Source organism: Genypterus blacodes, unplaced genomic scaffold (assembly GCF_046128005.1).
Source record: "Genypterus blacodes isolate CSIRO-AG114 ecotype Tasmania unplaced genomic scaffold, CSIRO-AGI_Gbla_v1 ptg000156l_1, whole genome shotgun sequence".
NCBI lineage: Eukaryota > Metazoa > Chordata > Actinopteri > Ophidiiformes > Ophidiidae > Genypterus > Genypterus blacodes.
Window position 1 is genome coordinate 8,069,928 of NW_027466957.1, and position 112,183 is coordinate 8,182,110.

Sequence of the window (112,183 nt, forward strand, 5' to 3'; positions counted from 1 at the left end):
AAATCTATCTAGCTATCTATCTATCTATCTATCTATCCATCCATTATGGATTTTGATCATGCAAAGTTACCTTGCATGTGGTCTTGTATTCAGATTAAGAAGTACTTTTTTTTTTCTAACCGCTCTTGCTATAATATATCATTTTTCCACTGCATTTATTTGAACACTGAATGGGCAAATGATCTATGTAATATGACAGGCCAGACACATTGCCAGTAAGAATTATTTGAACAGTCTACAGTCTTATATTTTGTGTTGAATATAAATAATTAAAAATAAGTCTGAAGGCAGTAATCAATTGTCCACGTTCGCCATTGAATTGCTCTTTGTTTATTTATGATGCCATTCGTGCTGTCATCCTGTTTTGGCAGATACATGGTGACATCCGGCATGGACAAGAAAATGAAAGTATTTGAGCCCTCAAACCCCTCAAGTCTTACTTTCTTCCTGCTGGAGCCTCCTCTTTGTCGCTGAGCCACAGAGGACTACTGTCTGCAGCTACGGGGGATATAGTCCAGGTCATCATCTTCTCCATACTGATTTGTTTTTGCAATTTGTTTTTATTGAAGCAAACATTGTACATGACATTGTGCATACAGTTGTAGGATATTTGGAAGATCATCACAGTCACACAACCCCGTCCTGGCCTGTCTGAAATGTAAAATAAAATGAAAAAATTAAATAAAACGAACCCATATCCAATAAACCTTTGATAAATTGCTTTTCATCCGACATTCACTCTCTACAATGACCACAACCAAGGCTGAACAATGAAGGGAAAGCGGGACTTATATAATAGAGAAAAAATATTTGTCACATGTGGAGTGGGTTGGGAGAGAAGAAACAAACATTACCACTAGTTACCAGCAGGTGTCAGTAAGTACCACTAGCTTCGTTGGGCAGGAAGATCACAGAAATACAGGAGAGCACAGCAGGGCTTCCTTTAATATCTCCTGGTTATCAATAAAATGGGACTAAGTCAAGTTGCAGAATAAGATTGGTTATTTATAATTATTATTACATTACACTTTGCCCATAAACATCAGGAGTCAATTTCTCTAATGTTATTATGGGTTAATATAGGTCCACTGTGATAGCGAGCGATTGATATTAAATGTGCTGTATTGTATATGTATCATTGATTTGTTCATAAATAAATCACATTGGTAAAATATTATTAACCTTTATCTCTCTAAAAGACGACGCCTGCAGCAAATGCGTTCCTCTCCTATTTCACAGATTTACAGGCTATGCCAGACTAGTGACTGAACACAGATCAGTTCCTTTTTATTTTATTTTCATAACATCTCGGGATGTTTTTTTTTTACCAAAACGTGACGACGAGATAACTAACCAATCCGTGCACAGTATCCGCAAGCGTAGAGTCAGGAAACAAACCCAACAGAACACACGCACACACACGAATCATCCCTCATCGGAGCGCGTTTTTTCACGTACAGAGACGCGGGAGTGAATCTGGGACAGCTGACATATTTCGACTCGACATTGCAGTGGACGATGAGGACACAAACAGCTGCGGGCTTTTGCCGGATCGACCGCTTCATTTGCGCAGCTGCATACCCCACTTCTTGTTAAAGTGATGCGGATGCAGCTCCGAGGCTTCTAGCTGCTTCACCGCACCCGAGCCGACCGACGCTCTGCTGCGGATCTATCCTGAACCTCACCGAGCACCGAGCACATATACATCGATCACCCGAAAGGAGACGAGATAAAAGACATTTTCATCCGGAGATTAGTTGAAGGAGGCCGGGGGAGAACTGGACGAGTGTGGTTATCTGCGCAGTGTTTGTGGAGGTTGGTCATGCTGGGACGGGGACTCTGGCTGTGTAAGCCCCGGCTTGCAAAGCGAGGGAGCAAATTTGGGGTTTTGCCATATATATGTGCTGCGGTGGTGTGTGTAGTAGTTTTGATTGTGCTCTTTCTGGACTTCATTGAATTGTGGGTCACCTCCTTCCGCATGAACGCAGTGGTGGAGCCGCACACTGGCATCGCCCCCCCGCAGAATGTCCCCCCGCCCCGACCAGATGAGTTCCTAATCATGCCCAGCCCGCTGGTTTGCCAACGTGCCAAGCCTTATCTCATCACTATGGTTACCTCTGCCCCTGCCAACCAGAGGGCCCGTCAAGCCATCAGGGATACATGGGGTGGTGAAATTGAGTTTAGGGGTCTTCGGGTCATGACCCTATTCATGGTGGGCGTGACGTCTGACCCCGGACTTGCCAAGCTGCTTGTCGTGGAGGCCAGAGAACGGGGAGATCTGATTCAGGGCCGCTTTGTGGACACATACTCCAATCTCACACTGAAGACTCTGTCCATGCTAGGCTGGACACGCAGGTTCTGTCCCCAAGCCCAGTTCATGGCCAAAGTTGATGATGATGTCCTATTCAATCCGAGTGTCCTCCTTCATTTCCTGAACAGGAGCCGTAACCCCTACGAACAAGGGGACTTGTACCTTGGCAGGGTGCATCTCCACGTGGCTCCAAACCGTGACCCTGACAGCAAGCAGTACCTCCCTGCTGAGGCCTACCCTCCCTCTGTTTTCCCAGATTATTGCAGTGGTACAGCCTATGTCCTGTCTCGCTCTGCATTGCTCAAAATCTCCCTGGCAGCAGCTGCAACCCCTTTATCCACACATTTACCCCCTGAAGATGTGTTCGTCGGCCTGTGTGCCTATGCTGCCGGGGTGCTGCCCACATACTGCCCTCTCTTCTCTGGTGGGCCGAGTGTTCCTTACGGGCGTTGCTGTTATCAGGCCATGGTGTCTGTTCACCACACCTCTCCCAGGGAGATGCTGCGCTACTGGGCCGAGGTCCATTCGTCACCCCAATGTTCCTGGCTGAGTGTGCGCGCGTCTTTGGGGATGTGCAAAGCTCTGGCAATGCTCTGGACAGCTCTAGACTTGGAATAGGGCCTGTGAGGGTTCATTGTCGGATGAAAAGTTGGACTGTTGGACTGTAGGGCTGGTGTTTCAACGCAATACCTTAAACAAGTGCTCTTGTGGCTGTGCAGCAACGCTGTGTGCGCTGAGAAAATGACATTATTTTTATACCTTTCCTTTTTAAACACTTCAATGTATTTATTTTAATTTCTGCAGGCTTTTTGATAAATGCAGAAAGATGGATGACAAATTGGTGAATTGGCTTGCATGGAGATAAAGTGACAGTACTGTTTATTCTGTTCTTAAGACTGTTATAGCAGCGTGCATCATTCCACTGACACACACTTTTAGATAGAATTGACATGCAAACACATAATCGTCCCTGTTTCTATTAACACACAAAGCCCGGTATCTGTTGGCTGCTACTTTCATATATTGTAACATCTGTGTACTCTCACACAAGCTACTGTACTTACACTGTAGATGCTAGTCTAATAAGGAAATACAGTTAATGCATGATTTACTGCAGTAGCTGTCAAAACCACAGGCACCATTTACCAACTAGTAGAGAAACTATACAGAAATGTAATACAAAAATCCTAAATATAGTTGTGAAAACAATTATGGTTATATGTACACAACATGTCTTACTCAGTAATGACATAGACATAATGTTGTCTGCAGGCTGCTTTTTAGTTTACAGTTGAAGTTGTAGGAAGTGATTCATTTGGCTTGTGTTGTGGGTGGATATGAGGCACTGGATCCTCGTCACTCCTAGAGGCTCGCCACTGAAAATTGGCACTACTGAATTGAATGTGAAGGACAAGTACAGGCACACAGAGCAGCAGAAGTGAAACGCATTTTCCCATTAAGTTATGTACCAATGAGTTTGAAGAAAAAGGAGTCTAATGAAGGTTTGCATGGACTAACTTCTGCCTAGTAGTGGATAATGAAATTGACCAACAGGATTGTGCAACAGGATGAGGCCTCAGGCTTATTTGCTCCTGCCTCACCCAAACCAGCGAAGCTTAATGTGACACTCAGGAAATGTACGACTTGAATATTGTCAACAATAAAATACTTTGTCTAATTTGAGGTTTTCCTGATGTCCAATTTCATTCAAAGTAAAGCACACCTTTTATCTTAGGTTGGCACAAACCCTTCGGCGTTTTTTCCATCAATCATTTACTCCTCAAACATACAGATAGAGAGTATTTCATATGGACTTTGTCAGTTCGGCTTGCAAAAGTATAAAGGATCACAATGAAAATGTTTTATTAGTTGAGAACAATCATACAATCTGTTTCTTGCTTGTAGGGGCACATGACATGGCATTCACTGGCTCATCAGAAATATAAGTCGGAAGGTGCAATAAACAAGTACAGGTACTATTGTGCGCTGTATTCCTTACACAGCTGATTTGTGTGAATGCTTGCAAGACACCCCGCATGCCCACAGGTCAATCCCACAGTATGTCTACACAGCTTTTCTATTTTTTGAATCTGTCCAGAGCAGACGTCTGGTCAGACATTGCCCGCTCCTTCCTCTCCCTGGCAATTCTTTCTTTTTCCATCTTCATTTTGTCCTCCACAGTTTTCTTGATTAAATCCTGTAAGACAAACAATCGAGTCAAAATGCAAATCAGCCTCCAGAGAGATCACAACATACTCAAAAGTAACTACATCAATCTTTATCTGGGTCACTTACTCTCTGGTCCTCGTGAGCCACTTGCTTTTTGCGTCTTTCAACGTTTCCAGTCGAACTCCGGCCTTTTTTCTTATACTTGGGAACAAATTTGTCTTGGGCAAGTGGATCAAAACCCTGTGAAGACAAAGAAATACTTTCAAAGGACTGCAAACAAAAGATATTCCTTATGCAATCACTCGTCAGAAGTCCATGTTTAACATATTTATATCTGAAACAAACAAAGACAATGCCACACACTGACCAGAGCTTGGACCCGGTCCTGATGCCTTTGTTCATAGGTGGTGTGATCAACCTGGGCCACTTGGGAGGGGTTTAGGCAAATAAGCTCAGGTTGAACCTTCTCCAGCAAAGCCTTAACCTCCCATTCCTGCCTCTGCTTTGCACTGCGATAAGGATTTGCATCTAAGCCGTCAAAGTTAGGCTCACCCGCACCTGTCAAAAAGTAGAGGGTGGGGTCAGAGGCACAGAGGGAAAGAGAACAGCTTATGTGAACAAAATAGCTTTGGATGACCATCAACGAGGAGACATCAAAATCAAAACATAGTTCAGTAATGCATGCTTTCTTTTTCATCCATCTAAATCACTTTGTAATGTAGAATACAGACCTGGCACCAACATGCTGGTGAAACCTGCTCCATGTCCCACCCCGAGGACATCCTCAAAGGGACAGAAATCCAGCCCCCACACTGTCCTGTGCACTCTGTGGGCCATGTAAGGTTTGGTCACTGGGGTGCTCCACACATCCCTGTACACCTGCAGTGAGACAGTTTGCACAGATGGAATTTCCACCATGTGAAGGGTTTGCTTCCAAAGATGTTTGTTCCATATCGGTCATATGAAAATGTTGAAATATGTTGCATAATCGCAGTCAAACAACTTTGTAATTAAAGCAATAATTTAAACATTTTTATACAGATATGCTTGTGATATTTGCCGTAAGAGAAAATATTGCGGTTATTACATAATCACGCGTGCTTGATCCTGTTTGCTTACTACCTCCTAATCATATAACCATGTCAGCTAAAGACTAGCCATGCTTAAAGTGGAAGTGGAAGCACATGTTTACCACTTAGACCCTTTTAGTAGGTGCCTCTTGGTCTCAGTATGTGTCATGAGGCATGTTTGAACAAATATTTGTGTGGAGGTCAAGATGACTTCAGTGAAATGATCAGATAGAGAAAGAGCAGACGTGTGAGTCAGCAGGACGTCAAAGTAACCAAGCGATACAGTCAAGGACAGATGATGTGTGGAGAACCAGGAATATAAAGGAATCATCCTTTCACTTATTTGGGGCGTGTATGACCTGTGATGTGTCTTCATGTGTGCCACGCTCAAGCATTGACAAAGGGCACAGTAGGACATATTTGTCCAATTCCTCATTTTGTGTTTATGAAGTTTCACTACCTATAGCTGTGACAGTTTTAATGCAATAGTCGTCCTAACTCCACACAAACCGCAGCATTGAAACATGAACTTCATGAGGATATTGGCACATCATTATTAAATCAGTATGCGATTTGTACTAGCCTACATTGCTGTTTGACATCATCCTGTAAGTTCTGGATGTACCCTATGACATCATTGCAACTCCAATCTACTTGTACTCTACCTCAGGGTCTATGTATAAAGTTCAACAACAATAGTAGGGATAACACAACCTTCTTCTCTTCTCTCTATCTTTCTCTCTCCTCTTTCTATATAAAAAAAATTATCTCCAAAATATCCTACACCTGTATGCACAATGTCATGTACAATGTCTGCTTCAATAAAAAACAAATTGCAAAAAAAAATCAGTATGGAGAAGATGATGACCTGGACTATATCCCCCGTAGCTGCAGACAGTAGTCCTCTGTGGCTCAGCGACAAAGAGGAGGCTCCAGCAGGAAGAAAGTAAGACTTGAGGGGTTTGAGGGCTCTGATGTCAAATACTTTCATTTTCTTGTCCATGCCGGATGTCACCATGTATCTGCCAAAACAGGATGACAGCACGAATGGCATCAGACTGCTCTCTAGTGGACAACGAGTATATTGCAGCCGAATGCTCGACAGAAAAGTCAACATTGCAACATGCTTATTCAGATTTCTACTACGAGAACAACATTTCCAATGAGTTTTCACACAACGCTTTCTAAAACAAAAAAGAAAAAAATGCTGTTTTTCACGAACAGCGCAGACGTTTCAAAGTGACTCACGTGCCAGTCTTGTCCACAGCGACAGAACGCACACCGCCCTGGTGACACAGCATCTTAACCAGGGCCTCCTTCTGGTTGGGGGACCAGAGGGTGATCGTGCCGTTAGCGTGGCCGAGGTGGATGATGGCATTGTGAGGGTTCTGACACATTACATCCAGCCGGCCGGTCTTGGTGCAAATGGCTGCTACCTCTTTTCCCACAGAAACGTCCAGGTACTGTAGGAAACTGGTGGCACTCTGAGCAGGAGAGCAAGAACAGGCGAGTTTCACCAATAGTAGCCACTCGTCCACATAAGAGCGGGGATCAGGGCCAATCGGGCTTTGACGTATACATCAACAAAAACGGCAGGAAGAGACCTCCAACATGCAAAAAGGCCTGCATACAACATAGAAGAGAGGTTTGTAGAATCCTACCGCAGTGGCCAGCAGAAAATGGTAAGGGAGGAACTGCATGCGGAGGACATCGTTGAATTTGCGGATGCAGTGAAGCTCTATGCCTTTGGAGTCATAGATATACAGCCACTTCTTCTGAGCCACTGCATACATGTTCTCAGTATGGAGCCACCTAAATGAGACCGAGGTACATGAAGGGGGCGTTGATAAAGCTCTTGGTGGGTGAGGCACAGCTGTATCACATGATGGTGTGTATTTCATTTGGGTGTTTCGACTTACTTGACGTCATTGATAGTCTCCATCACGTTAATCTCACACATCAGCTGTTTGGACTGCCAGTCTACACACGCTACGTGACCTCTCCTCCCACCAAGCAGCAGGTGGCTGAAGGAAAGTGAACACATCATTGACAACACACCCGCAAACATATTGAAATGAAAGCCATCTTCACTTTCATTCCAAGGTTTTGCCACAGTCTCACAATCCATTGGAAATGCATTTCCAAGTAATTATACACAGTGACAGAAATACCATTGACAGAAATACAGTCCAATGATTAAATATATTTGATGCATGCGTGTATGAGAACGGGGAGCGACTGACCGTCCAGTCTTGCTGTAATCCAGTCGATATGGCCCAAACTGTGTCAGATTAAGATTAAAATACTGTGGAAGAGTGGAGCAAGGAAAGAAGTGAACAAAGGGTCAAACCTGGTGCTTCTTAGTGTTCTTGGATTTCTACTTAAAGATCATTTAAACCATTCTATAAATGTCACTGGCACATATACTGTCCACAAAGCAAGTGAAATCTTTAAATGCTACAGCGGTGTCCAGTCAGCGTCTCACCTTTGTCCCAGATGTTATATCCACAGCATCTGCAATATCCTCCTGAGAGATCGTACATGTATCCTCATCTTCATCTCCCTCTAGAAACCTGAGCGAAGAGGTGTGAAGTGTTTCTTAGAAGCAATTACAATTTCTGAAAGTGACATTTGATTTCTGCCTCTTGCGTCAGACAGCATTACAGACAGGAGCTTTGAACTTACCCTGCATCCTCTGGGAGCAGAAGGTCAAACCGGGCAGCTTGATTCTGGGCCATTTCGGAGACATTTTCTGAATGACGCATTAGATCCCGCAACTTGCGCTGCTTGCCTGAAGGCTAAACATAGAAAAAGACAAGATTGAGCCAACAACATCCAGCAACTGTGTACAACTCCAAATAAGAGAAGGAGAACCACTTGCCATTTTACTTTTCTCTTTTCTCTTGAACTTTTGCACTCTGTCCTCGGGAAGAGGAGCAGGTCCCGGGAAAGGGTCCGATTTCTACAGAGGTATAAATGAGAAAAACAAGAACTCATCAACATCAGCATGAGACACAACTGATCAGAGATTAGGAGTACTGTAACATTGTGAAATGGATCTTAAATGTTGTCTCGTCATGCTTTTAAAGTCTGTATTAGAGGAACACATGCGAGTTCCAATGATGAAAAGCCATCAGATATGTCATTAGTATCAAAATTAAGAAAACATGTTGACCTATTGACAGTGACTGCAGGTGCTAAGCTCATCAACAACGAAACATATGTTAGTTCAAAGTTCAGAACTTAGGGTTTATCCTCATACCCCTGAAATGACTTTCTTTCCATCGCTTTGATCTCCTTCTTGTTTTCTTTTCTGTGCCCGCTGTACATTCAGCTGCCGACCTTCTTTACTCTCTCCATCCGTTTTTCCGTCCTTCTCCTCATTTTGTGACTCCTCCTGCCAGTAGCGGGAAGGATTCTGTTCAAAAGGGGAGAAACGGTGACAAGTTAGGGGTAAACGGGGAGTTCATGATCCCCGACTCTGATACTAACTTTACCTTGTGCTTATGAGTTTCTAAAGCACACTGCTAGCATCTATCTTATCGGACAATAACAAACACGGCACACAGTAACACCGGCGGAAGAATGACTTCGTCGAACTACCCTTTCGTTACCTTTTTCTTTTTCCCCACGTGAGGAACATTCAACGTTGCCTCGCTGACCGACGCCATCTTTGTTGTGTACATTTTTTTTTCAATCCATCTTCCTCCTTTCGATTTTTGGCGGTTGGCAGGCCAGTAACATGGTGCATTACCGCCACCAACTGGACTGGAGTGGGCATGTGTGGACTGAGATAGAAATAAATAAATAAAACAACGAAAACCTAAACTTTGTTTTGCTGATATACTTTCTGCTACACAGGGTTTCTGCTCCCACTCAAACATTTAATCATAATTCTGATCAACACACAGACTAAGATGATGATATATAGATAAATGTTTTATTAGTTGTGATTATTTTTTTGATGAAAATATGTATTAATTAATATTTTACGTTTTTTTCAAACTCAATTACAAAATTAAAATGTATACATATAAATATATATTAATTTAATTACCTCTCGCGGTCCAACCGCAGTACCTCCACGGCCCACCAGGGGACCCAGGCTGTGGGAAATCCTCTAGTTCAGGGGTGGGGAACCTTTTTCCTATCGCGGGCCATTTTGATGCCCCCTGAATATACATGGTTTGTATTGCCCAAGGGTCTAGCAGTGAGTTTACTGAAAGAATGGAATTGTTGGTGCTTTTGTGGATGTGTGACTTATATGGAGAGAATTCAGCATTAACGCTGTGTCTGTATTTTCATAAATACGTTGCATAGTGTGTATTTATACAGCTGCTCTCAGCTAAATGTTCATAGAAAGAATCCACCCATGGGATCACAGCTGTGTCTAATCTGTGTGTGTGCTAGTTTCCTGTCATGCACATTCCTCATTCCATTTCAGCTTCACTTTTAAAACACAGAACAACAAGTCATACTGTATATTTCTCATTATGTAAAGGCTGTATGAATGCCAAAGAAAACGAGGGAAGTGTTTTTGTTAAGTTTGTTTTCTAAAGCTTTATCTGTGTTTCTGCACTATGAACTCTGCTTGAGTCAGTTACGTAATCAAGCTGGTTCACATTTACTGTACTATAAATGTTATGCAATGAAAGGACTTGGCAGCAAAAGGAAGAACGGAAGGGAAAAACACTGCCAGAGAACAAGAGGACTTGTTGTAAGCTGGACAAAGATCAGGATATTTTAACTATATTTTATAGTTTATCAGCATGGCAGTTGATCCAGAAAAGGTAATGTTTGCTTGCTGATTCTTAACACAAATCTGTACATCTAATCTCTGCATGTTCCCCCTCCCTTTATTGCAAAGAGGGAATGCTTCTCTTTCTAGTAGGGATCATTACATGTTATATAAAGATCATGGAGCTAATTCTGTTTGGTATACCAAGACTGTGATCATTTGTTTATCTTTTATAGACCAGTCCATGCTCCCGCCCAGAGCTGTTTGATTTCCATGGCGTCCATATGACGCACATTTTCACAGACAACTGGGAGAAAGTTCAGAATTTCCAGGCCAGGCCAGATGATGTACTGATCACAACATACCCTAAAGCAGGTCAGCCCACAAAGGTGTAAAGAATATGCTTTGATTTAAATCATTTGAATGAACAATATTTATGGTGTACATCTCTTTTTCTCAGGAACCACTTGGGTCTCTAACATTCTTGACCTGCTTTATTTCGGTCAGACGGAGAGACAGACATCCATCCCGATCTACACCAGAGTGCCTTTCTTGGAGTTGATATCGCCTCCTCTCATGATAGGTTGATCATATAAACAAAGTTTTGCGATCACAAACACATTAACACTTGGTTTTCTTCTTTGGTAAATCTCAACTATGTCTGTTATGTAGTATGCCTTTTATGATGACTGTGATTGACACCAGGTGCTGTTTTTCAGAGTCCCTCTCTTCATTATTATCTTCCCCCTCCATGTAGGAACAGAAGACATAGAACAGCTCCCCACCTCACCTCGTCTCATCAAAACTCATCTTCCTGTCCAGTTTCTGCCAAAGTCCTTTTGGGAGCAAAACAGCAGGGTAAACTATTCCCATTTACTCAAAGTGGAACTGCAGCAATCAGAGTAAATGATTACCACATTCACTTTCAAATGTGTAAAAATTCTTAAATCAGAATCAGAATCAGAAGAGCTTTATTGCCAAGCAGGTTTTCAACTACAAGGAATTTGATTTGGTAGTTGGTGCAATCAACATGATAAGAGCAAGAAACAAAAAAGAGTAAATCTAAAATTAAAAACACAGTGTTATTTACAGAAAATGTAACAACAATTAATAATTGTACAGAGGAATGGGTCAGAGAGCAAAGATAAGTACAAACCAAAATGTGCTAGATGCAAACTGCAAGATATTAAGTATGCAAGTTAGTACAAAATGTGGAAGATACAAATTGTTCTGATTGTTCGGTCAGTGGAAGACCCGGGCCTTGTTGATGAGGCCCACTGCGGAGTGAAGATGCTGTTTTTGTGGCCTCCCGCAGAAGGGAGGTTTTCAATCAGATTGTGTCCAGGGTGGGAGGGGTCAGCCGCAATCTTGCTCTCCTGTTTTAGGGTCCTGGAGGCCTACAGGTCCTGGAGGGACTGCAGGTTGCAGCCGATCACCTTCTCTTTATGACGGATGATAAGCTGCAGCCTGCCCTTGTCCTTGGCAGTGGCTGCAGTGGCAGATGGAGGAAGTGAGGATGGACTCAATGATGGCAGTTAGAAGTGCACCATGATTGTCTTTGGCAGGTTGAACTTCTTCAGCTGCCACAGGAAAAACATCCTCTGCTGAGCTTAGAACATGTATCAATGTATCAATGATAACTATTACTATTCAATGATGGTATTACGTCAGAGGTAACACAGTCAGCTAGTGCCTTGTCAATAACAGTTTAGTATATCTTTTATGATAATGTTGCTTTTGCCATAATTCCTGTTTCATGTGTTATGAATCTAATTTTAGTGTTTCCACCTTTGTAGATTGTCTACATAGCCCGCAACGCCAAAGACAATGTAGTGTCCTATTTCCACTTTGATCGCATGAACAAATTTGAGCCAGAGGCAGGAGACTGGAGCAGCTTTCTACAGAGATTCATGGAGGGGAAGAGTATGTATGGGTTGTTGTATTGGAACACAGATCTGCAGATAACATCCATACTCCTACAATGCTTTCATGTACTGTTCTGTGGTTTCAGTGGTGTTTGGATCCTGGTATGACCATGTGACTGGCTGGTGGGAGAAGAGACAGACATATTCAAACCTGCATTACATGTTCTATGAAGATCTGATTACGGTGATGTCTTTGTTTGTGTGTGTAATGAACGTCATTCGGAGGTTTCAAACCTATGGCTTTTAATTTAATATTTGATTGTTGTGTTTTCAGGATACTGGGCGGGAAATAGACCAGCTGTGCAGTTTTCTTGGTATGTCCTGTTCCACTGAGGAGAAGGAAAGAGTCAGGGCACTAACACAGTTTGATCAAATGAAAAATGACAAAATGGCCAACTATTCCACAATCCCTGATATGGATTTCACAATTTCTCCCTTCATGAGAAAAGGTAAAGGAAATGATAACAAGTGACAAAGGAAATCACCAACTTTGGAGGAAATAACAGATTGTTCTTGCTTCTCCAGGGAAAGTTGGAGACTGGAAGAACCATTTCACCGTGGCCCAGAATGAACAATTTGATGAAGACTACAAGAAGAAGATGAAGAACCCCAAGCTACAGTTTCCTTACTGAAGTTTGAACAAGACTGAGATGACAAAGATGCTGTACATTATTATGTCAAATGGAAGAGCAGTGTCTTTATTCCTGGAAGGTTTATTTTATTCTAAATTAAACTATTTTTTTCCTGAGCTGATATTTTATGGCATTTATGTCTTAATGAATAAGTAACACATTTCCACAAATCATTTTAATGTTGAATGTGATTGTTCATAAGGATGACATAACCCAGAATGAACTGATGCAGAACACAGGAAAGACACTCCAGGAAGTTTGAAAAGGTTTAGACAAATTTGGGCATGGATGCAGAAAGGAAAAGAAAACATCATTACGTTATGTTGGGTTGAAGAGTAAGATAAGATTAAAGTTTATTATTCCGAGGGAAATTACTGTGCAGTTACAGTACAGTGCAGAATGAATGAAAAGTCACCTAGTGCAAAAATAAAACTTGCAAGAATGGATGCAGATAATAAAGTACACACAATAGGGGAACAACGTACATAACAAGTACAAAGTACATAAAGAGGACAAAGGGTACAAAGTGCAGAATGTTCATCTGGCTGGGAATTAAGACTATTTACAATTGACAACTTGTACAGCATACACGTTTGGTATATATGATATACAGCAACGTGCTGTGCGATATGCTATGAAGTGATAGTGAAAGTGTTTGAGGGGGGGTCATAGATGGGGCAAGACCTCAGATCCCTATATCCCACTGTCCATCCCCCGACCGGAGGTAGATCTATAATAAAGATAATAAAGTCTGATGGCCACGGGAAGGAAGGGTTTCCTGTAGCGTTCAGTTGTGCACCTGGGAGGAATGAGTCTGTTACTGAAGGTGCTTTTGTATAAGGCCAGCACCTGGTGGAGAGGGTGGGAGTCATTGTTCATGATGCTCTGTAGCTTGCCCAGCATCCTCCTCTCTGACACTAGCGCCAATTAATCCAGTTCAACCCCCAGGACGGAACCAGCCTTCCTGACGATCTTATTGATCCTGTTGGTGTCTGCTGACCTCACCCTGCTGCCCCAGCACACCACAGCAAAGAAGATGGCACTAGCTACCACAGACTGGTAAAACATCCTCAGCATGGTGTTGCATACATTGAAGGGCCGGAGCCTCCTCAGGAAGTAGAGTCGGCTCTGTGTCTTCTTGTGCACTGCCTCAGCGTTCATAGTCCAGTCCAGTTTGTTGTCCAATTGGACTCCCAGGTATTTGTATACCTGCACTGAATCCACAGTGACCCCATTGATGGACACAGGTGTGGAGGGTGACTTCTTCCTGCGGAGGTCCACCACCAGCTCCTTTGTTTTGTCAGTGTTGAGCTGCAGGTGATTCAGCTCACACCACTCGACGAAGGAGTCCACGACGCCCCTGTACTCCTCATCTCTCCCCCCGGCGATGCAGCGTACTATTGCAGAGTGATCTAAGAACTTCTGCAGGTGGCAGGACTATGAGCAGGATTGAAAGTAGGAGGTGTACAGGGTGAACAGGAATGGTGAAAGGACAGTGCCAGACACACATCCCTGCAGTCTGACAAACTGTGGCCGACCAGTCAGAAAGTCCACTATCCAGGAAACCAGGGGAGAGTCTACCTGCATCGCCAACAGATCACTCCCGAGGAGGGCAGGCTGGACGGTGTTGAATGCACTGGAGAAGTCAAAGAACATGACTCTCACAGTACTGCCGGGTCTGTCCAAATGGGTATAAGCACGGTGAAGCAGGAAGATGATGGCGTCCTCTACTCCCATTTTTGGCTGATAGGCAAACTGGAGAGGATCCAGTTGCAGTTTGACCAGGGGCCGAAGGGGTGACAGTACCAGTCTCTCCAGGGACTTCATCAGGTGGTTAGTCAGCACCACCGCTCTGTAGTCATTGAGGGTGCTGGGACGTGACTTCTTCGGGACTGGAACCAGGCAGGATGTCTTCCACAGCACCAGGACCTTCTCCAGACTGAGGCTCAGGTTGAAGATGTACTACAGGACTCCACACAGCTGGGCAGGGCACGCTTTCAGGACCCTTCGGCTGATGCATCGGGATCTTACCTGGGCGGAGTCTGCCAGCTCTTTCCTGACCTGCTCTGCTGTGAAGATAGGTGTGCAGTGTGTGGTGGTGGAGGCAGAGGTGTTGTGGGGCATTGGGGTGGGAGTGGAGAGAGGCTGTATGGTGCTGACACCGATGGGGGGAGATGGTGGCTGTGTAGTTCTGGTATTGGTGATGGCGGGGGGAGGATAGCAGGTATGGTGTTGTTGTGGAGGAATGGTGGGGGAGGGGAGTCAGTGTGGGGTGTTCATTTGTAAGCGCAGCGATACGCCTACACCCTTGTGGAGACCGTGTACTCACACTGTCAAAGTCACAGGTTCAGTCTTTGTGAGTAGACTGGACGGCCTGTCGAGTTTCCTGGCGTCAGGCACTGTCCTTGCGCTAGTGTGCTTGGCGTGGGAGGAGGGTGCACCCAATCTGGATCGCCCTCATTCCTGTGCATTTACGCCCCTGATGGTTTCCCTGCCAAAGGTAGCAGTGGAATCTCTGACAGGTGAAGACTATGCTCATCAAGCATTCTTTCTCTATTTACCTTTGTTGAACACACTTATTGTAAGTCGCTTTGGATAAATGCGTCTGCTAAATGACCGTAATGTAATGTAATGTAATGTATTTTGTTTGATCTTTGTCAGCACTCTCGAGGTGAAGGCCTCAGGCTACCCCCCTTGCCCACAAAGTCATGTTAGTGCCATGCTAGAGATGTCTCTGTGTTTCACCCTTGCCATGTTTTCATTAAATATATTCAGGCTTATTCAGAAGCTTTCCCTGAGTTTCAGGTGCTCCACCCCAACCCCAAGTGAAGCGCAAAGTGAATGAAGGTGTGCTGTGCCAGCTTGCTGTAGGCTATTAGGAGGAGCACCTTGACAGACCGGTAAACTGGTAGGCAGGCCTCCAGTGTTATTATGAGCAGTCATCATTCTGCTATCTTCAGGCTGAGCGGTGGGTGCAGAGGATAAGCGGACTGGGTCGTCTCATTGAGTGACAGAGAGCTGGAGTTACGGGTATTTGAGATTAAGATGATGAGTTACTGAAGGTTACATTGACACTGTGTCTGTATTTTCACATTCATGTTGAATAGTGCATTTATACAGCTGCTTTCTAGCTTAACTTGTATGTTAAAGACACACTCTTAGATCACTGCTGTGTCTTATCTGTGTCTATTATTCCTTATGTGCTAGTTTCTTGTCATCCTGTCCTCATTCCATATCAGCTTAACTTTGTCTGCATACAACAAAATGGACTTGTGGGTAGTGTTTTTGTTTATCTCCTAGAACAGTAGTCAGCAACCTGCAGCTCTTTTGTCCATCTCCTGTGGCTCCCTGTGGCAAATGTACTGTTAACTCCTCGGATCAAATCTCACAACTCCACTACTGCTGCTTTATTTGTGGCGGCTCAGGAGATAGTATGGCGCATGAATACATGAAAGAGTCGTTCATTAAAATATCAGAGCATCCCAATTCTCTGAAAAGAGACAGGATATTGCCTCTCCCTGCAAATACCGTCAGAGACAATGACATGAAACTGGCAGCAAACATCACCAGTCTGCAGATGGAGGACATCAGCTCAGTTCCAGTAGACTCAGTTACCTGTGATGAGGATGTGAATGATACTGAGCAGACAGAGCAGCTGTGTAGGTACAGTATATGGGCTCTAATGGGCCAACCAGAACAGAACTTCTCTACTTCACAGTTGTTCAGTTTGGTTGGTAATAGCATCCCCCTGACAAAAATAACAAATAGTTGACTTTATTGTAGTTCTATAATTTCACAAATGCAATGTATTATTGTAATTGAAATGCAAAGTTACCAAGTCTTCATGTACACTACACACACACTGCTGCCTCGTCACATGTGGTTAGACATTTACAATGATTAATCAACTAATGTTGATAGGCTAATTTAGACTTAATAGGCTGTGTTACCTTATTATAAGGCTCAAATATGTTTTGCAGCTCCCGACAGAGTTCTTTTGGCCACAAAGACAGAACAGCTGTGTAGGTACAGTATATGGGCTCTAATGGGCCAACCAGAACGGAACTTCTCTATTTCACAGTTAACAATAGCATCCCAGCGAAAAAAACAAATAGTTGACTTTATTGTAGTTCTATAATTTCATAAATGCAAAAATCAAAATCAAAACACAAGAGATTGATAGAAGTGGGATTTTTACTTCACATGTCTACAATTACTGCTGTATCAATGTTATGCAGTGAAAGGAGAGAAAGGAAGCAGCAAAAGGAAGTAAGGAAGGGAGAAATACTCTGCCACAGAACAAGAGAACGTATCATATACTGGACAGATCAGGATATACAGTCTATCAGCATGGCAGTTGATCCAGAAAAGGTAATGTTTGTTTGCTGGTACTTAACCAAATCTGTAAATGTAATCTCTGCATGTCCCCCGTCCCTTGTTTGGCAAAGAGGGAATGCTTATCTTTCTAGCAGGGATCATTACATGTACAATAAACATCATGGAGCTAATACTGTATGTACCTAGACTGTGATCATATGTTTATCTTTTATAGACCAGTCCACGCTCCCGCCCAGAGCTGTTTGCTTTCCATGGTGTCCATATGACGCACTTTTTCACAGACAACTGGGAGAAAGTTCAGAACTTCCAGGCCAGGCCAGATGATGTACTGATCGCAACATACCCTAAATCAGGTGAGTCCACAAAGGTGTAAAGGATATGTGTCAGGGATGCCACGGGGCACAAAAGGCGTAGGATCCAAATGCACGACTCATGAAGGGGTTCAAATAACGAAATCCTTTACTCTTGACAGACAAGGCTTTACAAAAATATGCATGAGGCCAAGAACTAGATACTTGGACTTGACACTCAACTTAACATGAGTTTACAAGGCGTTGCCAGACAAACTGGCACAGGACAAGGAGAGCCGTAGACTACTTATAGATGAGGTAATGAGACACAGGTGACAACAATCAAGGGTGGGGCAGACGATCACAAGACATGAGTGACGGTACTTAACATAAGGTGAGACAAGGACGAGACTGAACATGAACTAAACTATGACATGGCGTGACTGATTTAAGGACATGACAAACACTGAACATGGACTAAAGTTAAACTATAACATAGCGTGACTATAATTTAAGGACATGACATTAAACACTGAACATGAACTAAACTAACATGGCGTGACAATGATTTAAAAGGACATAACATTAAACACAGAACTAAACTATAACATGGCGAGACATCACAATATGCTTCATTTATATCATTTGAATGAACAATATTTATGGTGTACATCTCTTTTTCTCAGGAACCACTTGGGTCTCGAACATTCTTGACCTGCTTTATTTCGGTCAGTCGGAGCGACAGACATCCATCCCGCTCTACACCAGAGTGCCTTTCTTGGAAGTTATATGGCCTCCTATGATAGGTTGATCATATAAACACATTTTCATGATCACAAACGTAGTAACACTTGGTTTTCTTCTTTGGTAAATCTCAACTATGTCAGCTATGTAGTATGCCTTTTATGATGACTGTGATTGTAGCCAGGTGCTGTTTCTACCGCACTGTAGTATACACAACTCAGATAACATACAGACACCCTTGCTTATTATCTCCCCGCTCCATATAGGAACAGAAGACATAGAACAGCTCCCCACCTCTCCTCGTCTCATTAAAACTCATCTTCCTATCCAGTTTGTGCCAAAGTCCTTTTGGGAGCAGAACAGCAGGGTAAACTTTTCCCATTTTCTCAATATGGAACTGCAGTAAATCAGAGTAAATGTTTACCACAATCACATGAATAACAGTTTAGTGTATCTTTTATGATAATGTTGCTTGTTGCCGTAATTCGTGTTTCATGTGTTATGAATCTAATTCTAGTCTTTCCCCCTTTGTAGATTGTCTACATAGCCCGCAACGCCAAAGACAATGTAGTGTCCTATTTCCACTTTTGTCGCTTGGCCAAATCTCATCCAGAGGCAGGAGACTGGAGCAGCTTTCTACAGAGATTCATGGAGGGGAAGAGTATGTATGGGTTGTTGTATTGGAACAGAGATCTGCAGATAACATCCATACTCCTACAATGCTTTAATGTACTGTTCTGTGGTTTCAGTGGTGTTTGGATCCTGGTATGACCATGTGACTGGCTGGTGGGAGAAGAGACAGACATATTCAAACCTGCATTACATGTTCTATGAAGATCTGATTACGGTGATGTCTTTGTGTGTGTAATGAACGTCATTCAGAGGTTTCAAACCTATAGCTTTTAATTTAATATTTGATTGTTGTGTTTTCAGGATACTGGGCGGGAAATAGACCAGCTGTGCAGTTTTCTTGGTATGTCCTGTTCCGCTGAGGAGAAGGAAAGAGTCAGGGCACTAACACAGTTTGATCAAATGAAAAATGACAAAATGGCCAACTTTTCCACAATCCATACCATGGATTTCACAATTTCTCCCTTTATGAGAAAAGGTAAAGGAAATAATAGTGAAAAATGTGACAAATGAAATCAACACCTTTGGATGAAATAACAGATTGTTCTTGCTTCTCCAGGGAAAGTTGGTGACTGGAAGAACCATTTCACCGTGGCCCAGAATGAACAATTTGATGAAGACTACAGGAAGAAGATGAAGAACCCCAAGCTACAGTTCTGGACTGAAGTTTGAACAAGACTGCTCTACAATATTATGTCAAATGGAAGAGCAGTGTCTTTATTCCTAGAAGGTTTATTTTATCCCAAATTAAACTATTTTTACCTGAGCTGATATTTTATGGCATTTAACACATTTCCACCAAATCATTTAAAATGTTGAATGTTTTTTAAAAAATGTATTTATTGGAATAAATATTATATTATAGATATTGATTGTTTGATTTTGCAGTCCGCTGCAGCCGATTATTATGCACGTTTTTTATGAGTGCCAGGAGGGTTACAGCAAGGGAGAAGTGGGTCAGAGGGGAGTGTGGTGGTGCTGGGAAAATGCATTTGTTTTTGTTATAGGTATTTATTGGTATATATTATATTTGGGTGTGTAAAAGTTTTTAGATTTTTATGTTAATATTCAATATTTATAATATTTATGGTTTTATGTCCATGTTTATTGTATATTTATGTGGGGAGATATGTTTTGGTTCACCTCATAATGTGGTATTAAGGCTGTCACTTTGTGTGTGCAGCATCGTAGTAAAGAAAGTAATATTGATTACAGAAGGATAACTCTGGACTATTGGTTCTTCTTATGTGTACCTTTGCAAGTATATTTATTTGATAAAGTAACAAAAAGTGAGTTTTGTTGTCACTCATCAAATGTTTCAGCGCAGATTTTGGTTGGTAATTTGATGGGACCCATTTTCCAGATTGTGCTGAGGGCCCCACAGAGCCACATGTCAGCACTGTAAGTCAAAATAACTGATGTTCATTCATTCATATGTTGAACTATTTATCTGCTTGTTTTCAACATATTTATTCACACTTCAGAAGAAAGAAGAAATAAAAATCTTTGACAGAGTTTTTTATGTAACACTGATCCTTCTTATTAGAGGTCATCAGAGTACTTCATTTATAACAAAAAAAAACTTTTTTGATATTGCAGAGTTCACCTCTCTTTCTGCACAAACGATTTTGTAATTACTACATAATGAATAGCAGCTCAGATTAGTCCTGTTCAAACCGTTTGTCTATAGACAACAGGTGCAGCCAATTGAATGGCCAGGGGTCTCTATATTTCGGTGCGGAACTGCAGTGAGGAATTCTTCATCTTCTTCTTGTAGTCTTCATCAAACTGTTCGTTCTGGGCCACAGTGAAATGGTTCTTCCAGTCACCAACTTTCCCTGAAGAAACAAAAGAATCTGTGAGCTGTTTTATCTGCAGCTGGTGATTTAATGTTTTACCAGGTGAAAATTATTACCTTTTCTCATGAAGGCAGAAACTTTGAAATCCATGGCTATGTGTGTGGAATAGTTTGCCATTTTATTGTTTTTCATTTGGTCAAACTGCACCTTCGCCCTGATTTGTTCCTTCTCCTCGGCTGAATGAGACAAACCAAGAAAACTGCAGAGTTCGTCTATTTCCCTCCCAGTATACTGAAAACAAAATTGCCAAAATCACAAAGCTGTAGCGGTGAAACCACAAACATAGACAGTCACCTAAAACCATTAAATTACCTCAATCAGATCTTCATAGAACATGTAATGGATTTTGGAATGAGTCTGTTTCTTCTCCCACCAGTCACTCACATGGTCATACCACGGTCCATACACCACTGAAGATGAATATGTTTTAGGAGTTTAATTGAGATCTGAGCATTTCTCTGCCAAAAATATATTTTTTTATGTCAAAAATAGAACAATTTCATGCCACACATACTCTTTCCATCCATGAAGTTCTGTACATAGCTGATCCAGTCTCCAGTTTCTGGTTGGATGTAGGTCATGTGGTTGAAATGGAAAAGTGACACTGCACTATCCTTGGCATTACGGCCCACGTAGATGATCTACAGAGACCGAAAACACTTTGCTCCAATAGGTTCTATCATTTTACCTCTTTTCAGGTTAATTATTCACAACAGTTTTATTCGAAAATTTGATAACCATGGTTAGTCTCCAATGTGTTACATTAAGTGTGGCTTTCCTGTTCCAAAATGATGAGGTCATCATAACTATATGGACATACATGGTTTTGGCAGGTACTGCAGCTATATATTACATTACATTACATTTATCCAAAGCAACTTCCAATTATTGCAGGGCAGGCATTACTTGGCGCCCTGGAGCAGTTGAGGGTTTGGTGCCTTGCTCAGGGGCACCTCGGCAGTGCCCTGGAGGCAAACTGGCAACTCACCAGCCACCAGTCCACTTACTTGGTCCATACGGGACTCAAACCTGTGACCTTCTGGTTCCCAAGCGGAATCCCTACCGACTGAGCTACTGCCGCCCTACATTCTACATCATAATTGCCTGTAATACCCGTGGAACATGTAAATTATAATCCCTGAGCCAACACGAATGCACTTAGTAAGTCACTGCTGTAGTGACACTGCATATTTCTGTGTCCATATGGATCAACTTCAGACTCATACTCCATATAAACTTAGTGCTGTTATGCAGACAATGGAAATTGTTTACCCTGCTGTTTTGCTCCCAGAAGGACTTTGGCATTAGCTGGACTGGAAGATGAGTTTTAATGAGGCGAGGAGAGGTGGACATCTTGTCTGCCTGTTCTGTTCCTACATGGAGGATGAAGTTGCCGACAACAAGTGAGTCTGTGCATACAGTTGTTTATATACTGATGAATACTTATACTTTATTACCTTTTTATACTACATACCTTTCAAATAAGATGGAAAAGGTAAATGCACTATAAGTATATATACTATATTGCACACAAAAACTAGTATATGAATTACTTATTGCGCAATGAATGTGATGTGATTGTGATAAATGTAATGAGTGTGTTTTAATTTTGTTTGCACCTGTTTCAAAGGACGCTACTGCAAACTCCAAGAAAGGCACTCGTTCGTAGATTGGTATGGATGTCTGGCGCTCGGGAGACGTCTTTCCAAAATACAGCAGGTCAAGGAGGTAGGAGACCCACGTGGTTCCTTGGAAAAGGAGGGGTGTGGGTCAAAATTATCTTGATGGTCTCAACCCACCTTATTCTAAGCAGAACACATGGTTGTCTTTATAGACTGACCTGCTTTAGGATACGTTGCAATAACGACATCATCTGGTCTGGCCTGGAAGTTTTCTACTTTTTCCCAGTTGTTTGTAAAATTGTGCGTCATCAAGACCCCATGGAAATCAAACAATTCTGGTCGGGTTAGTGACTTTGCCTTTGATTTTAAAAAGAAAGTAAAGACAGAAAACATCATTGTCATCATCATGGCCTTGGATTATTAAATTAGTTTGGTATTGAACAAGCAATGAACCAAACTAGAAAGAAAAGCATTCCCTCTGTGAAAGAAAGAGCACCAGAGTGCAGATATAAACATACCTTTTCTGGAACAACTGACATGTTGATTCAGTGTATATTCTTATTTATATCACATATACAATATGTCTTCCTTGCTGGTTTCTGTGCCCTTGCTGCGACGCTTTCCCTCTCTCTACTTTTCAGGATTTTTTTTGGTCATAGTCCAGATCTGCTTGAACTCCACCCTCAACATGTCCGTCCCTGATTATTTTTAACCCTGCGTTAACCTCTTTGTCTAACAAACAAATTCAGAATATAGATGATTACCTTGTGCCATAATCATCAGTGTGTATCAATGTAGTCACTCAATGATCTTAGCCACGGTATTCAAAGACCTGAGGAATACATGATGATGATGATGTAAAACAAAGTCAGATCTCACAGGCCTGCTTTCATCTTATCAGTACTTGATTGAAAAACAGCAAGTTTATTCGTCCGTCCCTTGAGCTGATTTCTCTTTTGCAGAGTACGTGTTTTCGTGTTGTTTGCCAAGCATTATTTATTTTCGCACTCACTGTTTTGGATTATTATGTTTTTGGGTCTTGGGTTCTTGAGTTTTGCACTATTTATGCCCTGCAGCCTGGATCAGATTATTTTTATTTTGTGTTACTTACTTGGACAATTGAATTAATTCACAGTTACAGCTTTTCTTGTGTTTTTCTTATGTTTGGTGCCCGGAGATTGAGTCCTCATCCTTGCTCTATCGTTGTGGTCTAATCTGTGACAGGCACTCCTGTAGTCTTTAGAATAAAGGCTATAAACCTTCACCCAGTTTTGTTAGCAAAGATTCAGTTGGGCCGTTTATGCCATTGGCAATCCTATTAAGAGATCCAAGGTTTTTTGTCATCTGAAACGGCTAAACTCAGACATAACATTCTTGCAAGGAACTCTAAACTCAAAGAGCATCATGGGCTGTGGCCTTCCTGGATCGGCATGGTCTACCACTGCAACTTCAATTCCAAATCTAAAGGGCCAGCCATTTTAATCAATTAAATAGCTACATTTTTACAGATTGATGTTGCTGATAAAAGGCAGGGGGGTCCTCCTTTTTCCCTATTTTCTTCCCTTTTCCCCTCTCTTCTCATCTGTACCTGACGTAATACTCATATGCGCACTGTGAAAAAGATTTTATTTACAGGTGTATTTGATATATCAAAAAGCATTAAGCCAGCTAAATTAATTATTCTGAATAATCTTGCCATTTTGGAAATGACCAGTCTATGTCTCTAAAACCAAGTATTTGCCTTACCAATTTGCTTCACAGTGACAAAATGCAACAAAGGATTCTTCTGTTCTGTACGACAGGCCCCATGGCAACATGCCTGAGCCTGAGGCATGTTTACCTTCAGATATAAATACGGTATATACATGAACACACAGGTTATGCAAAGCAGCTTTGTAGTGCGTTTCAAACGCAAGGCAACTGAAAGTGCCTTACATAGGCAGAGCAAACCATTAAAATACATACAATGAAAATAAAACATAGTGACAGTGCAGTTGTAAGTTGAAAAACAAGATAAAAAATATAATAATAATGATTAATAATTAATAATAATAATTATAAATAATTAAAAATACAAGAATAATTGTTTTTATTTGAATTGCAGTGCAGTTCAAAAAAGCATTTGAAGAGCTGAGAGTTGCAGCAGTCCTGTAGTTTGCTCTACATGCATGGTACATCGAAACTATTTGGCCTCTGGGGACAGCAAACAAGCCTAAATACCCAACGGAAAAAGTAAGCACACACACAGAACTTCAGGACACCGTTGACATATGTCAATAATAATTATTTTGCTATGTCAACAGAACATCAAAGTTTCTACCTAGTGGCATTTATCACCAAAAATGTGGACAGCAAGGCAGAAGATCAGAAATGTATTTTGACCCGAAACCATTCAGTGGTTTGTAAATCCACAGTAATTTTAAATCTTTGACAGTCCTGGGAAGTGTCTTAGAAGTGAAGTAATATGATCTCAATGATGATATACTGTATATGAACACACTTCAAAATATGTTTTTTGCCAAAATGGTATTGAAGAATCGATCTAATGTTCTTATGCGCGTTCTTTGAGTTGGTGGTGAATCAGGAGGAAAAGATGAACTGAAGTCTTCAGATGAGTTAATTGCAGTAACGATGGACAGCTGCTGGGAACCTTCTCCTGCATGCGATGGAGGAAGAGAACCCCAAATTCTCTGGACATTTTGCCTATATCGTGATTAGTGGGGCGTTCCCATAGCATTATAATTCATTGATGACAATGTTGTTTAACTGTTATCGATTGGTGAATCAACTTCCAAAGAGGCGGCACTTTAGATTTGAACTGAGAATTTGTAGGGGGGGGGTGAAATGCATACAAATTAAAGATCAACATTACTATGTAACTGTCCTTCTACAACCTTCTTTGATCTATTGTAAGTGCCCCCAGACTGAGTGGCACTTCCTCCCTCCTGCTATGACGCTGTTGCTTTTGATAAGGTGATTCAGTGCCATCTTCACCTGTTGACAGATATGCGTTATGAAGCCCTCCTGGAGAGAGAAGCTTTGATGCTCCACCACCAGACTGGAGCCAGCCATTTGGTTAAATTAAATTAATCTTAGTTACTGCATTTACCTATATATGATTGACATTATTTGTTATATTCCAACAATGGCCAACATCATTTAACAACTTCTAGCAAGAAATGCATGTGGCAGCCTACCCTGAAAATGAGTTGGCAACACAGAACTGCTCTGTTCTGCCTCTGCCTTTGTTCTCTCTCAGTCTGCTGACAGTGAGAATAGACTGTTCTGTGTTGTCACCTCAGAGCTGGTATGTATTATATTTATTTGTGAAACGTGTTTTAAAATAATTATTTTCAGCACAAGTTAGTTGATAATATTGGTGATAGATTTCAGTGAGATGTCTGTTATGAATGAGCGTTGTGAAGCCTTATTCAACATAGTAAGTTCAATTACAGGCTATGCAATAAAGTGAGGGTTGTAATAGCCAGTAACAGAGGAGAAAATGAGATACTACAAAATAAAAGAGGAAATATATCACATTGGAGCAAGATGATTTACATGAGTACCATGACTACAATCGACTCCAACGACCATCACTGTTGGGAAGAAGCCGTGCCATGACAGAAAGGATGAGCTTCCTCCCACTTTTGTCAGGCAGCAGTTCCCTGTTTGGATCGCTTTTGAAGATATCATTAAATTTCAAGGACAAGAGAATGATTGAGCTGCCATATACAGTACTGGTTGCCAACTCTTCACAGCCTTCTCCAGGGGAAAGAGAGCCAGCAGTGTGCATGTCTTCATTGAAGGTAATGTGGATTGTTATTGTCTATTCTGTCATTTGTTTTCCTTTTTTTCTTTTACAAAATAACATATTCTTTATTACAAATGCCAAAATATGGCTGTGTAGGCTGAGTACTGCAGGTTACTAAGATCATAGCCTAGTACTAATTTGTGTTTGCTTAATAATATTTTGATTTTGATTTTGCTCTCTCACAGATGGCGCTGCCACCTCGACCAACGCTCTTTGACTTTCAGGGAATCCAAATTACAAAATCATTCACAGGAAACTGGGATAACCTCCAGAACTTCAAAGCCAGACCAGATGATATTCTTGTAGCTACTTACCCCAAAGCAGGTATTGTGTGTGTGGATGAGGGTTTTGGGTTATATATGTGCATTGCTGAAGGCACTGGTGGTAAATTTAAGTTGTTTAGGCCACTGAATTGCATGCATTTGTGTGTTTTAATCTCAGGAACCACGTGGGTCTCTTACATCCTTGACCTTCTGTATTTTGGTCAGACATCTCCAGAGCGTCAGACATCCATCCCTCTTCATGAGAGAGTGCCTATCCTGGAGTTAGCGGTTCCTTCTATGCCCAAAGGTGAATTCATGTTTTTACAATTGTAAACATGTTACACCTGCAGAGTAAATAGATCCTTTCAAGAGCCATACTGACTGAGTTACTGTTTCACCAGGGCTGAACAAAGTCCTGTTATAGCACTATTGCTCGAGCAAATTCATCACATAGACTCACAGGAAAAATTCAAAAGAGAATGACAACTTCTACAGGCTTGTACCATACCTTTATAGACACCTGGTGCCTCTCAACTTTCTTGAGACAACAAGCTCCTATATATATCCTATACTAGCATATCTAGTATATCATATGATATAAATATGCATAATTATGCATGCCACCAACCGCTGACTCATCTTTCCTCTGCCTGAAGGAACTGACTTGGCAGACAAGCTCCCCACCTCTCCACGCATAATGAAAACTCATCTTCCAGACCAGTTAATACCCAAATCCTTCTGGGAGCAGAACTGCAGGGTAGACACCTTGTGCTTTCTATACATGGACAGTAAATATCTACATTAGTCACTCCACAACAATCTAATTTAATTCTTTTACTTTGTACAGATAATCTATGTGGCCCGGAATGCAAAGGACAGTGCAGTGTCCTTTTATCACTTTGACCGCATGAACATGGCGCAGCCAGAGCCAGGAGAGTGGAGCAGCTTTCTACAGAGATTCATTGATGGAAAGAGTGAGTCCAAATTAAAGACCATGTTGTCAGATAAAAAAAAAAGCTGTTTCCCAATACTTCCTGCCTAAATGTCCCTTCATGTGTTCTTGGAATACAGTGTTGTTTGGCTCCTGGTATGACCACGTGACTGGCTGGTGGGAGAGGAAACACACTCATTCCAAACTTCTCCATGTATTTTATGAAGATTTAGTTGAGGTGAGCTAAGGGACGGTGAGATTATTACACTTAAGCAAGTTCACAGTCCAAGTTGCATTCTCTGTTTGGTGTACGACAAAAGTTGAGAACAAGTTTTCCCCCCTAAAACATAACTAACCCATCAGTTGAAAAGTAATTTAATTTGTGCTCAAAATAGGACAAAAATGTGTTGAATATGATTTACCCATGTAAGGACTTCTCACAGGGTGGACTTGAATGTGTCCCTTAGCTGACGCTAATATAAAGGTACACTATGTAACAGCAGTCAGACAATTCAATCGGCACCTTTCCTGGTAAACCCGGTCTAATGATCACACTGTGTAATATCCCCGATATGCAATATGTAACGTAATTCATCGATTTGCAATTTTTGTACTTAGTAGTAATGTTGTACTTTTGTTAGGCTCTTTAGTTTTGTTAGGCTCTTATTTTATTTTAATGCCCGTTTGTTGTTTTCCACTATCCACTTTGCTGCTGTAACAATGTGAATATCCGTGTTGTGGGACGAATAAAGGATTATCTTATTTAATCTTATCTTAAAAACAAGACTGTAGCGCCTCCTAGTGACAGAGTCTCATTTAGGACAAACTTGAACCCAAACAATACCATCACTCTTACACAAGAGGAATTCTTATCTGAATTGCTAATCATATGTCATGTACTCTGGTGAGAGTAGTGGTGTGGGGGAGGAAGGGGGTGTGGATAGAAGTGGGTACCACCCACTTTAGAAACTTACACACTGCTGTTTGAATGTCTGCAGGACTCTGGACGAGAACTGGACCGTCTATGTTCATTTCTTGGTGTATCGCCTTCAGCTGAGGAGAAGAGAGGAATTCTATTTGGAACAAAGTTTGACAGAATGAAAGACAACAAAATGGTCAACTTTTCCACTCTCCGCATTCTGAAACAAGAAGTGTCTCCCTTCATAAGAAAAGGTACAATGAAGACAGCAACCGAGACAAGATCTACAAGGGAAAATACTAAATTTATTGTGTTCTCTGTCTGTTATTACTCACAAGATCTGCGGAAATAATGTTTTAGAGATGTTACCAAAATACTTGACTGATTCTCTTTGGTTCTTTAGGGAAAGTTGGTGACTGGAAGAACCATTTCACTGTAGCCCAGAATGAACACTTTGATGAAGACTACGAGCAAAAAATGAAGAATACCACATTGCAGTTCCGCACTGAAATATAGAGATGCCTGGCTATGGTGTGTAGGATCTCTGATTAAGTGGCAAATAATGCTGAGTCATGTTTGTCAGCTCTTAAATTTGATTGAAAGGAGTTTTCTTCAGTCAGTGTCAATCACTTATTAATGCACATTTAGATACTACCCTAACATGAACATGACAGAATAAAACATTGTTGTTGTAACACTGCACAACCTAGCATAGAGACCAAATATAACAAAATATAACAGCAAAAGATTTAGAAGTCGCTCATTTGTACAGCAAATCTGCAGGGAAGTGAGTGTGTGTCCACCTAATTTTGTAATGCATGAAATCAGTGAAATACAACTTACAAAATGCGTAAAAAAGTTATTTGTAACAAGTATGGAGCTGTTATATGACTCGATCACTACTTAGCTTTAATGACCAGAAATGAATCAAATGTCAGCATATATGAATATATATATATATATATATTCACACATTAAGCCCCTTGTGACCTGTTGTCTATGAAAGGTGCTATGCAATACACATAAGAAGTATTATTATTATTATTATCATTATTATTATTATACTTTTATCCCTGTGCATATATATTGTTAATGGTACTCAGCAGGTACAAAGAGCAGCACATAACAAAACATTATTTTACTTTTCTTGTTTTTATTTAAATCCAGACATGAAATGCAGCAAGAAATACAAGAACAAAACTTCAATTAACCTAATTAATGATTCTCATCAACACTGTACTTCTGCACTATAGTTACTATATGGACTGGAGGGTCACATTGGAAGAGTTTTCTATGGCACATACTGGTTTGAGGGGAAAGAACACTACTGGTCCTTAAACTTTAAACAGCTATTGGATGGTACCATCCTGGTAACGAAGCACAATAACAAACAGCAAGTACTGGTTCAGTAAAATCTGATGGGTTGGTTGGAATGTCGACAACTTTGTACTTAAACAACTTAAGCTCTCACATCACTGGGAGGTATGACAAGTCACTCTGAGGTAACAAATCCTGTGATAAACGGACTCACTGTCATCAGCGGGACAGGCATAAATGAAAAGATTTATTCCAAAATGTTAACCACAAAAGATTCCATGCCTTGATTCTTCCATTAGTTAGTGTTTCGAAATAAAACTCTTTTGTGGCCAGAGAAGATCATAACTCATAACTTCAATAGTTGCACATCATTCCAGTAATTATTTTGTGATGCAATTGATGATACCTCATTTTGAAATTAACTTTATTAATGTTAGACTAAGCAGGGGACCACAAGGCTATTTTCAAGATCATACGCTTTCAGTTGCAGTGTACATTTATAGATGGTTATGAAGTCTATTCTCGGTTCCTGTCATAACCCTAATAAACAAATAATAATAAAAAAACAAGATCTTAAAATCTTGCAGAATTTGGTTGTAATTTAGCAAAACTTCTGTCCATGTCTCAATCCTGAGCACAGCCCAGAGTCCTTGACACAAACTCTACAATCAAGTACCAACTATTACAGCTCTCTGACCCCAAATAAGCCACAATGATGTCATGTTGCAAAATACCATTTAAGATTGTCTTTCACAGTAACATCTAGGTTTTGAATACACCCTTTTTCATGAACATCAAAAATAACAGTATTTACATGGTTGCTTATATATTGTATATTTGAAAGATATTCTCTTGAGTAGTAAAATACTTCAGCCTAGTGCTCAGGCTTTAAGTTAAGTGCTGTCTTATTGGATAAGGTCTAGTATAATAGTACTGAGATTCATGCTAAGCCAGTCCAGTGTGATGCAAAGCTGGGGAGCATTTAATTGGAGCTCAAACAGACTAATGGTTGGATTGATTTAATGCAACAGCATATTAAATATCTTTTCTGTAAAATGCAGTCAAAGGCTTTCAATGGTGCGATTGCAAAAACTTTGTCCCACAGCACAAGACAAAATGCATTAACCTCACTGATGAATGCTTGAATCTCATTTTGATGCCAGTTGCAGCCACAGCTAAATGCCTCAGCAACAGTTTCACAGGTAAACATGCTGTTGACATGTAAGCTGTGTACTGTAAGCTGTTGTTTATGGTCTCTTTATGTAATCAGCTTCACATTAACACACAGGGCGGAATGCACAACAGCAGCAGCATGTCAGAGTCTAGAGTAGTGGAGCCACTCTGATACTGGTACAATGTTCTAGAGTTAACCCAAATAATGGGGTCATAGATCAATAAAGATAGCACAGAATAAACAAAGGTTATGTATGGCACATCTTTATGTCACAAATATGTGAAACAACAAATCAACTATGAAAGCAATGAACCAGAGAGCCAAGGGGATGAGACTGATGTGTTCCTATTTTGACCAAAATCACCTAAACACCAAACAAGGAGTTGATTTAAATATTTTTAATGCATATGATAGACTATGGAAAGATGTGATCAATCTCATCCATACACGTCATAAGTAGAGACCTGCTGAATAGGTATGTGTGTATGGTCCCAGTGTACTTATGATTATACCAGCATAGTACAGGTGTCTGTTTAAGAGCAATTGAGAAGAAGAAGCAAGAAAACCAGAGAGGGAGACAACAAGCAATATATGTACAGTATGATTGAAAGAGGTTATGCTATGTTGTTTATTTGTGCTATATCTCCCAGTTTTACTCTCAGAGTAAAAGGTTTGTTCTACTAACACAGTTGTGAAACCCTTGAACAAGTTAAAAGGCAAAGGTGATATTAAGTTCATCACCCAGAGACACTTTTATATATTTTTCCTCTTCTAAAAATAATTTTTTTGTAGGCAGTTCACTGATAAGTTTTCTTACAGTGCGCATTAAAGTAAGTGAATTCTGTTTTTTTCTTGTTGCTCATGTCCTAATTAGAGACAGTAAAGTTCAGTATAGTTAAATGGTCGGTGTGATGCGTCATTGGTCCTCGTGTATGAGGTTTCATAGATCAATGATTTCACTTCCGACGCTGGCAGAGTCATCATGTCGGCTGACCTCTAGGTAACTCCGTGAACCCACTGGTCTCCCAGCCCTTCCCCGTACCCTCTCTGAGTCCGGGGTGATGAACGGCCGAGTGTCATCCACTCCTTCCTCCTCCAGATGCCCTGTTGAGGTTCTGGAGGGATGCAGTGACACAGGGCAGGACACTGAAGAGGGAACATGCCCAGACCACCTGTGACCCTGGTGGGAAGGTGTAGGGGGTTCAGTGACTTGCCTGCTAGGCACACTGCTGAGAACGCTGCCGCCCAGTGGCATGGAAGACTCAGTCTGGGCCTCGCTGCTGTCTGAAAGCAGTTGAGGGTCACTGTTCCGGCGGAGCCAGGGACCCTGGCTGACACCTGAACCAGGGGAGGGGAAGGGTGAAGGTTGGGTAAAAGGCTGGAAGAGGCTACCTGTTCCAAGCAGGTGTTCCCTGTGCAGGGCCGCATCAATGCTGCGGCTCAGGTCAATGGGAGAGGGGGGGCGTAGGTCAAACTCACACAGAGACAGGCAAGTGTCCTTATCATGATCTAGACTGCCACTCACTGAGCGTTGGGGAAGTCGACCCAATGCCTGCAGCCTCATCAGGGAGCCTGTGGAGCCATCAGATATTCCTCGCTCTGCAGAGTGGCCCCTCTGGTTGCGTCCTCGGTTGCTGTCTTTGATGCAGCGTGGCTGTGCACTGGCTTGCTCATGGTTTTGGTTCCTGATCAGACTCTTACTGATATCAGCTCCAGGACGCTCCTGGCCAGCCCAGTTGTTGGGCATCTCCCCTGTTCCTCCTCCTCCCACCCCATTACTCTCAGACTTTCTGCAAGGCTTCCCTCTCAGGCTCTGGACTATCTTGGACCAGCAGGTATGTCTTTGTGTGGAGCTTACAGATTGACCAGGGGATGGTAGGTCTCCTACCACTCTGCCGTCTCCTGGTCCTCCTTCCTCCCTTCCTCTGCAAGCATGGGGCCTCCAAAATACCCAGGAACCCAGGAGAAGGAGGGAGAAACCCCAAGCGAGTTCCAGTAGCCGAGCCCAGAAGTGCACCAGCCACCATCCCCAATTGAAGTGTCTCCAGTTCCCTAGCAGCCCATGGAGCCAAAGTGTCGCATGGACATGCAGCCCACAGCACAATGCCCCCAGAAGAGCGCATACTGCCAGCACTCTCCCCAGGACCACACCCATTTTGGTGCTGCCAGTCCAAGTCTTCCCCCTGGCTTCCTCGGGGACTCCAGGGTGAGGAATGGCAGGAAAACGTAGACGTGGAAATACATGGCAGAGGAAGCCGAGACAAATAGCCAGGCCCCAGCACAAGGACAGGACCTGTAGAGTAACGGGCACAGCAGGGGACAGGGCTGATGAGAGCAGGTCCGCTGCCAGTAGGAGAGTGCACTGCAAGACAGCCAATACAGCCACCAGTGGAGGGCGCTCCAGAGTTGCTGGTAACACTCTTATTCCTGCCACCCTCAAGGCCAGCAGTGCCAGGGCAGCCTGTGTCCACACCAATAGGTGAAGAGGCAGGTTGTAGAGGGCTGTAACTGCAGGGCGAGGGAGGAGCTGCCGCGTACCATAGGGGTCAATGAGAAAGAAGGCTGCCCTAATGCCCCCAGCCAGAAACAAGAGGGCATTGGCCAGTGCAAGGGCACCCCTGTGTGGACAGTTCATGCCAGGAGACAGGGTGAGGCCGAGAGCAGCTCCAGCAAACAGGAGGAGGAAGAGGCTGGCTGAGCCATAGACATGCAGCTCCCAGGCAAAAGCCAATGTCCAGCTCAGGTCACCCCAGTACAACAGTGTGCCATTGGACATGGAACCCGTGCTGGAAGAAGGAGGTGGATTAGAAGTAGTGTGTGGAACTTGATGAGGGTGTCCCAGGGGAATGGAGCGGTTCTTCTGACCGATATCGGCCTGATGAGTGCGACCCAACCTTTGTGTGACAGGTACGACACCAGTGGTGTGGGAGGAAGAAGTACCTGGAAAAAGAAAAAAATTTGAATACCATAGTTAAACACAAGTAATGTTTACAGTATAGTTAGCACACAAATAGCTTTCGATAGCCACTAGAGGGGAGTAGTTGATCATTAAAAGTCATGAAGTAGCTCCATCTGGTTCCCTCAGCTGTTCACTGTTGCTGAATCAGATCTACAAACACTCATTTGCATTTTACATAGTCAGTGCAAATGTATTTTATGTAGTCTGCAATATATCCCCATCAGTCAAATCTGAGCAGCTGCATGCCATGCACAAACAAACTAAAATATTCTCTTCACATTGCATTTCTATGCTGGAGGCAGCATATCAGAGCAATATGAAGAAAATATTTTGATATTCAAACCTACAATAAATTCTGAGCATCAGCTATTTGTTTTGATCCTTGATCTTTAAATTTGCTGCAAAAGGAAAATATAAAACATTTATTCATGTTTTGTACTGCATTTCAGTGGTCATAACAAGCAATCATCACCATTCAACCATTATATGAATCCGCCTTATAAATACATATGACATCATGCTGTGGCAAACGTCCTCAGAATAACACAGAAATTACTGTTTAAGTGGATCAGATTATGAAATGAATGAGAGCATGTACATTATGTAACACCATAGAACGTTCAACAATGCTCTCTCTTTCTCGCTCTCTCTCTCTCTCCCATTCACACACACACACACACTTATATTTGCCTTAGACACTCCACCCTATCCTCCTGCAATGGCCTGGAAACACCCAACAGCATTCTAATCTTTGAGCCATCCATCTCAGCCATGCTTTGTGTGGAGGGGAGCACACTAAAACCTCACACTGTGAAACGACATCATTGATAATATAACTTAACTTAACTTTTTCAGCATGTATCAAGAAGTGTTTTTTAAACCTGTTTTAATTTTGCTGTAGTCTGAAGCACTTTGAGATTGTTTTTAACTATGAAAAGTGCTCTAAAAATAAAATGTATTTTTATTATTATTATTAAGAAGTGATTATATGATTATTTTATACATAATTAAATGAGGAGGACATAGAAGAAAGAGATGCAGTGAAGGGTACTTGTTTTACACAGGCATTGAAGCTTGATGTATGGTGGAACAACACAATCATTGGTAAAACACTCAAACCATCAGCCACTTGTAGGACTCTAAGCCCGTCCTCACTCTGTAGAAAATACCCATAAAGCTGACGCACTGACTGATGACTCACTCTAACACGCTTCACATCCTTGGCTCTCTGCCTCACGTTCCTCCACACGCTGTCCCTCCATCCTCCACAAACACACACATATCTCACGTTCATGTGCACATGCACAGATAACAGACACGCTTCTTTATTTATAAATCGGGATGCTTTACTTCCTTCTGTTCACCATTTCTTGTTTCTTAGAGCAGGATCCAGACACATTCCAGATGTGCTGATCGCATTTTACAGCTGGATACACTTAAACCTGCCCCTACCCTTAAATTCAGACACACACTGCCATACGTACGTCCAGGCGTAGCAATAAATTGTAAAATAAATATCCTGTTTCAGCTCATAGGACACATAATCAGATGTATAGTTAGTGTATGTGGAAACGCTACTAACATACACACGCATACACACACACAGATGGTCATGTTGTGGATGTGGGCTGTCAAAAATGTTTGCTGATCTGCAAAGGAGCCTACTGGAAGACTTTAAATGTGCTCATGGGACAAGAGAGCCATGTTTTAAAGTCATTAAGATGTTGTTCTCACAGTATCTAAGAGACCGTGTGCTCGTGTGCCCCATGTGTCATGCTTTTCCTTTCTCTGTCTGGTTTCCCTGACCCTCCCTTCATCGCCTTTTCTATGCATCTGGCTTTCATTACGATTACAACTCCTCACATTTTCTATGCTTCTACCTTTCTTCCACCATCCTCCTGCTCTCTTCTCTGCATTCCCAGCTGTCTCTTTTTCGCACACTGCTGCTTCTCTCTCGTCTATCTGTTTGCCTAGCTCTGACTCTATCCGCCCACCAGTCAACCCTCCCTCTCACCTTCCCACACATATTTTCTTCTCTTGCAAGATCCATCCCACACAACTACAACCCCACTTTCCATGGGACTTCTGCCTTTGGAAAGTGGGGCCTGTCTCACTCCCATTTCCCAGCTTTGAAGCATTTCCAGATTTTTCCAGTAAAAAACTCCCAGCTGTAAAAATAATTCCATTCTAAATTATCAAAGGAAAAGGAAAATCTAAAACCAGTGGATTCTATCACGCCTGCAAACCCGGAATACCTCATCTCTTACCTGTCCATGTTGACTGCACAGTCGTGGTAGCTGCGATTCTTCCTGCATGAGCTGTTTTGTTTGGTTGATTTGTTGTCATGGAGGTTGTCTGTGTTGTAGTAGTAGTAAGGACACTGGTTGTAGATGTTGTCTGCTGTGTCGTGACATCTGGAGCTGAACTGGTCTGGTTATGTACAGTAACTGGCACTCCTGGTAGTTCATTCCTGGAGCCAGCGGTGGTAGTTGATGTCACCGGGACCGAGTCCTGCTCTGGTGTAATAATGACTGTTGAAGGAGTGTTTGCAGTCAGCTCACCTTGGAAAGGGGGGAGCATAAAGAGAGATTGTGCAAGGACGCAAATTCTTGAAGATTCTGTTTTATGATGATACATTTTTCTGAATAAGATATTTCATCCAATCAATTCAGCAAGAGACGGCTTTAAAAAAATATGGAAAGTGAACTGGATGGTTAACCCATTCATATCCCAAACATCACTAACTATAAGCATGAACATGATTTATTCTATCAAGAATCACACAATAATCATTATTGTCATTATTAATATTAACTTGAAGAATAAATCCCACAACACCTCTAAAATGTTACTATTCATAGGTTTGGCATCATGCCTGCAGTACAATTATTCTAACAAATACTGTATGTGTTCCTCACCTGTTAATTTAACAGTCTGAGCTGCTGTCTGGGTCACCACAGGGGACAGAGTGATTCTCATGTTGTCTGGTAGCGTTGTAGAGATCCTACTGGCTGTTGTTAGGTCAGAAAGGTGGGGCTTCAGTGTCGGGGACGCCTTTGTATCGGAAACCTTAGAAGACGTTGACTCAGCTGTCGCGGTCTGTGCCTGTGGCCGATACTGAGACATTTCATTGCCAATTGTCGTCAAAGGTACAGGTGACTCCTCCTTCACGAGCATCGCTGGAGGAGTACCAACTGATCCTAAATCCTGGCCCTCATTATTCTCTATCCCTTTGACAGGTTCTTCCTCAGGACTTGTTGCAGTCACTAGTTTATTACCAGTGACAACAGACAGAGAGTCCACGACAGCTTTGAGGGGTGAAGTGGGTAAAGTCAATCCTTTTGTAGGAGTATCGCTCTCCAATTCCCTGCTGAGTGGCAGAGTAGCTGTGTCAGTCCTGGACCTGGAGGCAGTTGGTTGAGTTAGGATTGGCTCACTGATGACGTTGTTGGTAGTAAGTGCAGATACAAGAGAGGCAGTGGACTGTGCGGTAGGATGGGTCATTCTCTGTCTCTTCTGCATTGTGCTATTTGTTGACAGTCTATTCCGGATTGTAGCGTGGATAGGCACATCGCTGCTCCCTTTAGGAGACAAAGACGGCCAGAATCTAGTTGTCGGCTTGGTTGGTTTGGGTGATGGAGAAAGAGAAACAGAGGAAGAGTCAGTGATGACCTGAGCAGGTGAAGGATGTAGGAAGGTGAAAAGGAGGCTCAGGATAAACAGTAACACGGTAGCCATGGTTTGCCTCTGAGAGCTGCAGTGACTCTGCTGTCCGTCCGCCTGTCCGTCTGTCACAACATCCTTCTATTGAGCCTCTGGAGACAGAGAAAAAGAGAAGCATTGTGTAAATTTCACAAAATAAAACACTGACGGTGCAGAACTTGAAATATCGCAATTCCAGGCTTCCTGTCTCACTGTGTAGAGATGAATTAATCATTTGTGATATCTAAATTGAGGAGTGTGTAGTGTGGTACGGCCCTGCTATAGTGAGTCAGTGGGCTGGTCAATGAAACTCCCAGGGGGGTTTTATCAGCACCAGCAGTCAAGCAGGGTGTGGTGAGGTGTATGGTTTCAGAAAAGATGGCACATATAGTACACCGCAGCACAAACACAAAGGCACGAGTTCAGCTTGTGGGTTATATAACATGGAGGACCTCCAAACTGATCAAGGCAAAAAGCAAGAGCAGACACAGATGGTTTCATTCAATGGCAGATGGACACGCTTACTTTTTCCCCTCACTGCCTTTGCCGCATAACGTTCTTTGCATGAATATAATTTTTTCCCTCCACCACAGTCTTCACCTCTTTGGTCCAAACGAGCAGCGGGCCGTTCCTCCTTTTCGGTTGGTTCTGTTTTTGCCATGGATGCCAAGAGCTGACAGCTGTGACACTGAACATGGCGGAGCTCAGCGAGAAAACCTTCTGGCCCTTGAGGATTACACAATGCTGCATGTCATCCAGCAAATCAGATGCCTTCCCGTCCCAACATCCAATTCTCCTGATCACATGTTATCAGGAGTGCAGTTTTCTTTCATTATTCCATGTTCTGACTGACATATGACTCACAGTGGGAGGTTCCCCCGAGGCAGCAACAGGGATCATACCGAAACTATAGCTTGAAACATTAGGAGGCAGAAAATAAACATTTTTGCCTGTGGGGAGTATTCTTTCTAATGCTGATGACTCACCTAAAGCCCATTCACAGCTGCAATGTCTCTGAGAATTCACTGCATCTGTTTACGGCAGAGAGTGCTACATGCATTTCACACTCATAAATACGTGAGTTAGCTGTGTGATTTGTGTGAGTGTATGGAAAGAACGTGATCCTCACACATTACAGCGTGTGTGCGTGGATGGGGTCAAACACCATGCAAGAAGTGATACAGCCCACGTATCTCCTTTTGTGTGTATGATCTGTGATGGTCCTTCCACACAAGAGCAGCTATGGAGAATTCCTGTCCATGCCATAAGAGGTAGTAGTATGTAAGTTTCATTCTCCACCCTCTCACGGCAGCCTCAATGTTTGTTTTCCTTCCTGTCTCACCACTTCTTCTGCTCTCAGTCTTGCCAGCTGTCGGCCAATGCAACCTCTTATTAATCCCTGTGTTTCCCCTTTATTTCTTTTTCTCTTCCTCCCCTCGAGGTGGAGATATTTCAACATAGTCGTGTTAAATGCGTCTGTATGAGTGCTTGACACAGGGTTATGCAGATATAGAGATAAACAGAGAGATTTAAGGTGGTCGAGATAAGAGATAAGAGACAGGGGTAAGCTCACGGAGAGGTCGGGCGGGCATGGGGGGGCAGTGATGGATGGAGGAGGATGAGACAACAGAAACGAAAAATCTAAGATAAAGCCAGCTTCAGGACTAACAGGTGTGTTATGGTGGTCAGAGAAAAGGTCTGCAGTAGCTGGCAGTCCAAGCTAAACAACCCGACAGTTGAGAAATGCCTCTTTGGTAAATACGCTACACTATCTCCATCCAACGTAATCCACCGTGTGTGTGTGTACGTGACTGTGAACGTACTGCAGGTGGGCGTGAAGAGATGGATGACTCACTTAAAGGCAGTTGGCCAAATAAACTTTAGAGGGAGAGAGAAAAGACCCTGCTACTTTATTGAAAACACTGCCAACATTAATCTCATTCGATCTCACACACAGAAAGAGACACACACACACACACACACACACACACACATACACACGTGCATGCCTGTACATGCAACCACACTCACACACCAGGGGGATCTCCAAAAATGTTACCCAAGTACTACAGTTTTCCACCGCACATTACAAATGACGTGATTGGGGTCAGATTGACCAACAGAAACAGGCGATCACGTGGCTTGTTGGATGACATTAAACCAAAAAACTTGATCAATAACAATCAATTCTCAGGGGAACTTGTGTACTATAACCTCTGACAATAGCTACAATAGAGACGCCATCACACAGCACGAGTACTTTAATCCCGTTCTGTGCCCGCAGGCAAAGGGACACAACACATCACTCTGCATTTCATTTGCATTGGGGTGTGCATGTGTGTTTGGTAGATGTCGTCACTCTCACCCACACAGTAAGGCCTTTATGTAGAGCAGGAAATGCCCCAGGATAATATCCAACTAACAATATGGAGATTACTACATCTTTAAACCACTTGCCCACTGCATACAGGAGACATGGTAGACCTGCTGGTTATAGAAGCACATGACTCACCACAGCAGCTGTTATTAATCAGTTAATCTCTGCCGGTGTGATGTCATGTCTCTACTAGTATATATATCCTGTTAATGCCACTAGCTAATTTTCCTTTACTTTAATTGAGCTCCCAGGCAGCGGGGGTGGGGCACGCATGGACGTTTTTGACGACTTTCCCCTTTCTCGCAAATATTCCATCTTTGCCAGATTGCCGAGAGTCTGGCAGTCCAAAATTTCCGCTAATTTGAGTGACTATTTCCAGGGGCAAACACAAGTCTCTTTGCAGACAGAAGGGTCTGTGTCTTTGCAACAAAGGCTGCTCCTAAGCAGATGGGCGTCCCTCCCTCTATGTGTGTGTATGTGTGTGCACACTGGCACATGCGTGTTCATCTGCAGAATCAGACGGAGCATTCAACCTCGAGGTGGCGCTCTACTTGGGTGGACTTCAGTTAGAGCAGTAGAAAAGAGAGAGAGAGAGAGAGAGAGAGAGAGAGAGAGAGAGAGAGAGAGAGAGAGAGAGAGAGAGACTGAAAAAGACTAGTTGTGCACGTTGATGCACATCTGCACTGAAACGGTTCCACAGTCCAACAGAGCAGTTATGTATTTGCTCTACCCTCAGCTTGTACAGATGTATAACCTGTTTGTACTCAGCGATGCGGGCTGAGAGGTGGTGGTGGTTGGGGGGGAGGGGGGGGGGGGGGGGGGGGGGGGGTGGGGGGGGGCACTGTGAAGGAGTGTATGTATGTGAATTTGTATGTACGTGAGAGGGGGGAGGGGGGTGAAGGGAAATGGGAGAAAGTATGTGCGGTTATGTTGGTATGTGTGTAATGGGGAAGGTCGCTGGTTTGACCGTTGAAAATTCCACACCTTGAAATAACACACAGTATACAGATAACAAACATTAAAATCATCTAATGAAACAGGCACTTAACTGTTCAATTCAAATTGAGTTCCAGTGTTTCTAAACATGTATTATTCATGGTCCTGGATGTTTGCCATGCTGGTAGCCAAACCTCTACCTCCCTGAGAGCTCTGGACTTATGCTCTCTACTTGGCCTTTAAGACAAACTTAGGGTGTCGCTCTGGGTGTGCGTGTGCGTGTGTGTGTGTGTGGGGCAGACCACACAGCACGGTTGAGTTATACCAAGAGAGACACCAAGCTACAGAGTGAGCTATAGATGTTTTCCTCACCCCCGGCTGAGGCAGATGTCTAGTTCCGGAGCGCCCGACAACATCTTTGTCTCATGTTCTGCCTTCACACAGGCCACAGATCAAAGGCTGAAGGTCAGCTTCAGGGGGGGCACTGTGACTCCATTAGACACATGCACACACACACACACACATTCAGACAGCAACAGACCTGTGCTCACTGAGGTAAAACACAGGTCACCCATGCTGCAAAGGATGACATATGATTGTTGCTGCCTGACTGAAAGAACATCCAGCAGAAAGCCCAGATCATCACCAGTAAAGAACCATGACTTGAGCAAGGCGTTTGAAGTTAGTAGTCATACATTCCCAGAAACACACACTCCCACACACACACACACACACACTCTGAGAGACAGTGACTGTGGTGACTGATAGAAACAGCTGCTAAACGAAGTCAGGCCACTAAACAGTTTCAAGAAGAGTTTACAGACATCGCAAGTCATTAAATGTTTGCTTGCTGCAGCGATCTGACCTCACAGCTCCACTAACACACTGTTACAGCTGCATGCAATAAAACAGCTGCTATACCCTTTAACAGGCATGTTGGTTAACAATTAGATTTGCAGTATTATCTTGGATTTTAGATGCTCCTCCATACTGCGGCCAAAAAGATACTGTGACAAACAAGCCCAGACCCTCTAAAGCACAGATTCATATCCCCTGTTCTTGTTTTAATTCACATTATGCCACTGTCGGTTTTGTGAGTTATTTTTTGACTAAGCTGACAGTTTAAAAGCCTCTGGGACAAATTATGACTGAAATGAAGCTTTTGCAAGAAGTCATTTACAGGCTACTGGATGCTGGAGTGGTTTGCTGAGGATTATCTCTTGTCCTGTTCGCCCTTTTAAACCAATTTCTCTCTAAAAAATATTAGGCAGACAGTATTTTATTTTGATGTGTTTTGCGCCTTGTTTTGCTCTTATCACTGGATCTGGCTGTGCTGATCTTTTGAGGAGAAATCTGGGTTTGGCTCTGCGATTAATCAAGTAGCAGAGTGGAGCTCTACGGCTCCTCTGGTCCTGTTCCAGAGGTTTCATCCACTAATTCACACTGGATGCGACCATGGCTGCTTTGGAATCTTCAGAAGAAACAGGGGAATGTTGTCGTGACCTTATTCTTCACACCTTCAGGCCTCGTCTTGACACAGTAAAAGGCACATAGGAGCACATTGAGCACCTGCTATTGACATGAGCATGGGGAAAAATTGTATTCCACTTGTTGCTGTTTCATCAAAGCTCAGATCAAAGCAGACCGTGGAGTTAAATAATGATATCTGGGGACATTTTTGGTTTGTTTGGGATTATAATTGGGATATAAAATGTTGAGTTGCGCGGAGTCTGAAGCAGGAGGCTCATGTGTCACAAACAGAGATCTAGAGAGTATTTTATTCTTGGCTATTCCAAATGATGCTCTGCTTGTGGAACTAAATGAATCAGATGTTTGAATTTTAAATAAATAAATAAAGCATCTATAGCTCAACTGCCGACATTATTTACCTATCTATTCAATCATTATGCATGTATTAATTAGATGTTTTATTAGATCAAATAAAAGTAGTGAGTTCTTTCACTTAGAAATGAACTGCCCAGCCTATCCTTTTCTCGTCAGCTTCAATCATACGAGGGTTGCTGTGTAAATATTAGGATGAAACCTCACCTCTAGTTCAACAGACGAGGTGGTTTGTTAGCTTTGAACAGGTGATACTGTTGGTTCTAAAAAGTAGTATTAAGTCCTGGTGCACCGTGACTCCTTCACCATGGCTACAAATGATCCGATTTCCAAACCGCTGCTTTATCCCGAAACACCAGCTCATTTCCACTATAACGCGTCACAGATATGAACACAGGAAAGCGTGGATGCTGTTATACCGGCGTGATCAGTCATCGTCACGGCCTGAGATATTAAACACAAGTGCGATTTTGCGCGGCGCAGGTAAATGCGGCGTCACTGCGCCAACAGTCGCCGCATAGCAGCCAAATAGTATCATCACAAACCTACCTGCGGGTTTGTGTGGCCGCTCTCTCTCTCTGATGGCGTCCTCTGCGGCAGGGACCGGTGGCTACGACATGCCGAAGCCTTTAGCCGGAGGAAGGAAGATTGTAAATCCAGGTTCGCCGCTTGTTATGGCTGCAAACGCTCCTCACACGACCCACACAGAGAACTGAGCCTTGTATCGCTGCCAGCCCTCTAAGCAGGAGCTTGTGTAGAGACGAACGCCCCCTCTGACCACTCCATCTCACTCACACACACCCCTCCCGCTCATTTCTCTCCCAGATGGATCAACTCGGTTGCCTACCTATAACCTACAGCCTGGCGCGCCCATTACGCAACGGCCCTTTCCAAAGAGACTCACATATAGGAGCGTTTCCGTTGATCTACCTTCACAAAGCAGCATATCAGACACAGTGCTCTGCGGAAATTTGACGACACAAGCACTGACATCATCACAACAGGAAGTGCCACTATCCAGGTTCTGGGGTTTGCTTGGTACAGTGTTTTAGCTGAAAACAACTGTGATGCAGGACTGGGCAGGTGTGTGTATGATGTGAGATGGGAGACATGTGCAGACAGGTGAGGAGACATTTTTGGCAGCAGTAAGGACAATAAGCAGTGTACAGAGCGGGCATGATCTCAGAGGGAAACTCTATCCACCTCACCTTTCCTGTCCTCCAGCCAGGTTTGGACAAGGACGCAAACCAACCTGAGCCAAGCATGATACAGTTTCATCATGATGCCACCCTGGCTCGGTGCCTCACCTTCAGCTGCACAGCCAAGTAGGTGTGTGAACCCAAACGTGCACTCATAAACAACCCTCTCCACTATTTTTCTTCCCTAATATTTATCGCATTGTCTACACACTATTCAGCCTAAAATAACCTGTGCAGCTCAGAGGATTGCCTTAATGCAATCACATCGACACAGAGACACTGAGGGGTTTGAAGAGTGCAGCATAAGTACAGGCTGAGCAGGGACACTTTAGGATCATAATCATTTTTAGAAACAAGGACTATGACTGCTGTTATTCTATGGGAAGGGAAAGTTCAAGGCAAGTGAAGTTTATTTGTATAGACAGCAAACCAGTCCAGCCAAAAGCTCTCCCTGAAGACAAAGAAAACTCCCTAAAAAAAGGTCAACATGTAAGGAAAAAATGAAGAAACCGTGGGAGAAGAGGCATTTCAGAGATGCCCTCTGCTCGAATGGTCCACAGAGATACAGAGATGCAAGAGTGAGTGTGTGTGTGTGTGTGTGAGAGAGAGAGAGAGAGAGAGAGAGAGAGAGAGAGAGAGAGAGAGAGAGAGAGAGAGAGAGAGAGAGAGAGAGAGAGAGAGAGAGAGAGAGAGAGAGAGAGAATTATAAATAAATCTTAAATGACACATGAGTCCAGATCCGGAGGAAGATCCGACAATCATATTCAGACAGAGTGAGTGAGTGTGAGAGAGATTATATATGATCACCCAAGGAATAGATAGAATGTTTTAGTAATGCACCTGCTCTAACATAACACGCAGCTTCAGATCAATTATAAATGCAATGCATAAAAACATTTGGGAGCTGTCAATCATATCCTAAGTGCAATGTTAGTAGGATGAATTGAGTGTTATCGAGTTATGCTTACTTTGAAATAGGATAGCTGCACTCTAGAGTATGGGGTCTGATACAGCAAATATCCTTAAACAACAACAAAAAGACTCCGATGAGTCCCTTCTTCCCTCGTCTTCAAAGGGAGGATGTTCACGCAGTGTTTGATCTGAGGAGGAGCTGAGAGGATTCTGAGCGCCTATGAAAGAGAGACTTTCAGTCGAAATGAATGGCTGCTGGCCATATGTCCATAAAAGGTCTTGGTGTATATATCAGTATAAATACACATAATATACTTTAAAACCAAATTGTGTATACTAATTTGAATTGTGGGTGACGTGATTTTGCATGATTCACTTTAAAGAAATCTTGTAGAAAACGATTAGCAGAAGTGTAAAGTATTGTATATGTAAACAATTAAGTCAAGTGATGATAATAAATGGGTTAGCAAAGTGTGAGAGAGAGAGAGCGAGAGCGAGAGAGAGAGCGAGAGAGAGAGATAGAGAGAGAGAAAGACTGGCAGTGTGGACAAAAACCACACATGCTACTTGTGCTATCCCACTCACGTATATACTGTGGATAGTGTTTCTATACCATCTTTGTCCAGGAATGTGGTGAATACATTCCACTTGTGTCCTCCAGATTGATCCTTGTAGGGGAACTGAAACTTAACACTGGGGCGACGAACGGAACTGCTCCTTCCTCCCAATCTAGATGGCAATGAACCTTAATCATGGCCATCTGAGCAGGGATTCTATCAGATGACTAAAAAGTATTAATTTACCTCCTGAAATTGGCCTTTTTCCTCAACAACAGCCAAGGCCTCCATGAGCAGATGGCAATCCCCACTCGTGAGTAAGCACTTCTTAAGCTCTAAAATACCCCCGACATCTCTCTCTCTCTCTCTCTCCCGCTCTTTTTTGTCTCTTTCTGTGCCCTCTGGTTGTCTAGACACCAAAGCACAATCTCCCCAATTGTGGGCCCCAAAGAGCAGTGGGGACTGGCTCCCCTTCCCCTCAGGCTCTCTCACAGCTCCCTCCACCAGTATTGAGTTTCATTGACTCTATAGAGATTCAACACTGTCTCTTGTTTGTTTTATCCATCTTAGGTATTGTATCAGAACCTATTCTATTACACAACTGTTACTATTACGGAATAATAACACCCATCACTTTTATTAGTATACACAGCCATACAGAACTGCTTAGGGACCATTTTTGGTAGTAGACGTGGGAGAGAAACCTGAACAGAGCTCAGACATGAAAGGAAACTTCTGAAATAACTGTTCCTAAAGTCTATGCCTGTGACAGAAAATTGGGGGATTCGGAGCCATACTAAGGTTTGAGCCTATATTTACCCCACAGACTCAAATACTTGAGACCCCCTTGTTTCTTTAACTCACCCACCACAAACCCACCGCTGACATGCTGACACCCAGAGACAGACAAATACAGTCCAACTGCCTCACATCTGGAGGTGCACTTCATACTTGCTGCCCCCTGGTGCCAGCAGGAAGTAGTAGATCCTTCATAGATTAAGAAGGCACTCAGGGAGAGATGACCTTTCACCAGAACTACTCCCAAGGGCACAGCACAAGCTGAAACCCATCTCTTACATAATACAGCCCACAACTGAGCCGTTTCAGTCTTTGTGTGGCTTCACATACACACTGGCCTCTTTTTGTCCAAATCCTCCAGCACAATTTAAGCCATTCCTCTTTTTAAAATGTCCTGTTTCAACTCTATTTTTACTCTGTCATTCCTCTTCACTCTCACTCTGCCCTAAAGCAGCCCCCAGCTTCTGTCCCTGTCCACTGCATGAAAGCTGACGCACATGTTCATTAACATGCATGGCTGCACCCATGTCCACAAATAAACAACTTCAAGGATGGATGGCATGCATGCACACATATACAGATGTATATGTATCACACACCTGCTCACAAATAGGAACATGTGGAGTGTGCATGTCCAAAAATAGTCTTTCAAATTAAGGATTAAATAGAAGTGTAAGGGCCGTTCATGATGTTGCCACATTTTAAAGATACATTTCTGCAAATATTTCAAACATCCATCTGTCAAATCTGCCATTGCCTTCAGCGACAGTATAGGGTCACAGTGACGCTCCAAAAGAAATATTCATGTTGTCACCACAGTGTGTCACAGTAGCCGCAAGCAGTGAGGGCAGATAACTGCAATCCCTGCTATAAAAAGATCCGCTGACACAACTAACATCTATAGATAAACATAAAGACACCACGGGACTTCACAGGCACTCAGCTGAGCTGCTTTTTATGATCCAACACACAGGAATACTATTTTAATTTAAGGAAAGGCACTGTAGAAATGGAACATACCATTTTGGCATCCTGTGACCTTTACTCACATGTGCACAGAGGGAATAGCTTTTCAGAACATGGTGTGTATGAAAAGAGACCATGGTGGTGAAAAGATTTTTCCACAGAAATATCACAAATTATTGTCTTATTCAGGCCAGGCTTATGTATTGAAAGTAACTGTATGTTGTAGCTTTCAATACATACCGCCACCTAGAGTCAGCTTTTGGTAGCATTTTAAATTGAGATAGTCAATATGAGAGTGGTTTGTTTTGATGCACTACTGCATTGAGAACTAAGTCAACAACAGGAAAAAACACCAATATTAGAAAGGGGACAAAGAAGAAAGGGCTGAGACTTCTCCTCAACAAACAAATCTGACTACTTAAATTTCACCTTTTATTCTGATTGCAGTTTCAATTAGGTTGCGTTAACAAAGCTGTAGAAATGTGGGTGCTAAATGAAGATGTCTGGCTTTTCCACCTGATTTGAATACTAAACAACCATTTTTACCTCATACCGTCTCCTCGCCTTTAACAGACATCCTTGCTTTCCCGTGACATGATGACTTGGATTTCTCATTCTTCACTTTTCTGTTTTCTGCTGTCTTAACTTTCTTCTTGAGCATCTTTGCTTCTTCATCGTCTTCCTCTTTCTTCAGATTTGGTCTTTCAGATCCTTCTTTCAGCTTTTGGAACTTCTTGAGGTCAGCACAGAACAGCACCTATGACAACAAGAGACAGACACGTATAGTGAACAGACTGTAAAGACAGATAGTTTCACCTTCACATATTGATGCGTCACACTCACTGATTGTGCCCAACCAGCATAAGGACCCCATAGATTCCTGAAGAAATCCCCTGTGTAGAAACGCAATATTTTGTTTACAATCACTGAGACAAAATTCAGTGTTTGTTCTTTGACACATATGACTGACGGGGAACATTCAAACAAACCAATATCTCTGTGAAGTTTCTCAGTGATGCTCTTCTGTCCATTGCCAGCAGCGTATTTGTAGTCGCGCTTAGCAATCTGCCATACATGTGTGTCAATGGGTACAGCCTCTGCCTTATCCAGGGACATCAGGCATACACAGTCTGCAACCTACAAGATGACACAAACAAAAAACCTTTACACATTTTGTAATGTAATACTTGTTTAATTTAATAGGTTTCATATAATCTCTTCCGACATCATGCTCATAGTTTGGTCCTACTTTACCTTTGTTCCTACACCAGGCAGAGTACGCAGAGCATTGCGGGCATGCAGATATGGAACACTCCGTAGACCCTGAAGCCACTGAAGCCCATGGGTGTCCAGAATCTGCTTTGCACTCTGTTGCAGGAACCGAGCTCTGTATCCAAACCCAAGATCCCTAAGACATGCCTCTACACTGCTGTCTGTCATGTAAAGCATAGAAAACACAAGTATTTAAAAAACAAAGCCAGACACAAAAACTGAGATATGAGATGAAAATGAAGCAGCACTTGAGGGAAAAAAGAAACTGTGGAGTTTACATATTTGGGCTCTGAAAAGAACACCTAGTATTAGTGGATAACCAAGCTGCCCTGATACAGTTGTGCACTCTGTGCCACTGACAAATATTCTAAATGAAATATAACAACAAACAGAGAAACAATGCACAATACACTGCTTAAAAATAGACACACCTGCAAGAGCAGACAGTGAAGGAAAGTCATAGTAATGTGTTTCATCCAGCTGGCACAGTGGCTGGCCCAGAGCCTGGCACAGCCTCTCCACCATGCCCTGGATACGGGAGATATGGTTGTTGGAGGTGCAAATGAAGGAAAACAGGCATTCAGTGGGGTCCTGGCGCAGCATCCGTACACCTGGCGAGAGACCAAACAATGTATTTCCGATGAAATTCCGAAATCAAATATCATCTTGGTCATTGTTCTTTAAAAAGCAACCAAGTCAAACAAACACTGACCACTGAATATGTTTGCAATGCGCTTGAAGTGAGGGTCTGCTGCCCCCCATTCTCTGTACAAATCCTCCAGCTTCACATTCAGCTGGAAGTAATCCCTGAGCAAATTCTCCTCCTCTTTCGTGTCCTGATCAATGCTCACAGCCAACAGCTCCTCTTCCTCTTTCAAAGCCAGTTTCAATCGCTTCTCTGGCTTACTTTGCTCCTGGAGAGACACATCAGCTCTCCTCTTCCTCACGCTTTGCTCCTCCGGCCTGTCTTGGCTTTTGTATACGTGGTACCACACATTGTCATCAGTCTGGGTCAGTGTCCACGCTCGTCCTCCCATTACGCCAGTCCAGTGGCCATCTGCTGTCTCTCTCCAGCTGTGGGTTTTGATACATGTAAATTCAAAAGACAGAAGAATCTGCTCTCAACAAGGTGTATTCAATCTGCTGTTGCAGCTCTGTTTTCGATTACGATCCAGAAAGGCCTACCGGAAAGATTGTCCACAGGCCAAAGTGAGATCCAAACGCAGTTCTGACTTCGCACACGCCAGGGATCTCCACACATTTAGCCCTGATGACAGCACGACATGCTTGGCCATGATTGTAAATGATGATATCGGTCTGCTAGTTAGGGATTAAACAACTCAAATACTAACCTGCTGCGATGTACTGTTAATGCAAACTCCATCGCAATGTAAATCAATGTATGTGTGGTGGTATCAAGCTGTAAATTGTAATGTATAATCACTCATACCGAGTGACTTCCACATAATCGTGGCATAATGTGTTTTGTTTACAGAAGTCAGTGGTAAGAGATGAGATTAAAATGACTTTCGCAGTGTTGCTTTAACTACCAAAAAAGATGGACAAAAATATTTTACGCGGCGTTACAAAGTCGCTGATATTAAAATAGTTACTAATACAGTTTTCGGTAGGTATATAGTTTATATTCGTATGATTTGTGTTTCGCAATATAATTTAAATGTGGTCACAGTTATCATTGCTGGGAAATTGTTACGAAATTACATTTATTTTTTTAAATCTGATGCAACATTACGCACATTTGGCCCCTCCCTAATGGGTGTCAATATAACTTCTGATTGGCTCTTTCTAAGACGTTGGGCGGGACATCTAACTGAGCTAATTCAGGATAGGTCAATATCTTACGAGGGCTCCTTTTTTCATTTGCTAATATATTTTTACGAGTACCGGAAGTTGCCGCCCGCTCGCTCTCTCTCCGACAGCCGACAGGCAAGTGTTGTGTGGCTCGTGGGGTGTCATCTGCCTGGAGCTGGTCCGGACGGTGAATAGAAGTGATCATGGCGGATAATTTAACACTTTTCACTTCCATTGGGCTCAGTGAGCAGAAAGCAAAAGAAACACTGAAAAACGACGCCCTGAGTTCCGCCCTGAAGGACGCTATTGCTCAGGTACGACCGAAGTGGAGGAACTGTCAATGGGTAGAGCGGTGAAATACTTTTGTCCTGACTTTATCGGTTGGACTCATAATTTAAAAGGAAACACAACCAATTGATCTACTGCCTCTACGCAAACATTAACTTTACGATGTCTCACTTTATTTCGTCATTATAGTTTCATTTTCGAAATCAGTCAGATGTGATAAGCGACCAATTTGTCACTAACACACACTCACATTCAAGAAGAAATGATTCTCACTGTTGATCTTTTTCCCTTGATTTCTTCAGGCGCAGAGTCTACATGGGGTGTCAGGAGTGGACAAAGCCATGGGCACGCTGCTGTACAGTATGGCCTCTCGCCTGAAGGACATCAAACGCTTGGTGTTCCTTACAGACAGTATTGCTCAGCGTAAGATCTGCACAGAGCTACAGCTGGCAGGTAATTCCTGATGACGTGCTGCAACTTGACATTTCACAGTAAAGACAGGTTCAACCAAGCTCATGAAGAGTTGAGACACAATATGGCCAAAAACAAGGGGAAAAGTTGTCATATACTCTCAAGTTGCAACTGTTAATCACTATATTCAGTCTTTACTATGCAGTTATGCCATTTTGCATTTGTTTCTGCCTCTATTTGTGTAGCTGCGTTGGACTTTGTGAAGAGCTATCCTCAGGACCCCATCAACCAGAAGGAATTTGACGAAGCATGTGGAGTTGGTGTCCTCATAACCCCCGAGCAGATTGAAGACGCAGTAAGGCCATGAGCTCATATGGATCTATTCATGTTATTATTCAACAAGCTTTACTGCCTGAGATGTGTGTAAGTGACCGTGGAATCCTAACAGGTTGAGTCAGTGATCAGGAAGCACAAGGAGCAGTTGTTAAAGGAGAGGTACCGCTTCAACATGGGGCTGCTGATGGGTATGATCTCCCACTTGTTTGGATAAATAGTCGTCAGTCTGTTAATCTTACAAAGTGAAATTGTCTAACTGTCTTTTTTGTGTTGCAGGGGAAGCACGCACTGCTCTGAAGTGGGCCGATGGCAAAGTCATCAAAAATGAAGTGGACATCCAGGTGTGTTTAAAAAATGGAATCGGTACAAGGCCAATGATTTCACTGCAAAAGTTTTGGCTCTGTCATTGGGTCGATCCAGGATGCATTCTCCTGTCCCTGTACATGTTTATACAGTGTAGTTTTCACTCTTGCATGCTTTCTTTGCCTAAATGAATATTTTTGAGATATATTCAACAGCTTGTTTTTTTTGTACAACTATAACTCTGGCTTTGTACTGAAAGGTTCTTCACCTCTTGGGACCCAAGACAGAGGCCGACCTGGAGAAGAAACCTAAGGTGGTGCCTCACAAATGATGTTGTTTATTTTTATTGAGAAAAGCATTTGACATGACAGTGCGCATACAACTACGGGACATTTTGGAGATCCTTTTTGAGGAGGGGTTGTTTATAGCGGCGTCGTTATATAAAGCTTACAAAGCTTATCTTATAAAGATAAGATAAATAGTTGTATTCCGTAGAGGTTGTGGGGCCATCCCATCCCACTACTGCTAGTGTGTCTAGCACACACTCTTTGTAGTAGTAATTGCGGATCCATGGAGGCTTCGCACGCCAAATGAAGGCGATGATCATTTTGTTTAAAGAGTCAAAGAAATATTTAGGTGGGAATAGAGAAAGAGGTTGAAACAGGTAAAGAAATCAAAGCAGAACATTCATTTCGATCACATTTATTATAACAATTAAGGAGAGTGGTAGATGTTCTGTCTTTGAAAGTCAGACTTCAGTCAACAAATTATGTTATTTCGCTGCTATGTAATGATTTAATATCATAGATGATTAATATTTAGTGATGTTGCAGGCCCCTAAAGCTAAAGTTGCTGAGAATGATGTGAAGGTGAAGAAAGAGGAAGTTGCATTGAATGGTAAGTATGCAAGTGGACAGAGAGGATGGAGTGTTCTGTTCGGTTTGCGTCACGTGACATGTTTTACCTGAGGGTTTGTTCTTTTAGGCGACGTCAACACTGAGGGGAAATCACTGATGGAGCAGCTCAGAGGAGAAGCATTGAAGTTCCATAAACCAGGTGAGAAACCAATCAATGCCTGTTTGCTTTGTTCTGTGAGTTTTCTGGTCACCAAGAGACGATATTGTTAATGTTTCAGCCCTTCCTTTGCTCATGCAGGAGAGAATTACACAACCGAGGGCTATGTGATTACACCGAACACCATGGACTTACTCAAGAAGCACTTGGAGTTCTCTGGTGGTCAGGTAAAAAGGGAGAAATTTAATTGGTGTAAAACTAGCAATGGAAAACAAACGTGCCAAGTTTCTTATCTGACACTCCTTTCTGTTTCCTTCTAGATACGGACTCGCTTTCCTCCTGAGCCCAATGGAATCCTTCACATTGGTCACGCCAAAGCTATCAACTTCAATTTTGGTTATGCAAAGGTATGAGAGTTTCTCTCTACTTCCTTGCATCGCAGCACTTAAACAACACCCGCTAAACAGCTTTAACCTGTAAAAGTCGCCTCTCCCCTTAGGCCAACAACGGAATCTGCTATTTGAGGTATGATGACACAAATCCAGAAAAGGAGGAGGAAAAATACTTCACCGGCATCAAAGACATGGTGGAGTGGCTGGGTGAGCTCGCGTCTGTCAAATTGCATTTTCTGATCTTTTATGAACTTGTTGTGTATACTTTTGTTGGTATAGTTTCTCATCAGTGTGACTTCATTCCACAGGCTACACACCTTATGCTATCACGCACGCGTCGGACAACTTCCAGCAGCTCTATGACCTTGCTATGGATCTTATACGCAGGTGAGTGTGGGGACTGAGTGCACAATTTAGTAGAGATGAGTATGTACGAAGGTGACATTTGTTTGTCTTCTGTCTTCCCTCAGGGGTCATGCGTATGTGTGCCATCAGAAAGGGGAGGAGCTAAAGGGACATAATATTCCGCCATCACCATGGAGAGACCGTCCCATTGAAGAGTCACTGGTCTTGTTTGAGAGAATGAGGAAGGGGCTCTTTGCTGAGGGAGAGGCGACGCTGAGGATGAAGACGGTCATGGAGGACGGGAAGTTGGACCCTGTTGCCTACCGAATCAAATACACAGCCCATCATCGAACAGGAAATGAATGGTATTAAATTTGGAACTTTTCATCATATATACACATGCTGGGTAATTCAGTATTAATACATTTGTGCTACTTTTGATTTTAGAATCAGCTGTGTTTAACACTCTCGTTTCACTTTCTCTTCTCCTCAGGTGTATCTACCCCACCTATGACTATACCCACTGTCTGTGCGACTCTATTGAAAACATCACACACTCGCTGTGTACCAAAGAGTTCCAAGCGAGGTATATACACATTCTTTTGTGATCTTATTAGGTCAGCTGCACTATGAGACATTCAGTGGAAGCCTGTATGAACCCTGCTAATGTTCTTGTGTCATCTTTGTATCTCTCAGGCGTTCATCGTATTACTGGCTGTGTAATGCTCTGGATTTGTACTGTCCTGTGCAGTGGGAATATGGACGCTTGAATCTAACGTACACTGTTGTGTCAAAAAGGAAAATTGTCAAATTGGTCGATACTGGAGTTGTCAGGTAAAAGTTGCTGATATGTTTCCCTTGCAGTCTGTCTGGTTAGTTTGCAAAATGCAAGTTAGAAAAAGAAATTTCGCTCACCAAGTCCTGCCTGGCAAAAATGTCTTGTGGTCTTCCTAAAACGTTGGCTGTGTCAGTAAAATGTATGCTCGTCCTTTCTAATTACAGAGATTGGGATGATCCTCGTCTCTTCACGTTGACTGCTCTGAGGAGAAGAGGGTTTCCACCAGAGGCAATTAACAACTTCTGTGCACGGGTATGGAAATACGGTCATTGTGTAAACCTGTAAAGTCCGAGTAACAGACTCTAGATTATGCAGTGCATGTAAACACATTGGGTGAGCTGCACAGGTCGAACTGGAGGACATGGTAGCTAAATGTTTCCGGATAGATCTGTTACAAAATTATGTATGTGGTCTTGGTAGGTGGGAGTAACCGTTTCCCAGACGATGATGGAGCCCCACCTTTTGGACTCATGTGTGAGGGAGGTGCTGAACGACACTGCACCTCGAGTCATGGCTGTGCTGGAACCCCTCAAAGTGACCATAACTAACCTTCCTGAGAACAAAAAGGTTTGTGTATCACTTTGTAAACACACATAAAAATGTATCACTCAACCTTAACCTTTGAAGTCCAGATGTGCTACAGAAGTTCTTTGTTCTTGCTTTTAAATGATATTTAAGCATGTGGGTACTGATCTTTCTGCTGTTGTCTTCTTCCTCTCTCAGTCAGAAATACGAGTACCTGACTTCCCTGCCAATGAGGCCAGAGGCAGCCATACTGTTCCATTTACACGCACCATCTACATTGAACAGAGTGACTTCAGAGAGGTAAGACCTAAACATCCTCAACCCTGAAAGCCTTCATGGCATTGTTAGTAGAGCTTTGTGCAAAGTTTTGTTTGTGGACAGAAGATGATGGACTGTTCCTTTGCAGGTGATGGATAAGGGCTACAAACGTCTCACCCCTGAGCAGCCTGTAGGCCTCAGGCATGCTGGTTATGTCATCTTTGCGCAGAAGGTCATCAAGGTGAGACTCCATCGTTTCATCTCACGGCATTTATCATCTTTAATAGTTTCATACTAGATGCAGTTACTTGGTATAATACGTTATGACATTGATGCAACTTTATTTCCATTAACGGCATATACAACTTTGCTATAACATTGGGCAAACACCTCAAACACCTCACCTCTGTCTAATATTGAACACTTTGATAGTTTCTGTTTAGGTCACACTTGACTTAATTATTAATTAATTATTAATATTTTGCATTTTTACTACTGTGTTTATTTATTGATATTTATTCTACGGTTTTTATTTACTACTGTGTGTGTTGTGTTTTTATACTAGTGTGTTTTACTGATACCTGTTATGCTGCTGTGACGGAACAATTTCCCAGTTTAGGAAAATTAAGTATCTATCTATCTAAAGTACTGGTTTATGTGCCTTTTCCACACATTTTGCTGTCCTCAACTCGGTCTCAACAGGACTCTCAGGGCAAAGTGGTGGAGTTGGAAGTGACCTGCAGCAGCACTGAGGCTGCAGAGAAACCAAAGGCCTTCATCCACTGGGTCAGCGAGCCACTGGTGTGCGAAGTGCGGCTCTATGACAGACTGTAGGTTTGAAAAAGCACTGTCATGCACAGCTAACAACACACATACCGCAGCCATTCACCAAAACCTTCAATTGTCTTTGCAGATTCAAGCACAAGCATCCAGAGGATACATCTGAAGTGCCCAAAGGGTTCCTGAGTGACATTAGCCCCGTATGTGCCGCTGTGCTGCATTTTCAGTCCTTCAATTTAACCAAACATCTCCACGTTTGTAGTGATGAGTTAACACATCTTTTTTTTTGTCATTCAGGATTCCTTGCATGTGATCAGCAGTGCCTTAGTGGATATTTCAGTTAAGGGAGCAAAGGTGTTGGACAAGTTCCAGTTTGAGAGAGTGGGCTACTTCTCCTTGGACCCCGACAGCACCACAGATAAGGTACAGAGAGCCGAAAGATCCTGTATCTTAGTTACCTTACATTACAGCACAATACTGTACATTTGCAACACTAATACTGGCATGTCACAGGCATATATTGATTTGTTTTATCTACTTGTGTGAGTTGTGAGTAACAGTATTTTTTTCGACTTTTTCTTTTTCTGCAGCTCATCTTCAACAGAACAGTCACCCTCAAAGAGGACCCTGGGAAGATCTGAGTGACTACGATCAAGCCACACTCTCTACATCCCACGAGCCCAAGGATACACGTGTATACTTAGCATCTCTCAAAAAGTGTAATATCAGCTAAGATGTCATAGGCTGAGATTGAATCAAATACTGTAATATGTCATACTGGCAAAACCACCGCTGTGATGTCTCTTTGTTCAGTCTCAAGTTTATGGCCTGTCCTATCAGAATCTTCTGTAATAATTTTAACATGTAATGTTTTTGTTACATGTATGCAACTAGGACCATCGTTCAATAATGACCATATACATGAGGTTTTGGTAAAAAAAAATACATTTTAGCTGGTATTACACACACAGAGGAGATGCCTTCAAATGCCATACAGAATGAGTTTATTGCAGAAGCGATGTGTCACTGCCAAACTGCTTTTATAAGACCCACACAGGTGGCTTGTGTCATTTGACAGAATACCATAAATAATTGGTGCTTAAACTGCTTCCGTTTGTATTAATCAGTTGAAGTTCAATTGTTTTTAGACTTGTGTCAATAAAGCTACACTTCAACACAACAGATGGACAGATTCAGTATCCGTTACAATATAGTCATTTTTAGATGAGTTTTATGTTATCACATTATGTTTAATATGAGTGGTTATCGTAATTATTAATATGCATAGTGACTAATCTGACAATTTTACTAAAATAATTTTTCCCAGCTCAGTCTAGTCATCTGGAGAAGAAGAAGAAACTTTATCGGGTCAAATCACACATGCAAACACGCTGAAGCTTAAATGCAGATTTTAAGACAAGCACCATGCCTATGAGAACAAATTAAAGTAATGTGACTAAGCCAAATCATTTTCTAACATTTCATATCGTTAATGGCAATCTGTTCACAATTGCAAAGACCATTTACAACCATTTCTTACTCATGCACTTAAGTGAATCTATAGAAGGGTTAGTCACCATGGGTGCATCACAGAAAACAAACTACACAGACCACGCTGAGAGGAGTGCGTGGGAATTAACCCTCTATTGCCCTCAGCTTCCACAGCACCATCCGTATACTCAGTTTATTTCTGAAGGACGACCTTAAAACATTCAGATGCCAGTGAACCACTGAGAGCGTATGTCTGGTATATCTGGGTTTTAAGGTGGACTGTGGGCTGTCTCACTTTCCAGCTGTATTACTTCTATTTGCATGTATGCGTCCCCTTTAAAAGATGATCCATTAAGTGTTCTTATCGCGACATTCCGTAGTGGTACTAACGCGATAGTAGGACTGAGTTACAAACCGCCTGCTCATTGGTCAGATACTGCTGTTGTAAGATGGCGCCCAGTGAAATATGAGTGGTAAAGAAAAAGAAAAAATAGAGCCAGAAATCTGACGAAAACTACGACAAATAAACCATAAACCAGGCACAGAGAAGCGCCGGTGACACTCCCCTCCCGTGCTGGTCGGAAGAAGAGCGCCCGAACGCGGGTAGAGAAGCGCTTGTGGTTGGCTCAAGCCTCGGCCCTGTTGAGGAAGAGAGGTAGCTAACGCGCCTGCTAACGTTAGCCCGCTAGCAGTGAGTGGAGATAACTGAGAAATATAGTCATGGGGCAATAGACAGCAGCCTTAGCTTCTTTCGGTTGTGTGCGCTTTATACCTTCCTGCGGATAGCGGCTTTGTTAACGGCGAACCTCCTGTGAGACGTCATAGTGTTCCCCAATCAGTCGGGTCATTATTTATAACACGCGCGAGCTGGGGACCTGGCTAACCTAGCTCGTTGTGTAATCAGACATTAGATTCCCGAGCTAAATCTGTCATTGTAGCGCATAACAACTGAACGCCGTAGCTTTTGAACTCAAAGCCGAAGAGAATTCCCCCGTGAAGCAGTTGCCAGCGCTGCTCTGAATACTGCGGCGGATTTGGAAAGAGACCGCGCTTTTGTCCTAAGTCGTATACAGACAGCTAGAATTAACCCTTTCATATTACCCTCTACTCGAGTTGCCGCTGGGCAGTGAACTCAACTCAGGTCCGGGTAGTGAATACCGTTAAGTCTTTCGTTGACATCAACCCATCGTTTTGCGTAATGTTAACCATATTATTAGCCATGTTTCTAACTTGAGTGTTGTATAAAAAAAAAAGCCATTTCAGTCTTAACTCACTCTTCAACAGGTTGCCCATTAGGAGCGTGCTTTGCACAGCAGTGATGAATAACTCTTTGGACGGTACCGGCTCCTATGAGGAGCTGGTGAGGCAGAAAGCTCGGAGCATCCCCCAGCATCGCATGAAGGAGTTCTTGGAGTCTTTGGCCACCAAGGGTCCAGATGCGCTGCAGGAGTTCAGTCAGTCAAGTGGAGATGTTACAACCACCACCACCACCATGGTCTACCAACAGGAGGCCAACTGTATTTACACTGACAGCACAGAAGTGGCAGGGTCGCTGTTGGAGCTGGCATGTCCGGTATGTGTACCTGCTGGTCATAGACCCTTTTGTGGAAGGCCACTCTTAATGAATTTAGCTCTCTGACAGATACGGTCCCTGTGATGCAGGTTCAGGTTCAAGTTCAACCTCAACAGCAACAGATTCAGGAGTCTACAGTCCAGCAGCAATCTATACAGCAAAATTCAGAGCAACAGATAGTGCAGGTTGGTGGTGTTGTCATCCCTGACATTGCGATGCATTTATTATCTTATTATTCTATGTTTCAGATCTGTTTCATTAAATCGTAGCCTCTGATTTGTCGTTTCAGGTGCAGATCCAGGGTCAGCAGCATGGTCAGATGCTTGGTCAGGTCCTACAGATGCCCTCTGGCTCCCATCAACAGCTTCAAGGCGTGACCACCGCACAGCTAATTCAGCCTGGGGATCTTACTGAGGAACAGCACCAACAGGTATATAACCACAAATACGTTCATCTGAACGATGGAAGATATGCAAATCTCCTCGCCAGCCAATCTGAATTTGGTTTTCAATTTATGTTTGCCTTCCATGTGTTTTAGCTGCAAGCGCAGTTGGTAGCAGCTGTGGCAGGAGGACAACAGATTCAAATCCAGACGGTGGGGGCACTCTCTCCCACACAGCAGCAGGACAATGTGGAGAGGAGGGTACTGGGAACCACTTCACAGGCAGCAGGTGTTCTCCAGCCGGCCAAGAAGCGCAAGGTGGACATGCCCATCACTGTGTCCTACGCCCTGCCTGGTCAACAAGTTGCCACAGTCCTAGCTATCCCTCAGGGACAAGGACAGCAGCAGAGCTATGTGTCCCTGCGGCCAGACCTTCTAACTGTGGACAGTTCGCATCTTTACAGTGCTACAGGTACTATCACCAGTCCCACAGGGGAGACCTGGACCATACCCGTCTACTCTGCTCCTGCTGGGTCTGGAGGCCGTGAGCAGGTCACGCATATTGCCATCCCTCAGGAGGCCTACGGAACGGTGCAGGTCACAGGGGCAAACACTACAACAATGACCACAATGCCAACACAAATTACTATTGAAAATGACAAGCTGAAAATCCCCTCTAGTCAAAGTCAGACAGCACAAGCTGTCTCAAGCATAACTGGTTCCGGTGGATTGGGAGGCCAAGAAGAAGTAGTGCACACACTGGCAGCAAACACACTGTTTCCTGCCCAGCTGATGAATGGAAACATCCATATCCCAGTGGCAGTGCAGGGCTATTCTAATGCAACACAGTCCCTTATTTGGGACCCACAGCAGCATGTGCTGCACACACAGGGCCTGTCGGGGCAGGACGTACAGCAGTTACAGGTAACAAGAGATGGAATGACAGAGTAAATTGTAAATGGTTATAGGTACTGAATTCTTTGGCTTAGAATAAGCATTCTATGTTGCTGTTCTTGTGTTTGTGCAGGGTCAGACAGTGGCAGTAACAGAGGTAGATGCCCAAGGCCAACAACAGGTGCAGGTGCAGGAGCTGCTCCTGCCTGCCACGCTAAAGCCAGAGGAAGGGCTGGAAGTGTGGCGACTCTGGGCTCAGAGGAAGAACGTGGAGTTGGACAAAGGAGATAAGAATAGACTCGCCCCAATTGGCCGTAAGTGTGATTACACAATATACTGTATATTGTAATGCTGAAATGGTAAAACTTTAAAAATGACTGACTATTCTGTTATTGAAATGTTGACCCTATGCACACAAACTGTGCAAACAGAAAGTAAAGTTGCAAAAAGTAACTGTCATTACTTTCTCTCTGTTCTTGTTTGTCCAACTGTGGTGTGTTTATGTGTTCAGGTCGTCAGGCGCTGCGTTTTCAGGAAGACTTGGTCTCGTGTGCAGTAGCTGAGCTCTGCATGGGTCTCTGTATGATGACCACAGAGGCCCGCGGGCTGGAAGGGGAAAGCTATGAGGCTGATGTTCTCTACTATGTCTTCTTGTGCATACAAAAAGTAAGCACAGAATACAGACATACTACTGTCGGGTTCTAGCCTACTCTGTCACTGCTGATTTGTGGGTTGCTGTGGAAACACTGACTGACCGCACGTGTTTTGCTTCTTTTTTCCCTTTCTGCAGTATCTGTTTGATAATGGTCGTGTGGACGATGTTTTCTCAGATCAGTACTATACTAGATTTGCCCAGACTTTGCACCAGATTCTGGAGCCATGGAGACCGTCTGTACACCCACTAGGTGAGAATGAGAGGTGCTACTGAACCAAACATTGCCAGGTCATTTTAAGATATGATTGTATTATAATGAGCTTTGATTGACAGTCAAGCAACTTTGCATGAAGAGTTTAGTCTGTATTGGAGTTTTAGAACTGCACCTGCCTCTGTAATAACAATTGTAATTATTATTATTAGTACAGTAGTAATGTATAGTATCCTGTATTGTTTATGTTGAGAAAAGAGTGGCGGTTTAGATCTCTTCATCTGCTTCCACAACATTTTTAAGTTGCAAACAGCATGAATGTATAGGTGCAACTGTCTCTTGATAATCACACGCCCATGACTACATAATACTTTCAGTATTGGTGACCCTATAAATAACCGGTTTATCTACATATCGTAGTTTGCCCTATAGATAGACAAAAACAGATGTTTGTTCCAAAGTGCTTGGGAGCACAATGTGTTCCTTGTGTGGTTTTGTGTGCTCTGACTCCGACTCTGCCTATGAGCTGTGTTGGTGTCTCCGGAAAAATACTGCTTTGCCTCAATAAACATATGAAGCTGTGACTGTAAGAAAATTGTAGTACCCTGCAGTGCCTTCTTATTGATACTTCTGTCAAACCCCTCCCGCAGGATATGTGATCCCAAGTCACGTGACAGAAGAGATGTTATGGGAATGTAAACAGCTTGGCGCCCATTCACCTTCAACACTACTCACAACTCTGATGTTCTTCAACACCAAGTGAGTTGGTCAACACGTTAGTGTGTTAATTGAGCTTTTTAGTTTTGACAGCCGTACACAGAGATGACTTGTAATAAACATATTTATAAGAGTCAATCCGGGTCTAGAACGCCACATATCTGCAGAAAACAAGTCTACAGGCCATGTACTTCTGCTATGATGTGCTTACACCCAATTTTGGACTACACACCCAGCCAATACACTGCCTGAACTCTTTTTAACATACACATTCTTTTTTATAGGTATTTCCACCTGAGGACGGTGGAGCAGCATTTGAAAGTTGCTTTTTCCAAGGTGCTTAGACATACAAGGAAGAGTCCCAACAACCCCAAAGACAAGAGCACCAGCATCCGATACCTAAAGTCGACTGAGAGGTTCATAGGGCAGAAAGGTTAGAGGCTTTGGACTTTATCAGTGCAATAATCAAAGAGGAACCATCATTGTAAAGGTAACTAACAGTTGTCAAAAACATTTTTTGTTTCAGTTACAGATGACATGTACTCGGAGCAGCTGGAGGACCCAGATAACCCACTGCGATGTCCCATAAAGCTCTATGACTTCTACCTCTTCAAATGGTAAATGTCGACATTACATGCCACATGTATCGATGAGGAAAAGCGTTTAGCATAAAACTCTCAAAACTCCATTTAGCACAACATTTTTTATTCCCCACAAATTATTGTTAGAATGTGACTCAATCTTACATCTACTAATTAAAGGAACTGTGATTAGGGCTAATTAAAGAGCCAGGCGTCTTGATTCAGGCAATTACAATGTGATATTTCGTATTCATGATGATGCCCTCTGCTCACCTTTGCAAAATATGTGCACCCTCTGATGCCGATGATGACGCAGCGCTTTCCCTTGTGTGGAATGCTGCAGGTTTTTCAACCACTGGCAAACCCTTCAGTAGAGTCGTGCATTTTACAAAATGAAACCCAGCTCAGATCCAGCAGAACTTCATTTCTCCTTGTGTGTGTGTGTGGGCGGGCTGTGCACGTTGCAACACCAGTATCTATTTTAGAATTTATTTTGAAGCTAATAACAAACCTTGACCAAAGTAGTGGAGTAAAAGTATAGATTTTCTTACAGATATGTAGTGATGTAAAAGTAGTTGCATGTTTAAGCTTCAGTACAAACTCACCTAAAACATTGTACTGTTGTAAAAACATTTTTCATGCCGCTACTTTACTCAATTACACCCGGTCAAACTAGTAAAACATAGAAGAAGCTAAGCTTTACATACTACAAAATGGTTGGTCTAGATCTCTTTTATTTGGTCTCTTTGTAGTTGCAGCCATAAAGCTTATCAGTGATGATGAACACACTGTGACTCCCTCTGTATTTTTTTTATTCCACATTTCATTACTGATGGTGTCATTCACCTTCCCCCTAATGATTAACATTGTGTCTGTTTTACTGCCAGTCCGCAGAGTGCTAAAGGTCGTAACGACACCTTCTACCTGACCCCCGAGCCTGTGGTGGCTCCAAACAGCCCCATCTGGTACTCAACTCAGCCAATCTCAAGAGAGCAGCTGGAGCAGATGCTCGCTCGCATCCTCGCCGTCCGTGAAATCCAGGAACTCATTAACATGGCGGACAGCGTGCACTAGTTGGATTGGAACGAACAATAAATGGACATGGCTCATCCTTCCCTCCTCTCTCTTCACCTAGCTATTGATTGCTCATTACCAGTTTTCCGATCTCACGACATTTTGAGCTCTGAAAGGGTCACATGTATAGGTTGCTACTCATTTGCCAGCATACATTGACTGTACTGTACATACTGCCAGTACAAGAGTAAACAGCCTTACAGAGGCAAATCTCTCAACCTTACCGCCGTACCAAGTTTCTTTTCCTTTTTGTTTGGCCAAAGGATGTAGTGTCTAATCTTTTTATTGGACCTGAACTCTAATTTAAATGTTATTTTAGGTGTTGGTTTTCCTACCAATAGTCTGGAACACTTGTTAATTTTCTTTACTGTTTGTAATCTGTAAAATATCTCATATATATTCAAAAGGGTCTGCGCTATGCTGCTTTTATATGCTGTACATCTTTCTTTCTTTCTTGCTGTACTTTCCCTGCCTTTGTCGTTACCATGTCAAACAGTGAATACCTCAGAGGTATGAGGACCGCATCAAGTAGTCACACTAAAAGCTCCTGTTCAAGTTCTATGAATTGTACTTCACTTGTTTGTCTCAAGCCGCGGTGACGTGTGGACACACTGAAGTCTGGCAATGATTTACTTGGTGGTGAATGCTGCTCAGGCCGTCACACCTCCCATCAAACAAGCTAGACAGAAATGAATTGACATTGGGACTTTTCCTTTGACTTGGACTTTGTTGCAATACAACGTCACTACTCAGCCTGCAGCTTGTAGCACTTGCCACATGGTGGAGACCCAGCAGAGGGAGACCAAAGGAGGCAGATGCTGCTGGAGCTTCCCTTCTCTCTTTGTAACAGCAACCGACACAAACCCCAAAACACATCCAAGGAGGACTCTATTGTATCATACATGTTTATTACATGACAAATGAAAGACTTATAAAAGTGGGTCAGCCCTTAATGTTCTATAATGTATATTACTCATAGCTCCTTTGTGTACTGTAAAGAGACTCAGTCATCAAAGGAGAATGGCAGTGCCTGTGTGTTTTTTGAAACATGACCTTTTTTGTACAGCCACTATACCATGTGTCCTTGCCTTTCTAGCAAGTCCATTATCAATTCTTCACTTGCATCCTTACTAGTTTGCATTATGTGACATAAAATGATACACAATGATTTTACAGAACTTCTCAATAAAAGTCACTTTTGATCAGGAGTAAAGGCATACAAACGTACTGATGAACACAGGAGTGTAAACATCTCCAATTGTAGCACACCCTGAGTGTTGAACTGCATGCACAGACAGCATTATCATTCTCTCCCAAAGTGGAGGAACAGGTTCAACCTGCGTGGCAGGTCTTCAAAGTTTTTACCCCGTGGGAAACAAATGGAACTGTGGCTGTGGACTTCTGTAACCATTTAACTCCCTGTTGTCCTTAAACCTCAGCTGGACCTGTTGTACAGCTGCATGGTATTTCCACAGAAGAGTTTGTTCTTTTGTCGCAGGTGTCAACCATCTTGGATGGGTGATTACATCCTCATAGCTGCAGGTGTGTATGACGACTATTATCTCAGTTCAGGAGCCTGGATTAAATTGGGTTGAGGAAGGAAGTAACCGCCTTAGCAAGTTCCCAGGGTTGAACATATTCTGCACTGGGCTCTGTGGTTGGACTGATGGTGTCTGCTGGTGGTGACGATGTCTCCTCCTGTCTCTGTCCCCTCGTCCCCAGGAGCTGTGGGTTCGCTCCTGGATTTGGTCTGCGTTGGGAGCGGTGCCACGACTCTGAGGGCCGCTGGGAAAGAAAAGCCTAATTAAAACATCATTACACTCAATATTGGTGTGTACATAAATCAGTTAAGGTTGGCATGAAGTACACATTTCTGTATTCTCACCATGCAGATGTCGTCCCTGTGCCTGCACTGAGCCAGTGTAACAGACACCGATGTGCAAATATATACTGCTCCTGAGTACACAGAGCACATGGTTAAAGAGCTTGTAGTAGACAGATTCATGGCAGATTTATGAGTTTAGGGATTAAAAGAAATGATTGGATGCTATTTGATCATAAAACCACTGACTGCTTTCTATAAACAGCACGGTCATTAATTGGAGTTGTCAAATATATGAGGTGAAGAAGACATGACCAACACTGAAGTTAATACTTTTTAAATATACTTCATTAAACTGGAATGTGGTTCAGCTAGTGGAGTGCTCCAATTTAGTCATTATGTCATTGTCAAATTTGAACAGGATAATCTTTGTTGAAATTAGAACACTGAGGTTTCTCGGTTGGGTGTTTGATGACCGAGTTCAGGCAGTTCATGACTCTGACTGACCAAAGTTTGGACCATCCACATTCTATGCAGGCGCAGGTCCTCCACAGCAGCGCGGATGTTTGGGTGGATGCCTCTCGCACACAGCTGCATTAGCCAGAGCAACGTCACAAACGTCCCAGAGCGCCCAACACCTGCACTGAAATACGAACAAAGAATTGATATGAGACTCCATTTGAGTTAATTTAAGACTGAAAAATACTTTTTCTTTTTAAATCCTTCACCATGCTGACGTGGACAGAATAACATAACATGACTGATGGGCTCAAAGTCAGAGGTCAGACCTGCAGTGCACCACAGCTGGACCCAGGCGTGGAATGGATTGTAAATGCTGCCGCACATGCTCGGTGAAGACACAGAGTGAGGACGGGTCTTTGGGGACCCCCTGGTCCGGCCAGGAAGGGTAGTAGTAGTGTGTAATTGTCCTCTCTGTGGGACAGTCTCTCTGAAAAACACACAATATATCTAAAATATTTAGAGTAAAATGTGACCGCTTGCCGATGCTGATATACGGCCAGTTTATATAGAGGCAGTTTATGTAGCAAAGTGGAAAATGAATGTGTTTGGTCTCACCTGTTTGAGGTTAATAGTGGTGAAAAAATAATCTGGACCTTGTTTGCGGGTCACTGTGGTCACTTGGACTAGTCCGTGATAAACCGTCCCTCGTTCCAGAGGCCAATACTTATCACAAAACACCTGTTCAAATAGAAAATAAAGGAATTGTGAGAACTCAGGTCCTCTCTACATTATAAAGCTGCCCAGAGGATGAGCCAGCACTACCAGCGCAGCAAGTTATCCCCATTTTGTTTGAGCAATTCAATTAAATAGAGATTAGCATGAAACAGGCACCAACACACAGACACAGACACACACAGACACACAGACTGATTGTGTCTTTCTCACTATGTCCTTGTGCCTCAGAGCTGTGACCATGACAATTATCCGGACGTTTTGCTCCCACACCATCCTCCAGAAGTCAGCCATGGTGTTGTGCAAAGGACCCTGCGTGCAAATGAAGTCTCTCTCTGATCCTCCACCCTGAATTGAGACACAACCGTTACAGGATCAGATAAAAACAGGAAAAATACTGGCAGGAAGTGAAAGGAAAATGATGAACGAGTTCTTACAGGCACAAAACTGGCGTTGATGTAGTCGGAGTGTGATTGGGAATCTTGAAAGGAGAGCCTCACCCGACAGTGATCATCTGTAAGCAAAGGCGGTCAAATCAAATGGAAGGCAGACAAATGAAACTCTCAAATATCAAACAAACAGGTCTGTTAACATTGGTTAATGACGTACATGGTAAAATGGTGGAGTATCTGTTCTTGTCTCTGTTGGCCTCCAGTTCCCCGGCTCGGGTGGCGAGATCTTTACCAACCTCATTTAGCACCTGGTCAGAGCCAAAGCAGAGTTTGACATTAAACACACACACATGCACGCAGTGTCACAAATCAGTTCAATCCAATTATCCAATTTAAAACATACTAGTTGGGTTTTTACCTCAAACTCCTGCTTAAAGCCTTTGTTATCATTCACAGCCTGCGTCAGACATCGATCCTGGAAGCCCTGTAGGATCTGGGCTCTCGAGAAAGTTTGCACCCTGTGAAACAGATCAACTACTGTATTCATACACATTCTGTCATTCAAGATATAAAAACCTTTGTTTAAAATGGCTCCAACGTCCCTTTTAAAGAATTTGTCCTTACTTCATGTCTTTTTTGGAGTTGGGTATTCCTCAAAAAGAACTTTGTTTGCTCTAGTAAGGTGTCCTCTCTCAATCTTCAGCGTTGCTATGAAAAAAAGACCAAATCCTCCATCATAAAATCTAAGAAACATAATTCACAGAAGTAATGAGCCCAGCTGAAAAGCCAAGGTCTTGCTGTGTCTAGTTCCTGTGTTCCCTTCCCTCTGTAGTTAAAAAAGGAATTTGATGACACCATAGAAACACTAATCCAAACACAACAATGTGCAGGTGTGAACAGATCAAGCAGGTGCAATGAAGTGTGAAGTGGACCTCGGCCTCATCAAACTGTGAAATGCCGGGAAAAATCATACCAGGAACTAAACGTCTTCTTCATAATACAAAAAGAGCAACACAGCCTGCACAGCTCAGCATTCAGGAAAGGTTTTAAGACTCACCTGACGAGAAAGAAAACCTGCTCCAACAAGTTCCCAACCACAAACACTGACATCGGTAAGAGGAAACTGAGAGCAGTTCACCCGGCAGCTTCAGTATCGTGTTCCTGTCCGTGTACTACCTTCCCAAGTCTGTTGTAGTTTGGTGTGTCACCGGCCCAACAAGGAGAGAACATGGACAAAGTACTCCTCCAACTCATTTCATTTCAGCAGCATTCTCTCTCTCTCTCTCTCTCTCTCTCTCTCTCTCTCTCTCTCTCTCTCTCTCTGTCTCTGTGTGTCTCTCTCCCTACCTCTTTGTAGGAGAGTGGGTGGAGAAAGGAGAGACACACTACCACACTCACAATCTTTCTGGATGGTTGTCATTATTGGATTGCTATTCCTTGGCTGGGACTCTTGTTGATTATATACCCGAACAACAGAACGTCTTAACATCTTGGAAATTATTTCTATCTTCTGTGTGCTGACTAATTCCTGTTCTTTCCTGTATGTCACCCATTTGGCTCCTTGATGTGCAAGTTAATAAAAGAAGCCTCATGAGCCTGGAGCTCAGCAAAGATAGTAAAAATGATAATAATAATTAAAAAATGGCAGAAGGTTTGACACTGAACATGTTTAAATTTTCTTTCATAAATGCAGTTAGCATCCAACCAGAAATGCAAAATTGTACTATAATACAAACAGAATAAACTATATATACAGGTAATAGATTATCATTAAATAATTTGGCAATGCAAGTAAAAAATATCATATAATAATATAAAAATATCTATTTAATTAAACGCAGAACCAACGTTTCTGGCGATTAGAGGAATGGACCTTGACACTTTTACACGATAATAACAGCAAAGTAGCCACTGAACAGGTGTGACAGACTGCGCATGCGCGTGATTGATTCCGCATCGTTTTTTATCTGTCATGAGTGTACGTAATGTGATGCCTGCAGAAAGCGGAAGAAGCTCGTGCTGCTTTGCTTTGTGTTGTGTCTTAGAACTTGTTAAGTTTCTTGTCACATGAGGCGGCGTGAGACAAACACACGCAGTTGCTGTTCCGCTGTGTCGCTCACAAACTGCGAGGAAGACAGAAGCGCCAGACATTCAACTCCAATGTGCGCGTGGAGGCGCGTCGAGAGGCCGAACTTCCGGATCAGCTGGACCCACAACGCATAGCGAGACATGGACCGACCCCGATCCCAGGAGCGAGGCAAGGTAAAGCCGTCACGTTTACCAAGCGAACAAGCCTGTCGCGATACTACACATTACAACAAATCCTTCTATTATGACGTCACATTTAAGGGATCGTTGTGATTTTTTTTAAAGTTGTATATTGAAAGCTTCAATACTAGTCGCATTTCAAATCGGACCTGGTTAATTAGATCGATACACGCACGTATAATTTTTGAGGTAAATATAACATATAATCAATCATATAATGTCTGTGGTGTAACTTTGTTTACATGCTGTGTTTCTCTCTCCAGAGCTCCAAGTTCAGGCACAGTGATGAGTCCATGGACAGGAGGCCCAGCGATGCCTTCGTGTTTCCCACCCATGTACGTACTATTCTCAGATGTCATCGGCTCCTTGAGACTAATTTGCCCTCTGTTTGTACCGCAGTGCAGTAATTGTGTCTCCCTTTTGATTCAGGATGAGAAAAGGCCCATCAGGAGGCTCCAAAGTCCTCCCAGGCGGAAGGTTTGGCTGCCCAGATATTACAACCCCGGCTTCAGAGGCCGATTCCACAAGCCTCGGTAAGAAAGGCAGTGAAGGAAATGGGCGCTCGTGCTATTTTTTTAATGGTGTTGAGTATTGACGTTGACCATGGCTGCTCTGAAATTTTCTAAGGGATGAACATTCATTCCGGAAGCCCGGCTTTGCCATGCAGAAGCACCACAGGTTCTCCCCCGGAGTGGCCTTCCACCACTCGGGTCACTTCCCCCCTAAGATACGCCACACTGCACTGAGAGAGAGGGAGGGAGAATGGGACATGGAGAGAGAAAGCTCTAATGCAAGCTCTCACCCCAAACAAGACACGGGTAAGTTCATAACAGCCGCAGATACAAAACGCACAATCCCGTCATCACATTGATCCACTTACCTGAAGGATACAGGGGCACTTGTTTTTGTGGAACCGGATGCTTGAGCAAAATGTAGACGTTTACGTTAAAGAGTAGCAAGCAGAACACAGAATCCCTCACACATGTCAACATACTTGCCAAAGAGTTTCATAAATATCAATTAAAGTTTACTCTGCTGCATGTGTACAAGTGTATGTGCAGTTTAATAAGTGACCATTGGGTGGCAGTGTTTGTAAGCAGAGGCACGCTTGCATTTTCATGAGCACTTTGACTTACAAATACTTGGAGAGCGTTTGCTCATCATGGTATCTGCTGGTTGGCAGTCACATTCAGGTAGCAACAAACCAACGTTACATAATGTTGTTCAGAAAAAAGCTTTTTTCAGGGTTTGGGTGGATTATGTCAGCAGTTTGACTACTGAATTGAAAGCAGCTGCTCACTGGCTGCAATCACAGTATGGTCGCATGGAATCTGTGTGATTTAACTACACCGAGAAGAGAAGAGAAGAGATCATTCTCCTCAATAGTTGATGCTGGCAAGAATCTGCAAGTGAAAAAGGAAAACCATTAACTCTTACTTCTGTTATGGTAGAATTTATTGGTTTTGGGTGAACATCACTTGCTGAAGTCCATGTTTCATCTTGTAAACAAAATTAACTGGCTCCATTTCTCATTTTTAACGGCAGATCCTGTATCTGTGCGCGCACTGCAGCACTGTGGAGGTGTGTGTTTGTGTATGTGCGAGTGTGGAACAGTTTTTTTCTTCTTTTTTTTATGTGCCTGAGTGATGGTGCGATGATGATGACTCATCGTCGGTTTGTGTGTAAGAGAGAAAAAGAGTGAGGGAGAGAAAGAGAGAGGCGAGGCAGCAACATATAATGAGGCGTAACAAAGCTCTTGCCTCACATAAGAACACTGCAATCCAACGTTGCAAGGCACATTTCTCAGCTAATAATAAGTATTAATTTTAGTCCTGACAACTTGTAGGCAGTAACTGTTTCTCTGACAGGAGATTGAAAAGAGGAATTGAGCGATTAGGCATTTTGAAACGGCAATAGTGGTCAAAAGAGACGACTATGGATCGGCATGGAGGATCAATAACAAAATAACCCCCTTTCCCACCTTTCTATACACAACACACACAGCACGTTTTATTAATGACTGTGTTCACCTTGTGGTTTGTGTGTTTTCCAGCCAGTAGGAGATTTTCCTCATCCAGATCCAGTTCCAGCAGAGACAAGGACAAGCAATTCCCCGTAAGTTCACAAATACAAACAAGGGGGGAATAAACAGGCAGCAACCAATAATAAGTCAAAGTATCCCTTTTTCTGAGTAGGATAAAGACAGAAGCACTAATGATTAGACTGAAGCATTGCAGTGAATGATGCTGTGTCATATGTAGTGCTACAACCTCATATTAATGGTAGAAATCCTGCAGAAGACACCTAAATCCATCATATCTGTTCGCTGGAATGTCTTTTAATTAAAAGCGAAAAGCAGTCTGCTGTTAGATCGTGATGTTATATTTCATTTTAACCCGAGCAGATGGGCTTTGTTAGTCATTGCGCCTGAGTTTAGAACAGAGCCCCACGTAACCAACGCAAAAGGCTCAGCTGCTGCAGAAAGATTGAAATCATTGGATTCTTGGCTGACCTGGAGCAGAGTGAGGGGCAGAGAGCCGAGCGATGGATCGTTTTCGCTCGCCACTGCGGTACATTTCCCCGCTGAAGGGAGGAAGAGGACAACAAATGCTGCATCCCCGGTTCAGGGGTGCTGATCCTGCACAGGCGAGAGAGATCCTGGTCCACTCAGAGAGGCAGACATACACGTATATACTCTCTTTATAAGTTGCATTGTGGTAAACAACAGTTGTAACTTACAACACGCAGACAACTGGCAACTTGGTTTGACAACTTTCAAACCAATTCCATTGAAATCTGGAGCAGTGACTTGTTGTTCTCAATTACAACGTCAATGTTGAATTTAGGTCATCTTTTCTTTAAAGCCGCTATTTATTCTCCACCAACTGATTTATTTTACATGCGTTTTTACAATTCATTTGTGTTGGTAATATGTGGTTATATCTCTGGTTTTATCAGGTCAAGTCAAATTTAATTATACATCATATTTAAACAGAAGTTCACTGGAAATGCTGTGCAGCTGAAACACAGAACCAAAACCAGTGGGTAAAAACGGTGTTTCATGTGAAACAAAAAGGTAACAGACCTGAAATATAAGCAAGCGTAGTAAATGAACTAGAAATGATGAAGGTTGCTACGTTGCACTATGATGCAAAAGTAATATGTAGTGATAATAATATTGCTTCGAGAAAGGAATTCCTGTTTTGCCCTCCATGCTTATGCAAATTAGCGATTAACTAACACCTTTTACTGACGTGAATAGATTAACTGCCTTGTGATCATTCCCAGCTCGGTCATTATCGGCCTGCAGCCATGTTTTTGGGCCCCCTGTCTCCTTATTAGATTCCAAACCTTTTGCTGCACCATTATCTGTTTCAGGTTTCTCAGAGTGAAAGGAACGAGAGCAGAGAGAGAGATCACAAGAGGAGCAGTAGCAAAGAGAGAGCTCAAAGCAGAGACAGCGAGCTCCCTTCATCCGCGGCCCAGGAGGCTGCTCGAAACAGAGCCATCGAGGAGAAGAGGAAGGAGATCGAGAAGGTCAGCGGCGCCCTTTCGCACAATCACGCACACACACTCTTTGATAGACGGGTTAGTTGTGAACAGACAATAGGAGGAGGAGAGATGAGAGAAGCTGGGATTAGAGAGAAGGAGACAGAAAAGGATCTCAGTGCTCGGAGACAAAGAAGGAGAAAAAACAGATTTGTTTACTGGAGACTGAACATTAATTTAACAAAGCTGGGCCTCAGGCAGCGAGAGAGAGAGCGTCATCATCGTCTTCACTTTGCCAAAGTCTCACAAAGACGATGTTGGATTGCAGATTGAACAAATTGAGCACAAACTTAATGTTAACTGTAAATTCTGTTTGTGGGCCTAACCTGCATCAGACAGCAGCAGTGAGGCAGCACCTGCGTCAACGCTATAACATCAATGTGACAGACGTTACATGAGTCTGCTGCTCATCCGCTGTGTGTTTGTGCGAGAGCTGTGTGTGTGTGTGTACATTTCCACCCACTTAAAGGGAGAGAGATGGCCTCTTGCCTTTCATATCTCCATGGTTGCAGAATATGCGAGGCATTGCAAGAAGGCGGCCTGGCAACAGGTAGCTTGATGGAAAGTTGTGCACAAAAAAAACACACACACACACACACACACACACACACACACACACACACACACACACACAGTACACAGGCTGCTTGTGAGCGTCGGTTAATCCACTTGGCGGTAATGGCACACACTACGACAGCTCTCACTCCACTTGTTCTCGTTCTCTCATTTCATCCCCTTTTGTACTCTCTCTCTCTCTCTCTCGCTCTCTCTCTCTCTCCACCTCTCCATCCCCTCAGTGAAGCATTGTTACATTTCGCCCTCTTCCCTTCAGGTTTACTACCAGGAGAGCGGGACGTTTCACCTGGTGGTGAAGATGCTGATAGAGAAGGACCCAACCCTGGAGCGCCTGGTCTGTGCCTCGCTTCAGGAGAACCTCCGGGACATCGGCGCACGCTGCGCAGAGGCCATGGAGACGTTTATCAAGGAGTACGACTCGGAGGCGCTGTGTCACTAATTAGACACAAGAAACTCATTCCCGCTTTTAACACGTGCTGCTGCTCGTGAAGACAAGGCTGCGGGGACGAAGATGCACCGTGACTGGTTAAATCTGGGCTGTCTAATGAGTAATGCAAGAACATAAACTGTGCATAATTTATTTTTATTGCTCTTGCTTTTATGGCACATTAAACATCTTCCCTGGTATCACTCAGAGAATACCAATCAATACTAAATCAAGTCATGGTAATGAATTTATGGGTCAGTCGGTGAGGAGTTCAGGTGGTTGCCGTTAAGCGTTTGTTATGTTTTCGGAATGAGGGATAAGTGTATCAGAAGGGATTTTCCGTGTTTGATCATCTGTGGAGGAACAGATGGCGTTCCCACGGGAAAACCTCAACAGCTTAGAAAAGCGTCGCTCAAACTAACCAACCAGAAACCGTTCCTGACCGAGCAGATCCCCCAATATAAGATGCCACTTCCTGGATGATCGTTGAAGAACACTTTATTTTCAGTATGAGACAACAACAACAAATCAAAGACATGCAAGTCTCCCTATCTCTACATCATCTTATACAAATAATGATTCTTAAGTTACAAAATATATAAATATTTAAGACCATATGTACATAACATTTACATGACTACATCCATTACTTTAATAACATTTTATTACTATATATACATTTAACAGGTATTATTCTTTAATATTATTATAGTTTATTGTTAGTTTCATTATTATTGTTAGCATTATTCTTAATCATCTATAGGTAAACGCTCAATAAACAAAGCATGTTGCAGAAGAGAAAACGGGACCATACCTGACATTACTGTGCCTGAATGGTCAAGGAGGCGAGGCCGGCACGGCGCGGCGCTCTGTCCTTGGTAAAGCGTGAGAGCAGGCTATGTAGAGCACAAGGTTCAACAAACTATTTGTACAAGGTGATAACGGGGCAGGGGGGCTAGCGAGCCAACACTATATTCCAGCAGGGTTTGGATTCCACTGAGGTAAACAATGACATAGCTTGGAATCTAGCACGTAGCTTTCACTATCCCAACACAATTTCTGATTTGTCCACAAAGAATACAACGTTTGACTGCCCAGAGCTGCGACATGGAACAGTCTGATCGCTGCAATACTTCCCTTTTAAGCTGGAAAGAGGTTGTTCATTCTCTCCGTGACGTGGAAACGCGCACGCACACACACACACACACGCATGTACATCATTTATTTTACCCTGGACCACGTTATATTTATCACCTCCTTCGGGTTTGAGCTCCCATCAATTGTAAACATTTCTGTTGTGTAAGTCAGCCAAGCTTCCTCTTGTGATGAGATCATTCTGTGTAGGTGTACACAAACACTACCCGGTGTAGAGTTGTGTAAGCTCACACGCACCAAAAATGTGCCTTTTTCTCTCTTCAACCCCGTAACACACACACACACACTCACATACACACACTTCATTGCATTTTCTATTCACTCTCTCAGTCCACTGTATTACTCTCACCTTCCCACACTCCCTCTCTTTCTCTCGGTTGCTCTGTTGCGGCCTCCTTCACTCGCTCTTCTCTCTTTCACTCTCCTGCTCATCCCTCCCCATCTAAACGCTCCAAACCTAAGAAATAATGCAGTTTTTGCTCTTCCTCCTCTGGCGAGTGTGCAGCTGGCCGTGAACTCGTCCATGTAGAGGTCCGTGATGGGCGGCCATCCCAGAGGGACTGTAGCGGTGACGCAGCTCCTCGTTGTTGATGTAGCAAAGCTGCACAGGCCGAGGGATCGACTCCCCTAAGAAATAACCCTCGTCTTCCTCAGACTCGGAGGAAGAGGAGCAGCTGGAGCACCAGGGGTCAGCGACCTCCATGTAACTGTTGCCCCAGCACGGCCCACTTTGCCCCACTGGCTGCCACCCAGCATTCTGCAGGGTGAGATCGGAGGTGGTGCGAGGGCAGGGCCGGTGGAGTGGTTGCCTGCATCCGCCCGCTTCCAGGCCAAACAACTCCCTGCCAGCGTGCCCAGCAGGGAAGCGATCGTAATCCTCCTGTACGCGACGATAGGGAAGCTCCACCATTTGAGCAGGGCGGTCTGCCACCAGGTGCAGGGCGTTGTCAGAGCGGGAGCGGCGAGATCGTTTGTGGTGACGGCCGCTACGGTGTTGCCCGTTGCCATGGTTACCGCGGTGGTGTTTGCGGCGTCGTGGTTGCTGCTGTTGCTGTTGCTGCTGCTGCTGCTGCTGCTGTTGCTGCTGTTGCTGCTGTTGCTGCTGCTGCTGCTGCTGCGACACAGAGTCCTGCCCGGTGAGACGTCGGCGAGGCATTCTGTCACTCATGGGAGCCATCCGCAGGTTTCCGCTGCTGCCCATCAACCCGACGTGACCTTTGCTGCCAAAGGCCAGTGGCTGTTGTTGGCCGTCCCAGTACTGCAGTGGGTAGCCCACTTGCAGCGGAGCATACATGTTGGCACAGGGGCGAGTAGAGGACAGTGACTCTGTGCTGTGGAACTGGACCGAGGAGCTCAGGGTACCCATGTTGCTCTTTTCAGACACATTCACACCCGAGTCCTTACTCAGGTCAGGCATGGAGAATCGAGACAAATGCTCCTGACGCTTGGTCACGCCGTCCAGAGAGTTGCCTGCTAAAATTGAGAAATCACACGTCACATTTTTAAATCACATACTGTTAACTCATAATGTATGGTATATTAAAGTGTACCTGTAGCATTGGACATTGTTACAGAGTCCATAGATCCCCGAGGTGTCTGTTCTAGAGGAGTCAGGGGCTCGTTGAAACTCATGGCATTTATGGGGTTCCTCCTAGTAAGCGGGGGCCTGCTGTCTCTCTGAAATCCATGTAGGCTGATGCTCCTCTTGTCAGAGATGCCCTGACCCTGGCTGGACATCTCATTGAAGCTCATCTGGGTACGGAGCTTGTTGGGTCTGAACTCATCCTGGTTATGGTGGATCCAGTTTTCGTTAAAGGAGTGGCCCCTCAGTGCAGCCATAGGGGTCCTCTTGGTGTTGCCTTGTTCCTTTCCCCAGGAATCAGGCCTCTTTCCTGGATTGGCAGGAGTCAGGGCTGGAGGATGCGGGTTTGCGTTGGGATTGTAGCCCTGCCTAGCATTACACTGGCCCAGAAGATGTATGGCTGTAGAGGTGGGGGATGGTTCTCTTTGGGGGCCCTCGTAGGCAGCGGCGGGGTATGGTTCATCCCGGCTCATCCACACTTGGTTAAGGCTCGGGGCGCGGCTCGGGGTGCGGCTGGGCGTGCGGGTTGGTGTTCTGCTCGGGGTCTGGCTGGATGTGAGACTTAAACGATCCATCTGGACAGTCAGGGGGTCGTTTTCAGCAGGCATGCGCTCAGGCATGGGCGGAGCAGCTGGCTGACGGGCCTCTGCACTCCTCCGCTCCTGTTCAGCGTTGCGGCGCTCCTTTTTCCCGATTTTAGTGCTGTGGCGGGACTCACGGGAACGAGCACTCTGGAAGGCCGAGTCTGAGGAGTCTGACTCATCTGGGTCCTGCTTAATAAAAAAGCAAACCAAGATTTATGATTGATAGTTAAATAAGGTTGGCAGAAAGCTGACAGCAATTGTCTGAATTTGTTGACGTTTTGGTAGTTTTCTCATTTTCACATCATTATACATCATCTTGATCGAGCACCTGTCCAGCGCTGCAGGACCGTGAGCAGAAGATCTGCCCCTGCTTTGGCAGGAAGGGGCGACCCAGCAGCGAGCGTTTGCAGCGTGCACAGCAGAAACATTCCTCTGTTGCGTGCCAGTGCTGCCCATCGTACGTCATCTGGCCTTGGTCAATGCCTGTGATGGGAGGGGACACACAGAGTTACACTGATACAGGGTCATTACTGTCATCAGCGCTTCAGAGTAGCTATGCAGTCTTACTTCAGTGTGAGAGTGAATAGAGTTAAAGCTAAATAACTAAATAAATATGGTCATCCATTAAAATTTCATCTTATTTTACCTCATATGGGCAAATGCAGCTTTAAATCCAGGTTAAAGGCTCAAAACTCCATCATTTGTCTTCATTCAGCTCAATTTAGAGGTCTTAAACACCACAACAGCTTGTTGAAATTCTCTCCATTTCTGCCAAGGCTGTAAACAACAAACACCTCAAATGAGGTGTTATTTGTTGTTTACAGAAGTGTGAAGGACTCAACCAAGAATGGATCACATGACACGCAAGCAGCTTGGTTCTAGTGCTGGGATCTGCCTTATTTTGATTTATTTACACCCATCTTAAGAAATCCCCTTAAAAATTGAGCTGCAGTTGAAAAGGGTTGAAAGATCATTGCTACATTGGGGGAATTTGATGTTTTTATAAGAAGATAACGTTGTGTTGTTCACTGTGAAACAGATCTTTTGCTTAAAGCTTAAAGCAGCAATAACAGACGTGTGTACCTATGTGTTCTCCACATGCGTCGCAGTATTCTGCATAAAGGGACTCGAAGCAGTTACAGCAGTGCGGCCGCCCGTCCTTCATGATGTAGCGCTGGCCGCCCAGGGTGGTCTCACACTCGTAGCAGCAGAAGTGCCGCATGTGCCAGTGGCGGCCCTCTGCCTCGGTGCACTCGTCAGCAAAGATTATCTGCACCACACACACACACACACACACACACACACATCCATAAGCAGAGAAGTTGACATTTCTGCCATCCAGAGACATAAAATCCATAGTTTCTGACACTCAAAACTATTACATATTCGCTATTATAATTTAAATTCGTCATAATCAGACTGACTGACTGAATAATGAAGCTTGAGCTTTCATGATTATTCAACTCAATGAAGGCTATCTTGCATTACATTAATTAGAGAATGGACTTTTATGAGATATGGCCGGAATACTCGGACATCTTTTTTTCCTCAGATCAGTTGAAACCTCATCCAAGTCTTTGAACCTTTTCCAACACTGCAAGGCTCTAAGCCCATTAAAGCGCACCTCATCACAGGCACAGCAGCGCGGTTTCTGCCTCTCAGCATGGTGCCGACCACAGAAGATTTTGCCGTCTTGGTGGAAGTAGATGAGATCCACCAACAGTTCCTCGCACATGCTGCAGACAAAGCAATGAGGGTGCCAACATTTCCCATGGCCGGCCCTCGCTGCAAAAACCACTATGTCCCCTCCATTTATCTGACCACCACACTGAGGGGAAGGGAGGAGATGAAAAGAGAAGGAAAGGAAAGGGAAAAAAAGGAAAGGAAAAGAAAGGGGTCAAGGAAAAAGAGGTTCAAGTGAGAGTTTAATAAAGAGCAAGTGTACAGCAGAGAAAATGCTACTTGATCTATAAAGTGTTTGCCTCAAGCACTGTTTCATCTGTTTGATGAAACATCAAAAACAAGCCAGGGGGATTGATATTGATCTAGAACAGCACAGGACGTTGGCTTGGTATCTTCTTTGAAAAGGGCAAAGCAAAGGCTAAGTCTACTTCCTGGTTTTACCTTATCACAGATGGCCCCGTTGATCGTCAGTGGGAATGGACGGACGTTGCCTCTTCCCAAATTGTCCTTCTTACGTTGGTTGCTGAAGATCTTAAGTTCTCTTTTCTCCTCTTCGTCTAGGCCATTACAGTAACGCACCTAAACAACACAGTCATCGCTTAAATTAAAGGGCTGCTACATTTGACTTCATTTGAGAAACGACAAAGCTAAAGAATGTGTGGTTATTTGGAGACTTGCAGCTGAACTTTGACACCAGTGATTTGTGACACGGGACTTGAACCTCACTGGGAAAGATTTGATACCTTCCACAACTAATCAAGGATGGAAAATGATACAAATATCAAATATAAATGTTTTGTAGTCATATCTAAATAGGCACATAGGCAAAAAAATACAAGGAAAGTATTCACATAGCAATTATATATAAATTCACAAATAGATTAACATGACTTGTCCAGGACTCGAAACTCAATGTTTGTCTTGAGAATTGATTTGGACTTCAGTGCTAAGACTTAACTGGTGACTTACTTGTGACTTGTGTCTCGGTCTCACCTCTGGTAAAACATATAAATGGGTAAAACAACTTGCTTTGAATATTTTTCATACCTCATTGTCATGTGGAGGCAGCTGGTGCAGCAGTTGTTTGATGCGATATTTCTCTCCAGGGCTATTTATGTAGGGGACCTTCTCTTCAGGTAAGATATTATAATACTGATGCACCTAAAGAAACAAACACATGATATATGGTGGTTATGGTGGAGACCTCAGTTATTAACTATACTTCAGTATACTGAAGTATACATAGCACATATTAGTTGTTGTGGTGACGAATCACAGCGAAATGCATTCGAATGAGACACGACACGTCTTTGTGTGAATAGAATAGGCTTTTGATTTGACCTCCGTCTTTGCTGCCCTTGAGCATCGCTGTCTACAAGTGAATTCACACGGCACAATGGACCTCATGCTGCTGCAGTACTAACGACCTTGAGCATCAGATTCATTGAGTATCGAATAGAACATTCATATTGCCATGGAAACCTGAGTTGGACGCTGTCGAGCAAGTCGGAACCCATGATTCACGTGTTGGTGTGTCAGCGTAACAATTTTTCAGTCCAAAATTTTTCAGTACAAAATGTAAATTGCTTCACAAAGACCAGACTACTTTGTGTCCAAGACGTTTGAAGTGCTCGACTTGTCTGAAGCCAGTTTTGCCATTTGAGATGAGGAACTTGTGAGAAATATGATGATTTTCTTTGTGATTCATTTGCATGTGCTTCCAAAGAGAGACTCTGCACCTATCTACAAGAAGTAACACATTTGTTGTCTAAATAAGCAACAGGTAGCTGCAATAGCTTTCATTTCCTTTTGGATCAAGAGGCTCTTTCAGCATCCTGTCAAGATGGCTGAATGGAGAAAATGACTGTTATCAGCCCAGTCTGTCATCTGTTAAGAGAGCCACAGGAGGCCTTTGCATTAGAATGCTGCTCTTACTAAATAAAGACAGAGCTTATTGTCGTTCAAATTAAAAAAAGAAAATCCCAAATAATGGAAATGTTCCTCTAAGAACATTTGCTGTTGCTTACATTAGCTTGCTCATGCATGGAATTAAAAGATGTTTAAACTGCAAATGAGTCTGGATAGGGAATTTACCTCACTTTTTCCAATTACATTCAACCAGACATCGCCGGCTCAAATCACTTCCATTCCATTGGGTTTAATTTTGCAAGGACATAGCAGTATACAGAACAAATTGATTCCAAACACTGGCATCAATACGTCAGTATTCACAGTCTCAAAAGGACGGCACATAGATGAACAGAATTTACTATTTGGAATTTAAAAGACTGATTAACACTCACATGTATTGATCACAGACGGATTGCTCACTCTCCATATTCACTGGTTGCTTTTGTTTTTGAAGCTGTGCAATTGATTCATTTGTCCTCGTTTGCTTTTTGAGGTTGTGATTCTGTTAGATTGTGAGCTGAATATGTGAATATCTTAATGTAGACATTTTTCCATGAAGTGACAGCTTTGTATGATGTATACGACCTCCTCACTCCTTCCTCCTTCATGCTAACACACCATGAAGGTGATTCACAAAAAAACGTAATGATCTGTTGTCTTGAGTTAAGCCCAGAGAAAATTCTGTCTCGGATTGTTACACATTATCATACAAGTAATTAAATTCCTCTGTCTGGTGCGGTTCAATTTGATACGGTCTGGCTCAGCCGGACAAAATTATGCATGAGCTAAGGAAGAAATTAGGAGGGAGGAGAAAGGGGTGTCAAACGTTGGGCTTTCCAAAAAAAAGTAAAAAATCCCTCTGACTTAAAGGAAAGAAAATTCAGCAATCCAGAGCTGGTTTATGTTTACCTGTTCAGGACTGAGGCCAGGTGGAACCCAGGCGTATTCCTCCAGGGCACAGCCAGAGTCATCATCAGAGGTGGAGTTCCTCTGGAAGTCGTACATCAGCTTTGTGATGGTCTTCTCCATCTCCAGAGACATGGCTGTCACAACATGCTCCTCAGCCCGGCCCCTTCAGTAGTCACAGGTATTCCTGGTGTGAGGATGACAGAGGAAGGGAGAGAGTATGAGTCTTAATATCGCGCTAGATTTAGACTCTCCAGTGTGGCATTACATCCACATGGAAATATAATGTATGAATAAACAGTATGTGTCCGTCAATCTGAGAGTTAAACGTACGTGTTAAATAAAGGAGCATACAGTATTTAACAAAGGGAACAAAGAGGATATAGGCCTCATGACTGCATGTGCATAATATGACAAACCAATATGTAGATCTCTATGAATATATAAATTTATATTGCAGTGAAATATGTTTGTTGCGTTAGATCTCAGCTTATCAATCAACTCTGGTACTTATATTAGATATGCATATGTGCAGGTGCAGCAAGGCGAGAGAGACTCAATTACAGAGACGGTGGTAATTTATGACCACAAACTCTGTCTCAGTCTCCCATGATCACAGGAAAAACATCTGCGGCCTACTGTGACTAAAATACACCCAGCCTTTATGAAAAACAGGATCTACACAATAACACGGCACTGAGATGTTTCTGTCGCAGGGCATCATTATCAGCAGACCACCAGCACTGCATCAGCACTCACAGCTTTACTTCTATTAATCAGGGAGAGCGCAGAGATCAATTCAATCTTCTGCGTTTTCTTGGTTCTGGCTGAGAGGAGAACAGCTGCACACATGACTAATACATGAATAATTAACAGGCCACGGTATTGCCCACACCACCAAAATATGAAAATGAGATGCAATTCATTTGCAGGCAACTAGAACACTTAGTGGGGTAACAGCGAGAGCAAGAATGAGCTCTAATTGTTTACATCACATGGCTTGTTATTTTGAATACTGATGAGTGGAGAGATATTACAGACAATTACTCGAATGTTGAAGAGGCCAATCATGGCTCTCAACAATATCCGGACGTGATATACTGCTGCATTTGCAGACATCGTTGTAATGTCATCAGAGTGTACATTCTGTTTCAATGTGGATGTGTCCGTGCTGAGAACAAGTCAGACAGGCAGCTTCTCTCATGTGTGTATAGGTCATATACTGTATCAAGGTCATTGCAGTTCACTGACAAAGCCTGAGCAGGGACAACGATACTGATGACGGTGATGGGGTTGGTGTGCATGGAAATGAGAACAGTGACGTTTCTGATTATAAATGATGCTTGGGACAAGGATGCTGTTTCTCAATGATTACAGAAAGAAAAAAGGCGACGACCACAGACAGAGCCGGTGAGTCAGCCGCCATCCGCTAGAGCTCAGCACGGTGTGTGTATTCCTCTCGACGAGAGATCACGCGTACATAACCTGGAGCCCCCGGCCTGGCCTCAGGTTGTTATTCAGTGGGGATGAAAGGAGGAGAGAGAGAGGACGAGAGAGAGAGAGAGAGAGAGAGAGAGAGAGAGAGAGAGAGAGAGAGAGAGAGGGAGAGAGAGAGAGAGAAAGAGAGAGAGAGAGGGGCCTGCTGGGAAACTTGCAGCCTGTTGCATGCAGGTGGAGTTATGGCGTGGCTCTGAATTGACAAGGTTACCTTTCACAATAAACTGTTCTACATCCTTTATGCTCGAAATAAATTCCAGCTTAAAACAAACATTTTCCCCCATGAAATCTCCTCACTGCAGTCACTGGTTTGGCACACAGATTTGATAAACCTGCTGGAGGAGGAAAAACATCCGTGTGATGGATGACGGCAATATGATATCAAATCACTGAGATGCTGCAGAACCACACTTTAGTTTTAATTACATTGTGACATCAAACCAAATGCTATTTTCCCACCATGAGTCATAGGAGGCCTCACCTCGGCTGTAACAATGTATGCAGCTTTCATGATGCTTAAATGCTCCAATAATAAGGTTCAGACAACGGTGTGGGTTAAATTTGTCTGCAAATGCAAAAAGGAGATAAACACTTGCGTCTGATTGGCTGTCAAGTGTCCATTAATACATCATCATATCAAGACACCAGCCGACACTTTGTCAAACAAAGGCACAGCTTTAAAGTTAAACAGTTTGGACGTGATGTGAAGTCTCGTCTTTACACCTTAACTTCTGACTGAATGCACATTCAGCTGGTACAGCAGGCTGCCGATGACTGTGTGAGTTGTGACGTGATACACACTTGCCAGGCCGCATGGTTAGTCATAACACACTCCTCTGTTCTTCCCCAGCAACACAGGGGGAGAGGAGAGACGGTCCAAGTTGTGAACTTCTGCTTCCTGGAGGAGGATTATTTCAGAGTAATTCATGCCTCAAAACGCAGCGCTGATTTATTTGGGGGAGAGGGAAACGTTCCATCTGTGACTATTTTGTACTTTCTACATTTTGGTAGTTTGTTTTCTTCCCTTGAGGCTGATCTCCTATTCCAGCCACATTGAAATGCTTTGGAGATCATTTGTTACATCTTTATAGAGCTTATGGTCGATTTTGCTAGATCTGAGTGTTTTGTATAGCAGCTCATTATGCATTATGGCCATTTTTGATAGATAGATAGATAGAAAGTACAGACGAAGACGAAGGGATTAGTTCTTGAAATAGAAGATATAAATGTAAATGTAAAATCTAGCAATGCCATCTGCTAGATATACAGTGTTTGTTCAGCCGATTATGTGATGTTGAGAGTAAATGAAGTGATCAGGTCCATTTCCATTTTCCTCTGTCAGTGTCGTGTAATTAATTGTGTTACAACAGTTACAGGCAGCCGATTGTCAAATGGGATCTCCTTCCAGCCAATCAATACAACAGCTGATTGACACATTCTCACCCCAAGAGGAGGAACTAATCAGTGAAATCCCGTGGCTGGAATAGAAATCTGCAGAAAATCCCCGTCATTACACATATCTCACAATCCTAACTGTTGATTCGATATTTGACCTTTGACCTCCGACATATGATTGATGATGAGTATCAGTGTCATCAGTGGCACAAGGTGGACTTGTGTTTATGTCGTTGGAGGCAAAAAGTGTGACTTGTGTCGAGTATGTTTACATTAAGCTGGTAATGTGAACGATGACCCTGTCTGTCTACACAACCTTACTGTTGTAATTGTACCTATTTCATTAGGGAATCAATATGTACAAAAAGCCTTATTCTGTCTTTCCATTTACTAACTGACTACAGATGGATCATTTATTATTCTGCCTTATAACACATCTTAAATAATAACATCACTATATATGCAAGGAGAAATGTTGCTTAGGCTCATTTGTATTTCTTTACTAAAATACAAATCATGGAAGACGTCGATGATGATGATGATGATGATGATGATGATGATGATGATGACGACGATTACCATTTTAACCAGCTGCACTGTCAAGTAAAAGGCAGAGAAACCTACTCATCCAAACTGTATCTCTGTCAGGCAGCACGCCAGCCAACTGTAGGCCGGTTAGAAATACTGCAGGTTGCCCCGGCAACCAATTGGTGTGCGTGGTGTTGAGCAGCACTCGTTTGTTAATGTGTGACAAAATGTAGGATTTTATCGATTTACCAGTATGTATGAATAAAAGGAGGCTGATACTATTTATCGTTTGTCCGCCGTGTTTACTGGGACAATCTAACCAGGTTATGTAATCAATCATTCACATGTCATGTATTTATGAGAATTAACTGAAGTTTTAACACCGTTTGCTGTTGCGTCACTGAAAGCCTATTTTCAGAGTCAAATGTACTCATACATTATCCAACATCACCATGCCAGAGAAGAGAAGACGTTCTTAAAAAAATATCTAATCTTAACAACAATTTGAGGCGGCGTTTAACATTTCTTCACAAAAGCTTAAAGTGGAAGTAAATCCTCTTAAACATCCGGTGGGAGAAGGCAAAAAAAAAGAAGGAATAATAGAGGGCTGTAGATGCAGTGTTAAGAGCAACGCTTTTCCTTTCACGTGTCATGCTTCACCCACCTCCCTCCTTCCTCCTCCCATCCTCATGTGCCTGTGACAGCCTCTGTGTGGGTGTGCATGAGAGAAAGAGAAGCAGAGGGAGTGATGGAGAGAAAAAGCTCTTATTTATGTAAAAGCTGACATGAGAGGAGGTGCTCAGCTGAAGCACGGAGCATGACCATGATTCTGTTCACTCCCCGCTGACAATCTCCCCCAACAACATGTCTTACTCGACATCAAATACTATCTTCAATCATATTTAAGACTTGCTAGCTATCAAATGTATTGATTCAGATTTCTGCTTAACCTTTGAAGCTGTAATCTGGATCACAAATGGCCTTGTTGCAGTATTATTTCACTGTAAACCAACATTGTACAGAATAGTTCTTGTTATAAGGTGGACACAAATATAGAAGACAGAAATCTATGATCTCTGTGAAACCAATTTGAAGCTGTTATCACACACTTTGATTAGCGATCACTGGAAGCAGGTGAAATTGATCAGAAGCTCGTCATTTGCTTCTTCCTGTTGAGAATAGTAGCACTTTACCACTTCCAACATCAGCACAGCCTCAAAGACTCTGCAGAGCTGTTGAAATATTAAAGCCAGAGTACGGTGGGTGGTTGGAAGCATTTTACTCATGCGTTTTTGGCTTGCTGTGTGTGTGTGTGTGTGTGTGTGTGTGTGTGTGTGTGTGTGTGTGTGTGTGTGTGTTTGAGTGTGTTTGTCTGGTTATACATATGCACTTAATGTAGAAGGAGCGGTAGTGATTTAGTTCTCCCCCCCTCGGGCGTGTGGTGACTCCCTCCTACAAAGCTGTAACACATCAAACACTTCTGCCTGTTTGTCCCTGGGACAACAGGAGAACTGTGGCAGACAAACACACCAGCCAACAAAATACACAAAGGTCAATGAATGAAAAATTTTAATGCTAATTTATTAGAGGAACCGACAGTAAAGCAGCTCAGCAGGAGAATAACAAGACTGAGAAGCCAAATGTTAAAACAAAATAAGTTATTTTCTTATAAATTCTGTTTTTTTTTTAGCATATATGGACATAGGAAATCCAGAGATGGTATTTAATGAACCAAATGAACTGAGTTTCTATTGTAGTTTGATATGCATTTCCCATATGGTATTTGTTTAGTTGTTGTTCCCGGAATTATATTATCATAACTATTAATACTTTTGTGTTAGTGGCATGCTACACAAATATTTAATGACCTGCAGCACTATTCACAGTTACTAAAACCCTGCAGGTGCTTTGTAGTACAATTATTATCAGATTAGTTTTGTTGTTATTAAACTAAATTCTATTAAATTGAAATGTTTGGTTATTGGTTATCAATTGATATCATATGTGTCAACTGATACTGGATGCTCATTGTACTTCCTGCATTTAATTTGTTGGCTCACATTATCACTAACATGGGAAAATAATTTGATACAGAAGCAATACAATGAAGCAGCTGATGGATATAATTAATTCGTCATGTAAATGGATGGATGAAACACACTTTCATCTTTTCACCTCCACTACCTTCATCATGCAAATGACTTTCAAATAGCTCAGCAGGCACAGTTTGGATTCACACTGTGTACTGTGTGTTCCGCAATAAGACAAAACACGGGCACAGTGACTAATCTCGCTTTGAAAAATCATGTGACTGTTGAAATTGGCTGCAATGCGATGTGCTTTAGACACATTTTTATGACATTTCTGATGATTCACGGTGACTCTGGAGGAAGAGCACCAATTTGCTGTAGGCAGGAAACAATAACCTGCTCCCCAAACCGTAGATGTGTCAACCTTTGTATCAGACAGCCCAAAATGTCAAGAGGTGGCCTTTTCTCTACTTTGTGCTGATCTTATGATTATTAGGGATTAATGATAAAGGATTTTTGACACACACACACATGCGCGCACGCAAATCCTTAAAACTACCAGCCTTCCTCCATAATGGTGGATTATCCCACTCGGCAGGGAACGAGTGTGTCAGAGCACGGTAACCTTCTATATAGGGTAATGCCTTGGATGCTGGTTGCCATGGAGTCAGGCAGTAGCTACAGTAACCCCTACCCAACACTCTCAGACACAGCCATGTAATAAAAAGAAAAATAAGTCAATAACATCATGGCAACGGCGCAAGAGGCTGCTCGGAAATATGTCATTCATTCATCCAAGTGTGGGCATAAGGATAAAGGAGGCGGAGGAAAATATGGAATATTTCAGCGTCTTCCTTTTATCCCAGTTTGCACAGAAGCCCAGCTACAGTGTGTGTGCGCATGTGTTTGTGACCTAAATATAGATAATGACCAAGAATGATCCGAAAAATAGCCAATAATATCTCTGTGTTCAGACAGGATTCAGATTATGACCTTACCATCGCAACGATCAATCAAGGGATCACTGATGATCACTTATGACTGGCTGCCAAAGGGCCGTCACATCCTGAAAGATGTAACTCTTCATTACGACGACAAACAGCTCGTTCGCATCTCCAATTAGCTCATAATCCAGTTATGAGGATTAAATTCTTACTGCAGCTTATTTGGATCAGGACTAACAAGAAATTAATTGAAAGGGGGCGACCCTTCAGGAATAAAGCCCTGCAGTTCAGCTGGCAGAACAGACTGAGAAAAAGCTCAGAGTGGGTGACAAAACTGGCGATATAAAATGGGAACATAACACACACTCAAATTGGCTGTCTGCACGTTCACGCGGTGTTGACACCAATAGCCGCGAGCGAGGACTTCATTTTCACTGAGCCGGAGCTATCGATCGGAAAAAAGTACAGAATGACCCAAATTCTGAAACGAAACCCATTAATGTACACACACACACACACACACACACACACAAAGAGAGAGAGAGAGAGCGACACTACTGTTCATATCCCTGATATACTAATTGCTGGAGGTGTTCTTGAAATCTAAAGTGGGACTCTCTTACCTAGAGATGCACAAAATTTCACAAGGAACTGAAAAGCTGTAATTAAAGGGTGACACATTCCTACTCTTCTCCCACTGTGTGTGGGATGGCCCGAAATAGAATTGCAGGGTTTCAACAGGCAAATCGCAGTCACACCACTGCACAGCCACAATCCTGCGTCGCGGTGAAGGAAATGGATACCGACTGCACTCTTAAGTCTCCTACTCTGGAATGGTCGGCAAGCGGCTTTTACAGACAGGTGTGATAAGGTGTGATGACAGGCGAGGCTCAACAGTCGGTTGCATGCAGCCAGAGGAGAGTGACTGGATCTGTGTGATGGAAACACAAAGCCTATCGGTTTTCACAGCAAGTCTATGAATTGTTAGTAGAACTGTGGCTGATCCCTCAACACAAGCTGCAACCCCAATATCAATCATTTGCTTTGAGGGTGTCATCCTTTACATGGGCACCTCTATTATTCTGCAGAGCCTTGTGGTGGTGGTGGTGTGTGTGTGTGTGGGGGGGGGGTATCTGTGCAGGCGCATGTTTATTTTTTGCTGCATGTATGTGTGCGTGTGTTTATTTGGCGGTGCAAAGTTGTGTGTGTGTGTGTGTGTGTGTGAGAGAGAGAGAGAGAGAGAGAGAGAGCTGGAGAGAAGAGAGGCTGTTGCTATGCATTTTTACACGTCCTCCCACTGGTCTCTTCACATGAAAATCATGGCAGAGTGGATTGGAACACATATAGCTGAGCCCTTTTTCCTGTGATGCAACAACACTTTAGCAGTAAAAGCCTTTGAGGTTGTCCGTGTCCATCGGCCATTCTTGTGCTGCACTGGGAAAAGAGGGTCTGAACCCCACTTAAACTGTTTGTCAGCCCCTCTCTGCTCCATTACTTCAGATTGTTGAGTGTCAGGGTCAAAAAACACCCAACATGTCGTGTTTTATTTTAGAATCGAAGTGAATGGAAGTGTGTAGAGTCCAAGTCGTACATGTTATGTTGTACGTTACATAACCTTTAAGTTGCATAATGGCTAAAAAGCTGCATCCTGTTTATTCATAAGATAGATATGACTCAACTGATCTTCCCTTTTTCTAGAATGGGTTTTACTCATAACTTTCAAAAGCAAAAGAAAAATCGGGTTTTCACCCATGTTTCTTGGTTAGTTTGAATGTTAGCAGGATTACATAACAATATTATGATTTTGAGGAAACTTGGTGGAAGGAAGAGGGGCGGCCCAGGGAAGAAGATATTCAATTTTGGTTTGGATCTGGACCCAGGAAGAGGGGAGTTCTTTTTTGTTTTTTTGGAAAGGAAGAGAGAGAGAGAGAGAGAGAGAGAGAGAGAGAGAGAGAGAGAGAGAGGGAGGACTTGGCGTCATGAAGAGTAGCTGTGATCGTTCTGTTTGATTTGAGAACATAATTATAGCAGGCTACATTATGTTACTTACTGGCTTATTGGCGAGTATAATTATATCAGTGTGATTATGCAACCTTAGACTGCAGTCATGAATTACCTCCAGCTCTGATAATGGTGCAAGTGTATGGGAAAAAAAAGTGACCGCACAATGCAAACCAGATCAAATTGGATAAAAGTGGATAGTTTATCAAATTAGTAAGAAAAGAGTAGAGAGAGGGAAGTGCTTCTTCTTCTCAGACAGGTATATAAATGAGAACATTTTGTCTTTAATATTTCAGGAGTCAGATCATTTTATCATCCCAGCACCACAAAAATAATGTTAGAAATCTTGATGTATTTCTGTAAACTCTGTCATTGGCAGTGAACAAGCTGCAATTCTTTTTCTACCAGTGCAGAAGGAGTGAGAAATGTGTGGATGCTGCCTTTTGGGAGCATTTACTGCTCCCCATGCATGTGTAAAGTGTTATGCATCTGAAAGAGATGTCTTTTGGTGTTCGGTATAGAAACGGTTTCCCAGTGTAGCCATGCCAAGATAACACAATTTCATATGATGGCTACATTGAAAAACGAATGTGTGCTAATCTCTTATGTAGTATTCACACAGTAAGAAACAGCAGATGGGCCAGAGAGTTTGAAAAGTGATGAGTTTGTGTTGGAGGTTACATGGTGCTGTAAACAGAATCTATGTACGTGGAAAAGGCAAGTTTAAGAAGCTCTTTCATGGAAAATTGACCCTCGCCATGCCATGTGTTTCTCCCTGAAGCCTCAGGTTAGTTCAATAGAATCTAATGTTGAGTATATAGAGTTGGGTTCCATAAAGTGAGGAGCGGACAGCCAATGAAAGTATGATTCATTCGACACCCTCTTCCATTGTTAGAGCCTTTATTTAAAACCAGTGCCTCAATGCAGTGATGCTATCGACAATGGACATGTAATGACTCACGCCAGAGTTGTTCTACAGGGAACAAAGAAATATAAACTGTCTGTCACAGCACAAAGAGGCAGACAATACAGATGGGACAAATCGATCAGATCTCAAAAGATCAAGTCAAAGTCAGACAGATTTTTGGAAGAGAGTGCTTCTTGTGCTCCCGGTAAATGTCTAAATGTTCAATATCAGGTATAACAGTCGGAGCATGACTACACGTCTTCTTTACTGACCTCTGACCCCAATAACACAGTGATAACGACCAGCTAAATTGACTGGAGTAAACCAGAGTGATTCTGATAGTGGATGAAATCTCTCTGTTGCCAAACTCTAGTTGTGACGACTTTTTGTTAACTTCTCCTATGCAGTTATGAGATTTTATGGACAGATTTCAGATGCTGGTCATCTCCCTGGTGATCGATCTTTGGAATTTGTGTGCCAATTAGTCAAGACATTATATTACAGCAATGTTTGGGTGTAATATGAGCAGTGGCGTGATTTGGGGGATTTCTGAAATGAGGTTGGCGTTCGCTGTGAGTCGATTCATTTAAACTGAATACAGAATCCAGTCAGACATAATAGATTGCCATGACATTCAAAAATACGCCAATTCTGGTCCGTTTATGCAGGTGGTCAGTTAACATAAAAGCCATTTAGCTCACAGCTCAAAGGTGTTGACAGTATCACAAAGTATAATTAACTAATGAGGAGGACCTGGAGGCCATTAGCAGTGGGACACGACTGCTGATGGGTGACAAGATGTCGCACAAAGATGCAAATATCCCTAAATGGATGACAGCACAGCGCCAGGATGACAATTTTGTGTGAGTGTGTAAATGTGGGCTTGCGTTAGGGTGGGATAAGAGGAGCAATTATGATACCCACTCCTTTGGCGATAATAGCAGCTTCCAAGCTGGAAAGAGAAATAAATGGACTGAATAGCTCGATAGTGGGTAGGCAGCTGAAAAGATTTGGCGAAAGGAGATGAGATGGAGATTATGTGGAGCAACATGAAAAGGATGAAAAGGATAACAATGGAGTTGAAAAGGCAAAGATTCCCATTCCTGACAAACAACAGAATTACAAATTTAGACTCAATTTAGAATTTAGATTCAAATCTGTAAGTCTCAAGGCTAAAGAGAGCACAAGGTCCAGACGTTCTTTTCAGATAGAGGATGCTGTGTAACACAAGGTTGAATTGTTAATTTCTGATATTTTGGTGTGAACAGCACAGGGTCGCATGATTAAAAAGGGAGAGTTCAACCATTCATAATAAATCATTCATAAATTGATTAACATGTTGATTTCTAACCTAACTCAAGGCCCAACAATTTCTCAACAGGACTGCTAGATTGCAATCCATTAATTACTATATATTACATAATACTTTGGAAATTTTAGTATTGAAGCTCCTTTTAACCAAATTAGAGGTTAGGTTCATTCACCCCAAAATGATTTTATAGCAATGGAGCTGTTGTCCAATAGGGAATTGGTTCAGCATCTGTTCTCTGAAACCTTTACGTATACATGAAACGGAGAGCAGTGTATATGTTGTTGGAATGACAAGTGCGATGAAATCAAGCCTGTTAAAGGAGTAAGAGGCAGTTAGGGTCTCCAAAGCCATTACTGAGTGATTAAGGTCTGAGGGATGCTCTGTGCAGGCCATGCATGACACCGGGAACCCAGGAGTAAGGGGAAACGTTACGCTTTTAGAAAAATCATTAGCCCCAAACCTCAAATTCAATTACGGCCTTGGTACTGGATCTGCCTGATGGTCCTCTGGAGGACTACACAGCCAAAATAACTCCCACAACACTCCACGTTAGTGAACAACACGGCCCAACAGAGGAGAGGCCAGACATCAGCCCCCAACCACGGAGCCACTCAATCAGAATCGGCTCGGGGAACATTCAAGAAGGGAGCAGGGCGCAGGAACGAAAACAAATACAAATCAAGCACAAAATGGGCGGGCATGGTTTGTTGTACTAAACACTGAGTGGGCTCACAGTGGGACAGCACACAAGTGCACACACACACACACACACACACACACACACACATACACACACACACACAAACACACACACACCAAAAAAAAAAATCTAGAAATGTGACCCCAGTAAAACAGAATGATGGATATCATTATTACTGTTTTCTAACAAGCCACACATGTTTCAAAGAAATGGGTTCATTAACTGTAAATCACTAACAGGCATTCATAATAACTCTTCGGTTGCAGGTTTATATGAAACCCAGTTTATTCACTGCAGAGCATCTGGACCAAAACACATTTATTAAAATCTTTTTAAGATGTTTTTTATTTAAAACTTACTGCCACTTATAACTCTTGACCGTTTATCTGTTTTACAATCTGTTTATCACAGATTGATAATGAGTTTTTACTGGGCCCAAAAAATATTAATATATGATTTGGAAACTTGAATTGTAAGTTTTATAAGACATAAAGTACACATCAATCATTCCAAACAATGCATGAATGGCAGAGAGTGAGTCCGATGGAAACATAAAGGAGTGTGTAGGCTGTGAGCACCTTTCTATTCTTTTGGCTTCCAGGAGGCCCTGAGGGAACAGCCTAGCCCTGCGATGGAGAGCTGTTGGTGCACCGTGGGCTGAGACAAGTGGATTAACAGTGATCTTATTCTGCTTGATGAGGGGGTTGATGAGAGGCAGGTGGTTCAGCAGTGTGGAAGATCTGTTGGTTCTAAGTATTTGACTGTGTGTACGTGCGTGTGTGTGTGTGTGTGTGTGTGTGTGTGTGTGTGTGTGTTTTTTCACAAAGGAGGTGTAATAGTTAACAGCTTTGCCTGCATCACATTCTCATCTCATCAAAGCTGTTTAGACTGATGCAGAGCTAATAAGGAGAAACCAAGGATTTGCGGCTGTGAAGTAATTCCAAGTTGAGGACTAATTGTGGAAATGGATTCAATGGAACACGCAGGCCTGATTAAGTCTATTTCTTTAGGAATAATCTAGTTGGGGGCGGGGTGTGTGTGTGTGTGTGTGTGTGTGTGTGTGTGTCTGTGTGTGTGTGTGTGTGTGTGTGTGTGTGTGTGTGTGTGTGTGTGTGTGTGTGTGCGTATGTGTGTGTGTGTGAACAACCGTACATTCTCGCGAATGCCTTTTCACGCCTCAAAACACATTGTTGGGGTAAATTAAACAATGACATTTCCCAAGACATTCTGGTCGATAATGTGAACGGTTTTGCACCTGAATGCATTGCGGGGCTCCTAAGAGTCAGATACAAAGTGTACTTCCTGTTGACCTGGAGTCATCTTTGGTATTTTCCCTCTCCTACCATTGTGAACTGTTTGAACTGTGAACCAGCTTTGAACTGTTCAAACACTAACACTAACGTTATTCATTTTATTTCTATACTCTTTAATTGGATTATAGATACATTTATGAATGGATTTTAGGAGACAGACTAAGCTGAATATTGAATGAAACATTGGATAAAATATTGGATTGGATGAAATATGTTTTTTACCTTTATATGATAGGTAAACAATTCAATGATGGCACTAGAATACAGGAGATGACAAATGACCAAGGGATTTACACCCTGGATGTTTCAGTGACCTGTGCTTCTTTCCACTTCCTCATTTATGTGTCCTGCAGTCTGTGACCTGCAAATCAACAGAGGCCAGGCAGTATTTTAGATGTTACAGCCAGCCAGACACACAACTGCATCTTATTTAGTTTTATCAGTCCATACGTAAAAAAACAAAGAATTGTTTAATGAATCGTAGGAACTACAAGATAGTAGAAGGTTAAAAAACAAACTGAAAAATAGTTATTATTACAATTCTTTATGAGATAACATTGAAACTAATAAAAAGTTCAACAAGCAGCCTTCTCTATCATGTATGTACCGTTGGACTGTGTGTATTTACCTAAAGGCATCAGCTGGTCAGTGAGAAGAAAATGTATTAAGCTATTGGATGGTACTGACCTCATGGTGATCGAGCCAACAGGGAGGGCGATATTTAAAATGTGCTTTCATTTTCAAATAACAACATCCCTTATTGAAAATTCCAATCTGTTGAATGAAACCTGGCACAACACAACGTGAAGTGCACTTATGCACTCAGTAATGGTTTATCTAAATGGTTAATGAATAGCAGGCAGTTAAGTGTTTGAAGGTCTATGTGGCACTTCATGTCAAATGTCAAATAATTTAAAGAGGACGATATCTGCAATGTTATTTTCACTTCTGTTCTTCTGTTTGTCTGCTTGATGTGCATATAAGCTCTAATAGTATCTATTATTATTATATTAAGGTGGATTAAAGAAATACAAAAACATTTACAGCATGTGTGTGTTAAGTTAAGTTAAGTTGTGTTTCACTCTGTGCAGAAGAAATATTTCAGAAAAAACTGAAAGGAGTAAAATCTCAATATTTCTTTGCAGCAGACAAATGATGCAAGTGATTTCGTTGGCATGCTGGTGTCCATTTTTTGGAAACTAATGCTTTAAATGCACACAGAGTAGAATCAGACTGTCTTTTTAAGGCCCCCTCCTGAAATGCTTGCTCTGCTCTGATTGGCCAGCTGCATCAGGCCTGAGCTGGTAACTTCCCCCATTGTGAAACATGGACGTTGGCCAAAGACTTTGGTTGTTTGCCTCCTACTCCATCGGTGAGAGGAGCCAGGTGTGTAGGTGGGCAAATTCAAACGTGTTACATGTGGACGTGAACATATAACAGAAACAAAGAACACAAGCAGAACCGAAGCCTTTCAGGGCGGTTCAGGACCTTTTTCTTGCTGACTGCATGAACCTCGCAACATCGCAACTCTGGCAACACATACTCACAATACACTAAATTACGCTGTACAGATGATGGAAAATAACAAAAAGCTAAATATATCCCCTCTAATGGCTGTGCAACTTAAAAATCTATTATGAGTGTGTGCACGAATACATATTATATATCATATTTATTCTAAGTCCTTGTGCTTCCCTTCGGCGTAGTGTGCATCTGCGTATTTGTGTTTATGTGCAGTTGTGATGTACCGCATGTCCTGTGTGTATGTGTGTGTGTGTCCACATTTTAGTAGGGGAATGCTCTTTCACAAACACAGTAATGACCCCATTAGTATGAGGAGAGAGTGAGAGCTGAACCTCAGGGCACAGCAGCACCACAGATGATTCCCCTGGAGTTTACACTCCTCGTGTCCATCAGTCAGTTAAGGCCTAACAAGCGACACAACCACAATCAACACCAGCACATTATCTGCATTACTTTCTCCTCTAGCAATAATCCATACACCTGCACTGTGACGGCACCCTCTCACCGTCTGAATTCTCTTATATATTCTCCTTTCTAGGGTGTGACTGTTAATCTAAGGGAAACGATCTTTCTCTGACTAAGCATAAACAGTATATTATTCTCTCAGTGATCCCTATCATAAGCCTGTCAGCACTTTGTAGACATGCAGATTGGGTGGAAAGTGCTGAGACACACTAACACAAGTTTTATGATGCCCCGTGGCTCCCAGTTGTGCTCCTTTCCTCCTTCCCGTCACCTTCTCTCTTCATTTTATCCAACAGTTTGTGGGCCATTTCAAACCGGAGGCCACACAACTGTCAACACGACCGGCCAATCGCACAGCAGAGGAACAGATGGCAGAAAGAGTGGCTCCAGATGGGAATTTTTGGCCAGAACAGTGAGTTTAGTGCAGAAACACCCAGACACTAAGCGCTATGGAATCTCTAAAGAACCAGTGAGTCAGGACGTTGGTGTTGATCAGACCGAATAATGTCACAGAGAAGAACCACAATGCGGCTTTGGGAACAGTTATCTATGAACAGGTCGGAGTGGTCTCGACGCTACAATAAGCTTTAATGAGCAAGTTAATGATTGGTTTATTCTGACCAATTAAGGGGTTTCGATATGGCATCGGGGAGACAATTAGTCATCAGACAGAAGCCATCCACAGGGAGGCCACTTCAAGAAGAGCTTGATAGGCTTAATGACCAGTTGGAGGCAAAACATTCACCTTTGTTTCCACGTGGAAATCAAATCAAGCCCTTTATGTGCCTCTGAGCACATCGAGCACGATTCCCGATTCTCTTCTCTGTATATTCTAACCAGGCTTCTTTTTGGCACACAGTCACAAACAATCTTCTCTTATTAGGATTTTACATGACATAGAAACAAATTATATTGTCAACAGCTCTAAAAATGATTTTCATTATTATTCATACAACAATTCTTTTTTTAACAAAAGAATAATTAATTAGTTAGTGTAAAAAAATGTCAAAATTAATGAGAAATACCCACAGTCACCTTGATGTCTTCTTTTGTCTGAACAGCTATTAAAAAAGGAATTAAATTTATCATGAAGAAAATAAGAAAGTCTGCGTTTGGCACTTTTACTTGCTCTCCAAAAAAATGATTGATTGGTTGATTATTACTGTACGATTATTGGCATTATTGTAATCTAATTTGGATCAATATTGGCAGGTTCGGAAGGGGTTAGGGTCAGGCACCATCGCCATAGATTTAGTTTTCCTTCAGCCTGATGGTGGCACTGTAATAACCACGTTGAGCAAACTCACGGTTACAGAACCTGGTGGAGATTTTGAAAGAGGTTGTCAGCATTGATTTGTCCCGTGTTTTTGTCAATACAGTCTAACACACGTGGCAAACCCCTGGCCAGACGAGGAGAAATCATTACAAAGCCCATCATAAGAAGGTTTGGGTGAAAAGACAGTGCCGATTTATTGGAAAAAACTATCTCGGCGCCTGCTGAAAGTGTTAAGTGGGAGGTCAGTAAAGAAACAAACTCAATAATAATGAACCCGCTCTGCAAAGTGAAGAAGAAGAGGTCACCCAACACGTGTATCCCAAAGTGGAAGTTGGAGAAACTTGTTATGAGCACAGCCAAAGGACAGCAAGAAGGAAATAAAAGCTATGGACAGGATAACAACGGTAAAGGAGAGGAGGGCCAAGCCTTCTTCCTCTTCTCCTCTCCTGTACTAGTAAGGATACAATGAAAAACAAACATCAGGTCATAATGTATAGATGATCTCAGTTCTCTCAGTTCAAATTGATGGAATAAAACACACTGATCATGTCTCAAGTGTCCCGTTTAAGGCGTCCAGCACCATAGCGATCTCTCGAGTAGGTGGGAGCAGATCCTCAAAAGGAGCAGGGTGGCCTCTCAGGGCTCACAGTGCACGTCACGCTCGCTCAGGCTCCACCGAGCTGATGAGAGGCTTTGCATTATTGTCCACGTGCAAGTTTTTCCCTTGTATCCGAGTGTGTGCTGGTTGTGCCGACTGAGTGTGGTGATGGGTCTGCAGTGAGCTGTGTGAGCCCGGGGCTGCGTCACCGCTGACTGTAACGTCTAAATACTGCAGGGTGGAAAACAACTGCAGCCTGCATACATTTCCACCTTTTTGTTCCCTGAAACTAAATAAAACAGCGATCCAATGCATCATATGAAGACGAGGCGAGATCAAATCGTTTTTTAAGGAAGTTGTTAAAATATTACTAATGTTATTAATAATATAAATATACAATACCATTTTTCAGCATCCAATTATCCAAGACTTTGCTCTGGAAAAAACCATGACACTGTTATTTATAAGGCATTTGTGCAATGATCACATGAGGAAGAAAAGCCAGATTTCCACGGAGCAGAATCCTTTAGAAAGGCCGAGTGTTTCTTCAGCTCCTCGGAGAAAAAAATTCCCAAATTAATTTAATCACAGCACAGCAGGATGAGCTCATGGGGGTCCTGCTTGGAATAGACTGTGGCGCAACACAGGTTTTCATTTCCTGATCAGAAGTCTTCTAAAAAGATACAGTACAAGCTATTGCCATGGCAACCACAGCTATCCTAAATGTGAGAAAATGGATAACACCACCACAAAAAAAATGCAATTACAACAGCTAATCCTCTATTTCTGTCTTAACCAACTTTAAAGCAGACGTTGGTTGAAATGCACGGGTGAGATGAGGATTATCAATCCACAATATCCTGCGTGTTTCATTTTAAATTCCATCTTTTTCACTTCAGTTCGGTTGCGCAATAACCCTCATTCTGCTTCATCGACCTTATGTAAGGGAAAAGGTCAGAGCATATCTATTATTAAATGGCTCAGTCATGGTGTATTACATTATTAATCACCTTAGTGTAGTCTCTAAGCACACCCGGCGTGACTCCGACCTGGGTGTCATATATGTTTAAGCGAAAATAGGCCTGCAATCTCTCAGCATCAGCCGGTATTTAATTGCCGGGCCGGTCAGGAGAGAGCCATTTGCATCAGATGTCGGCAGATTATGTCCTTGTGAAACAGCAAAGTGAACCTTGAAAAAAAAAAAAAAAGCCTGCAAGCATTCTGATCAATCAGTGACCGATGAGCGCCGTCCGTATGTTCGCACCATTGTTAGTGGCAAAACCGAACCATAAATGGTAATAAAACAGTTCAAACGCAAACACAGCCTGTGTGAGGAAGATGCACGCGTAGAACATCTGACTGAGCCACCTGAACTGACAGCATATCAGGGCCATGAAAGCAGCGCAGTAGCAGAAATGTACTGTGAAACCGCCGCATGGGGCAGAGCAGCAAGAGCTCAGAGACACCCGCCCACCCTTCCTGAATCAGCCGTTTCTGTGGCGACCAGAGCAGAGGGGGGTGGGGGGAGATGCTCGGCGAAAAAACTGAGGAGACGAACATTTGAGACCCAGTGGGAGAAAAGAAGGATGGATGGATAAAGATAGATAGATAGATAGATAGATAGATAGATAGATAGATAGATAGATAGATAGATAGATAGATAGATAGATAGATAGATAGATAGATAGATAGATAGATAGATAGATAGAGAGAGAGAGAGAGAGAGCTAGAGGCTATTCTTCAACATCACAGTTAGTGAAAGATTGACAGCAGCAAACAGCAGCAGCAGCAGCATCCACACTGAGCGAGGCACAAACACAGAGGGGATTATTCACAGCCACGGCTCGAGGGTTCATCAACACACTGACAGCGTCTCTCCCTGTCAAACCTCATTCAGCCATATGGTCCAGCTCCAAGCCTCATATCTCTCTGTCCTGCCTGTTCCTAAAGGCGTGAGGTATAAGTCACAGCAGAGCAGGCGGAACTTCAAAGAACTTAGATTGATTCAACAAGTGGCAAGCCGGAAGAAAAGATTCTCGCCCAAAACTGCAGATTCACTGCAGTGAACACTCATGAGCTGCCATTACGCACAAATTATATCCCAGGATGCAACAGCAGAAGTGACAAGTGTTACATACTAACATGGAGGAGAAGGCGATGAATCCTTAAATGTTCGATGATAGAGAAGAAGTGACAGGGGGAAAGATTTATGATCAGATATGGGGTAAAGATATTTGTCTGATTCTGTTTCAAACATACTTTTTTCAGGACAAACGGACAAAAGAATCCACCACTAGAGGAGGAAGAACCCAAACAAGCATTAAAGGGATCTTTTGATTCATGTCAGCTCTGATTTTGACACCATGGCAGAATCTCCAAACAGCCATTACATAATTGATCACACACTATAAGACACTGTAAGCTGCAAGAAAACAGCACAAATCACACAGGTAAACAACGGCAGCTTTCCCTCTGAGTTGTCAGAAATCCACACACTGCAGCCTGCGACATATTTACATGTGCATTCCATCAAATAGCAGCACGTTGAGGTGACGCCGTCTTTGTTTGCTGTTTTCTCAACAACACTGACATAACAGTGGCAAAGCGCTCCCACTGCACCCACTCGCTCTCTGTTTCCAGCACGCACGCACACACACGAGCGCACACACACAGACACACACACACACACACACACACACAGACACACGAACACACACACACACACACACACACACACACACACACACACACACACACACACAAACACACACACACACACAAGCAAAAGAGGGTGAAATGAGAAGGATTCAGCCACCAAAAAGCAAACGCTTCCCCAAATCCCTGTGGTCTTTTTCACTCAAAAAGGCAAACGAGCCTTCACACAGTCTAAAACACATATAAACACTGCCCCCCTCCCAGCCCCCCACACACACACACAATAACTGCCACACCAAATTTTCTTTGGACTTTCACTCTATTCAAGAGTGACATTTTATCAAATCATCATCGCAAATATGAAAGAATTAATATTCATGTGACAACTCTAATCATATGGCAAAAAAAGGGGGAAATGACAAGAAAGCATTCTGAGCTGTCACCTAACCTGGCAGACTCTCCGCTCACCTGTGTGTGCAGGGTGGTGCAAGCGTCCTGGTGTGAGGCACTGGTCAGACTGGACACATACCGGTGGACCAGCCTCTGTCTCTCTCTCTCTGCGCCGCTCACAGCCTTCCTGAGTCTCAGACACAAACAGCAGCTCTGCCTCCTCCTGCCTTACAGAGAGAGAGAGAGAGAGAGAGAGAGAGAGAGAGAGAGAGAGAGGAGAGGAGAGGCTGGGGGGCTGCAGACTCTCATCAGCACAAGTCTCGCTCCCTCGCTCACTCTCTCTCTCTCTCTCTTCTCTCCTCCCTGTTTCTCTCTCTCTCACCTCAAGGTTTGCTACAGGCGGGGGAGAGGAATACAGAATGAGAAAGTGTACAGTATATACATTTATTTGACTCTTTTTGCAAGTGTTTATGATTTTGTTTGCCTGCGTGCGTGTGTGTGTGTGTGCGTGCGTGCGTGCGTGCGTGTGCGTGTGCGTGTGTGTGTGTGCGCGTGCGTGTGTGTAGGGGAGAGAGCCATTCTTTGAGCACCGCTGACGATGCACGCATGCACGCGGGCTTAACTCCCACCTTCTGTCCCCCTGCCACCTCCACCTCCACCTCCAGCACCAACCACCCACCTGCCCACCCTCGCCTCGCTTTCTCCACAGATGCCTGTTGCAATGAGTCATCAGCTCCCAGCCAATCACAGGACAGCACACTGCCTCCGATTAGAATCACAGGGAGTATTTATGCGCTCCTGTTTTGAAGAGATGAAAATAAAATGGAGAACGTCTGAGAGGACTTGACACACTTTGCCCTGGCTGCGGATGATAAAATGATGGATGAAAGAAATCTTGCACTCATTACATACAAAATGAGGTGTAAGGGGAGTAATGTGACTCGCTCAGAATCTATAAAGGAGCCAGATAAAGCCTAGAAATGCTCAGTTGTTGCACTTGTATGACTCACTGCTATATATGATTCATTGTATCAAGGCTATAATTTGAAGGTGCACTGCTATGAATAAGCGTCATGGGAAGTGCGCAGGTTTGATTGGTTGAGCCTCTAAAGCTCGAGTTATCTACGTCATGTATGATCCATGTGGCCCGATGGAGTTATGCCGAAGTACAAATGTATGCCAAGATAATAAAGATGAAATAATGGAGTCTGAGATCTTTGAGCCAGTCTGAGATCTTGTGTGCCAGCTGGACAACTATAGGAGCTAAAAGCAGCAAGAAGGTGAGTGGAGATGGAGAGGTTGGTGATCATTCTCACTGGGTGCAGCTCCACCGCCCTTGCATATTGTAAGGAGTCATTTCATTCAGTGTTAATATTTAAAAAAAATCTTAATGGAACTTCTATTTGAATTCTTCATCCATTCTCAATAAAGTTGGTTAGTTACAAGTAATTACTTTTTTCCGTAGCTGCACAGTAGCTGTTTCTAAAACAATTTAGCTTTTATACTAAGTTGTTATTTTCCCCCCTGTCAATAGCAACTTGTCATGTGAGTGTGAGTCAGTGACGAGCACGGCTGAACATCATTCAAAACACACACACACACACACTCTGAACTCAAATACCGCCCTAACACCACGCTAAGTGTAAATATGTTGTCGAAAAGCTGTGCAGAAATACAACAAAATTACTAGGAGCCAAAGGGAATGAAACACAGCAATAAGTAGGAATATAAAGGCTAACACAATGCAAAAAGGGGCAAAATCATCAGCTCAATAATAGTTGATCATCTGGAGCATGAAAAGACAGAAAGGAGAGGGGGGGGGAAGAGAAGAAATGCAGTCGATTCCGTATGTGTGAAAGAAATGCTGCAGTGCGGGTTGCAATGGACAATGACACTGAAATCTCCTCTGTCTTTACAAAGCATCTGTAAAATAGTATTATACAATGGTCCTAAAACAGCGTCACAACCTAGAAACAAAGGCACACAGCCTCAAGGCCACCGGGAAGGGAAGGGCGTTGCCGAGGAACAGGAGAATCATCGCTTGCATGTTTTCTCGGTGAAGCAAAGCGTCACCGCAGCGGCCAACTTCCAGGCCTGCTTCAGCCTCCAGCCTCCAGCCTCCATCCACAAGGTCCATGGAGTCTCAGTCTCTGCCCATATTTGGCTTAAAGACGTAACAGTATCTCAACTTGGCTCATGGTCAACCAGAACCTCACTAGAGGGGAACGTTATATCACATTTCAAGCCACAAAACTTGATCACTTTTCAATAGTTGAGAGCGGAATACTGTGTGAGAAACTTCAAATTTACTTCAGAAATGCTTGGTGGACGCACAGACCTGGTGCTGGACACCCAGACTGGGTGTGTCTTAATGTTTGAGGCTTGAACTTTGCTTATTTTATAATGCAAACGTCGATTGTATCTTTCGAACAGCAGTTTCTTCTCTCTGGAAAAAATATAGTGGTAGTATGGACTTCTATAAGAATGTGATGAAAAAGCCTCTGTGCTCATTCCTGCACAGCGCCGGACGCTGTTAAACTGCTGTAGCCGACTGACAATGATAGATTGTCCCATAAGCCGTATAAGACTGTGTTTGACATTTACATCGGAGTCTTGGAAATATCAACCAGAATGTGAAAATTACTCATCACAGTCTAATGTTACTCAAGTATTACTCAGATTTGTACACTTTTTTTGGGGGGATATATATTTATTTATTTATTTGATTCTTTGCGGTGACTTTTTTTTCACAATCATGCAGCCATTAGTAGCCATTGTAGACCTACAATAGCACAATCAGGTGGCCTCGTTACTTATTCCACATTGCCCTGGCAGCATAATCATCGCTACATTAAGTCCTTATTTCCCCTCATTCACTCGGTCTTGGTTCTGTGGGAGCAAAATGGCCTAAAAATGCAAATTATAAAATGTGATTTCAATCAGGACTGTGTCAAAATGGAGGCAATTCACCTGATTTGAATGTCAACAGACTCCACCCACACTGTCTGTCTGTCTGTCTGTCTGCCTGCCTGCCTGCCTGCTATGTTCACCTGCAGTCCACTGATCTGCTTCATTACTCAGTCCCGAGAGGAACCAGCACATTTGATACCAGCACAGGGACGTTAAATGCTCGGAGCAGTGGGAGCGCGGTCCTTTCATCCTACATTCCAGTAACTGCAGAGTGCTTTCACTCCAGGGAACGCTGAGTAAGACACACAGGGGTTTATCTGCTTCATCACTGTGTGGTGTCAGCGGAACGACAAAACTATCAGGAACCAATTTTACAGGCTTTTGAGTAGTGTATGTGTGTGTGTGTGTGTGTGTGGGAGAGGGTGTTCCTGTGTGATATGGGATGAAAACAAATATATATTTGGTAAGCTGCCTCTGTTGTAGTAAAATTATTGACACAAGACTACACTAATAGTCCATTTTCTGCTGGGTGAACAGTGTTATTGAGGTGACGAGGTCAACGGAGACGAGCGATAATGAGGCTGACAGTGATGTGTTGTATCTATTCCTGCCTTCCCTCTGATTGGATCAAACAACCAGGACTAGAAGGTGATAAACAGGGCTCTCGTCCTTCACTGTCACTGCCACAAGAAGGCCCGACACGTCGGCTCACTGCATCTAAACACAACACACAGCTGCACTACTTAAAAAACATTCATTCTTGTGGTTGACTTCTTCCTCTCCTTTATTTCAGTCTAATCTCTCTCTCTGCCCCTTGCCTTGACTCACTTTTTATTGCTATACCAGAAGTTAGAGACTTTGCAGATGTAATGGGAAGCATCACGTGACATCAGTTTGCAGGAAGATCAATCAGCTTCAGCTTCAGCATTAGAAACTTTCAACAATTGTGCAGTAAATAGACAAGAAAAAGGAAAACCAATTACAATAATATAAGAGACTATTTTCTGCTTATATCCTTACACGTTTCCATTTTTGACTACCTTCCTAATACGCCACAGGCAGCTCTTCCTTCAAGCAGTCTATTCTAGCTATAATGGATTTATTTGTGTTCACACAGCCCAAAAAACAGTTTAAACCTTCCCCTCCCTGATAAAGCTACTATTCCACTGTGACCAGATACAATTCACACCATCGCACAAAAGGTGGAAATGACATCATCAGAGACGACACGCACAAGGCCAAACGTGGAATATATTTGTTTTACCTATTTCCTCAGGGTGAAAACACATTTTGCAGCAGAGCTTTGGGGCTCAGATACATGTTGTGATAATTTTAGTTAGGCTTTGTGTTTTTTATGGATGACCTTCGGCAGCAACAAAAACATCACCATTTCCTGCTGCCACTATTTGTGCCACCAATGTGTGAATATTTACAGCAATACCGGGGTTATGACGGAGCGACTGTGTCCCAGTGTCCCTGTTCCAATTACTGTCTCCGCTTTGGTCTTGAAATATCTACGACGTCAGTGAAATCTAATAAAGTGGCAACAGAAATGGGTCTTGTTTCATTTTGTATTATCTGGGATGTCAAGGAGGCAGTTTTTCAGTGTTTTAAAGACAATTTAATTTTCTATTACATCTCGTATCTCTTGACAGTCCGTCTGAGTTCCAATCACATTTTTTCTGCATTGATAAGCTGAAGTCAATGACATTACAAGGAATGCGATGCAGTTATTAGGAGTTACATCTGTTCATATGCAGGCTGCAGGGAGTTGAGCAGAGACTGAACTGGATGTTTTGCACGTTACAATCATCTAACTGAATACTATTTTTTTTACTTATTATGAATGATTGAATAGTAAGTACCCATGCCACAGACGCACTAGAACACGTGTCCACTCCATATTTCTATGTCCTTTCTTTGGTGTTGGTGGATTTGTGGCTGTTCAGGCTCCGTCTCAGTGAAGAATAAGGTGCCTAAGGGGTGAACACTCGCTCATAATAATTACTCAGACTTAAGACTGAGAGCTTTCCGGAGATGTGCCATTGATTAATGGTGGTTGAATGCACAGCCTCAAAGCTGGAGGAGGAGAGGCACTCTGGAAAGATAATCCACTTTTATGGGCCAGAAAAACACATTTGGATCACAGCATATAATTCACACAAAATGGAGGATAGTAAGAAAGAGATACCAGGTCATATCCAAGATGCATTACTTATAAAACAACAAACAACATTTTCTCAACACACATACAGGAAAAACATCTTGAAAGATACTTGGATACTGCATTTGGAATGAATCTTTCCATATTTTTCAATCCTTCTCACTCACTCACACACACACACACACACACACACACACACACACACACACACACACACACACACACACACACACACACACACACACACACACACACATGAGTCTCCTCGTCTTGTTCGCCTGTTTCACAAAGCACCCGACTGCTAAACAGACCTGCTCCAGAAGGACTTTGTGTTTTACTCCCATAGACAAGAAGATGTCAACCCGCAGACATTTTTACACGTTATCGTTCTTTATCACAGCTTCCTGGGCACTGAGCTGTCACTTTACTGGGAAAAAAGAACTGCAAACTGAAGCCACATCCAAATGGCCACATATCCTTAGTGAAAAGAACTGAATTGTACAATTGGTTGAGACAAGCGAATGCAGTGCACACAATAAAATCAACCTTGTTCGTTTCTGTATTCATTCTGAAATGCTCGCCTTTTTATAGGAGTAATTGATTTCAGAAAAATGATTGGGTGAGGCCTGAGGTCTGAGGTCTGAGGTCTTGAAGAGGTGCTTGTTTCTGTTGGGTCAACAATCAAAACATTTATCCTAAAAGCACTGATATTTGATCCCATTGTCACTTAATCTGACTGAAATGTGATATAAACATCACATAAACCATCATCTTTATAAATCTCACCTCAACCAATGAGAGCAAACAGGCATTGAGGGTGCGGTGAATTAGAAAGATTGGAGCTGTATATGTCATGCACAGAACTTGTCAATCAACATAATACAGAGCATTTGTTTACACAGACAATTATCAAATGCATCAAGCACCTTAGCTTTGACAGCGTGGAGCCCCGAGGACCAGACTTCTGGATCTGCCACTTCTACTTTGGGCGGAAGTAATGAGACAGGACAGTTGATGACAACATGTTGAGTTAGATGAGATGGGAACCACGCGGGATGGGTGTGCAGTCTGCCCTCTAATCCTGCCGATCTGTAACCGCTTGCACAAGATCCCAGCATCACAAGAAACACACAAGGGGCAATTAAAAGTCTGCTGAGCTCCCTCTCTCATCCATGGTCACAAGTGGCCCCGATAGATCTAACGCTAAGTCCCAATTTTTTTTTTGCTGCAGCAATTAGTCCGACACACGGCACAACCAAACAAGCATAAGGATAAGCTAGGAGCCTCAGCAGTATGCAATGTTAGAAGGCAAAGTCACATCAGGTTGTCAGGATCCTTTATCATGCAATTATCCCTCCTGTGAGTCACATGGGCGTTAATTCACTCATGGCTGGATCTCACATGGGGCACATATTTAAACGATCACTCCAAATCCCAATGTGGTGTGATATTGACTCAGAAATAATTAAATAAAATTGCCAGATACAGAAGCTTTGCTATCTAACTGAATTTAGGTTTTTGGCGGAGGCGTGTCCTTCCCTTCCCTCTCCTGTTTAATCACTGGATCAATTTTCAGCTATTAAACAGGATAATCATGCTATCCTAATGAGGTGCACTGAACTGATGAAACCTCTTTGTTTGATACAGGCGAGCGGGCATCGAGCTGCGACACAGAATGAGGGACTTGAATTTCTATACGAGCCGTTATGAAACCGCCTCTATTTGCGTTTCTATTCCTGTCGTCTCTCCGGTGTGAGGCCCTCTCTCTCCATAAGGGTCACAGATTAAACGCGCCTGTAGGATCTATAACAACGTTAGATCAGCCGCAGAGAAGTCGTGTCATACATGCGGAGGAGCAGTGTTCCATTACAACACAGGCAGGCTTATTTAATCCTCAACCTGATTCAATTCAATGCTGCGATTCAGATCATACATCCATCAATGCTTGGTTTAGGGATTTTCTATATTCTGTGCTGATATTTTGGATTAGGTAAGGTGATTTATTTTGTGAAAGATGATATTAGCTGAGTGTCTAGTACAGCTGTCAGCACAGGGGACAGATTCAATTAGGATAATGTCTTTAGACACATTCTATCCCTGCTTCAGTTTAATTCTCTAATAAACTCTAAAAAGAAGCGTAAACCTTTATCTCAAGAGTATTTGTCATTTGAGATCAAATTACTTCTACAGTTGCCTAGATTCCTACTGAAGATTGTTTACTTTACGTTAGTACCAAAAGCAGACATTTTAGAGCAACACCAAGAACAAATATCAGCTTTTGTTCCCATTTTCTTCGCCGTTAGTGGAATGTACACAAAATGAGCTTAACAGATGGATGCAACAGGCAGTGTATATTAGATGAAAAGCCAGACAAATCAAGACGGGGACCGCTGTGCTGTGATTTCTTTTCGAAGGTCTCATTATTGTCTCAGTGCCTTTGCTATGTTCCTTTGCCAAACACGTAGAGCCACACTTTCAAGTAGGAAATGCTCGCTCTCTTCTGGTTCCTGTTTGGTACGACACAACAAATAAAAGACTTGTGGTAAACAACTGGCTGTCGCAGGTCTGATGAAAGCCAGGACAAGGCCAGACACCAGCGTAAACCAAGGCTGTGTTACTGGCAGGAGGCCTATAGTGGATAATACTGTAAACTGGGCAGACTGGTGCTCAGTAAGTCCCAGAGCTCAGCAGTCTGGGCCGTGATCTGTGAGACGCTGTCATTTCTCTGAGCTCAAACAGCAAGGAGGCTCTGTGTCATGGATGAGCGCTAAGATTTGGACAAATGTTGTGCCGCTTTCTCGACAAGCAACAGACTGTTTCAGCAAATACAGAGATTATACAGCACAGCGGCTGAACTCAGGCAGAGAAAAGAGTGTGAAGGACAGCAGCTCTCAACACTTACGCAACAAAGCACTGGATGATGTTACTGCTTAGGTTGTTCTGTTTCAAGCCTCACATGGATTACTAACAGGTCTGTCATATACTGTACTGTATAAGGCAACATGGCGGAGCATATGTGTGTGTGTGTGTGTGTGTGTGTGTTATGTGCATATGTTAAATGCATTATTCTATGTATTGTGTCTAAAATAGCTGCTTTAAATCGTTTACAAGTGGTTGGTTTTCATACAATGAGGGAGTCAATCGTTCAGTTCTCTCACACACACACACACACACACACACACACACACACACACACACACACACACACACACACACACAGTGATCTGATCTAGCTTTGATGAGCTACTACAAATAAAACAGTATATCAAAGCACGTCTGCCCTCAAAGGACAGACAGAGGGAAGTTAGAAGATCCATCATCAGCATCTCCAAAAGGCGCAAAATGGTGATTGAAGGTCGTGCGCATGTGCGTGTGTGTGTGTGCGTGTGTGTATTAATTCCGTCCCTTTGTTTGGGCTGACTGACTGCAACGACAAAATGGTTTGAAATGTTAATTGGCTATGTGACAAACACACAGGACACCTCTATTCTTGCTCAAATTAATTTTCAAATACATAAATGTTGCATCTTAACTTCTCTTTTAGATTTGTCATGTTGTGATTCTTTCGTCACCATGCACCAACCTCTGTGACACAATGCTGACAAAAATGGAACATTATCAGCTTAAAAGAAAGCAAGACTGGATGATGGGAGTCACATTAGACGGTGCAGGTGTGTCTGATAAAGTGGCCGCTGAGTGTACACGAGGATACATGAATGAATAATTCAGAAACACTTTCATCAAAAGGAGGAGACTGGACCATTTATAGCTACAAATGGGTTTACAGTTGTGCCCGACCTCTGTAAAATCTGAATAGTAGAGTGTTTGATCATAACCTGGTTGTGAGGAACAGAGTCACACATCTGCCATCATCTCATCAAACACCTGATCCACCCGATCATTCAGCCAGCAGACCTGAGCCTCGCCGGGCGTTGCAGGTTCTGCAGGGAGTTCAGGCTTAACTAGCAGACTTTAATCAGCTTGCAGGTCTCAGCAGAAGCTGTTCTGGAAAGAGAGAGAGGGTGGTTCATTTTGTCTTTGCCTCCTGCGCAGTGTTTCAAACTGCAAAGCACTCAGACTTTATATTTTCTCAAATAGTTGCGGGGGAAATGCCACTTTTAATCGCTTCTTACTCATAGATCAAGTGGAAGCGATTGCTGTTGGAGCTCTGGAGGAGACGAGCCAGGCTGCCCGGCAGATGGGGTTTAAAGGGTTCTTGCCCAATCTCACCGCTCTGGAGCTCCATCCATCATCTGCTGGAGTCTGCATTAGTCCCTCGTTCTCATTAAGGAAATGAAAGCCTTAATTGGAAATTGTGTTAACGCTCTGTCATGTTTGAAACTCTACCTCTTCTTCTCTTCCTCTAAATTGGAGACACACATGACAAATTCGGGCTGGCAGCTTTACTAATGCATAACCTGCTTCAATGTTTTCATGTTCGCCCACTTTCCACTGTTCACGCCACATAATGATCACCCCCCCCCCCCCCCCCCCCCTCCCCCCCCCCCCACACACACACACATCATGCTTTGTGATGACTTTCTCTCGCTGTGGCTGCAAATGTTTAGTATGCCAATGAGCACTGTGACAAGGCACAATATGATCAGAGGCGTAAAGTACATAATTATTTTGGAAATATATAAATATATGCAGTCCAAAATACATGCAGGCCTGCTGTGCACTATGATGGATTAAACACACAAGCCTCAAGGGTCTTCTGGTTACATTAAATGTTGCGTACAAACAAATGGAAAGCATTGATTGTCTAAGGAACATACTAACAGCGGTATGTTCCTTTAAGGTGGCACCTTTGTTATTTTGAAAGTATTTCTGTCTGAAATAGCTCTAGATGTAGGATTAGTATATGTTATAACTTCTTCTCTCAACACAGGATTGATGGAATTCAGTGAAGTGGCCCTTTAACAGTGCAGCAGTAATGATGGGGCCAAACTTCTGTTCATGTAGGTTTGATAATACAACAAAAGTGGCATGCTGGGAGCGGGTGTTTGCCTTAGTAATTGCCCTGCTGCAAGCATACAAGCGCAAATTCTGTGTGGTTGCTTAGCATATGAAGAATGAGATCTTATAAAAGGCTGATGATGATGTGTGGCTTTGATGCGATTTCTTTATGATCGTGTGCAGACGAGTGCGTGGGAGGTGTCATGTGTGTGTGTGTGTGTGTGTGTGTGTGTGTGTGTTTGTGTGTGTACCTAGAAGTGTTTGCTGATGAGTGTGACATTTGGGCTCACAGTGAGGGGTTTAACCGCCAGCATCTGGGTCTTCTCTCTCTCTACCATCAACATCAAGCCAGGTAAGAAGCAAGCGCAGCCAAAAAAGATTTCAGTCCCCAGCTCTGCCACGTGTGTATGTGTGTATGTGTGTGTGTGTGTGTGTTTGCCTTGCGGAGGACTTTGCTCACTACACACTCCTCAGTCTTTTAGCGCATTCACCACAGATTCATCACCTTAGCAACCAGTCGATTGAAAGATGATAAATCATGCCTGAGACTGCTAATTTCTCTGCATTTGTCAAACATGAACAATGGGCGGTAATAAGCAGTCAGAGAAACATCACCGCGGACAGTGAGCTATGTGTGTGTGTGTGTGTGTGTGTGTGTGTGTGTGTGTGTGAGTGTGTGAGTGTGTGAGAGCTTAAACACAATCCAAATAATGCAACAAAATGGAATAAAAATAGGCATTTGAATTTCTAATACAGGTAGAAAATGAAGGAACAAAGAGAATAGTGCTCCTATTGCCTGAATCATCTATCCATTAGACGCAGCATGATGTGTTTCCTCCACCTCTGACCTCATCTTTCCCACACTGAACAGGAAACTGAACAGGCCCGGGTAAATATCTTCTAAAAGAGGGAGGTCTTAACGGATAACAGATGACCACATGACAAACATGAGAGCAATGACACACCCTCTCCGCTCACTAATTGTAGCCATGACGTCGAAGACAGGGATTTGGTGAAAGGAGACCTGGGGACAGTCAACACACCATGACACGACTACGTCTGAATAATGTTTTAAAGAGGACAACTTGAAACGTCATCCTGGAATGATGCTGATCCAATCATGGCTTCAGTCAAGTCCTGTAGAAATCCATAATTCAGCATACAGTTTTCATTTCATGCGGCACAAAGGTAACTAGCGCCCACTACTGGCCAACATGGGCCAAGCACCTGCAGTAGCACAAACACTATGCATGAGGGATTCATTTAAAAGCATGTCTGTCATTAGAAAAGGCTGTATCCTCTGGTCTTTGTGGCGAATCACTAAAACCAAATAGTATCAACAACTCCAAAGTGTAAACGTGACTAAAATGAGACTTTTTATGGTTGAACAGTCAAACTGGAAATGAACATACACTGGCGAGCT

At 43.0% G+C, this 112,183-nt stretch overlaps 13 protein-coding genes across 23 annotated transcripts; 7 read left to right on the forward strand and 6 right to left on the reverse strand.

Moving 5' to 3' along the window:
- Window positions 1-1,392: 1,392 nt before the first annotated feature.
- b3galt4 (UDP-Gal:betaGlcNAc beta 1,3-galactosyltransferase, polypeptide 4) lies at window positions 1,393-4,056 on the forward strand. The gene has a single exon (XM_076166799.1). It carries the CDS (start codon window positions 1,823-1,825, stop codon window positions 2,927-2,929), a length of 1,107 nt encoding a protein of 368 aa, XP_076022914.1. The 5' UTR covers window positions 1,393-1,822; the 3' UTR covers window positions 2,930-4,056.
- A 94-nt stretch (window positions 4,057-4,150) lies between these two features.
- wdr46 (WD repeat domain 46) lies at window positions 4,151-9,247 on the reverse strand. The gene is made up of 14 exons (XM_076166798.1): window positions 9,165-9,247; window positions 8,813-8,968; window positions 8,432-8,512; window positions 8,236-8,348; window positions 8,036-8,123; window positions 7,794-7,855; window positions 7,470-7,574; window positions 7,212-7,362; window positions 6,799-7,034; window positions 6,419-6,572; window positions 5,212-5,359; window positions 4,848-5,038; window positions 4,607-4,720; window positions 4,151-4,508 (listed from the first exon to the last, which is right to left on the reverse strand). The coding sequence occupies exons 1-14, from the start codon at window positions 9,234-9,236 to the stop codon at window positions 4,389-4,391; spliced, it is 1,791 nt and encodes a 596-aa protein (XP_076022913.1). The 5' UTR covers window positions 9,237-9,247; the 3' UTR covers window positions 4,151-4,388.
- A 425-nt stretch (window positions 9,248-9,672) lies between these two features.
- Window positions 9,673-13,153, forward strand: LOC143013442 (cytosolic sulfotransferase 3-like). 2 transcript variants are annotated; one of them, XM_076167076.1, is made up of 8 exons: window positions 9,673-9,735; window positions 10,525-10,663; window positions 10,749-10,871; window positions 11,046-11,146; window positions 12,085-12,211; window positions 12,300-12,397; window positions 12,488-12,662; window positions 12,739-13,153. In XM_076167076.1, exons 1-8 carry the CDS (start codon window positions 9,733-9,735, stop codon window positions 12,843-12,845), a joined length of 873 nt encoding a protein of 290 aa, XP_076023191.1. In that variant the 5' UTR covers window positions 9,673-9,732; the 3' UTR covers window positions 12,846-13,153. The 2 variants fall into 2 exon arrangements, with proteins under 2 accessions (XP_076023191.1, XP_076023190.1); XM_076167075.1 differs by lacking the exon at window positions 9,673-9,735 and adding an exon at window positions 10,205-10,340.
- LOC143013441 (cytosolic sulfotransferase 3-like) lies at window positions 10,218-19,618 on the forward strand. 2 transcript variants are annotated; one of them, XM_076167074.1, is made up of 9 exons: window positions 15,801-15,875; window positions 17,084-17,216; window positions 17,398-17,536; window positions 18,160-18,279; window positions 18,484-18,584; window positions 18,752-18,878; window positions 18,967-19,064; window positions 19,151-19,325; window positions 19,407-19,618. In XM_076167074.1, exons 2-9 carry the CDS (start codon window positions 17,196-17,198, stop codon window positions 19,517-19,519), a joined length of 894 nt encoding a protein of 297 aa, XP_076023189.1. In that variant the 5' UTR covers window positions 15,801-15,875; window positions 17,084-17,195; the 3' UTR covers window positions 19,520-19,618. The 2 variants fall into 2 exon arrangements, with proteins under 2 accessions (XP_076023188.1, XP_076023189.1); XM_076167073.1 differs by lacking the exons at window positions 15,801-15,875; window positions 17,084-17,216 and adding an exon at window positions 10,218-10,340.
- Window positions 19,406-22,978, reverse strand: LOC143013440 (cytosolic sulfotransferase 1-like). The gene is made up of 8 exons (XM_076167072.1): window positions 22,847-22,978; window positions 22,547-22,685; window positions 22,326-22,454; window positions 21,979-22,079; window positions 21,221-21,347; window positions 21,019-21,116; window positions 20,763-20,937; window positions 19,406-20,685 (listed from the first exon to the last, which is right to left on the reverse strand). Exons 1-8 carry the CDS (start codon window positions 22,865-22,867, stop codon window positions 20,573-20,575), a joined length of 903 nt encoding a protein of 300 aa, XP_076023187.1. The 5' UTR covers window positions 22,868-22,978; the 3' UTR covers window positions 19,406-20,572.
- A 3,054-nt stretch (window positions 22,979-26,032) lies between these two features.
- Window positions 26,033-30,640, forward strand: LOC143013439 (cytosolic sulfotransferase 2-like). Its single transcript, XM_076167071.1, has 8 exons — window positions 26,033-26,134; window positions 26,325-26,463; window positions 26,581-26,709; window positions 27,059-27,159; window positions 27,250-27,376; window positions 27,474-27,571; window positions 28,332-28,506; window positions 28,656-30,640. The coding sequence occupies exons 1-8, from the start codon at window positions 26,042-26,044 to the stop codon at window positions 28,766-28,768; spliced, it is 975 nt and encodes a 324-aa protein (XP_076023186.1). The 5' UTR covers window positions 26,033-26,041; the 3' UTR covers window positions 28,769-30,640.
- On the reverse strand, window positions 29,386-43,534 carry LOC143013438 (uncharacterized). 3 transcript variants are annotated; one of them, XM_076167068.1, is made up of 4 exons: window positions 43,109-43,534; window positions 36,621-37,517; window positions 35,970-36,263; window positions 29,386-33,683 (listed from the first exon to the last, which is right to left on the reverse strand). In XM_076167068.1, the coding sequence occupies exons 2-4, from the start codon at window positions 37,438-37,440 to the stop codon at window positions 31,684-31,686; spliced, it is 3,114 nt and encodes a 1,037-aa protein (XP_076023183.1). In that variant the 5' UTR covers window positions 37,441-37,517; window positions 43,109-43,534; the 3' UTR covers window positions 29,386-31,683. The 3 variants fall into 3 exon arrangements, with proteins under 3 accessions (XP_076023183.1, XP_076023185.1, XP_076023184.1); XM_076167070.1 differs by lacking the exon at window positions 43,109-43,534 and adding an exon at window positions 38,005-38,970; XM_076167069.1 differs by lacking the exon at window positions 43,109-43,534 and having other exon boundaries at window positions 36,621-37,989.
- A 3,875-nt stretch (window positions 43,535-47,409) lies between these two features.
- Window positions 47,410-49,784, reverse strand: ogg1 (8-oxoguanine DNA glycosylase). Of its 2 annotated transcripts, XM_076167116.1 has the most exons (8): window positions 49,616-49,784; window positions 49,449-49,530; window positions 48,976-49,337; window positions 48,695-48,874; window positions 48,246-48,424; window positions 47,981-48,128; window positions 47,835-47,884; window positions 47,410-47,748 (listed from the first exon to the last, which is right to left on the reverse strand). In XM_076167116.1, exons 3-8 carry the CDS (start codon window positions 49,298-49,300, stop codon window positions 47,539-47,541), a joined length of 1,092 nt encoding a protein of 363 aa, XP_076023231.1. In that variant the 5' UTR covers window positions 49,301-49,337; window positions 49,449-49,530; window positions 49,616-49,784; the 3' UTR covers window positions 47,410-47,538. The 2 variants fall into 2 exon arrangements, with proteins under 2 accessions (XP_076023231.1, XP_076023230.1); XM_076167115.1 differs by having other exon boundaries at window positions 49,449-49,784.
- A 392-nt stretch (window positions 49,785-50,176) lies between these two features.
- qars1 (glutaminyl-tRNA synthetase 1) lies at window positions 50,177-56,745 on the forward strand. 2 transcript variants are annotated; one of them, XM_076166620.1, is made up of 23 exons: window positions 50,177-50,389; window positions 50,666-50,816; window positions 51,020-51,129; window positions 51,223-51,298; window positions 51,387-51,451; window positions 51,673-51,726; window positions 52,247-52,310; window positions 52,398-52,469; window positions 52,569-52,654; window positions 52,748-52,834; window positions 52,927-53,026; window positions 53,128-53,206; window positions 53,290-53,529; window positions 53,658-53,750; window positions 53,861-53,998; window positions 54,167-54,254; window positions 54,423-54,569; window positions 54,726-54,827; window positions 54,934-55,026; window positions 55,488-55,615; window positions 55,699-55,765; window positions 55,863-56,044; window positions 56,126-56,745. In XM_076166620.1, exons 1-23 carry the CDS (start codon window positions 50,279-50,281, stop codon window positions 56,208-56,210), a joined length of 2,418 nt encoding a protein of 805 aa, XP_076022735.1. In that variant the 5' UTR covers window positions 50,177-50,278; the 3' UTR covers window positions 56,211-56,745. The 2 variants fall into 2 exon arrangements, with proteins under 2 accessions (XP_076022735.1, XP_076022736.1); XM_076166621.1 differs by having other exon boundaries at window positions 50,179-50,389; window positions 55,863-55,988; window positions 56,156-56,745.
- A 721-nt stretch (window positions 56,746-57,466) lies between these two features.
- On the forward strand, window positions 57,467-63,702 carry LOC143013075 (transcriptional regulator QRICH1-like). 2 transcript variants are annotated; one of them, XM_076166536.1, is made up of 12 exons: window positions 57,467-57,747; window positions 58,341-58,629; window positions 58,719-58,814; window positions 58,919-59,059; window positions 59,168-59,935; window positions 60,039-60,219; window positions 60,417-60,571; window positions 60,696-60,810; window positions 61,422-61,530; window positions 61,773-61,921; window positions 62,015-62,105; window positions 62,957-63,702. In XM_076166536.1, the coding sequence occupies exons 2-12, from the start codon at window positions 58,375-58,377 to the stop codon at window positions 63,141-63,143; spliced, it is 2,247 nt and encodes a 748-aa protein (XP_076022651.1). In that variant the 5' UTR covers window positions 57,467-57,747; window positions 58,341-58,374; the 3' UTR covers window positions 63,144-63,702. The 2 variants fall into 2 exon arrangements, with proteins under 2 accessions (XP_076022651.1, XP_076022649.1); XM_076166534.1 differs by having other exon boundaries at window positions 57,467-57,711.
- Window positions 63,703-64,014: 312 nt separating this feature from the next.
- LOC143013076 (receptor-type tyrosine-protein phosphatase V-like) lies at window positions 64,015-67,896 on the reverse strand. 2 transcript variants are annotated; one of them, XM_076166537.1, is made up of 11 exons: window positions 67,609-67,896; window positions 67,176-67,259; window positions 66,970-67,069; window positions 66,769-66,859; window positions 66,597-66,673; window positions 66,373-66,507; window positions 66,043-66,165; window positions 65,754-65,914; window positions 65,473-65,608; window positions 65,029-65,099; window positions 64,015-64,928 (listed from the first exon to the last, which is right to left on the reverse strand). In XM_076166537.1, exons 2-11 carry the CDS (start codon window positions 67,178-67,180, stop codon window positions 64,712-64,714), a joined length of 1,116 nt encoding a protein of 371 aa, XP_076022652.1. In that variant the 5' UTR covers window positions 67,181-67,259; window positions 67,609-67,896; the 3' UTR covers window positions 64,015-64,711. The 2 variants fall into 2 exon arrangements, with proteins under 2 accessions (XP_076022652.1, XP_076022653.1); XM_076166538.1 differs by having other exon boundaries at window positions 67,176-67,294.
- Window positions 67,897-68,500: 604 nt separating this feature from the next.
- On the forward strand, window positions 68,501-73,574 carry LOC143013390 (uncharacterized). Its single transcript, XM_076166998.1, has 7 exons — window positions 68,501-68,813; window positions 69,083-69,154; window positions 69,249-69,352; window positions 69,447-69,637; window positions 70,873-70,934; window positions 72,198-72,356; window positions 73,201-73,574. The coding sequence occupies exons 1-7, from the start codon at window positions 68,781-68,783 to the stop codon at window positions 73,381-73,383; spliced, it is 804 nt and encodes a 267-aa protein (XP_076023113.1). The 5' UTR covers window positions 68,501-68,780; the 3' UTR covers window positions 73,384-73,574.
- A 287-nt stretch (window positions 73,575-73,861) lies between these two features.
- On the reverse strand, window positions 73,862-81,342 carry LOC143013389 (prickle-like protein 2). 3 transcript variants are annotated; one of them, XM_076166997.1, is made up of 9 exons: window positions 81,196-81,342; window positions 79,423-79,536; window positions 78,817-78,954; window positions 78,317-78,520; window positions 77,776-77,962; window positions 77,021-77,175; window positions 76,077-76,878; window positions 75,650-75,996; window positions 73,862-75,571 (listed from the first exon to the last, which is right to left on the reverse strand). In XM_076166997.1, exons 1-9 carry the CDS (start codon window positions 81,325-81,327, stop codon window positions 74,984-74,986), a joined length of 2,667 nt encoding a protein of 888 aa, XP_076023112.1. In that variant the 5' UTR covers window positions 81,328-81,342; the 3' UTR covers window positions 73,862-74,983. The 3 variants fall into 3 exon arrangements, with proteins under 3 accessions (XP_076023112.1, XP_076023109.1, XP_076023111.1); XM_076166994.1 differs by having other exon boundaries at window positions 73,862-75,577; window positions 81,196-81,327; XM_076166996.1 differs by having other exon boundaries at window positions 73,862-75,996.
- Window positions 81,343-112,183: the final 30,841 nt, after the last annotated feature.

Coding starts and splice junctions, on each gene's coding strand:
- b3galt4 (XM_076166799.1), top strand. CDS start 1,823: ATGCTGGGACGGGGACTCTGGCTGTGTAAGCCCCGGCTTGCAAAGCGA.
- wdr46 (XM_076166798.1), bottom strand. CDS start 9,236: ATGTACACAACAAAGATGGCGTCGGTCAGCGAGGCAACGTTGAATGTT. Junction 7,575..7,793: donor GATTACAGCAAGACTGGACG/GTCAGTCGCTCC, acceptor ACTTTCCTTCAG/CCACCTGCTGCTTGGTGGGA. Junction 7,035..7,211: donor ATTTTCTGCTGGCCACTGCG/GTAGGATTCTAC, acceptor TCTCCTGCTCAG/AGTGCCACCAGTTTCCTACA.
- LOC143013441 (XM_076167073.1), top strand. CDS start 10,320: ATGGCAGTTGATCCAGAAAAG. Junction 10,341..17,397: donor TGGCAGTTGATCCAGAAAAG/GTAATGTTTGCT, acceptor TATCTTTTATAG/ACCAGTCCACGCTCCCGCCC. Junction 18,585..18,751: donor TTTGGGAGCAGAACAGCAGG/GTAAACTTTTCC, acceptor CCCCCTTTGTAG/ATTGTCTACATAGCCCGCAA.
- LOC143013442 (XM_076167075.1), top strand. CDS start 10,320: ATGGCAGTTGATCCAGAAAAG. Junction 10,872..11,045: donor ATCGCCTCCTCTCATGATAG/GTTGATCATATA, acceptor CCCTCCATGTAG/GAACAGAAGACATAGAACAG. Junction 11,147..12,084: donor TTTGGGAGCAAAACAGCAGG/GTAAACTATTCC, acceptor CCACCTTTGTAG/ATTGTCTACATAGCCCGCAA.
- LOC143013440 (XM_076167072.1), bottom strand. CDS start 22,867: ATGTCAGTTGTTCCAGAAAAG. Junction 22,686..22,846: donor TGTCAGTTGTTCCAGAAAAG/GTATGTTTATAT, acceptor TTAAAATCAAAG/GCAAAGTCACTAACCCGACC. Junction 21,348..21,978: donor TCTGGGAGCAAAACAGCAGG/GTAAACAATTTC, acceptor CGGTCTCTGTAG/ATCATCTACGTGGGCCGTAA.
- LOC143013439 (XM_076167071.1), top strand. CDS start 26,042: ATGATTGAGCTGCCATATACAGTACTGGTTGCCAACTCTTCACAGCCT. Junction 26,710..27,058: donor GGTTCCTTCTATGCCCAAAG/GTGAATTCATGT, acceptor CTCTGCCTGAAG/GAACTGACTTGGCAGACAAG. Junction 28,507..28,655: donor GTCTCCCTTCATAAGAAAAG/GTACAATGAAGA, acceptor TTGGTTCTTTAG/GGAAAGTTGGTGACTGGAAG.
- LOC143013438 (XM_076167068.1), bottom strand. CDS start 37,440: ATGGCTACCGTGTTACTGTTTATCCTGAGCCTCCTTTTCACCTTCCTA. Junction 36,264..36,620: donor TCAGACTGTTAAATTAACAG/GTGAGGAACACA, acceptor CCCCTTTCCAAG/GTGAGCTGACTGCAAACACT. Junction 33,684..35,969: donor TGTGCAGTCAACATGGACAG/GTAAGAGATGAG, acceptor TTCTTTTTCCAG/GTACTTCTTCCTCCCACACC.
- ogg1 (XM_076167115.1), bottom strand. CDS start 49,558: ATGGCCAAGCATGTCGTGCTGTCATCAGGGCTAAATGTGTGGAGATCC. Junction 47,885..47,980: donor GAAACTTCACAGAGATATTG/GTTTGTTTGAAT, acceptor GTTTCTACACAG/GGGATTTCTTCAGGAATCTA. Junction 47,749..47,834: donor ATGCTGGTTGGGCACAATCA/GTGAGTGTGACG, acceptor TTGTTGTCATAG/GTGCTGTTCTGTGCTGACCT.
- qars1 (XM_076166620.1), top strand. CDS start 50,279: ATGGCGGATAATTTAACACTTTTCACTTCCATTGGGCTCAGTGAGCAG. Junction 50,817..51,019: donor CACAGAGCTACAGCTGGCAG/GTAATTCCTGAT, acceptor CTATTTGTGTAG/CTGCGTTGGACTTTGTGAAG. Junction 54,570..54,725: donor ACCTTCCTGAGAACAAAAAG/GTTTGTGTATCA, acceptor TTCCTCTCTCAG/TCAGAAATACGAGTACCTGA.
- LOC143013075 (XM_076166536.1), top strand. CDS start 58,375: ATGAATAACTCTTTGGACGGTACCGGCTCCTATGAGGAGCTGGTGAGG. Junction 58,630..58,718: donor TGTTGGAGCTGGCATGTCCG/GTATGTGTACCT, acceptor CCTGTGATGCAG/GTTCAGGTTCAAGTTCAACC. Junction 61,531..61,772: donor CTGATGTTCTTCAACACCAA/GTGAGTTGGTCA, acceptor TCTTTTTTATAG/GTATTTCCACCTGAGGACGG.
- LOC143013076 (XM_076166537.1), bottom strand. Junction 66,860..66,969: donor GCTTTAAGCAGGAGTTTGAG/GTAAAAACCCAA, acceptor GGCTCTGACCAG/GTGCTAAATGAGGTTGGTAA. Junction 65,609..65,753: donor CCAGCTGTGGTGCACTGCAG/GTCTGACCTCTG, acceptor TTCGTATTTCAG/TGCAGGTGTTGGGCGCTCTG.
- LOC143013390 (XM_076166998.1), top strand. CDS start 68,781: ATGGACCGACCCCGATCCCAGGAGCGAGGCAAG. Junction 69,353..69,446: donor GGCCGATTCCACAAGCCTCG/GTAAGAAAGGCA, acceptor AAATTTTCTAAG/GGATGAACATTCATTCCGGA. Junction 69,638..70,872: donor TCACCCCAAACAAGACACGG/GTAAGTTCATAA, acceptor TGTGTTTTCCAG/CCAGTAGGAGATTTTCCTCA.
- LOC143013389 (XM_076166996.1), bottom strand. CDS start 81,327: ATGTCTCTGGAGATGGAGAAGACCATCACAAAGCTGATGTACGACTTC. Junction 78,955..79,422: donor TGCCTCCACATGACAATGAG/GTATGAAAAATA, acceptor TGTGTTGTTTAG/GTGCGTTACTGTAATGGCCT. Junction 75,997..76,076: donor AACAATGTCCAATGCTACAG/GTACACTTTAAT, acceptor CAATTTTAGCAG/GCAACTCTCTGGACGGCGTG.